The 107,910-nt window shown below is 40.6% G+C and overlaps 1 protein-coding gene across 4 annotated transcripts; it reads left to right on the top strand.

The window, feature by feature from the left end:
• Positions 1-17,893: 17,893 nt before the first annotated feature.
• Positions 17,894-67,585, top strand: SS18 (SS18 subunit of BAF chromatin remodeling complex). 4 transcript variants are annotated; one of them, XM_039548987.1, is made up of 11 exons: positions 17,894-18,074; positions 21,584-21,660; positions 22,884-22,968; positions 40,735-40,888; positions 47,242-47,463; positions 56,531-56,698; positions 57,425-57,529; positions 59,704-59,796; positions 60,517-60,639; positions 63,236-63,369; positions 65,486-67,585. In XM_039548987.1, the coding sequence occupies exons 1-11, from the start codon at positions 18,006-18,008 to the stop codon at positions 65,510-65,512; spliced, it is 1,257 nt and encodes a 418-aa protein (XP_039404921.1). In that variant the 5' UTR covers positions 17,894-18,005; the 3' UTR covers positions 65,513-67,585. The 4 variants fall into 4 exon arrangements, with proteins under 4 accessions (XP_039404921.1, XP_039404922.1, XP_039404923.1 ...); XM_010396399.2 differs by lacking the exon at positions 17,894-18,074 and adding an exon at positions 18,356-18,439; XM_039548988.1 differs by lacking the exon at positions 59,704-59,796 and having other exon boundaries at positions 17,895-18,074.
• Positions 67,586-107,910: the final 40,325 nt, after the last annotated feature.

Here is a 107,910-nt window from a genome sequence, read left to right as displayed (position 1 = left end):
TTACTGCTTTATACTGCTGTCAGCAGCAACAGAAACAGAGAAGAGAAACTGCTCACCAGTTGCCATGCCTATCCTATGCCAGAACAAATCAGCCCAAAATCTCAAAGAGGTGGCAGCAGCAAGGATCACGGTTTCCAAGTGTCAGAGCAAGCTCAGAAGATGGTGAAAGAGGAGAGGTGGTAACGCAAGAATGAGCATCCTCTGTACCTTTTACAGGTCGGCCAACTCTGACCAAATTACATCACTTCTTACTCATATGAAATTGTGCTACAGACACAAAGTAACAACCAGAGTACAGTGAGTTACCTCCTACATGCCAAAGGATGCACAGAGACCAGGAGACCAGGATGCTTCAGTTTCAGCGAAGACCAACAGTGACTGATGGCAGAAGGAAAGACGATGCAAAGCAAGGCATCATGTCTATTGTTCTTGGACTTCAGGAAGAGTGGAGTTGGCTTCTTACTTAAAGCCAAGCTTTTATCTTCTTGCAGCCATTGAACTTTTGAGGGAATCTCTGACACCCCCATGCAAATGTTCAGGAGTGAAAGCGGATCTGAAAGAGGCAAAAAGAAACAGCTGAAGACAACAGAAATGTATACACTAAAGCTGCAAAGCACAGCAGTGTGTGAAAATAGGAAGTAAAAAATACAGCATAGTGAGAGAAAGAAATACATGAATCAAGGAGCAAAGGAAGCCATATGAAATGCACCACAAGAAAAGGCATAGCACAATTATAATAAAGAGAAAAAAAAAAATCTATAGTCCAGTGAACAAAGCCCAGAAGATTTAGAAACATGCATATCTTTAAAAAAAAATAAAAAGCTAAAGTGTCCTCTCCAAACAAAGCAGAGGCACCCATCATTCTATGAAACTGCACAGGAAATAACAGGAGTCCTGGAAGAGTCCTTTTTCCACACTGGAAAATGTGTTATCATAGCAACCCAGTATGCAGTCTTTATTAACAAAGTTAAGAAAAATGCAAAAAGTCATTCAGAATAAAAAGGAAAAAATAATCTGGAACTTGAAAGCTATTTTTCATAACTGAACAGGTTTCAGCATGTAAGGAAAGTTACTTTTGTCATTACCTGGAGTTTTGGGCTTTTTAAAAACCTCTATTCTCTTGGGTAAATACAAACATGAAAAAAAAACCCCATGCACTGAAAGACTCTGAATTAAGTCATCATTCTTGTCTACATGCTTTTTTACCCCAAGACATTGTCCAGGGGATAGTGCTAAGTGTGGTAACTACTTTTCAAAGCCAGCTGAAGATACATCTAACTGTTCCTTCCATGACCACCTGGCCTTGGCAAACTGACCTGTTCCACTACTTCAAATAACCCATGAATGGGCTCATCTGACGTTCATATAGAAGTACCTTCTTTACCTTCCAGGCATAGGAAAGCATTACAGCAAACAGCAGCTCAGATTTCCTTCCCAGGAGCTATTAGGTTATATAGGTACTGCTCTGCATAACCTGTGTCCAACAGCTGAGACCTGCACAGTGTGCACTGAATCAGTCTGTGCTGTTCTAAGCTTTCTGGAGGCTTTCAAATAGCATATTTAAAACACAAACCACCCTCCATAAAGCTACCCACCCTCCAAAATTTTTGTCCACAGAGCAGGCCTTAACTCCTCTGGAGACAGATCTTTTTAAGTCCATACATCTTAAGTCAGTTTCACACACAACAATGGTTTCAGCTTCCTATAACTCTATAAAATCTATCTAATATGCTTTAAGTGTTTTTAATCTGTCCATGATCCTTTGTTTCCTCTTAGTTGGAAATGCAGGAATAGAATACATGATCAAAAAGACTAAGTAAGTGAATAAGAGTTGTAACTGTGTATTTATTTACTAATGAAAACAACCAAGTGAAATCACAGATAACTATTTAATATCAGCAGTAACCACACCTGCATTTTGGTTGCAATTTGAGTAGAGTTTTTAGTTTGTTTGTTTATAGTCAGAGTTACAGTCTGCCCTGTTTTTTCTGTCTTGATTGATGATTTTTTTAGGGAGGTGCCTCTTTCTTTCAGATATTCAGATCACAATGTATATACAGATTTTCTTAAGTCAACGTCTTTGTTCCATGAGGTACAGTACCCTGCAGCTTTAAAACCTTATAAAACATTCAAAGTACAACAGGAAGGTATAATAAAAGAATTGGGCATATATGTTTATCCTGTTATAAGACATAAGGCTTTGTTGACTATACTGAGCTACTAATAGCAAGAGAGCTAACACTGAGCCATGTGAAAGTCCCAGCAGAGGAATTCCTGTCTGGCTGTACACCTGCAGTGCCAGCTGATTTGAGGAACCCCAACCTACATCACAGAATCATAGAAACATTTATGTTGGAAAAGACCACCAAGATCATCAAGTCCAACCATTAACCCTGCACTGCCAAGTCAATCACTAAACTGTATCCCTCATACAGGTTGTTTCAGTACCTCCAGAGATTGTGACTTAACCACTTCCCTGGGCAGCCTGTTCCAATGCTCAACAGCCCTTTCAGTGAAGAAATTTTTCCTTATCTCCAATCTAAACCTCCCCTGGCACAATCTGAGGCCATTTCCTCTTGTCCTATCGCTTGTTACTTGGGAGAAAAGATCAACTTTCACTTGGCTACACCCTCCTTTCAGGTAGTTGTAGAGAGAGATAAGGGCATCCCTCACCCTCCTCTTCTCCAAACTAAACACTCCCAACTCCCATAGCCGTTCCCCAAACAACTTGTGCTCCAGATCCTTCCCCAGGTCCGTTGCCCTTCTCTGGACATGCTCCAGCACCTCAATGTCCTTCTTGTTGTGAGGGGTCCAGAACTGGACACAGGATACGAGGTGTGGCCTCACCAGTGCTGAGTACAGGGGGACAATCCCTGCCCTGGTCCTGCTGGCCACGGTATTGCTGATACAGGCCAGGGTGCCACTGGCCTTCTTGGCCACCTGGGCATGGCTGGCTCATGTTCAGCTGGAAGTGATCTGATGAGGTGAGAAGGTCTGGAAAGCACACACACCTCACAAGCTTGGCTCTAAATGAGAAAGGTAGATCAGAAAAACTAAGTGAACAAAGGAAAAAAGAGGGGAGGAATGGGCATGAGCAATAGACATTAATAGAAAATATACAGTAACAGCAAACAGGTACAGTAAAAATGCCTCTACAAAAGAGATACACAGTTTTAAAGCTTAGCCATTGGGCACAAATATATTCTCAACAGAACACAAGAGAGTAAAACCAATTGATCTCAGACTCAACATTTTAAGAATTACAGAACTATACTATGAAGTTATACTGGATACCACTTGCTACAGTAAAACTCGCTAAAAGAAAGGAGTTTTATCACTGAAGCTGCAGTGGCCTATAATAATACAGCATTATGTAAAGTGACGTTGCTATTTTATTTATTTATTAATATTGCTTATGAATAATGTACAGCATTGCAACACTTAGTAAATGAAACAGAACACAAATAAGATCTTTACTGGACTCATAGTACCACTGAGCAGTAATTATCCTATTTGCAAAAATTACAATAAAAAAAAAGGAGAAAAAGCAATTCTGACAGATTTTGCATATCCTGTACCACCACTAACCCAGACCAATCATCAGGTTCTGGAAAACATGTCAGTAATTTTTTTGTGGCAAATATACGTGCAAGGAAAAAAATAGATAAATATATGCCTCTTTACATAGCACAAACATTGGGAGTAGCACAACTCTAGCTCCATCATGTTTCAGGAAAACTACAAAACTCAGCTTAGAGAGAAACGAGTTCATTTAGCAACTCTGTGCACTCTGGACCATTACTGCCTCTTAGAGCTTCAAAAACATTATGCTGTCATAATTTTTCTGTGACTTTAAATCTTTTTCCCTTATCTGCTTCTGTAACTTATATTTCAATATCTTTTGCATTAAAAAACAAAATGCTTAGTGCCACAGATTTCCAATTGTGATGCTCCAATCTATTTAGTTACATTCCACAGCAAAAACAGTGCAGCTAAATATTCTAAAGCATTTCAAAACAGTGCAAACAGGCATAATCAGATTTATAAATCAGACAAAGGCCTATTAAAAGACCCCTGGCAACCAAGAGTGGAGTTACTAAAGGGGCTAAATAGAGCTGCATCCCCTTCCCATCACTTAACACCGGCCACAGTAAGGCTGAGCAAAAGCTGTAACACAGGCTACACCAGTAAAATCTAAAATCCAACTGCAGACAAATTAAAACTGGTGTTGGTGGTCCCCCACCTCCTTAAAACAGAGACTGGAATTTCGTTGAGGCATATAGGATATCTTCCTGTTCTTTCACACTGTGCCCTAATATAAAACAAACTCAGGTGTCAGCCAGAACTATATTCCATCAGGGACTTTTCAAAATTTAAGAATATGTACTGTATTTAATTGTATTTTTCAGCATTTAATAAACTCATGCAGCTATTAGAAATTTTTCTTTCTAGAAGAAAACAGAACACTCAAGAATTAACACTCTGGTGATTATTCCAAATTTGTTGAGAAAATAAACCTACAACGCAGTTACTTTTTTTCTGGGGGGGAAAAAAGAAAAGAAAGAAAAGAAACATAAACCCAAACCAAAACCCCAGTGCTGACTGGAAAAAGGACATAGCAAATCAGTTTCACCAGGGCAAATGATGTACTTCCCTTCCAATGGCAAGGTTGTGTCCTTGTTTTCCTTTATCCTCACAAGTATCACACTGTAGAAAACTATTGTTGGAGTGGTGTGTTTAATTTCCACCTCCCTATGCTTGCATATCATCTTGGATTAAGCAGGTGCATGTTTTTTAGCTGAACTGCTGGTCTTCCATGGGGAATTCATAATTTGATTCACCCTTCATACACAAAGAGCATAAAAGCATAGAAAGATAATGATTTTTGAGCCTGAAACTGCAATGTTGTTTCCTTTTTTTGCTTGCATGGATATTTCAAAGAAAGTGGTTTACTTGATCAAAGATTTAAAAATGTCTGCAAAGAATACCTGGGTTTATTTTTTTTTCTTTTGGTCATTAATAAAAATATTAAGATTTTTTTCTGTTCTTGTTCCTTCCCTCACACTGTTCTCATATTTGAAGGGGGAAAGAGGGGTATTTTAAACTTGGAACAAATGTTAAAACTGAAAATTAGTCTAATGTCAAAAGCATTAATGTAACCCAAATGAATTATTTGCCCACTTGAAACATTTGGGAAAATGCATTTACATGTTGTTCCCTTCCCTACTTTTTCTGTGCTGTTTCCAAAACATGCAGCTCACAGTCACTTGCTGGCCTACTGTATTGGGAGAGAGAAAATGCACACTGAATTTCAAAGTACACACTTGTTAAAATTTGTTACTCAAGCGGAAGACCTAGAGACAGGCAATACCCTCTGGTGCTCCATCACCCTCAGAGTAAAAAAAAAAAAAAAAACCAAGAAAAATCCTGATGTTCAACATAACTTCCAGCATTTCAGTTTGAGCCCCTTACCTCCGGTCTTGTCACTGAGCACCACTGGCCCTGTCCTCTTTGCACCCCCCCATCAGGTATTTATAGACATTGACTTTATCTCCCTGAGCCTTCTCTTCTCCAGGCTGAGCAGTCCCAACCCTATCAACCTTTCCTCATAGGTGAGATGCTCCAGTCCTTTCACCATCCTTGGGGCCCTTTGCTGGACTCTCCGGTACATCCGTGTCTCTCTTGTACAGGGCAGCCCAGAACTGAACACAGCACTCCAGGTGTGGCCTCAGCAGTGCCGAGCAGAGAGGAAAGAGTGCCTTCCTTTAACCTGCTGGCAAGACTTAGTAGAGGTAGTACTACAGTAACTGTTACAAAAATGAGAATACTGCATTCTGATATTTTAAATGCAAATTTTTGTATATACTATAAAGCCTGTATCTTCCACTTATGATAGAAGCTATTAAGCTACAAAGGGACCACAACATGTCAGAAACACTGTGATAAGGATCACTACAGGATAAAACACTGCTATAATTTTCATCATTTTCAAAGACAATGATAATGCCTTATACAACCCACACAAGTAGCATGTTGCCATACACCTTCCTACACTGCTTCCTGCATGAAATGTTCCCAACAGTGTCTTACACTATTATAATCAGCAGCAACCATTATAGCTCCCAGCACTATCAATCTACAGAGACACTACAGAAGTCACCGAACATCGTACCACCAGATGTTAGGGGAGATCTCATACGTCACGTTGAATGCACAGGTGTCACCTGGAATAATTTTTGTGAGAAGATTTTGCATACCATTTATATAATTGTTTCCTGTAAAGTCATTAATACATACCTGGGATGGCTATTTTTTCCTTACTATAGCAAGTTCAATGTTTTTTCCGCCAGATTTCACAGTGTAGCATACAATGAAATCATTAAAATGAGTATATTTACCAAGTATTTTGCATTTTCATGAAGGAAAGAGGCCCTGTTGGCCAGGTCAACAATTTCCCCTCGCAGCTCCTAGTTAGACTCTGCTAATGTTTTAGGACTTCATCTTAGGGTATCTAGGAACATAAATGCATGAGAACAGAAGTTCTCAACGATTTTCATGCCATACAGGTCTTTTTCTTTACATAAATTATTCTGGCAACTCTTGTTTGCCAAAACCTCTTCTGATTGACAGCTATGGAAAGGACAAAAATTTCAATACTTTTGACACACTCCTGTGAGCAATAGTTGAAGGAACTCAAATTCTGTCCATGGTAGAAGCATTCTGAGTAAGCTGGGATGTAGACTATTTCACTAACCCACGTAGGTCTATATTCAGCACTTTAGGAATGCCATGGCTGAGTTTGGCGGGGTTTTGTGCAAAAACAGCCAAGAAGCTCTGTTTGAAAGAACTGCCAAAGTTTGGTGCATATTTCTTTACATCAGAGAAGAAAAAAAAGGCATGCACAGGGTTGCTGTCAAATGGAATTCCAAACTTTTTCCAGTTTTTAGCATCTAAATCGCTGTCAGCTTCCCGGTGAATTGATGAGTATCCTCGTGGTCTGGTGTGCAAGGCTAGCTTCTAGTGCTGTGTTTTCTCTTCTTGCATTATCTAGAGAATAAATATTTTTAGTGGTTCAATGATTATCTTTCCCTCTCCAAAGTTTAATACTAAAAAAATATTCTAATACAGTAACATTAAAGAAACCCGATCAGTAGCATTTATTCATTTAGAAGAGACACAGAAGGTAGGCAGAACCTTCACCAGGGTTTACTGAGGAGCTGATGGTGACCATTTTCGCCTGAGCCATGATTTTGTCAACTGACGGTATCCCTGGTGGTCCAACTGCCAACGCACCTCCACCAATCCATCAGCATTTTCTCGAAATTAAAATGAGAATGGCAAGAAAGGCGTCCTGCACTGTTTACAGTGAAAAAAAAAATATTCAGAGGACGGGAAAAGCAGATGGGAGCTAGGGCTTCCCTGCTTTCTGTCTTCTGGGAATCAAGCAGGGACCATGAACAGTAATCCAATTAACTACACTCTTGAGGCGAAAACTAGGGAATAAGAGGCAAGTACAGGCAGGTCCCAGCAGGACAGGAAACCAAGAAGGTGTGATGGGGACATCACAGTATAGAAGAGTAGAAGACTGCAAAGTTAAACACCACCACTTGTGTTGGTAAGTAACTCTGCCACCACCCAGCAGCACACACTAATGTGAGAGTTTAGACTGATCTAAGTCGGTGCTGTGGCTTTGCTCTTTGAATTGCTTCCCCTTCTTCTGAGTCTCTGCTGGCTTTCACCTGGCCTGGGTGAGATATTGCAAGAAACCTTCTCTGGTTTTCCTGGCTTATGTCTCTGCCCTGCAGGGCTTCCAGCCTGGTTTACCACACCCCAGCCAGGCAGTAAGGCCAGCACAAAAGTGTCAGTAGGAGAGCACAGCCTGGGGTAAGACCTTTGCTTTGTGGTGGGCAGATAGCAATGACCAGTTGGCTTAGTGGTCATATGGAACTGTACAGTGAGATGACATGTATGCTCTAGGCATTTTTGCTAACAATGTGGTGAGCTTTCATGCAGTTTTGCTTTCATTCAGTCCTCATCTGAAGGAAAATATTCCTTGTAGAGGCAAGTGTTCAAAAGAGTTGGCTTATACATGTTTGGAAGAGGGGTGTCTTTTATAAGATTGACATGTCAAGAGGTAGCATCTAGGGCAGGGAAGGAGGATGGCAGCAGAGATTTAAGCCCAAAGTTGTCTTCTAAGTCTCCAGAAATATTTCCAATATCATCCTTATTTGTTTTGATGAATTTGATCTGTAGGTTAGTCTTTCTTGTCCCTTTCAGTCTGCCTATTGCCATTGGAATTAGTAAAGAGCAACTTGTGCTATCCAAGTGGCTTGTTCCTAATGACAAGATGCAAACAGACACCTAAAAGATGATTTAAAAGAAAAAAAAGGACCACTAATTTTGAAAAATCAAAATGATTCCCACTGTCCCCGTAAGAATTCCTTAGCTATATTCAAAACAGTTGTGTAGAAGCCTTCATGTCCTAGTACTGATCTCCCAAACTATAGTGCTATCTTCACAATATTCTTCATAAATTTATAGTTATTCAATCATCTTCATAAATTAAATTTTAAAGGTCTCCTATGTACCATATACTTGCAAAGCAACGTATAGTGCTGCAATAACTGGTAACACTAGCTGCAAAAGCCAAACAGATGTGATCAACCAGTGCATACACTCTCCTCAGAGTTCTTTCCTCTTGAAGCTTGGCGGCATTTTTGTTTCTGTGTACCCAACACAGCTGTGTCCAGCCCTCAAATTCCATCCTTTTAAATTAAGGATAAATTTTTCTTATCTACAGTATTTATTTATGTTATGCAGAGGAGATGTTGTAATAATAAGTCTTTTCACAAGGACATTGGCAAACAGTTATGTGGAGGCTGTATCATCCTCCCCAAATTAGAAATAATAATGTCTGACACCTGTTAAGAAGGAAAAATTCTAAGATACGGTAAACATCACAGCAAAAAGTTTTGAAGTTGCAAAAGTTGTGGTTTACAAATACAGTACAGATAGGCAGCCCCTGGACAAAAGGCTTACAACCAAGTAGAAAAGAAAGGAAATGAGGTGGTTACAGACATGAGAGCCCAGGCAGATAGCAAGTCAGCACAGATCAATGTGGCAAGTAGTATTCTCGGTATATTCACCGTTTATAGGTGCAGTCATGGCTAAGATGATCTAAAAGTTAACTGCTGACAAAGAAGGGTAAAGCTGCTCCACTCTTCTGTCCCGTGAATCATCTTCCCTTGCTGTGACATTGAAACTCATTTGTTCCCAATCTGTGAAACTGAACAGGCAAAAAAGCGCTTTTAAAGAAAGGCAATTGGTTTTCTGCCAATTTAGCTTCCTTAAACATCTTAAACTACATCATCAGACAAGTAAAAGTGATGGCACAGGAGACAGAGTGGGAAGTGAGTGTAGAGAGGACTGAAGGAAAAACACGGATTTTGGTAACAGCTAGCTGTGAGGTTTACTCAGCTGTAAGATAATGCCAGACTGCAACTTAAACACTGTCACTGGTTTCGTAGGTATTTTGGTGGGGATGAGTTTTGAAGGCAGATGTACTACAGACATTTATGAGAAGCTCCTTTTATAGTCACAGGTAGAAAGAAAGAAAGGTCAAGATGGCTGCTTTGACAGCTTCTAAGAGACTAATTGAACAAATAGTAGAGTCAACGTCTCAAGAGCAGATAATAATTTTGTTGCTTTCTCAGTTGTTTGAAACTCGGCACTTCCCCTCATAAAACCTTTTACTTAGAAGACACAAATAAATGAAAAAAGAAAAGAAAGAAAACTGACCGGCACTGTGTCAGATCTGACAATGGACTGAAGAAATTAATAATAGGGTCAGTGATAAATAAACAAGGATTTTGAGCTGAACACCTCAGGCATGACTGAAGTACAACATAAGTAACCCCTCCTTCCCTGCTTAGTCAGTCTTCCTCAAAGATGCTCTCCTACCAACGCTAACAAATGGATGTAAAAGAGGGCTTACAGAAACACATGTAGTTCTTTCCTGGCAGAAATGTATCTTCTTATCCAGCACTCAAGAAAAAAAAGCTCTTTTAGTACACTAGTACAAAACTCATACCTTTTTTACACAACCTTCTTATGATAATAATTCTGCTTATCATTTACCTGTGACCAGAGGTTTGGCACATCACAACCAACACCAAACTACAGTTTTTGTGACTATTTTATGTAAACTACACACAGGGTAAATTATTACATGTGTAAATACAGAAAACTATGTATTATTTTAGAAGACAAAACCTGGTATCTTTGGTCATTTAGGAAGAATAACAGACTATGATTTCATATTTGTAATATAAAATGTTTGCACTTCTCAAAAGTCCAAACTAATAGGTACATACAATCTAGCCATCAATTCTACATTTCAGAGCTCATAAAACTTCCATTTTAAATTACGCAAACTAAAGTTTTCATAGACAATTTCATGTTACATTGTCAATCCATTAAAATTTTGTCCTCTGTTCTAGCCTTAAAATTCATTCTTTTGCTAACAAAAATTAGGTCTGAACCAATAAATATCAATAAACATAGGAGGTTTAATCTGCTTCTCTTCATCAGATTCCACTTCGCTCTCCTTGTCATAATTTCAGATGATTTTTTTTGTTGGTTTTTTTTTTTTTTATTGTTTCCATTCTCCAGAGAGCAAAGTTACCTCAATTCTTCATTCACGGGTTATAATTTCTTTTCCTTGCCAATATCTAATCAACTTTCCAAGCTGATGCTGACCAAATAGTATGAGGAATTCTGAGAAAGACAAACATAAAGAAAAATAAAGTCTATGCTTAGTATTTTCCATAAATACATAAACAATGAATTCTACAAAAGATAATTATTCCAAACTGAGTTTCTCTCAATAGTTAAATCAGCAGGGTAAAATGATGCATCATGTATGGCAGAATCAAAGGCGCACTTGGAATGACTAAGAAAGAATACAACATTTAGAAAATGGCATAATAAATTTATTTGAGCAATAGTACCTCATTCCTGCAAAAATATATACACACACTAATAGCTAGACTGTGAATGTATTTGGAAAATTACACAAAACCACATTTTGTCATTACTAGAAGACTAGTAGTATTTAATAATGAAGGTTATAGTCTAGAAAAAAACCCTCCATTTTTATTCCTATAGAATCAATATAAAAGAGGCATGAGTATTATTATGGCCCACATTCTCAGCAGCAAGGCTTCTAATTAGTCTTTTAACTTAGAATTTTTCTTACTGATACCAAGAGCAAACTCAACTTAATTTTCAGACTGACTTAATAGTAAGATATATTGCTATTTTACTTGCAAAACAATATATTGCAATTATGGGATAACTTTTTAAAAGTTTTTTTTTTTTTGTATGAGAGGCATGCTTTAAAATTTCATGCTGAATAAAAGGAAAAGAGAGTGGTAAAAAACATTGCTACATCCTTAAAATAAATACTAGAAATCAACACAGTTACTATTTTTTCTATGTTGCTTATAGAAAATTGCAGTCAATTTTTATTTGTAGGGTAGTCCAGAGGCAGTTTACTTATTTCTAGGATACATCCCTTGTTGCCCTCATTTTAAGATACAGACCTACAGTTCCTGCCTTGCAAATACCAACTCTGGACACTGTAATTAAAGTAAATTTGTGCCTGCTCCCTGCTTCTCCTGAACCTTGACCTTCCCACCTTTGGTGTGCCTACTCCTGTGAGTACAGAGGGAAGATCTTTCTGGGCAGGCAGGAGGACACCTCACATGCCTGGGGAATACTCCAATACTTTATCATCATTTTGCCTGCCTGGAACTGTGGCACATCTGCTTTCCTCAGTGGCACATCCAGCAGCCATGATCCCTACAGGCCAGATTTCTCCCCATGGATGTGGTCTCCTGTTTTTCACAGCAGACCTCCTCTGCCCTGGGGACACTCTTCTCACAGACTACTCACACAAAGCATCGTCCTTCTCCTCCTTTTTGCTCCTTCTTGAAAAGAAACACACATGCATAGATGCAAGGAATCTGTATGGATGAGCATGAGCAAGGAGCTCCTGACAAAACCCAAACATAAAAATGCAGCGTACCAGAGGTGGAAGCAAGGACAGGCAATCTGGAGGAATAGAGACACTGTCTGACTGTGCAGAGAGGGAATATTTTACTAATCTCACTAACTAATATTTACTAACTAACTAACTAACTAACTAACCTTAGTTAAGTCTTTAGACATTATCTCCTGTACAGTCTAACAGGCAAACTGATCCAGGTACAGACTACAGGAGCAAGGTGTATGAATATTAGCTGAACCATCAGTCTTACAGAGTTGTGATCAGCAGCATGGAGTCCAGCTGGGGGCCAGTCAACAGAGATACATCCCAGGAGTCACTACTGGGGCCAAGGCTGTTCAACTTCTTCATTACTGACCTGGATGACAGCAGGGAACCGGACCCTCAGCAAGTTCACAGACGTTCCAAGAGTGGGAATTATTGATACACCATCGCTCTTGGATGACCTCAGTAGGTTGAAAAAATAGTCAGACAGGAACCTTATGAAGTTCAACAAAGGGAAGAGCAAAGTCCTGTACTTGGGGAGGACCAATGCCATGCATCAGCTCATGCTGAGGGATGACTTTGCAAAAAAAGCACCTGGAAGTCCTGGTGGACAAGGTGGGTGTAAGCCAGCAACATGCCCTTGACACAAAGGCCAAGAGCATCTTGGACAGCACTGGAAAGAGCACTGCCAGCAGAATGAGGGGGGGTCTTCTTTACCTCACGGGATCAGACTCTTGGAAAGGAAATTGCACTCGACATAATTTGCACTTTCTATAATCCCTCAGGATGTTGATTGGGCTTGTGACAAGGTGGAAGTACTGCCCTCTAGTTGTTCAGTCATCTCCTCTGTCCTTCATGGTTATGAGTCTTCAGAAGGCAGATGCAGGAGAGAAGGCAGATGACGCAGAAGTGAGTCCCCAAAAGAACAGTATGACTCTCCACTGCAAATGTGTTGCCTTTTAACAGATATGAAAGTTCAGTGATCGTCAAGATCATTGCTGCCTTTTCTTCAGCATGGCTTGGCAGTGCATTCTCATGTTTGTCTTTTCTGCTTTGCTTTCAACATTCAAAAAATGAAGAAGTTAGTGAACTGTAGCACTTTGCTCCTGTGCCTTAAAATAAAATATTAACCTCTAAGACTACTTGAGGAATTTTCAGCTCTAAGTAGGCTTAGATTAGATGTTCTGCTATTTTTTATTTATAGCATATGTTCCTAGTAGCTGGAGATTCCCTTTTGAAGAATAAAATCAGGACATGGAAAGATTTTCTCACCGCAGATATTGCACTTACTCCCATTAGTGCAAACTGCTGAACCTGCTGCGAGCTTATTTATTCTAAATATTTATATCTGCAGACTAAAATGACAGGTAGTAGAATAAAAGTTTAGCATCCCAATGATTTTTTTTTCTGCATTTGTTATTGCCTCTCTGGAATATGGCAGAGCCACCAATATCCTTGTAGCATGCAGTGCTGTTTGAGTACTTTGTTTTATACAGGAACCTATAGGGTTGCATTTCAGGTGCTACTTTTTATTATTATTCCATACAATAGTCAATGCAGAATAGAAGTGACAAAACTGGGGAATAAAAACCCAGGCAAGAAGCTGGCAGAATAAATTCAAGACAAATGTATCCTGTTAGTGTCATCTCTTTCAGGTAGCAAAAAGCACCATTTACGCTAAAAACCACTCTGATATTGTTGTGTATTTTGATAACAAATTACTGCGTTTTAAATAAACAGAATTTGAACATCAACCATTTACATAGGCAGACCTTCAGGTGCAAGCTTCATTTTGGCACAAGATGAATTGACACAGAGACTGGGCATGTAGAAAATCCCAGAGAAGTTATGAGATCACCAAGTTCAGTTGGTAAAGAAATACTACACCAAAAATGGCATTTTTTCCTTTTGCCATCTTCCTTTTTCATTTACCGAAAGACCCTTCTTCCTTGGGACCTGCTCTGTTACCTGATGGTATTGTTGATGTTACAAAACACCAGCATAAACACCCCCCATTTTTTTATTCCTTTGAAGATGAAAAAGTAGTCTGCCCTGAAAAAGAGGCTCAAATTCACCACTGTCCTATCTATCAGCAGTAGATCTTGAGCTATCATCCTTACTATAGCATAGAAAGTGGGTGGGTTTCTGTCAGTTGAAGTGAGTGCACAAAATTAGGTGTTCTCACCAAAAAAGATGTTAAAAGCTTTGTCTAAGAAACACCTGGCTAATAGGAATAATTCTTATCTTTCATACCAAGACCTTTAGTCATGAACATTTTTAAGCAAGTGGTACTACCGTGAAATTCTTTGCTGTCCTCTTTCCTGTATATATAGCTTTTAAAGTATTAGGTTTAATTTTTTGAAATTTTAAATGTACATTTGAAAATGTTGCTGAATCAGCATTCTGTACCTGCCTCCTTGTGGATGGAAATATCCATGACTCTATGGAAATTCAGATAATAAAAGTGGCAGAAAACAACTTGGTACTAAGAAATACGAGTTGGAAACACAGGAAATATTCTTTCAGAAAAGGACTGATCCTCCTCTGTCTGCATTCTTCTCTCTCCAAAAAATATCACATACTCAAAAGCACATCAACAAAAAAACAAAGACTACACTGACGGAAGTTGGAATAGAGGTGGAAGCACATCTCATTGAAACATATTTGCATTTGAAACTCGTGATGATGACTGAGATTTATGCATCTAAATTACAATTAAATAATGTTAAGGTTGTGAGTAACTCACAAGAGCAAAGAAATGTGCAATTAAAGGGAAAATATACCATATGTCCTTTGATATGTAGGCATATTGCAGTGCATTAAGGAAGTCATAAAAGACACCCTGTTGTGGTTATGTGTTCTGAGACATGTGGCACATTTCTATTGTAGCTATCTATTTCCCTGCTTGTATGCATCTGTGCCATTACTTAAATGTTGATTTTGAATGTGAATTTCCTTTTGCATGGTAAAAAAATAGAGCTGTAAGACTCGGGTTTTTTCAGTGTTTCTTTAGATCTGTTGCTATTTATGAATCTGGAAGTCCAAAATGTTAAACATATGAATGAAAAAACATTGCAAATGGCAAAAAAAATGGATTTAATTTAATCCTCAGACAAAATGAGGAAAAGAAATAGTTTTAGTGACTCTGAATGAATGATCTTATATCTTCCCTCTAAAAACTGACAGAGTTGAATTCCAAACACTGTTCTCCTGTATTTTGCATGGAAATAGGAATGTACTAAAAAAATTCATATATTTCGTTTGGACCATTTGGGGAAATACAATGGGAAATGACTCCTTTCCTTTTAAGGTTCATCACCTGTGGCATCCCACAAACCTATTTTTTTTTCTCAACTCAAAGCCAACCTGAAAGTGTGGAAGAACAAAATGGAACATTCAGATCCTAAGAGCAGTGTTTATGTGGCTGGCATCTAACCCACATCATCTCAAACACTGCAATCACCAAGACACTCCAGTGCTTTATACAAGGTGGTCAGGTGACCAGAGCATGACATCTACATGTCATACTTGTGGAAAAAGAAAAACATTTTGTGGCATTCCCAGTGTATCTCATGGGAACACATTTGCTATGCCTGCAGCCTTGGGACACTTCCAGAGACCTCACCGGTTCTCCAGGGACAAGTATATACTGAAAAAATAAGTCTTCATAATTCTGTTACTATCTGGGTAGGAGATGGTTGTTCTGCACACTGATTTGGCCATGGCCATCATGCATCCTTCATTCGTAGGGTTCTTTGTTGCTGTCTGTAGTAACTAAAAAGTACCAATTTGAACACACAGGTACTACAACAGTTACTCTCTGAGGTCACTCCAAGACCATGTAACAATAACCATGAATCACCATGAAGCCTATCAAATCTAGAAAAATACGGTTTCTTCAAATCTTCCTTTTTTATTTTTGGTTTCCTACAAGTATTATAGTGATGATGATGATGATGATGATGATGATGATGATGATGATAAAGTGCGTAGGAGACAGAAAAAAAGGGACCAAAATAGACCAAAAAATGGACCACAGTGATGACTGAAGTGGTTAGAAAAACAAAGTAATGGACATGCTGGCATGGCTCCATCTTAGCATAACCTACAGAGCAAGGCATTGAGCCACAGATATATCCCAGAGAAAAGCAAGCCAGATTAGCATCAACTCAGGGTCCTGTATAATCTGAAGAGACAAGGCAGAAGAAGTGCCATTGTGGTAACAGAGAGCATCAGGCCCAGGTGGTGAGCCCTTGGGGAGCAGGATGCTGTAGGAATGCAACAACAGCTTGGAGCCAGCAGCCTGGGAACTGGTTGTCAAGGGAAAAAAAGCAGGGGGTGATGGGCAGTTGCAGCATGCCCTCGGACAGCAGAGCCAGCAAGAGTAATCGTCATGGGGCTGGGGACAGGAGCCAGCCTAGACACAGTCCGAGGAGAGAGCATGCCAGTTGGGAAGCAGCCGCACAGCCACGGGGTGGCCATGGATGCCACTGACAATGTGCGCTGTAACCAAAAGGGCCGGCTAGGGCTGGAGGGTATAGCCAGGGCCTTCCGCCAGCAACAGCTGAGCAACAGAGCAAGCAGTGCAAGAGTAAGGACCAAGATTCATGTCTTGTGGCGTGGGCTGTGGTATCCTCCCCCGGGTAGCGAGTGTCCTGCCAGCCACGGCAGCGCACGCCTCTGCCAGCTGCAAGGGCAGGCATCAGCTGGCAAAGGGCAAGGAGTTCTGTACCCACAGTCTGCAGCGTGGCGCTGGAATGCACACAGGCTGAGCAATGGGTGTGCCCGGGAAAAAGCAGGTTTAAAATGCTTTGGATGGGGACTTCCAATGTCCCTGTACCAATTACCCGTTACGACTCTTCATTCTTCCAAAAATTGTCTTAGACTTTGCAAACTCGTTCATGAGGCTCTTTGGCGACACCGAGATTCCCCCCATTGGCTGCACTGAAACAAATCAAGGCTGGTTTCAGCACTTCCAGCGTCTGTAATTTATATTTAATGTGGCAGCCTAATGTGGAGCTTCTTCTTGCTCTGTTTCACAGCAGGGAAGCTGCAGCCGGCCAGCTCATCGGGGAAAACCGCCCCAAGCCCCCAGGCAGCCTGTTCCAGTGCTTTGCCACCCCCCATGTAAAGAAGTCCTTCCTCATGTTGAAGTGGAAACTTCTTGTGTTTTAGTTTATGGCCACTGCTCCTTGTCCTATCGCTGGGCACCACTCTTTTGGCACCCGCCTGCGAGATATTTGTATGCATTAGTGAATCGTCTCTTTCTAGACTAACACGGCCAGCTCCCGCAGTCTCCCCTCACGACAGATGCTCCAGACCCCAAACCAGTTCCCGCGCCCCTTCCCAGCGCTTCCCTTCAGCGTCTCCAGTCCCGTCCCGCCCCGCCACGCGCTGCCGCCAGAGCGGACTGCCCGGGTGCAACCAACTGCGGCGCTGGGCAGAGGGGGGAGCAGAGACTGCCGCCCGGCACAGCCCGAGCGTCTCCCCTGCAACGTGCGCGCCACAGCACTATCACCACACCATCCCCCCCCCCCCCGCCCCCCCAGCCGGCCGTACCATTTCTCTGCTATGAGGCGCTTTGGGCAGGAATGTACCAAGGGCGCGGAGGGAAAGGGGGGTCGCCAAGACAGGCGCGTGACAAGACTGCGTGTGGGGGTCACGTTCGAAGGGACTCAGCGTCGGCTCTCGGTCCCGTTGTTCTGCAGGACCGTGCAGGACCACGGTCTCATCGAGGCGCCCCCTCGCCAGGGGGAAAAGCAGGGAGGAGGCGCCGGTCCTCCTTAAGCCCTTCCTCCGGCGGGATGGGGATGGGCCGTCCCACCGGGCGCGCGCCCCCGCCCCCCCGCGCGCCGTGTTCTTCCCGGATCGCCGCCACTGCTGGGTCCGCGGGGCGCGCGCGCGAACGGGCGGGAGCGGGGGCGGACGCGGAGCCTCCCGGCACCCGCCAGACATGTCGGTGGCGTTCGCGGCCCCGAGGCAGCGGGGCAAGGGGGAGATCACGCCGGCCGCCATCCAGAAGGTGAGGAGGGCGCGAGGAGGAGGGCCCGGCCCGGGCGGCCCCGGGGGCTGCAGCTGCCGCTTCCTGCCGCGCGGGGAACGGGGGCGGCTGCGGCCCGGAGCGCCGAGGCCCCGGCGGGGAAGGGAGGCGGCCGGCGCTAGGGAGCGCTGGCTGTGCCCGGGCTCGGCCCCGGCGGGGCGCTGCCCCTCTCTCTGCGCTTGGACACTTGTTGGGGGGTCCCGGGGCCGGCGGGAGGCGCAGGGCGGGGGCGGGCGATGTCCCTGGGCCCTCCAGCCCTCATTTTACTTCCTCCACTTGGGCTGCCCCGATTGCCCCGCGGGCCTGAATTAACCCGAGAGGATTCGGCCTGGAAGCGGAGGAGTTGAGTAAGTCCTTCTTGCGGGGGGGCCCTGGGAGTGGGACCGCAGCCGGCTTGTTCCAGACCCTGTGCCTGACTCCGAGCGCTGCGGGGTAGGCGGCGGCTCCAGTTCCCCAAACTTGGTCGGCCTGGTAGTTAAGGCTGCCTCCCACTGAACCTTAGGTGTGATTGAAGAAGAATATTGCGGTCGGAGCCAATGACAGCGGCTCCGGACGACTCCATTTCAGCTTTTGTGGGAGGGAGCAAGTTAACTCTCTAAAGTGATGAAATAAAAAGGACATACAGGATTTATAATAATCCACAGTGTTTTGTGTCAGCAGCAACAAAGGAGCATGTTCAAGTTGACTGCTAGCTGTGTGGTATTTGGAAACTTTACTGAAGACTCGCACCATCATTGGTGTGGATGGCCGTGGATCAAACAGATTTCAGATTGCTGCCAGCTCCTTTTGCGTAGGGGAGTCTTTTGGGTAGATAGAGCTAATGTCTGATTTAGTAAAGGATTAGAGCCTCAACAAAGTAGGTGTTGCAGCGATATGGACGTCAGAGAAGACCCCAGTTATAATGGGGACCTCCAGGCTACTGTTGGAGAAGTTGATGCTTGGGAATTGTAGATGAAAAATGCATATCCACTGGGTGGAAATCTGCACAAAGGTAGTCAGTAGAGACTTCAGATCACATGGGGAATACAGACGATTTAAGTTTTTTATGTGCTATAGTCAAACCATTAGTTCAGTGGTGGTGTGCTAGCAAAATCCTAGTGTTAAAGCTGAAAAATTTTTGTAATGTACCTGATCTGTCAGAAGCCCTGAAGGTATCTTCATCCAGCTGGAAACGAGATTGTATTTTGATGGTAGATGTTTATAACTATCTGAATCTTCTATCAGCAAGCACTCAGTTAAACTTGTATAAAACAGTTGTTTGCAGTCCCATCTAGGAAACAGTTATGTTCCTTCTTGTTCCCTTTCCTCTTAGTCCTAGCATTCCTGCCCTCCCATCCATCCCTTCCTCCCCGAGAGGTCCGGCTTACATGGCTGTAGTGAAGAGTGCAACCATCTAATGGGCAATCTCAAGGTCTACTTGTCTGATAAGCCTTAAGAATCTGCCACTTTCCTCAGGATTGTGGGAGACATTCTGAGGCGAGCCTTGATTCACAGCTTCCTTTGCAAGTGCTCCATTAGACTTTGGTATCAAAGGTATTGTCTCCTTTTTCTCCTTTTTTTTTTTTTTTGTGAAAATGGCCATTGTGTTTCTTATAAAACTTAAAGTTAGTACATGTGTCATGTGCCAGTGTAGCAGTGGTCTGTGATCTTCCTCAGAGTGCAGTTGTAGCTTTGCTTGTTTTCTGAGGCTCACACAGTAGCTGAAAGTACTGCAGTTATGTCTGTGTTTAGTGCTTAACAAATGCATTTCCAGATCTAGCAGTTTCAGGCAAAATACTTGCACTGGGATAATTCTAGTCCATTCTGGTAAATTACTGGTTAGAGTTTAAGAAAACTTGTCTGGCTGGCTCATTCTTACATGGATAGAAGTCCTGAGGAGACTGCATACGGTTTCTGGCTCCATACTCTTTTCACAGTAGAGCTGGATTAGGTAGGAGAAAAAGTGTCAGTACTTCTTTTTTTTTTTCCCCTCGCTTAGAATTTGTTTGGGAAATAAAGGTTGTGTAATGATGTTGTGCTTTCCTTTTGGAAGGATGAGCCTAGTCATGGCTAGTTTCAACCATGTTTAGAAGGAGATGATCTTTGGGACGTTTAAGATTCTGTTAGTTTTGTGAAATTAAGCAGCTGGGTAAAGGATCTAAACTAGCTTTCCAGTGAGAGAAAGCAAAGGAGTAAATTGATGGAAGATTTTGTGTTTGGCAGTAAATTTTCTGTTGCACTCAGTTGAGTTGGATAACTTGGCTGGTGGCTCAGATTAGCCATGGTTCTGCTGAATCTTGCTTGATCAGAGTGCAGAGCATGAGCTAGAAAGATGAGTGTGGGCACATGCACTGTAGGAGACCAGGTTGTGCTTTTTTTTCCTGTTTACAGAGCTTGAAACACTCTTGACTTCATGAACTTCTTGTAGAAAGTTGTGAAATCAGCCATTTCCCATGATTTTTAGCACTACTCTTTTTTGGTCAGAAAATTAATTAACAGGTGTTCATTTTCATGGACACTTCTGAAGTATAATAGATTTATTGTGCCCATTTGTCCTGTTTGTGGCCACCACAGGATTAATTCTTTCAGCAGCCAGGAGGGATCACAGTGTGGACCTGGAGATTATTCTGTAGGACCTCACTTCATTTGATGGGGGATGGGGGAAGGGGTCACGTAGTGTGTTGTGGTCAGATATTGTCAGGGGTTCCATGTGGTGAGCACCTGTATGGCAATCATTTGCCTCTCTTGTACCCTCCATTATTAGTATTTTTGCTATTCCCGTTTGCTTCTTATCTCACTGCTGTTTCCAGTAAATTTTTCCTATCTCAACTGGTGATCTTAACCTTTTGTATCTCCAGTTCTCCCCTCCACCCCACTAGAGGGGAGAAGGGTACATGGTTTGGAGTGTTTCAGTGGGAACGCTAAACTGGGGAATACCATTCCTAAACTGTAACACCATTATACCAAATATTTCTAAAATGCAGCTAGTTAGACATTCTCCATGTAAATATGGCCTAGCTTTCCAGCACATTTGCTTTGAACAAATCTGGTCAGCTCAGTTTTCATCAATAACAATTTCAGTGCCTTTTTAAATTAAATTTATAAGCAGTTGCAGGCTTTAGACGGAGAAGGGAAACTTGGGGCATAGACTTTTAAGTGAATTTCTTGTTAGCAATCAAATGAAGGAATGCAGAAAACTTCTAAAACTTTCTAAGAATTTGGTGCAGAATCAGCATTGTTATTTGACCAGGATGCTTCACAAATGTAGCTGCTGATAGTAGTGCTATGAAACCCTTCAGCCAAAACCCCTGAAACTCATCAGACGGGGGGAATATGGGAGCAAAACAGTGTTCTATAAATAATTGGTGAAGCAGAATTTTCTGGATAACAACTTTTTTTTTGTTGCTTTTAAAAACTAAGACAAGGAGCAAGACTCAAGACTCAAACTTACCTTCAGTTTCTTTCCAAAAAGAACGTGAAATTTACTCCAAACTTCTTCTTTATTGTTTCAGATGTTGGATGAAAACAACCATCTCATTCAGTGTATAATGGACTATCAGAACAAAGGAAAGACTTCTGAATGCTCTCAGTAAGACCTTAATCCATATCTACTGTGTACTGGGTGAATTTCCATCTAGATGACCATTCTTGATGTTTAGCTTACGTTTCAGGACACCTGTGCTGTGAAGAAAAGTATTGCTACACATACTATACTTAAAATTTATGTGTGGGGGGGGGTTTATTTGCTGTTTGAGTATCACTTCTGTCACTGAAATGTTGCAACTTGCCTACTGCAAGTCGATATCACGATGATGGTGCTCATACAAACTAGGACAGTGTAACAGATCTTTTCCCATTGTTGGAGAGAGGTAGTTTTGTTTGAGCTATTCTCAAAATCATGTAGGAAAGTGGGCCTTTCTGCTTCCTCATGGCATGTTTGAAAACTACCTGCTTTTCACTTGCCCAAGAGCAAACTGGCTTGTTTTAAAAGTTTGACTTGCCAAAATATCCGATATGGACTTGCTTCTAGTGGTGCCTTTGGAGAGTGATCTGAGAGAACTATAGAAGGAGTGAATTGTTAAAGAGTGTTATTTTCCCATTGCTCTTTTCTGGCATGAGGTGATCATGGCACCCATGTAATCAGAAAAATATGGACAGATAGGACATCTTAGTCCCTTGCCAAGAGAACTGGTAGTCTGGGAATAGGAGTGGGATCATAAATAATAAATGCTTTTGGTTTAAGGGACTACTTTTGTTCACAAGCCTATAGTTATGTACTTGTAATCCGCTCCAGCTTTCAAGGTTATTTTTGTGACTGTGGGCTAGATATTAAGAATCAGGACTGTGGTTCTCTAGCAGAAAAATTATTCCTTAGCAAACTTTGAAAGCTTGGCATCCTGCTGAAATGTGGTCACAATTGACATAAATCTATGATATCTTGAATATGAGGACATAATAAAAAGCTCTCTAGTGTTTGTGATGGAAATTACACCAGACACAAGCACACTCCCTATATGTCTTCTGGTGATTCAGTTTAAGGCAGGAAGTGAAACAGGTGAAACTAGTGTCACCCAGCTTTACATTATTTTTATACCAAGACAGTAGTAGAGATAGGCATAGATTTGATGGAGACATTGGGAAAGATTGGATAGTAGGTAAGTGTGAGGGAGAGGCTTAAGATTCGTAGTAATGGTACTCTTGTGTCTTGAGTCTTGTTTAGCATAGGTAGCTTTCTGTACATATGTGGAATTAGAGTAAATTCTGATGTTACTGTATTAGTGAATTAAGATTTGTTTTGCTTTATTTTGATAGATACCAGCAGATGCTGCATACAAACTTGGTTTACCTAGCCACTATAGCTGACTCCAACCAGAACATGCAGTCTCTACTACCAGCAGTAAGTACAAAACAGTGTAAAAGTGGGGAATACGTTTCATTTGGATTCCTGAAGAGAAGAAAACGGCAAAACCAAACCAAAAACCAACCAACCAAATGTTTGAGATAATGACCAAACACTTGGCCTCTGATTTACTGTACAGTGCATACATGATGCTATCCCTTCATGCTGTATTTGGAGTAATCTCACTGCTTAGGTCTTGCTTAAAATCTGACTTATTTAACTGAAGACTGTTGGTGTGAATAAGATATGCAATGCAGAGTTATTTGGCCTGCCTCAAAGACAGAATTTTTTTTCCTTGGTTTTTTTTCCCCCCTCAGCTGAGAACTGTAGTGGTATGGCTCTTAGTCAACTCCTACAGCAGTGCTCTTTTTCCTCTTAGATTAGGGAAGGATGGGGGAGTGGGATTTTTATTTTTCACTGGAATATCATCCATTCTCTTGCCTTAGTGGAATGAGGCTGGGTAAATTTTTTTCTGCTTTTCTCACTTCTAGGTGAGTCTCAAATTCTTTGCCTTTCTTCTGTATTGGAAAACAACCTTTTTTTTAAGGTGCATTATGATAATATGAAAGATGTAAGGCCTCCCAGGCTTAACTTGAAACACTACATCACTTTACATGTCTTGGATATTACTTGCTGTCTTTTCTAAGTCTGAATTTTTTCTGAGTCTGTATTCCTGAACTCTATTTCATACGATGCCTCAAATTTTTCCCCTTTTCCATTGTTTATGGAGCAGTAAGAAAAGAAACAGCAGCATTAAGATGGCTTGCTATCTGTTTGCTTTTTGTGCTAATCAGAAAGCTTGGGGAGTTCATTGTGAGTAACACAAGTAAGTTCTTTGTTTTTTGGTAATAAGACTTTTCTTGAATTAATATAGTCTTGATTCATTTCTGTAATATGAAGCTAAAAAGAATGTCTATAAAACAGCCATTCCTAGATACTAGTTTTCACCAACTGAAATTGAATTACTTTTTCTTTGGTCTCTGGAGAAGTGTTCTCCAATCATTGGTACTAGCGAAGCATCCTTTCAAGTTGGTACCTAGAGGACTATAGAAACAGTGCTTCATTATGTCCAACCTGTTGTGCCTGTAGAGGTTTCTCTCTTTATAAATCCATGCTTGTCGCTGAGGGGGAGGGAGAGAAACCTTTAAGAGGGCTGTGTGTGTTCCTCAACTAATACATTTCTGGAGGCTTAATTCATATCCTGGTTCTGATGACAACTGGAAATGAATTTGACCTTATCCTAGTCCCTGGTGGACAGCCCTGTTGTTAAAGTTGAATGTGATAGCATTCTGTTCTTAAAAGAAAATGAAGATAGGACTGGGAAAGGCTTTTGCAGATCTGGACTGAAGTGTGTTTCTGATTTTCAATGTCAGGAATATGCCATGGTACTGAGAAAAATAACATAGTGTGTGTTTGAGGGGGTAGAGAGAGTCTCTTTTGGACAGGTGAGGAAGGGAATAAAGGTAGCTTCTTGGGTTTTCTTTCAAAAATACTAAATGAAATTTAGATCTTCAGTCTTGCCTAAATGTAGATGCTCTAACATACTAAGTAAAATCTTTGAAGATTGTCCTGAAATGTAGCATAATCAGACAAGATGATTTTTGTTGGGAGTTTATAGAAAAGTATTCTTTAAATTCTTTCTGTCTTCCTAGTAGATTTTAGCTAATAGAATTTGGGAACATGTGAGTTATCATATTACCTTTCTTTTTTCAATGCAAGATAAAGTACTTCAGAGTTTTTTCCTCCACTGGCTTTCCATGTAGGAACTGATGAGGCTCATGTTGATTCGGAAGTAGTATGATTCTCATCACCATGCTTGTGTATCAGCAGTTGATCAGTCTTACTAAATTCAAGGTGTGGATGGTAACAGTTAAATACGGAGCAAGATGGTGTGTGTGTGTGTAGACATCTACTATTACTAATACTAAAATACATGAATTTTATTATACTACTGTTGTAGTTTCTTCCCACAGAAGTTAGACCTTGAGCCTGGATAGATTCAGAAGTTGAGTCGTGTCTCGTCTATTCATTTCTGGAAGATTGTTCCCCCCAAGTAAACTATATTTTGTTTTTCATTTAAATCTTACCTTGTTACTATCTTAATCAGATAAATAAACTCAAGAAATTTCACAACTTTTAAAGTGTTTCATAAAAAGTAATAGTTACGTGTTAAAGTGAGGTTGGAAAAAGAATGCTTCTGTTCAGATATCATTCACATTGATAAAAGCCATAAATGACGAGGTTCATTGAAATTTTTAATATGAGCAAAAATTACTCTAACCTTATGAGAACTTCATTGTGTCCTCTAGCAATATTCCTTAGACTTAATGCTTTATATTGTTAGGAAAAATGCTTGTAGTTGCCTGCTGTGCCTCTTTCCTTGTCTTTCAGAATTCACTGTTCTAATGAAATGCCTGACTTTGTTTCTGAAACTCTGGTATTGCCGTAGAGAGCAGAAAGTGTAGTGACCTTTTGGTGCTGTGAGGAGAAATGTTTATATAACAGGGACCTGGAAGGGTGGAAAAGGTGAACCAGGTGAAGCAAGTACTGCAGGGTCTGGGTGAAGGGAGCTAGCCAAGCTTTGAAAATCCAGTGTCATAACAAAGCTCCTGTGGTCTTTGTATGCCTGCTAGACTATTAAATTATTACTTTTGGGGTAAGACACCTTCTTTCACATTAAAAGACCTAGTTCTTGACTCAACCAGTCTTTTCTCAGCTGTGTGAACAGCAGCATTATTAAGGGCAGGGCTGTTCGGAGTGTCTTCCCTGCTGGGTAAGAGCAGTGACTAAGTTCACATATGAAGTTGATACAACTTTTTGCTGCCTCTTTTTGAGTTGTGGCAGATATTCTCTTTCTTGGATAACAGTCAAGAGTCTCTTTACCACCACCTTGTGAGATAAGCTAGCTTCCCAAAAAGGGCTTGCACCATGGGGAGCACAACACTTGCATTCTTGTGATTTTTCACTGGTGCTGCTTTTGAGGGAGGCTACAGCAAGATATTGATGTCCTTGAACTGTAGAGAGCAGAGATGCAATTAAAGTGGTGGTGAGGTGTTGTGCGTGCATGTTTCTAAACACATGAAATTTCAAACTGCAGAACAAGAATCTTATCCTCCTTGACTTTTACTTTTTTTGTTTTCTGGAGTGTTTTAGTGGCCTTAAAAAGTCATTGCAGACTACTGAATAAAAAATCCCTAGCTTTTCTACTTGGACATTTTCCCCTCTCTTATATGTCTTCATTTTGCCAAATATTTTTAAGGAAACAAGCCATGACCTTCACTTTATTTAGTATGTAGTGGGAAACTTCTCATTTTATAATGAGCAGATATTGAGGTCTGCAGGAATTATTTGGGAACATTTGTGTGGGGTTTTTGTGGTTTGTTTGGTTTTTTAGGGGGAGGGGTGTTTTCATTTTTGTTTGGTTTTTAATACAGGAAGTGATTTTTTTTCAGGTTTTTTTACTTGCGTTCTGTCAGCATGCAGAGCACGAGATTTTGGTGTGTATTTCAAGAAGGTGTTGAAAATGTGCTTCTGATTATGACTCACTTGTGTAACATAGAGCTTTCTTTTATGTTGAAAGTGCCAGTTTCTTCCAGTACTGAGTTACAGTCTGTATGTGTAATGACTTACAATAAAAGTTACTGTGTCCAAGTTCAAGAAGAATCTGGATATTGCATTAAATACTTTTTCTAAATTTCATAATATTGGAAAGGTTATTAATAAACTTTATAATTACAAAAAAAAAAATTTTCCTTGAGCTATTTCTCTCAAAAATCAAGCTTTTTGTAGGACTTGTGAAATCCCTTATTGTGTGCTGTTCCCGAACTTGTCACACAGGTTAGGGAGCAGTCTGTGCCACCTTAGTTACAAAATACTTTTCTATAAAATAATGACTGCTTTTTATAAACACCTAATATCAATGAGCACTGAAATGCTGGTTATTTCCAAAACAACTGCTTCAAGAGATAGGGAAAAAAACAAACCACAACAAACCAAACTAACACAAAAATAACCCCGAAACCAAAGACAACCACTGCCCATACACAAAATAGTAAAATGCTTCCAAAAATTAACTTGAAGACAAGCTTTCATGAAGTGCTAGTAATGATGTTTAATGGTTCTAAGTTGTGGAGCTCTGCAGGCTAGATAGGAATCTTCAATATAAGCATGGCTTCACTCAAACAAGGAAAACTCTCATTTAATTTTAAACACTTTATTTTTCAAAAGGGTAATGTTCAATCTATGGTTTTAATGTACTAAATGTGTTTGTAGAAAAAAATTGGAGTCTTAAGAACTGAGCTGTGCACTCTGGTTTTTTAGTAGCCTTTATTTTGAACATAAAAGCTGTCTAAAATACATGTTGATTGAAGTACCTTGATGTGTTTTTTCTTGAAAAAAAGGAAGATGGTATTCTGAGAATAAAAATATGACTCAGTTTTAACACTTTAAAATAAAATTTTGAAATAAAACTTCTGTTACTGATGATGAGAGGAATCCTAAATTAATGAGATTCTTCTCCAGTTATGTACCAAATGCCCGGGAAAGTTTGACGCCTGTGGTAGTGTTGTGGTTTAACCCCAGCTGGCAGCTAAGTACCATTGCTCACCCCACACACCTTCCTTCCCCTTGCAGTGGGCTGGGCAGGAGAATCAGAAAAAAAGGTTGAGATAAGAACAGTTTAATAATTGAAATAAAATACTATAATAAGATTATAATTAAAAATGAGACAGTAAAACCACAGACCAGTGCTCAGCCTGAGTCTGATGCTCTGTGGTGTGGATTTTCCCTTTGGCCAGTTTGGGTCCTCTGTCCTGGCCATGCTCTCTCCTGGCTTCTTGCAGGCCTTGCTGGCGGAGCCTGGGAAACCGAAAAATCTTTGACTTAGAGTAAGAGCTGCTTAGCAGCAGCTAAAACATCAGTGTGTTATCAACATTATTCTACTGAATCCAAAACACAGCACTGTACCAGCTACCAGGAGGAAAATCAACTCTATCCCAGCAGAAATCAGGACAGGTGGCATAGCAGAAGATCTGTTTGTGGTATGTGCAGTATGGTGCATAATTCTGCATTAGCCTTTCAGAACACAAGTCCATGCCCAATTCAAGTTCAGCTATTTGTAAACTCAATAATAGAGAACAGAGCAAAAGGAAGGTTGAATGTTTCCTGTCAAGAGGCAAGGGAGCTATTAGTCATTACTGGAGCTTGGATTTTGAAGAATAATTGCTCTGATTAAATGTTAAATAGTGCGGGTAGCTTGGGGTGGGTTCGGACGGTCGGGACTGACGGAGATCTCTGAAGTCAGATCTTGGAACATGCGGTTTATTGCAAAGGGCGGGGGTACAGGGGCACTGCTTAGAGCTGCCAGCTGCAGCTCTGAGCAGGCCCAGGAGAGCAAGAGAGTAAGTGGGTAAGTAAAGAGAGAGAGAGAGCAAGAGAGGAATGAGAATGAAGAAGTGAGAGAGAGTGTAGTAAGAGTGTGAGTAAGAGTGGAGTAAGAGTGTCTGAAGTCCTGGTTACAATACAATAAATCATCTTCTGTACTGAATATTCTAATTGTCACTAACCAATCTAATACAAGATACAAATCCTATAGCATTTACATACAGCCTATAAGAGTTCGTATATTACCATAGAGTGTTACATCTTAACTTCTAAAAACTACTCTTTGGACCCCTTCTGCTGAGCTAGTAGGGTCTGCTCTGACCCTTGGACCTGCCTGCAAGCAGAGGGTATTGTTCAATCAAGAGGGGATTACCTTCAGTCGGCCATACCATTGTTTTCCAGTTGTTCAGTAACTAAGACTTGGTATCTCAAAAGGTGGCTTTCATTTCGATGTCATAGTTTTCATATTCCCAAAATCTTTTGTCAGGCAATCATATTTATAAGGCTTTCCTGTTTCATCTTCCCCAACATCTCCCCTGTTCTGATGAACAACTAAGATATTAGACACAGTCCTACTCGTCATTTTTTGCACACACTGAAGTATACAAGGTACTGCTACTAAAACTATAATTATTACTACTAGAATAATCAAGCCTATTTTACAGAGTTCCCTTAGCCAGGGTGCAAAGCTCCAACCATCAAACAAACTGTCTAGCCAAGACGGGTCATCTGTTGTAATTTGGTTAGCTAGGTCCCTTAGTTTTTGTAGCTGTTTGTGAATAGAAACAGAATGATCGGATAAGTTCATACAGCATAATCCTTCAAAATCTTCACAGCCATGCCCATGTGCTAATAAAAGATATCAATATAAGTTTGGTGTCTATGGCTGGGAGTTGGAGAAATGTGATGATTATCATATGGCCAATATTTATCAAAAGTAACATGACCAAAACCTTCTGGAAAAGGCACTCATTAAGTTGAGAAAGGTTTGTCAGGGCTTGTGTCAGATAGACAGATGGTATCGGAGCCTGCAGATTTGGCTAAAGCAACTCAGACATTTGTCTGGTTGATTTATAGGTAAAGCTTCACTACAAAAACAAAAGGTTAAAAGCAACATGCATCTACACAAATAATGCTAAAACTCCATTCTTTTCTTGAGCGGTTTTTGGCAGATCGCTTTCTTCTCTCAGTGGTTCTGCCTAGTTCACATTTCAGTGCTGGCTTCTCGGCTTCCACTCGCGGGGTCACTGGCTGGAGTGGAACTGACAGCGGGCTTTGATGTGTGGTACAGCTTCACGTTCTTTGCTGGAATCCACTTGGTTCCTTCACCTGTGGAGAGACATGCAAATCCCTTTCCCCACATTATAAGATCATATGGTCTTTCTATTTTTCCTGATTCTAGATTCTTAATTAAAACTGGGGGGTGCTCTTTCAGTTTTGCTTTTTTGTTGTTTAAGAAATGTCTGAAAATGAGGGGATCAGGCTCTTCTGCAGAGCTGTTCAAGAAATTATAAACATACAAGGCTTTATTCAACCTTCTGTGAGGTGTAGCCTGGGCTTTTCCCCCTTTCTGTTGATTTAAAATGCGTTTTAGAGTTTGATGTGTTCCTTTTAGGGTACTTTTTAGCAGTCGTTTAAGATACGGTGAGCAAATGCTACTGTATCTTGCAGCCCTTTTTAGTTCCTTAATTTCGGGAGTGGGGATGGGAGCCCACGTTTTAGGACTGTCAGGCTGTTGGCTAGCTATCACAGGCTTAGTTAATAGACTAAGACTTTCATCTTTATAGATTTGGAATCTTATTTCATGCCAATCTGTTAATTGAGAATAATCTGAGCACTTTGGAGGATTTTTTGATTCAGAAGGTAGTGCTGACAAACTCTCAGAACTCGTTTTCTCTTTCTGGGTTGCAAGATCCCCGTCGCTCGCTGGCGGGACTCTGGGGCTCATTGCAAACAAATCTGGCTGCTTTTCAGGGTTTACTTGTGTTAGATTTAAAGCATCAGCTCTGGCAGAGGGGCTCTCTGTCCCCCCTGTCACTGGAGCTGCATCATTCCCATCCATTCCCACCCGCTCGCGGCTTGTGAGGCGAGGCTGCGCTGCGCGGAGGGATGTTGCTGGGCGGTGGAGGGATACGGCTGTGCGGTGTCGGGGGTCCCCGGCGGAGCCGCGGGAAGATGTGCGGCTGGTCCCGGGAGCGGTGCTGTGGTTGGAGGAGTGTGAGCGGAGTGATATCGCTGGTCTGGGAGTTGCAGCAATTGCGCATGCGTGGGTTGCGTCATCAGGTCAACGCGGCAGGCTGTGATGGCGGCAGTCCGTGTGGCAGGCGGTTCGGGCAGAGCGGGAGATGGCAGGACTGCAGAACCAGGGGCTGGGGCTGCGGCCGCGGTCGAGGGAGGGGGTGATGGGATGATCATGGATGCTGGTGGGGGTGGGACCGCACTGTTCAGCAGCTGAGAAGCGGGAGGCTGCGGTGGATACGGCAGGGTCCGGTCTGGGGCCACGGAGGCGGGCGGCGGTGGCAGGGTTGCCCTGTCGGCAGGAGATGATCCCGGGGCGGTGGGAGGCAGGAGGGCCGGCGGCTGGATCGCGGCGTGCTGCCGCTGGGAGCTTGTAGGCTGGGCTGGGGTGGGTGGTGGTGCGGCGGGCAGGAACGGCGCTGCCGGAGCGGCGGTGCCGGGAGACGGGGCTGGGGCAGCGGCAGGCACGGAAGAGGCTGCAGACATCCGTGCAGACGCTGCGGCACCGGCACCAAGTGGCTCGCGGGACTGGGGCGCTCTGCGTCCCAGCGCGAGCGATGGTGTGCCGGGATCGGGGAATTGCGCAGGAACGCCAGCAGGGACGGGAGTAGACATAGGCGTCTGTGCTGCCGCGGGGCCGGGGGACAGCTCGGGGAGTGCTGTGTGCGCTTGAACGGCAGGGTGGGGGGGTAGGGTTCCCTGCGGTAACGTGCACAGGGGGTGCCGGGGACAGCAGTGCGGCCGTGACCGGCGCTGTCGGCACCGGTGGTTCGGGAGCGGCAGGAGACTGTGAAGACGCAGCAGCGACGGACGCGGATGGAACATTGGCTACCACCGGCGCCGTGTCGGGGGGGGGGACCTGGGGGGCTGGAAGAAGGGTCGCGACTTGGCTTTGCGGGGGGCCGGCTATAATGGCAGCCATGGCCATAACCGGCGCGGCTGGGGGAGGGGTAACACCTGTAGGTAGCAGGGGGGTAGCCGCCGCCCCCGCCGGGGTATCGCCGGGGGCGGGGCCACCATGATGCCAGCAGCAGGGGGTGGGGTAAGAATGACGGCAGCGGGGGGGGTGGAGCCGCGATGACGGAAATGGGGGGGGGGCACGTAGGGGCAAGGGGCGGGGCCGCGATGACGCTGGCGGACGGGGTGGGAGAGGCGAGGGGCGGGGCTGCGATGATGCTGGCGGATGGGGTGGTAGAAGCGAGGGGTGGGGCCGCGAAGACGCTGGAACCGAGGGCGGGGACTGCGGGAGCTGGGACAGCAGGGACGAGCGGGATGGCGGGGGCGGGGATGGCGGGAGCGGTGGGAGGGGCCGTAGGGTCCGGTGGGGTGGCTGGGGCCGGGGTAACGGGTGCCGGGACCGCGAGCGCGGGGGGCGGGGCGGCGCGAGTCAGCCGGACCGCGGGTACTGGAGCCGCGAGGTCCGGCGGAGGGGCGGGGGCCGTGCCCCGTTGCGGGCTCGCGGCGGCAAGGGGCGGGCTCGCAGCAGGAGCCGGGCTTGGCGGGGTGACTGCTGCGGGCGGCGCTATCGCAGCAAACAGCTCTACCAGCGCTCTGCAAGCTGGGAGCAGCTGTGTGGCAGCCATATCCCGGTAGGAGACATTATTAAAGAGCTTAACCCCAGCTGTGTCCCAAAAGTCTCTTGTAAAGACGGCTGAACGGTCAGCATTTGAGAAATTAATCAGAGTCCATTCTAAAAGATTTTTTAGCTCCTGTTTAGGTAATTGACTTGGACCGGAGCTTATAAGTAAATGCTTAAGTTGCTTATAGAGATCTCTGTCATGGGCAGAGTGGGTTTGTCCCATTATTAGACCAGTATGATACTCACTTAGATGATGTCGCAGGAGCAGTGTCCTTAGTCAGAGGTCCGTTGTGGGGGGCTGGCCAGGCACTCCACTCGGCAGTCAGGACGCTGCTTTTGGGTCCTTTCTCAGAGCTCCGGTTTTAGGCGTCGCGTGGCAACGGCTTTCCATGCTCAGGACCTCACAGGTGGGTCTGCACTGAGCTCCAGTGCGGGCGGTGCTGAGCACTACTCGCCTGTGCTCGGGGCGCGCGGCAGGGTCCCTCCGTAGAGCTCCGGTCGGCACTGCTTAGCAGCGTGTCCGTGCTCGAGGGGTGCCACGCAAACTTCCTCAAAGAGCTCCAGGGAGCCGCTGCGCAGCAGTGGCCGCCTGTGCTCGAGGACTGCCAGGCAATTCCCTCCAAGAGCTCCAGGTAATCCCCGTGCTCGAGGGCTGCCTCGGCAGAATTATAGAGCTCCGGCTTTTACGATGCGCAGCAACGGTATGCTGTGCTCACGACAAGTTCTAGGTGGCTATAACTGGTCTTTTAGTTACCGTCCATGGAGAAGTGTCCCACAGATGGAAAAAGCTGAACCGGGCCTTCAATCACGTTGTGCGCCAGACTGTAGGTTCTGGGTGTGGGTTCGGCAATCACGTTGTGCGCCAGACTGTAGGTTCTTGGGTGGGGTTCAGTCTGGACCGGGCGTAGACGAGAGATCTCTGAAGTCAGATCTTGGAACATGCGGTTTATTGCAAAGGGCGGGGGTACAGGGGCACTGCTTAGAGCTGCAGCTGGCAGCTCTGAGCAGGCCCAGGAGAGCAAGAGAGTAAGCGGGTAAGTAAAGAAAGAGAGAGAGCGAGAGAGGAATGAGAATGAAGAAGTGAGAGAGAGTGTAGTAAGAGTGTGAGTAAGAGTGGAGTAAGAGTGTCTGAAGTCCTGGTTACAATACAATAAATCATCTTCTGTACTGAATATTCTAATTGTCACTAACCAATCTAATACAAGATACAAATCCTATAGCATTTACATACAGCCTATAAGAGTTCTTATATTACCATGGAGTGTTACATCTTAACTTCTAAAAACTACTCTTTGGACCCCTTCTGCTGAGCTAGTAGGGTCTGCTCTGACCCTTGGACCTGCCTGCAAGCAGAGGGTATTGTTCAATCAAGAGGGGATTACCTTCAGTCGGCCATACCATTGTTTTCCAGTTGTTCAGTAACTAAGACTTGGTATCTCAAAAGGTGGCTTTCATTTCAATGTCGCTTATAGTTTTCATATTCTCAAAATCTTTTGTCAGGCAATCATATTTATAAGGCTTTCCTGTTTCATCTTCCCCAACAAAATAGTTTTTAAAAAATGATAATAATTTCTCAAGATGTTATAGAAGAGAAAAAAGTGGCTGTGTTGGCACAACTGAAAGGGTGCTGTTGGAAATGAAGAGTCACTCGAGGGAGCTTCTTAACCCAGAAACTACTGATGCCTTGAAGTGGCTCTGAAAACAGAAGGGAGAAAAGATTAAGAGAATAAAAGCAGGTATTTATTTGAAGGGCCTTCAAAAGTCAAAAGGGGCTCCACCCAAGATGGACCCTGGGTCCTGGGTTTTTTACACTTTTATAAGTTTGGTCCACTTGCATATCAGGGTTAATTCTCCAATTATAATTTCAGGTAGTAATGTAATTACCTCAAGTTTGCTACCCCCATCAGAGGCTTTAGTTTACATATTCTGGGGCCTTGGACAGCAAGGTGTCCTTGAGTTCAGGCCCAGAGAGGGTTTGTTAGTTCTAGCAAGCATGAGAGGACACTAGCTAACAGGCTATCTGAAGTTTCAGAGTTACGTACTAAGCAGTACAGGATTTGAAAAATAAAAAATTAAAACCTAAGGCTTCACTACAACAAGAAAAAAATAAACGAAATATGGGAATTAAGTTGTTAGGCTGTTAGGAGTGAATTCAGAGACTACTAGCTGCCACTTTAAACCAGAGGATTGCTCGAAGTTCTGTAAGCTACTTTGCATGTATTGTTAATCAGGTGTGTCCACATGGGGAGCTAGTGCACTGTACACAAAAAACTACTTCTGTTGCCTGTGAATTTCTGTGGCTGATTTAGAAATCAGTAAAAATAGCTGGCAGCTTGAATGAGGAGTATGCTCTAAAGTGTAATTCTTTCATACTTGAAGATGTGATTTGCCTCTCTGTAGTGCAGTATCTGCACAATAAATACCTATTTCAACTGTAGGCAGTTTCCTGAGAGCTGTACCAGCCAGTCTGGTAACGTAGGTACCGAGTCCTTCAGCCTCCATGGTTTTGCTGTTTCCCAAATGCCATGCTCTGAGGGTTCTGCAGGGTTCTTTCTGCTTTCGTTGAGTTTCCATAAGGTCTTTTGGCTAGAACAGAGGTGGATTTTTTTTCCTCTTAGGTTACTAAAGGCAAGCAAAACTTACAAATATCAGACCAAACTTTAAACCGTCTTAAAAGCAAAAGAGGCAAAGGCTGTGGAACACAAAGATTCTGAGAACAGATAGAAACTGCATTTTATTGGGGAGTTATAGAGCATCTCTAAAGTCGTCTAGTTTCTATAATTCAGTGATCCCCGAGTTAACATTCACAGTTGACTTACTCATGGTCAGTTATAAGAAGGCCATATGAATTCATGCAGTTTTAAAAATTTCTGATTTAAATGATTTTTAGTTTTTTTAAGAGTTAAGAACTTTTGGGGGATTATTTTTTTAAGTATCAGAGTAGCTATTGCTAGATATTTTAGGGTTAAATTTTGTTTGTTAAAAAGTTAAATAATACTGGGACAGTGAAATATTTTTATGCAGTGACACATGCAAATTGAAGCAATTAAAGATTCCAATTTCATCTTTAAACAGAGTGTTTAAGTATTACAGTATGCACTGTTTTAACATTTGTGCAAATATTAAGTCAGAATTTCTCTGATTTTTGAAGATACTGATGTAAATCAAGATGTGTAAACTGGTTGTCATTCTAAATTTAGAATTCCATACTCTCAGCATTACGACTGGTAATCCAACAGTGAGAGCACAAATTACATTTATAATTCACTATTTAAACATGATTGTAAATGCTTTTCCTTTAGAAATCTTCCCTACCCCCAAATATTACACTAGCTGGGAATTGATACAGGCTCTTCATTTTTTCATTTTAGACAGTCAGTACTAGAATATCCTGTACCTTGAAGAAGAGGAGTCATAACCCAATTACATCCCTGCTTTTTCAAATCTCAAAACCATATTCCTTTACAATCGTATTTCCCAGTCTGACACCTCAGTAAGTATTCCACAGGTGCCATCATCACCTATCAACAGAGTACTGCTTCCTGAGACTGGGACAGGTCCTGTGTATTAGCAATGTGATATGAGCAGGGCAGAGTACCCCCTGGGATGTGGTGTTTTGCTTTGCAGAAAATGGTATTTGAGAATTGAAAACGTTGATTGATTAAATCCTGAGTTAGGGTTTCTCTTGGAAAGAAAAGAAGGCTATGTTTGCATTCCCTGTAGCTTTTAATAGTTATTCTGGCAGAATTTCAAGAAAATTGTATTTTTGACAGTGTCGTGTAAATATTTGTCACTAGTTGTATTGATTAGCAAAATCGTGTTTCAATGTGCTTAACAGTATTTCCTGTTTTTTGCTTTTTTTTGGTGACTGAGTTGGTATTCCACCTCAGTTTTTATAACAATAGATGCTCCATAAACAAATCTTGAGTCTGCTGTTGATGTTAAGAAAAATCTAACCGTCTTCAGGTGTACAGATTTTATTGTTGCTGTATTGCATTTGATCTAATTTATTTAAAAGAAAATCCTCTAAAAAAACGCAGTGTAACTATTGTCTTTAATGCATGCTTTCAAATAACTTTTGGATTTAATAGGGTTTTGTTTGCTGTAAAGTTGTCAGTTAAAGTCTAATTTTTTTTCTTGTCTCTTTTTTTTGTTACAACTATTGGGTCAGTTTCAGTCTTTTTCCAGTTCAGATTTCCAGAGTTGCACTAAATAGCTTATAATTATTTTTTTTCATGCTCTGATAAATTTTAAATGCTCATAGTGGCTATAAGTGTAATCTGTGTGTTTGGGGAAATGAGCCAAAAATTAGTGTTTAGCAAGTGAAGCTATGTCTAACATCTTCTAAGTCTTTAATTTACTTTTTTACAGATAATAAAATATGTAACATTTTCTAATTCATAATTGGAATAACATCAGCAGTGATTTTAATTTTCATTCCTTTTTGTCACGCATCCAGCAAAAGAGCGGAAGTAGCCTTTCCTTTGGTTCTGTTCACTATGTTTGGATGTCATTTCACCCTTCATATCTAGACTATATGGCTAGGGTTCATTTTGGGTAGCTTTCCCTTCACAAAGGGTGGGTTGTTTCTTTTGAATACTATGTGATCATTTTTTATTTTAAAAAGTCTTTGCCATATGGAGTGCATGTTCCCGGGGATGGTCAATTTACTTAACTTCTGTAAAGAACAAAAAAGATTAAATAACCTAGTGTATGTGGCTGGGTGCGGGGTTTTTTTTGTTGTTATTGTTTTAGGGTTTTTAAACTAAAGTTAATTTAAAGAAGTTTATTATCTGTAAAAGTCTGGATCAACTCCACTAGAAATCGGGAAGCTGCCATTTAAAAACAATTTTTTCTTGTTTTCTTCTGTCTGCATCCACTAGAAAAATACTCTGGAGGAATTTCACTGGGGAATAATTATATCTGCAGGAGACATTTCATTTTAATTACTATCAGGTAGTGATTGGTTTATGATCTGGCACAAAGGCTTGTAATGCACTTTTAAAATATCCTATATAATATCCTGTATAACTGTTTCTATTGCATATATGTATGTGTAATTATCTCTTAATCTTATTTAAACTTTGTTCCAGTGTCTTGTGTTGATGAATATCTCAGGTTTATGTGATTTATGTGGTGTCCTGTATGTTTAATGTTATTTCTCAATTTACTGACTATTCTCCTGAGGTTTTCTTTCTCGTTAAACCATAAATTGGATGATCTACTTTTTGTATGTATCATACATTAGATTGTATTTCTGTCATATCCTCTTATGTTAAATTCCTTTGTATGAAAAAAAATCAACAAAAAAAACCTGTCCTTTTTGCTGTTTCAGGTGTAAACATTCACAATTTTTAATCACTGGTTGCCTGTCTTTAGAATCCTTCTGTTTTTACAGTATCTTTTTCAGATTACTTTGTTCAAACTGAATGTGTATTATCGTCTCAAATACATAGGCTTTTTTTTCTTTAATATTCTACCTCACTTTGGATTTTACTGAAGATAATCAGAAAGTGACCACAAGTATTATGAATAGATTTTATGGGGTTTTGAGTTTTCTGTTTGTTTTGTTGGGTTTTTTGCTTTGTTGGTTACTTTTTTCCACAAAACTGTCTGGATTGGGGTCAGTTCTTTGTTTGTTATTTTTTTCTGGATTAATGGCAATAGAAAGTTCCTCTTCCTGAAGAAAGTAGTTCACAGTTCAGTGTAATTGCCATATATTTATCCACGTTGAATTTCACTTGGCACATTCTGCTTATTCTTCCTTCCACATTTTCAGTAATGTTGCAGTATCTTCACATGTTGACATTTACCAAGAGAGATTTTCAGGAGACCTCTGTATGTTCCTTTACTCGTTGAACTTCGTGAACTTCCCTTTGGGTAGTTTCTGATCAGTGCTGCTGGACAATGTATTGCTCCAAAAGGCTTTGTCAAAAATCTCGTATTAAGAAGTTTTTGTTAATTATGCAGCTAGGTGATTTAATTAATATCTGAAAAAATTAATGAATTAGAAAGGTTTGACTTAACTATATTGACACTTTACTAACTCAGCTTTATCATCCTTGGAATTTTATGATTTTAATTATTTTCATAATTTTACCTGTAGCTCAGAGAACAAGGCTCACAGGTCCATAATTCCTAGAATTGGTCCTACTATTTTTTTTATAAATAGAGGTACAGTGTTCATCTACCTTCTAGTCATCTGATAGGGTAGTTTATTTTAATGGAAGATTGAAATTTTTTAGCCGCTTGGACCTTTTTCTTGCATTATTTTCAAGAATCTGATACAGATTTACACAGGTGTTTGGGCTGTTTCCATATCCTGAAGCTCTTCTTGATGAATTATTTTCTGGTAGTACCTTTTTGAGTGTTTTTACTTGCTCCCTCAATTGTCTTAATTCCTGTGGTTTGTGAAGGTTTTTGTATCTAAAGTCATTAATATTTTTTCTTCCCTGTCCTTGCATGTGTGTACTCTCTCATGCTGTTTTCTTGATAACTGCAGTGTTTTTCTTGAAGGATAGTTGTTTTGAAAACTTCCAGACTAAATAGAGTTGGAATATATATAGTTTTGTCTAAATAACCCTTGGAACTTTTTTGGTCCATCTTTCCACAGATAAGGGTATGCCCATGTTTGTGCAGTATCATATATAGGATAGCTAAAACGTAGGTAAGATCTAATCTTCTTTAGTACTTCATTGGACTTACTAATGTTTTATACTTGGAATTGAAGAAGTTCATTTAAATTCTAAAAACATTTCAGCTTGAATGATTTTCAACTTTGCTCTCAGTTTGCTGGCATGGGACTGCTCTGAGCTCTGACTGCTCATGTAGAGGTACCAAGTGTGTTGGTTTTGCTAGTATTCCTAAATATACTTTCCAAATAAAAATGAAAATATTCTGTTTGTTTTCTTTTTTGTTTATTTCTTTGTATATCGGTTTTAGATAATCTCTGTTAGATGCAAAATTAAGATGATAGTGAATTTTGAAGGTGAAGGGGCAGGAGGAGCAGCCTTGCCTTGGTTGCTCAGTAGTGGAGGAGGAACAAGCAAAATGGAGCAGCATTTCAGTCACAGTGTTCAGAGAGTAGAGCTGCCTTTCACTCTTAGCTTCTCCACCTTCTGCCACTTCTGCTATAGGCTGTGGAAGGAACTTTGCTTATTCTCTTCATCATGGAGGAATGAAAGGAGTTTAGTAAGAGAAGTTGCCTACTTGCTTGCATTTTTCTTCAATCTCCTTCCTTCTTCTTGCGGAAAACAAAGCCTTCACTAATTTCCTGAGGAGTTTTTTTAAAGAACTGCAGGGAAAATAATACCTGAGGTATTTGAAAAAATGTTGAGACAACAAATTATTACTGTTCACCCCCCTCCCCTGCAAGTAGTGTGTGTGTGTGTCTGTGTTACCCTGCTGTTACCATCTCCAGCACTCATGGGGAAAGCGTTACTCTTTACTACTGTATTGTGTTTTGTCTTTAAGAACCTGATGAGTAGTGTAGGCAAAAGTGGGGATTGAGCTAGACAGGAACTTAGGGTTCACCCCCTTGGTTCTGGCTGTGAGGAGAAACGTTGAAAAATGCATGTATGTTGTCTCATGGGGGGAGGGTTTTTCATGAATAGTTATAACCTGTAGACAGAGTCCTCAAAAGCCAGGGAGCCAGGCATTTGCTCTCACTGAGATGATTTTTATTCCCCTGAAAGTGCTTGGCTAAGGTATGTGAGGAGGATTGTAGAGTCTCGCAGGTGTTTTTAGTAGGAAAACAAAGCTGGCTACTAGCAGTTTCTGTGTCTCCTTACATAACCATGAGTAGAACCTACCAGTAAATTCCCCCTTGTATTTATTGTTTTTCTTGCTCTCCCTCTTTGAACTCTCAAGGTTATTCAGTTATTTTCCTCACAATTTCATTAGGAAATTTGCCAAAAACATCCTTTCTAGGCAGCTGTCTCTGGACCTTTGGAGGCCAGCACTAATGTGCTTCCAGTCTGTAGGGGGTGTTTGGCACAGAATTATGAACTAGGCCTTCATTGCTTTGGGGGAGAGCGGGGAAGAGATCACTAGCATTTTACCACACCCAGGTGCAAATTTTTTGCTGGTCTATGAGCATTCAGAGGCTTTCATCTCATGTTGTACCTGCTTTGTCCCAGTGCAAGGTCTGTTAACAGCAACAAATTGTTGATGTGAGAGAATTACAGTGAAGACTTATTCCTCTGCTGAAGGAAAGCTTTTGTGTGCGTTTGTGTGTGAGGGAGTGACTCCAGCAATCTTAAACTGTTCAGCTGTAATTTTTTAATGAGACATTGATTTGTGTTTTTTTTATTTTAAAGTGGTGCTCAAAGGTGCTGTGGTGTTGTCTGCATGTAATACTTCATGTAAAATTGATCAAAATGTTAAACGTTTTGCCAGAATTAATACTGGGAGGAGTTAAACATATCAGAAAGAGAAAGACGTGCGTTTCAGCACTTTCTTTCATACGCCACTGAACAATATAGGCAAGTGCTGTACCGTATGTACATACAATATATTTGTCAGACTAACTGCTTCTCGTGTTTGACTAAACTGTCTCCTTTCAGCCACCCACACAGAATATGCCTATGGGTCCGGGCGGGATGAGTCAGAGCGGCCCTCCCCCACCCCCGCGCTCGCACAACATGTCTTCAGATGGTATGGTAGGTGGGGGCCCTCCTGCGCCACACATGCAGAACCAGATGAACGGCCAGATGCCTGGTAAGTTTTTCTCCTCTAAGACATTAACACCAGCGTTGCCTGGCAACTGAAACGACATGGGGGCTCAAGGGATACTAGATTGTTGATGACAAAACTGCTTTGAATGCCCCCGAGTACAAGCTCTCTTAGAGTTTGTTAGCTACAGAGCTACGTGACCTGTATTCAGTGTTTATCAGGCTGCCCTTGGGCTTTGATGTAGCTGACACACAGCATTCCTCTGATGAACAGAACTGGCTAAATTTAGTCTGTTTGAAACCATGCAGTACAGCTGGCTTTAGAGGGCTTACTGGGGAAAGGTATTGGCCTGTGGCTGAGTGAACACAAATCCTTCCATAAAAAGATAATGTGAAATCATTGTAGCTAAATAATTAGATAATATAAAATAGATACGTCTGAAAGAGGGTGTTTCTGATTTGGGTAAATGTTAAAAAAAAAAAGATTGCTTTTACACAGCTTCCACTAATCCCCTGTGTTCTTTATTATTGAAGATGTGTTGAATCGTAAGGGATTTGTAAAGAAATGGCCTCCAGATTATTGTTCTAGGTGTAAATTTTAAGTCAGTTTCTATGCCATTCTGTTTTGTAATAAAAAGAAAAGTACTTGGGAAGACAGAAACAAAGCACCGAAGGAGGATGATAACATGCCACATTGTACCTACCAATACTGACTTTGGGGTAACTATTCCCTTTAGCAGTCAGATCAGAGTGGAGTAGGCAATGGAAGAGCATGCTTCTTTATATAGAGGCTATTTTCCTGAATTTCCACTTGTAAAATCATATTGCCTGTTTCATGTGAAATGGCTTTCAGCTTAAAATTGCCTTCCCAGGGTTGCTTTTGTTCAGGATCCCTTCCTTTTTTTTTTTTTTTTTTTGGTTATGGAGGAACTTTTCATACAAAAGCTCCTCAAGGTATTGATACTTTCAAGAAAGGAAACTACTGTCAAAGGGTCTTTGAAAATCCGTCTTTCACTGGTGACGAGGATAACCTTCATGACAGCAAACACAGTAAATAACGATGCAAAACTTAATACAAAGTAAAAAATATAACGATTGCTGTGGCCTCTAATTTCTGTCCAAATCTTGATAAAATGGACTTGATAATGGCAGCTTTTCTGGAAGAGTGGCTTGAACAGCCTCCAGAGGCCATCTATAAGAAGTGCAATAAAAGATCTAGAGAAGTTAGTTTCATCATACATGTTGGTCATGGTCTGCATTTGGAAGTGTAAAGAGCAATATATGCTGCTCCCTAAGTAGGGCAGAGATACTCTGATTATGGTGTCTTTTATCCATCTAAGATCCATCAGTTCCCATGGAGAATAGCATTGCCTCTCAAAAATCAGTCTCTTTGACCCTCAAGTGTAATCATATTATTGTTATTATAGTGATCTTTTCCAAGGAGAAGGATTACTAAGTCACAATGTGAGCATAATGACTTCACTGCAGAGCCACGGGGGAGAAAAGTCACTCCTTAAACATACATATTTTGTAATTAGATAGAATAAGAAAAGAGCTCTTACGAAAATATGTAAAAGGTAAATAGCTTTGTTTTGGTATTCACCTAGACAGATACTTAAATACAGTTTCCAACTAAGCTTTAATTTAGCCTTTCTTCCAACATATTTCCTTTTATGAATATGTGTTCTTTCCTTCTCAGTTTGAAGTTTTCTCTGAGGATGTGAAGATAAAGAGCTTAGAATGAGGGCATCTCTAATATCAGAAAGGCACACTAAAATCATTTCATAGGTAGGCGTTGGAAAAAGGGAAACAGAATGATCTTGTTAAGTGTATAGCTCAGTTACACATATCTTTTCAAGTATGTGTTAGTTCACCTGTTTGTGAGCCTTTCTGTATTTCACAGAGATGTATGTCTAATAATGTCTGCAGTGTATGCATTTGCTTTCTGGTTTTAGAGCACTTAACTCTGAAGTTTCATAGACATTTGTAATAAAAACCAGATACAGAATCTTAAATATCTGTAGAGATGATCTGTATAAAAGGAGTAAAGTCACTAATCTTAAACAGAGAGAATCCAGGACTGTCAGTTGACCAGCCTGGGAAAAATAAAATGCAGGCACTTAAAAATGCCAGCCAAGGATATCAGGTATTACCTGAGCAGGAGCTTCCACAGACCTGAGTATGGGCAGAAGGGCTGATGAGAGGATTAGAAGAACTGCCTAGTGATGATCAGGGCATGAGTCATTTTAAAGTTCTGCTATAGACCTGTCCTATTGCCTGAAGGGCAAAGGATGATTTTTCTTGTGCTTGTGTCCTGGTTAGTACAGAACCTGAAGTGCTGCTGAGGCCCTTAATTGCATCCCCTGACAAATGCGTGTCTGTATCCTCTTGCCAGGGAAGACAGTCATGACAAACCTTTTTCAGCTGGTGATACACTTGAGTGTTATCTGTACCTGTGACAGATTGTGGGTTTTAGCTGAAAAAATTGCTGTCTGAAGAGTTCCTTTGACTGAATTTATGTGATGCAAAGTAAGGGTGATCTCAGTTTGGAAGGAGATGATGAACTAAGATGTGCTAGGGGCAGGTTGTCTTCCTGATTTCTTGAGGTTATTTTATCATACGTAAAAAGTTGAAAGATAAGCCTCTCTGTAGGGGTCTCTGACCTTTGTTGTGGCACTGGTAGGTGACCTTCCTAAATAACAGGTTGTCCTGGTTCCGGCCAGAACAGGGTTAATTTTTACAGTAGCCAGGAGGAGGCATGGCCAGGACCTGGAGGTTATTCTAACCTGGTGGAGGTTCTGTGTGGTGAGCAGTTGGCCTGTGAATCCTTTGCATCTTGTACACTGTTACTAATATTGTTGCTGTTACTCTTCTTATTTCATTGCTGTTTCCAGTAAATTGTTCATATCTCAACTTGTAATCTTTACTTTTTGTGCCTCCAGTTCTCCTCTCCAGCCCAACACAGGAGAGTGAAATGGGGGGAACAGGGGAGTGAGCAAGTGGAGTGTGGTTTGGAGCATTTTAGTGGAAACAGTAAATTCGGGAATAGCATTTCTAAACCAAAACACATGCACTTGTGTGTTCCCAGCAAGTTCTCTCAAAGTCTTCTTTCCTTCCTGCAAATTTAGTCTCAAATGTACTTAGTCTGGATTACAGCTTCTTGGAGGTAATGTGCTGTGCATAGGTGGTTAAGAGGAAAAAAGACTTCTGTTTATACTCAGGATAGATACTTACTCTGCTAACTTTATTATAACACAGATCTAATTAGTATGGCATTTAAAGCAGTTACTTTAAAGTGGAGATACATACTTCATGCCTCATTAATTCACTCACAGTTCATTCATATTCTCTTCTTCCTATTTCATTTATCCATATAAAAAAAAAATCAATTGCTTTGTCCTTATACACGAGAGAACCCCATGAAGTGTTTTGACAAGCTATAAAAAAATTATATGTAAAAGTGTGTTTTTATTATTTTTCATTGGCAAGATTTTTGATACTATGGTCTTAGCTTTTTGTCTCTTTGTTTTCTAGCTTTTTGCTAACAAAACCCCTGATTTTGACCACAGAAAATACACGTACCTCACATTTCATATGACAGCTTTTTCTTATGAGTGCTTTCTCCTGTTTTGGTGCTACCTGAGACATGAAGTGTAAACCAGCCTTTTAGAGAAGATGTTCTATTTTTTCAAGTTACCTCTTGCGATGATTTTTGCCTTCCTCATTTTGCTTCTTACATTATCAGTTTTTAAAAACTTACTCCCATGTGCTGGCCTAACTCTCTGAAATCTGTCATTGACAATGTCTTCCATTGATCAGAAACAAACAAAGCCACTCCCTGGCCCTAACCTTCTGGCACTAACCCTGTGTATTCCTTCCTTTAATTAGGAAAGGAATTAGGAGAGTAGTCTTCTAGCAGCTCTGCAATGGTAGCTTGGCGCTACAGTAGGAAGCTTTTCTTCACCATAGCTTTACCTAAGAGCACATTCACGATTGAACTCATGGTTAGAGACAATCTCACTTTTTCATAATTAAACTGTCTCCATGTTCTCACTGAATTAGGCACTGAATTCTCACTGAATTAGGCAGTGTTGAATTGAAGACGGACAGTATAGGCATCTGTGGTATTTTTGTGGGCACAATCCTATTCACTGAACTAGTTTTTCTGTATTTGTGGTGGATCTGCCTTTGTACATTTCAGCAATCTCTGCTCACCTTGTTTTGCAGGAACAGTGAACTGCATGTATGATACCTTTTTCAGCTTTTACAATTTCCTTGACAAAATAGGTTTGTGTTTATTTCAGTAAGGTGTCTTTAAAAGGGCAAGAGGATAAACATATTTTTAAACTTACTCTCTATTTCTTCAGTTTGGCTTTAGTAGCTGTGTTCATTTATCGTTGTTATCTTTTTCTTTTGCATCTTTTTGTTTCAGTCAGTTAGTATGGTCTCTGTGACCATGTGTGCAGCTCTCTATGTCCTTATTTCTTCCTTCATTCTACCCTAGGTCAGTGCAGTTTTTTCATTAGCCAAGGACTTAAGAGCTGTTTACATCTGAAGGCAGAGGGGGGTGTGTGTGGTTCTTTTTTTTTTTTTAATTTTTGCCGGGAAATATGTAAACAAATCAGTACCTTCCTACAGCTCTACTAGCATAGTTTCTTTGAGATTCCTCTTCTTAGAGTTTTCTAGCTTAACAAAAAACCTGTGGCATGTTCAGCAACAGCAGCATCTTCGTGGTGAAATCTGTACATATCAGCATTAGCCTTGTTTACAGTTGACCTGGTCTGTCATGTCCACTGGTTGTACATATTTTCACGAGGTCTTTGTGTGGTGCTTGTCTTGGGCATAATCCATGCATTTCATCTACTTTTTTTACTTGTCATAGTTAATATCCAGTCACAGCTCTTACTAATTTTAGTCCTAGTAGCTGTTCACCTGTTCCACCTAAAGTAATGAGAAGCCTGACCAGATGGTACTGTAATGTTGTACTTGTTAAAATACCCATTGAGAGTAGATGTAATTCAGAGAATAATCCATATTCAACCTGCGTTGTCAAGAAGAAGGGAAATAAAAGGTGAAAAGATGATGTTGGCTCAACAACAAGATGGGTGTATTAACGAGTTGCTTTTCCTTTGCCTCTTGACAAGTTGAACTGATAATTTCGTGTCTGTCCTTCCAGTCATCATCCCCCACTCTAGTAATCTGCAAATACAGTTGCAGAATATTGGCTATACAGTATATGATCAAAAATGTTAAATAGTCCTTCAGCCGTTTTTATTCTGCATTGTCTCATGGGATCTGAATCACTGCAATGCTAGGTCCACTAGAAATCAAAAGCATTGATTTTCTCTTGTGTTGAAATTTTCAACCTTATTTACAAGTGGAAAAGATGCAGTTCATTGTCTGCAACATTTTCACTTCGTCCTTTTTTCACACCTTTCTCTGATTTCCAAGGTTGTTCTGCGTATGCACAGCACAGGTGACGTGTTTACCGACATAGGTCACTAAATGCTTTCCATTTACATGTCATTCTTACAAAAAAAGTCATGATTGACGTATCAAAAAAAAGTCTTAATGTCTTACCATGAAGATTTGTTCTCATTCCCATCTCAGGAGATAAACTCAGGAGTTGTCTTCTTGTCAGGAACAACTTTTGATTAGATTTTTATCTACAAGGGCACTAAAACAGCTCTGTAGAATGAGTTTGGCTCACAGATTTTCTACAAAAGCCTTTGCTGTTGCATCAGTGATCCATAGAGTGCTTCCTCATTCTTTTATGGGTAACTGTGTAATCATTTGAATGAAAGTTAGCCTAAGTTAACATTTAGTGGTGGGTTTGGCACTGTTAAATTTGTTGTTGGACTTGACAATCTTAGTGGTCTTTTCCAACCAAAGTGTTTCTGTGATTCTGTGTAATTATGTCAGTGTTAATAGTGCCTGCGTTTAAAAATAATCATTAGTTTCAAAAAATTGTCTAGTATGGGTTGTTTGAATATACAGAAATGTTACAGCCTATGTAACAATTACAGCTGATAAGAGTTATCAAGCTGTCTGTTACCCTGGTCTTGTGCAATTCAGGTTGAAATTTAGGCTGTATTATGAAAGTACTAAAAAGACTAGTTTTGTGTATGATACGGATAGAAGATGAGCTATGTGATAATTCACCTTTGTTTTAGTAGCTTTAGCTGCTCAACAAAAGAAAATGTATTTCATAGTAGAGATGAACTTTGTTACTCACTTGCGTATTTTTAAAGTAGGGAAATCACATGCAAACTGTATTTTAAATTTATTTTAATGTAATTGTATTTAATGACTTCTCTTTAGTTTTGTGATTCTGTATGACTGTTTTCACCTGCTTTTATGATGCTTAATGTACTTTTTTCCCTGTTTTTCTTTCTGAAGGACCCAACCATATGCCTATGCAAGGACCTGGACCTAACCAGCTCAATATGACAAACAGTTCCATGAATATGCCTTCAAGTAGCCATGGGTCCATGGGTGGCTATAATCACTCAGTGCCATCGTCACAGAGCATGCCAGTGCAGAATCAGATGACAATGAGCCAGGGACAGCCAATGGGCAACTATGGGCCCAGACCAAACATGAATATGCAACCAAACCAAGGTAAGTGAGGTGCTTGTTAGCTTCTGTAAAAGGAAAACATCTTGGGTGCAGATTTTTTTAAAAGGTTTTATGTTGTAGATATCTTTCTCTAAATGCATTTGTATCCTGAGATTGGCTCAGCTGGTTAGAGCATGGTGCTAAGAACACAAAGGTTGTGACTTCAGTCACCATATGGGCCATTTACTTAAGACATGGGCTCAGTGATCCTTGTGGAAGGATCATCTCAGAATAGGATGTGAATATTCTGTACCTATGTTTTGAGGATTCTACATCTCTTTTCTCCCATGTGTCTGTGACTTTTTTTTATTTGCAGACATTGAACTATTTTCAGGTGTTACGTGAGAATCTGGAAATGGATCTAGTTTTGTCAGTTATAAGCTGGAACTGCTGTTTGTCTATCAGACTTTACACTTCTAGCTAAGTGTTATTATCATTCAGGTTGATAAAAGACATCTCTACTTTTAAGTCTCTCGGTTAAATTGAAAAATTAAAAGTCAGATAGCCCTCAGATTGTTATACCTATTTAGTCTTTGTTTTCTGCTGCATGCTGTTTTTAGCATGGAATGTCTGTTAGTCTTAGAGAAGAAAAATTCAGTACCAGGAACAACTCCGGTACTCCCTACTGCTTTCATGAGATGTCCTTGTGTATATAGTAAAAATCAAAACTAATTTAGTATCTAAGATATTTCCATTGCATAAACCAGTGATGTTTTGGTGTCCTTGTTGAAGTGCAAGGACATTGTGGAATTAAAATATTGCGTTAGAGTCACAGCACAGCAAATTATTAAGTTGTATATGTACTGCATATTCTTATAGATGTGCTTTACAAGTCAGCAAGCAGTATTTTCAGCTTACCTGTTAAGTCTGTTTACTGCACTGGATCTGTACATAGCACCTGCTAGAAGACATATGACAAACCGAAGCTCCACTTTTTTATATGTAGAGACCATCTGTTCCTGAGGTGTACAGACAGACCAGGTCATACTGATCGGTTTGATTATTAGGCTACAGAAAGGTGCAAAACAGACAAAAGACTAACTTAATGAGAGGCTAAAAATAAGTCATGATGAAACAGCTGTTTCTGCACTTTTCTTACCAGTAGAAAAAGTGGGAAGTCTGAGTCCTTCAACATCCATATTGTTAATAGCATTTTTCTTAAAATACAACAGCAGAAGAAACAAAAGGTAGGCACATAGCAGAGGAAACCATCACAAGCGGGAATATTTATGCATCTCTCTGAACTGGCAAGTTATCTCAGTGTTCTGTACAATACACAATGTAGTAATTTTGTAAACGTTGTAAGATGCTTTGAAAAAGCCCTGTGCCAGTTCAGTTCAGGTTTTTTAGTTGCAGAGTTAGCAATAATTATGTAGCAGTATGTGTGAGGGAGCCATCTAGTAAGTCACTCTACAGAAAACAATTTTGTGTGACTGGCCTAAAATTTAGGAGATGATTCCATCTCAAAGTAGCATTCTTTACTCTTCCTCGTAATATTCCCCTGTTGTGTTTTCTGTACTCTGTCAAACTTGAAAATTGGTCATTAGAAGTTAAGCAGAAATAAACTTAAAAGATTTCTGTTCTGAACAAGTAATGGTACTGAAGTGACTTTGGGGATTAAAGAATAAAACAGTATTAACCAAATTATAGGTTCAAGAACAAGAGCAAAATCTTTAGTTAGAACAATGGTCCCATTGCCATTAGGGCCACACAAACTTTTGCATTGTGTAATTCTAATTCTGCCAAGTTTTGACCCTTTAGGCTGAGACTTTTTCCATTCCAAGTGTCTGCTTCAAGGCTGGTTCTGTTTTTTGCAGAGGTTTCACAGAAGCAGAGGGCTGTAGGATAAAAAATTACATTCTTTAAAATGTTTCAGTGTCTCACAAAAACAGTAGTAAACAGAGCACTTAATATATAAATGTAGGAATGCAAGTGCCCCTTTAGAGCAAGGCTTTGAAACTTGTGTGTTATGCAAGCCAAGTGCTATTTGCTGTTAAGTGAAAATACTGTTCCAAGTATCTGTGAGAGAGGAAGTCTTTAGTCTGAAGATGTGCATGTTTGTTATTTTGATCTAAGATGATTCCCAGTCAGGTCTGCTTAATACATTTCCTTCATTTTCTACTCTTAGTTGTTACATGTGTATTGAAATTTGATGACAAATTAGAGGAATTATTTTTGTATCTTCACTCTCTTGTGACTCCAAGCCAGGCAGAGAACGACAGAGGAATCTGTGAGACCATGAGAGATTTAGATAGGTAACCGAGCCCCAGTCTGGCTGGGCAGAGGTCTCAGCCAAGCATGGCGACTTCAGGCTTCTGACCTAAGTGAAGAAGCAAGAATGAGCTGCTAGGAAATGCACTCAGTGCAGTTTAACAGAAGGGGAATAAACAGATTGTGGCTCAAAGATTTCTTAGTTGTGCAAGAATTCAGAAACAGAAATGAACCAAAATTTCTGAACCTCAGTGTTGTTGTCAGGAGACATTTGTGAGCCCCTAAGCATGTTTTGTTTCTTTGTCTTACAGGAGTGATTCATACTGAAAATGAGAGATCCTACTACATCTGTCAGTTAATAACAGCACTAGCTAAATACAATGCTAAATATTCTGCAAGATGAGATCTTAGCATCTCAAGTTGGCTGTTAAAAATCAGTAGATGTTTTTGACCTTAATCTTTCTTTATGTGGGTTCCTCAGCTGTAGAGGAATGATGTGATGGTAAGATTATGATACCATCTGATTTCACAGGAGAGTTATGAAAGTATATTCATTATGAAGATTTGGACAGATTACTTATGGGTGCCATAAGAAAACCATGAATAAATTAATAATTCTGTCTTCATTGTTGGACTAGGTGTCACATCTCACATGGACTATTAGGAAGAAACAAAATACTGAAGTAGTTTTTCAGTGAGTAATACCTACTGTACTGAATGAAGCCAGTACTTCCAGGGGAAAAAAAACATACTATTAAATAATATATAAAGCCATCATAACACTCAGAAAGGCTTGATCAACACCTGGGTGGCTTTAGCATAACCTTTTTATGTGCACTTGCTACCAAAACATCTTGCTGTATATACACCTTGTGAGGCAGATGGTGTTAGCAAGAAAAAAATGAAAAAGTGCTAATTGAGAAATAAAATGCATAGTAACAGAACTCTTTGCTGGATTTACTTCCTGTATCCACTTTGTATTCATTATTGATTTTGCACTAGTTATAAAATGCTAGCCAGAGGAATACCTTAAATGAGAAGCAAAGTTTTCATGGTATTGATTTTACAGTCAGTCTAGTTTAAAAGAGGAATTCAAGTAATTTTGGACTTAGAAAGCAGAATGTTTTAAGTGGAAGATTCTGTAGATGACTCTTCGTTGAAAAGTTATTACAGCAGCCTGGGACATCTGCAAGGAATATTGGTTACATTTTTGGAAAAGATAGGAAGCAGAAGGAACTGATTGAATGTGGAAGAAACTATGTTCTTATGGGTACATTTCTTGTGTATGGTAAACTACTTAGGTTGAAAAAAATCACAAGTGTGGCCAATTTTTGACTTTTGGGAGGGGAGATGTAAGCATGATTTTTCTGAAACCTGAAACTTGCATGGAAATTCCTCTTTTTTTATGTTGAACAAATCTTTCACACCTGGGGAATAATATTTAATAGTAGAAGGAATACATTTTACAAGAACCAAGACATTGTAGCTTGGCCATCTCAGAAACTCTGTTTCTCAGATACTTTTGCTACACGTGGCCATCCCAGAGACTGTGTTTCTCAGATCCTTTTGCTGGGATTCCATCCCCTTGCCAGAAGAGTTTGGCGGAAAGTTGCCAAGCTCCCAGTCTCTATTTAATGAGCATTATATTATATGTTGCCTGTGGTAAGGGAAGGGAACTAATTTACAGGTGAACTCTACAGGACAATATCATGTTGACTCAGTCATTTGCAGGAGACCACTTGTCAAATCTGGTGCTGAGATTTTTTAATGACAGTTTCATTTATATGAACTTAGAAAAAAATCCATTAAAATTTCAGAGCTCTTTCACTTACAGGCAAATATGGAGCAAATACAAAGCTATGGAAAGAGTAGAGATGAGGCAGATGCAGATTCCTGTTCTTTTGTTGCTACATAAAGGAACATAAAGATAGGAACATCCAATGTTAGCTAAAATATAAATGTATTCAGGGTGTCGCAGACCAGGATAAAGTGATTTCTGAGTTTGAGTACCTTTTGCAAATGTCTTGCCATCTGTTCACTCCCATGTAAGCTGAGACTGTTAGGTTTCAGTACCTTGACTGCTTACAGTAGTCAAGCTGTTACAGAGAAGGCAGGGCAATCTCAGGTTTTTTTGACATCTAACCTATTAAAGGGAAATAAAATTGCCTTCACATTCTGAAACAACATCATGCTATAGCTGGATTTGTAGGATGTCTAGCTGTAGAAGACACTGTAGTTTTGTCATGAAAAAACGAAAGATACAAGCAGCTGCCACAGAGCTTGTGCTTTCATCTTCTTTCCCTAGGGTAAAACATGAAAGGCAGTGTTGGTAACTAAGGAATTTTTTGTATCACATTTTATGGACTAGTTTTTTTTAAAATGATACCTGAAATTATGTTTTGGTTTGAGATTAAAAGTTTGTGGAGTAAGGTAGTGTGGAGGAGTGTCTACTGTCTTTAATTTGCAGCCTAGGTTATACATTAGGAGTAGCAAAAAGTTTTGTATCCTCAAGGTCTTTTGAGATAATGTTTAAACTGCATCTGGTGTTAAAACACCTTTAGGATGGTGGTTCATTTGACTAAGCACATCTGAATTGTAGTGTTTGTCATGTTAAATTGACCCTACGGTATAGTTTCTAAGATAGCTCTCACAAGACTTAAAACCATCACTTAAAGAAACAAGCATTTTTTTTAAACATGTAGACCAACATCGAAAAGTTTTTGCTGAGGGTTGCTGCAGTGGTACATATTTTGTTAGTTTTGTAACAGTAGACACAGTGATGAGATTGCTGATGGTAGGTGTAGCATGGTGGGCTTTGCTGATACTCTAGATACAGATATCCAGTTGCTTCATCCATGCCAAGTGCACATTTTAAAATGCCTAAAGAACCGACCTCTGAGCAACACAACCATCATAATTTGGAAGACTGAAGAAGCAATAGCTTGTACTGCTGCTTTTTGGTCTTACCCACCTGTTCCCATTGCTCTTTAGTCAGAACAGCAGAGTCACCAGTTCATTTGTGAGTGTGGTTCCTCACTTCTCTGCTTCCTCAGAAGGTTCAACCACATCAGCACTTACTCTTGTCCTCTCATAGCATTTCCCACCAGTATCTGAGATTCAGCGTAAGGGACAATGCCAAGGAGACATTTTTAAACCACTAAACTTTTCTGGAGCTCTTTCATCCTCTGCACTTCTGGTCTCAGATTTGTTAGCTTTATCTGGGACCTACTTTCAGTTTGTATTTCTGTTTCTTTCTATTTATCTTACCTGTGTGAAGACTAGGTTGTCAGTTTCTAAAAGTCCTTTCCTGTCAGGAGACTGCCACTGTGTCACTGTACTTACAAGAAGGTCAGGTAGTAGTCCATTTTTGCTTTAATCTACCTACCTTTTCTTCCCTGTACATGAGGCCTCTGTAGGAGATCCTGGCTGGAGCAGAAGTTACTTTTTTTCCTTAACTGCTCATTTCAAAGTTGTCTACACCTACTAAACAAAAATGTGTATTCTTGATAATGTAGGCTAGTTAAATTCTGTACTTCCACATTTTACAGAGATAATCATAACACAGTATTTCTTTGGATGCATTTTGAACTCTGTACAAATCAGATACTTTGTCCTCTCTGGATTAAATTATTTTAGAAATTCACAAAAAAAGAGTTTCTATAGAGAGTTTTTGAAAGCAGTGAGCATTCTCTTGCAGCTCGCAGTTTTGAGGGCTTTGTATATGAGAGTCTTATCTCCAGGTCTGGAAGAGATCATGACTTCCACCAAATGTAGTTTGTTGTGACCTGATGAGAGATTCAAGAGCTGTGTTTCAGGGTGCTTGTAAAAATATGTGCGACAAATATTAGAAAGCATTATAGAATCATTGAATGGTTTGGGTTGGGGTTGGAAGGGACCTGAAACATTATGTAGTTCCAGTCTCCCTGCCTGTGCTACAGCTAGCTCAGGTTGCTCAGAGCCCCATCCATCCTGGTCTTGAACGCATCCAGGGATGGGACATCCACAACTTCTGTGGGCAGCCTGTTCCAGTGCCTCACCACCCTCAAAGTAAAGAATTTCTTCCTAATATCCGATCTGTACACACCTGCTTTCAATTTAAATCCATTGCCCCTTGTTCTGTCACTATCTGCCTGTATAAAAAGTCCATCTCCCTTGCTTTTATAAGGCCCCTTAAAATACTGGAAAGCCACAGTGAGGTCTTCCTGTACCCTTCTCTTACCCATGCTCTCTCAGCGTTTCCTTATAGCTCTATCCCTCTGATCATCCTTGTGGCCTTCCTCTAGACTCGCTCCGACAGGTCTGTGTCTTTCCTGTGCTGGGCACCCCAGAGCTGGATACAGCACTCTGGGTGGGCTCTCACCAGAGCAGAGTAGAGGGGCAGAATCACCTCCCTTAACCTCCTGGCCATGTTTTTCATGCAGCCCAGGATACAGTTGGTTTTTTGGGCTGCAGGCCCACATTGCCAGATCATACCCAGCTTTTCCTCAGTGCAAACCCCCAAGATCTTGTCAGGGCTGCTGTCAGTGAGCTTCCCACTCTGTACTCACGTCTGGGTTTGCCCCGACCCAGGTGCTGCATCTTGCCCTTGGACTTGTTGAAATTCATGAAGTTCTCTTGGGCCCACTTCTCAAATTTTTCCATATCCAAGTAGATAATGAATTAATAGTTGTTAAGTTTTTTATTAAGTTTCGGGATTTTATGTCATATTAAGTATTACATGGTGAATAAATGTGGCTTTCTCCTAGGCGAGATTTTTCAAATGGAGGAATAAATTCAAAGTCCTCTCATCCCTCAAAACTACTGCATAAAATGGTTATGTTCCATGAGGCAGTAGAGACCATGGTGGTTCTTTTAGGTATCTTCTTAATAGGAAGAACTAAACTGGAAGGAAGCCAGGCTGTCTGTTATGAACACAACACACAGCCTGATACAGGGTAGTGAATTCTCATTGTGGCTCTACAAAGCGTTAATGAAGTTCTAATTTAAAAAGCAAACAGAAAATCTCTACATTGCACCATGGGGACCCAACACATTTTATCACATTGTATTGTGACTAATATTAATATTGTTAATTAACAAGCTTTCTTGAGATCTAGGAATATTATGGCAACAAGTTTCTATTTTTTTTTCAAGGCTGCCTAATGTTTCTCAGTACCTCCAAACAGAGGAGCAGTGAAATGAAATAATCTAAATTATCTACTCGTTTAGAAGATCAAAAAAGGAAGTGTATTTTGCCAATAATTAAAATAAGTACATCTCAATTTAACCCTTTTTCTTTTTTTTTTTTACTTTAAAATTGGGACACAGAAACTTGCCATACTGAAGGATAGAAGCATAACTGGATCTTCTTAAGAATGGCCAATATTTATTTTTAGAGGAGAATGAAGCTTAGGCCACTTTACTTCTCAGTAAGAGATCCCACGCAGGGGTTTAATGGGATTTAACTAATGCACTTTGAATTCATACCATTAATTAATTTTTCCTCACTTTCCCTCATAACTCCGCATAGACAGGATCTAAGTGACTACATATTCCTTTGCCTGTGTAAATCCAGTCACTTGACGGTATCTAGGTATTTTTCCAGTGCTGTAGTTTCACACAGGACTTTCTGCTTGTGCTCCAGCACCTAGTTACTTAAAAATACTAAATGGAGTGGCAAAATCTAAGCATACAGAAAGTAGGTGCTATCTTCCTTTTTCTCCTTGGATGGCACCTAGGAGTGGCTCTGCTAATTTGATGTTTGATACCATGATTTGTCTTAGTTTTTAGTGAGGCTGCTAGCTTCTTGTTGTCTTTGTAGTTTATAAAACAAATTACTTTTTAAAAAGGCAAAAAAAGCTTGGGGTTTCACCGTTATAGTATGTGTTAAGTGGTTTGAGTTAATATATTACAAAAATCTGTTGTTTAAAAAAGTTTAGCTCCTTGCCACAACTCTTTCCTCCTCATGTTTTTGATACTGGAATAACTCTTTTCTGAAGTGGTACTACAGAGGAGGAGCAGAGGCTGTTCTTTGTTAAATGTTATATCAATCTAACCTGCAATCTCATATAATGAAATGGTGTAATCATCGTTTTCATTGCTGTGTGGTGTCAGTAGGGTGCTCTTTAACTGTCTGTTTTCATTACTGAAATTTGCGTTTCTCTAAGTACAGCCTTAATCAGATTTTCTCAGTTGATGAAACATGGACAGTACTTTATCTCTCCTGATCTGTTCCTGTGGTTCATGGAAACTTGGTGCAACTTGGTATGAAAGAAGATTTTTTTGTTAAGGCTGTTTAGGACTGTTCAGTATCAGGCAGAGCCTGTGTTCTGTGGGCCTTCTGCATATGCCTTCTGTGTGTGCCTATCTGGTTCACATGGTTTGTCTTTACAGGCTAAATAAAATTGTTGATTTTGTGATAACAGCTTAGTGGTTTGTTGATGGAATATAACAGCAACTATGTGTGTATTGAAACTATGCTCTGAGGAGATCACAAATGTTAAATAATCTTTTTATGACTTACCAAGGTTTCACCATCAGGTTTTCACCTACACCTTTTTTGAAGATATTTTTTAGAGCAAAAATTGATGAAACTGTTCCAGTTATCTTTGTGTATGTGTAAACTAGTATCTGTGGTTTTGAAGAAAAATCATCTAAAAAGCAACCTTGTTTAGGCTGACTTCTCTTTTGTAGTTTGGTTACTGAATTGTTCACCTACATTTGCATAAGTCCAGAAACAACAAACTCTTATCAGAGCACTGGATATACTGAGCCTTTTTTGGTCCGTTTTTAAAGGTTGGGTTTTCCATGTTCTTTTGGCAAGGTTTAATCACAAATAATTTTTGCATATTTGACATTTTTGCTGCTTCTCCTTTTGCAGGTCCAATGATGCACCAGCAGCCTCCCTCCCAGCAATACAACATGCCACAGGCAGGTAGCCAGCATTACCAGGGGCAGCAGCCACCGATGGGAATGATGGGCCAAGTTAACCAAGGAAATCACATGATGGGGCAGAGACAGATTCCTCCATACAGGCCACCACAGCAAGGTAGGAATTCACTTCAGTATTTTTACACTGATTTTAAATAACCATGTTTGAAACCATTTTACATCACTTTCTTGCTTACACCAAATTTCTGTCAAGTAATTTGGTGTGACAGGCTTTGTTTGTACACTCTTTTTGTTATCCTTTTTAAGGGTGGTTCTTGCAGCAAGAGATTACTGCTGTCACCATGAAATGTGAAGACAAGTTTGTTTTCTTTTTCCTTTGGTTCTTTCTGAGATTATGCATTCTGAAATTATGCATCTCAGATATGCTGATGCAGAATTCTGTTTTGATATTTAAATGATAGGTACAGAAAAGGAACAGAGTACCTACTTGGTTCTGAATTCATTCAATTACAAACAAAGGAACAAAGTTCCACAATATTGAGTCTCTTTTTTCTTTTTAGTCCTTTTCAACAAGGAATGATTTCATTTTTAACATCTTTAACACCTTGGTCTTTTATACACATATTCCTAAAATAAGCTCAAAACTTAAGTTTGATGTATATAGTCTCAGTCTAGTGCAGCCAAACAACTGTGTATTTGTATACGTAGATAGATACATTTACTTATTTTTTTAACTAAACCAGATTACATATGTTGTCTGTAATGCAACAGTATGGGTGGGGAATACATTTGAGAAATATTTCTCATACTAAATTCAGAAATTAGCAGGCTTTATAATAGAGAAAACAAGTTATTTACGTATTGACTGGTTGTGGTTTTTCAGGCCCACCACAGCAGTACTCAGGCCAGGAAGACTATTATGGGGACCAATACAGTCATGGTGGACAAGGTCCTCCAGAAGGCATGAACCAGCAATATTACCCTGATGGTAATCTCTCATAAATGTTAACTTTCCCATTTTCTATACCTGCCCAATACTAATGTAGTCATATGCCCAAAATTAGGGGATGAGGCAAGAATAGTAATTGGATATCATACCTCACATTTACAAAACCTTCCAAATTCAGAATTGTTACTACAGTTTAAGTTACTATGACAAATTTACAACTTAAAGCATGTAATTTGTATTATTCCCATTTGAAACTCTTAACAGTTTTAGTATTTCAAAATGAATGGAAATAATTGGTTTCTCTAAAAGAATGGAGAGTTCCTTAGCATATCTAGTATAATTGAGATGAATTTAAACAGTCATAACTTTATTATCAATAAGAGAGGGGGCGATATCCTTTTATTAAAAATTTTACTGAACTGAAAAAACTTGCTAAAAGGATGTGGTTTTTTTCTGTAAAGACTCTATTTTTTTAAACTTAGTGTTTAGTTTTCATGTAAGTCGCACAAATGTGTTATTGCTGACATGGTATGGGCTTTCAGTTTAACATTTATATAGGAATAAAATGGTCCCTGCCCTGAGGGTATTGGAAATGTGAATCCTCTTTAGATGTCCCCTCAGTGCTTTCAAGACAAGACTGAAACTTTGAATTTCATAAATTTGTCCTCCTGCCTCTTGGAATATGGAGTGCTGAAGGCTATTGAATTGTCTTATAAGTTAGAGAAGTTGAAATTAACTTGTTTTCAGGCTGAGCAGAGACTGGGAGACCAAAGATGCTGACTCCTGACTACTGTGATAACCATGTGTGCAACTTAATGGTATCTTATGAAGTTCAAGAAATGGGGTAGATGTTAATGTTTGAAAAAATGTATACCAAGCAAAGCTGTGTAATTGCCAAAGCAACTACTCATTGCAAATAAAGGGATACCAGTCAGTTGTTTGAATTTAATTTCTATTAAATTGATTTTAAGATACATCAAGCCACATCTGTATAAGCTTACATGTGTTAGTTTCTGGAGATGTATGTGCAGAGTTATTTTACAAGTTGCATTAACTGGTAATTATTCAGCTTTCATTTTGGAACATTTATGTACACACATGAACACTAAACTGTTACAGGCAATTTACTCTAGTAAGGGCACTTTGATGTTACCATCAACAGCTCTCTGGCAGCACAGATTACTTCTAAGATCTATTCCTTGTAAAGAGTCATCTTTATCATTACCTCATTATTACTCTTATGTAGAATACAAAGAGCATATGTTTTAAGGCTTGTTTTAATGGTTATGTATGTATCTAAGATTCAGTCAATGATGTATTGTACAGTTGCAGAGCTGATAAAAAAATCACTGAGTTTTAGAACTGTTTCCTCCTTTCCTTACTTTTATTTAAAAATTTTATTCCAAATTCTATGATTTAATTTTGAACGTAAACAAAATTTTGGCACGTATTCTTGACCAAGTTAGCAACCAGATATATTTTGATCATCTGTAAGACAAAATATATGTGTGCTAAAACCAACAACAGGTGGGGTGCTTACTGCATATATTGGTTTCTTAATCCGAGATGCCTGTAGTCTCTGAATAGAAAGGTTTGTTTATAATGAATCTGCTCAGGACTGGAATGTAAGAGGAAAAGTTTTCTTAAGACCTTACATAGGAATTCTGTTTGTAGGGAAAACCTTGAGAGTGTTATATTTCTGTCCTTTAAAAACAGAATTTAATGTAGATGATGGTTCATAACGTCATTGAACTTTATTTGTTATATTTCACACTGCTTTTAGCATATGCTTTTGAATTGGAGATCAGCAGAACAGGTGTTAGACAAAGTATGATAATTGCTTTCTTTGTTCATTCTAATTTAATTCAGGTTATTTACATGTGAAAGGCCTAAATGCTTTCATTTTTTTTTGAGTGAAAGATGAAGTACTTCCCCCCCCACTCCCCCAACAAGGATTATCAGAAGGTTAAGACCATCCCTTGCTGTGATGTTTCTAGAACTACTGCATTAAGCCTTTTTTTTCCCCTGTCACATGTTAATTCAATATGAAAGGAAATCATATTAATAAGTCTTTGGCTAATACAATTGAAAATTCTTTTTCATGTATATCCAGTTGAATTTTTTTTTTCATTTTTCTGAGAAATGAAATATTTTTAGGGTTTTCACTCAGAGGCCATTAACGTTTCTTCCTGTCTCTTGTCGAATTGATGTAGGTCATAATGATTACGGTTATCAGCAACCGTCGTATCCTGAACAAGGCTACGATAGGCCTTATGAGGATTCCTCACAACATTACTACGAAGGAGGTATCTATATACCTTCACACACATACGCACAGACATTCCCTTTCCTCCCCCACCCTCAACGGGAACAGAAATTCTTGCACAACACAACTTATACCCATGCAAAGCTCTTGTAGAATACTAGTTGCTGGCTGTCTTGGAAATGGCAGGGAACTTGAAGCCTTCAGAATAATTTCTTGCAAACACCTAAAATATATAACCACAACTTGCCATTCTAACAACAGTAAAATGACTAAAACACTCTAGAGATTTTTTTTTTTTACGTCAATGGAAATTTTTATTTAAACGTAAATTTGTTGGTTCAGTTGTATATCTTTTTGTGTGTGTATATATATTTTGTATAATTATAGTGCCGTTAGGAAACAGCTTGCTGATCTTGTGTAGCTAGTCTGTGCTCTTGTAGCTGTCCTTAATTTTGTCTTTTTTTTTTTATTTTATTTAGCATAGTCATGATCTTATGACTGTGATGTTCCAGTAAATGTAATGCTCGTTTGGCAGAGATGCTGAAAATGCTGCAGTTCAACTTTGCAAAATTGGCTTTAACTGCAGTTTGTTTGGCCGAGTTCCTTCTGTTTGGTTTGAGTTTTCTTTGTTTTGTTCAGTTTTTGAAATCAAGATTGCATTTTCATTTTGTTCTTGTGTTGTTGGCTGTGCATCTTAGAAGGAAAAGAAAATAAAATAGGTGTCTTTATGAGTTTCTGCTTTCTTGCAATGATCTTACAGGAAACTCGCAATACGGTCAGCAGCAAGATGCATATCAAGGACCACCCCAACAGCAGGGTTATCCACCACAACAGCAGCAATATCCCGGCCAACAAGGCTATCCAGGACAACAGCAGGGTTATGGTAAGAGCCTGAGCACACAGACAGCTGTCGCAGAAAGGACTAAGAGAGACAGACCCTTGTTGTGTGTTATTCTATCCCTGTTTGACTGTGTCCAGAGGCCAGGCCTGCACAGAACAGCTCTGTGCCTGCAATTTCACTGGGCCAAAACAAGAAAATGTGGAGGGTGGCATCTTTTGGGTATTAGATCTGTTGGCAGTCTAGGAGAGTGTGGTAGCACAGAAAACCAAGGGTGACTAAACAGCCTTATAATGGGTGTCTGTAATTTAGAAGGACCCAGAAAGATTCTGCTCTTTTCTGTTTTCTGTAGGTGAACGCACTCACAAAGATGGCAACCCCGTTCATCTCTTGATTTGCCAATTAAGACAGTCTTTTAAAAACTAGTTTAAAACTTCATTCAACATATATGAATCATTCTTTTCAAATTCTTGTGCTGATCAGTAGAGAAATGACTGTAAGCATTGACAATGCAGCTTTAAAGAGACTGTGCCTTACAAATTTGCGCTAGTAGTCCAAACCTTCTGACACACAGCAGGAATGAGAAATGAGAATGAGAAATCCTCTGCCACAAGTCCCTGGATTCAAGGAAAACCTCCCAAAAAGGAAACTTAAAGTAGTAGTATGTAATTTTTGTGCATTAATTCTAAAAAACTTTGTGTCAGAAGAGCATACTGAAATGACTGCTCTTTAAGTTCTACCTGCTTGCATACTGTAAAGCCATACATATTTATCACAGAAGAAGGAAGCTCTGAAATTCCATGTATTCTAGCTTTTAGCTTTTTTGCAGGCTTAAATGCTAAAGCTTTCAGCATTGTGTGTATGTGAGGAAATGCATGGGTAATTTGCCGTGTAGATAAATGCCAGATTCACATGAAATCCAGTTATGTTGAGACAGAGTTAAGTTTTAAGAGGATCCACTGACATTTACCAAGTGTTCTACTTCTGGAGGTTATGGATGAATTGATAGTTCTAAGGTAATACTTGTACCTACATTCTACTAAACATAATATAGGAACAGACTGAAGATCAGAGTGGAGGTCCATGCTGATCGCTTCTCTGAACTTTGTAAGTAAACAAATAAAATCTGATTTATTCTGAAAGTTTAGGTTAAGAAATACAAGAAGAAAAGGGATTAGGAAATCTTTTGGAGCCACTTACCCAACATAATTCGTAAAACAGAATAACATACTTTTCAATTTCTGGTTTCTAACAGAAATTGTTATTGAAGTTCCATTTTTTTCTTTGAAATGTCAGTGAATATATAGAATTCAGCAATAAAGAATTACCATGAATAAATAAACCCATGTTCATTTGTCAGATGAACACAGCACTTCTAAGATGTCGTATTCTTGCTCAATTTAATACTTAATTGCTTTCTAATCTGCAAAAATAAATCAATCTCTCAGTCATTACTATCAATCTTTAAGGTTTTGTTTTCACTGTGGAAGACTGAAACTGCATAGTTCAAGGGAATTTGAGGCCTGAGGAGAATGGTAATAGCTTATAGAGCTTTTCTTCTCCAGGTCATCTTTTTCACTGTCTTACAGATCAAGCATTACTGAAGGAGTTACCAGCTGATGTCATCTTAATGTCCAATGCCTGTAGCTAAAAGTAGCTCTCTGTAGCACTGAATCACAGTTGCTGAAACACATCTGTTTCGTCTGAGGGGAGGGAAAAAAAGGGTTGGTTTGTTTTAAAGAAAGCACTTCTGAAGAGCTGCAAATCTTCAGCTCTGAAAAACAGAGACCCCGTTTTTAAGCGGCGGTCCACTGCAAAGGATTCCTAGGGAGTGCCACTGCAATACAGAGTACTCCATCTCTCCCAGTGCTGGGGGGATGAGGATAATTTTGTTTGGAACATGGCTGCACTGCCTGATGGCGGTAACGTGCAGCTTCCAGTGGTAGACAAGTCAAGTCCCTGTGAATAGTAACAGAGAGTTGTACTTGCAAAAGAATGACTTCTTTAATAGACGAAAAAAGACTGGAGTCAAAGTTCTGGGGTTTTTCCTAGCCATTTTCTGGAAAGTTAATATTACCAGAGGAGTATGGAATAGAGGGTGCTTTTTTCCATTTCACAATAGTTTTCACTGCTTGTCACATCTCAAATTTTTTACATGTGTAACTTGCTTGCCTGACACCCCATCCATGATTGCCTGCTGTGGTGTGAGACTTCACTTTCTGGCAGCACAGTACTGCTGGTCTCTTCAAAAGGTCCAAATGTTAAACATAGCTGATCATCTGCTGCTCCTGGCATTAGAAAATTCTGGAACTGAAGGAGCATACATCAGGAGACTGCCTTCCTAAATCCTGGAAAGGGCTCATGTTTATAGTTTCTTGCCTTGTTCTTCTCTGTCCTGTGTATGTGGAACTACATGCATTGATATAAAATAATGAATATATAAATAAAAGTAAATGTTTCTGTGGTTGGAGCACAGGCCCTGCTTTCCAGGGGGACAGGGGGGCTGCTCAAAACACCTAATTGCACAGTAGTAATATTTAACCCTGGTTAGCTGTAAAAATCAGTGCTTTTACTCTTCTCTTCTTTCCAACATCTTAAGCAGTCTTCTTTTTTCTTTTTTTTTTCATTTAACGATCCCCAGGCCCCTCTCAGAGTGGTCCAGGGCCTCAGTATCCCAATTATCCACAAGGACAAGGACAGCAGTATGGGGGATACAGACCCACACAGCCTGGGCCACCACAGCCACCACAGCAGAGGCCTTATGGATATGACCAGGTATTCTTTTGTTTGATGAGAAAGTTGTGATTCTTATACACTCAGTTGATAACCTTAGACTCTGGACATTTAAACTAAGGAATTTGAGGACATGGTCTTTCAGGTATGTACATACAATTCTCATGGAGTTCATTTCTTGGTGAGTTACCAAGAATCATTTGTAAGGAATTGTGGTAAGTCACTCTCCGAGTTTGCTGAGTTTTAATGCAATTTGGCAAAGTGAGGGCTTCCCAGCAGTATTTTTGGACCTTAAAAATTAAGGTGATGTGTTTCATAGCCTGATGGTGAATGACTAATATGAAAGATGAGGCCTCTAAATCTCATGGTGAATCATTTTTCATCACTGCTTTGCAATAGAAATGGTTGAATTTATTTTCCACAGACACAAATCCTAATCCTAATCTTTCTCTTCAGTTGCAAAAGCACCTCAGGCGTGCAGCTGAAGTCCTTCAGCTGCAGAGTTTATGGGGAGACATGAAACCAGGTTTTGCAGTATAAGGGGGCAGTGAACATAAGAAAGAAGTGACCTGAAAATCAACTGCTTCATTCTTATCAGTGCTAAGACGAGTTTAAAACAATTACCACCAAAACTTGAGGCCGGAGTTGTAGTGAAGTGCTCTTGTAAAAACAGATGTCTTAGAATTAAAGGATGAAACAGGTTTTTTTCCTTTAAAAGATACTAACATATAAAAATCCAAACTTTCCACTATGAATCATTCAGAAATGTCATTAAAATGTACACAGTTACTTTCCTTGGTATAAACAACATAAAGATTAACTAAATGATGAAGTTCTGATGTCTAAAAAAAATGCTGATATGTCAGTAGAAGGTAGGTAGAACTTTCAATAAAAACTTTTCTGAAGAAGTGAGAATTGCCCACGATTTTAAAGAACAGTTGGCTTTCTTTCTGCAGAAATCAGAAAAGACAAGGAAGAAGGAACAAACCCTTTCAGTATGGTAGTTCAGTGATGCAGTTTCTTTTAATTATTTAACAGATAAACCAAATGTTTATGCACTGACCCAGTAGCTTCCTCTGAAAACAATAACCTACAGGAAAATTTTTTCCTGTGGCTAGTATAGGGTCAAGGAAACTTAGTCACAGTTTGCCGGGTTTTTTCCAGCTTTCCTTGCAGTAGAAGTGGATAGCCCTCTCTGTTGATAGGCTGTGCTCCTCCAGTTTGTGCAGTCTTAAGTTCCACTGGGAAACTCGATTATAGAAGAACTCTCATATCGGCCATTCCCATAGGTATTGCGCTGCTTAAATTCTCATCTGGCAGCTGTTGTGAAACTCTACTTCATGACTGATTGTTGTATTATAATGGTACATAACTGACATTGCAGCATCAAACTCAAATGTAAAATCCTGCCTTGTTGTGGTGGTACTTAACATGGAGTGGTGGCAGGATCACAGTTTGGAGCATGTTCACTTCCTAGCACAGTCCTTCTTTCTGCAAGCTTTGAACCCCATGGTGAAGGATCATGGCAAGCTTGTAGCATTGATGCTTTCACCTCTGCCCACCTCTGCAGTGCATGACGTTCTGTTAAAAGAAATAGAGAGTATCAATAAGGGTGGTAATTCTGTGTATCAGATCTATGGAATAATTGCTTCCTGTAGGATATGCGGACTAGTTCTTCGTGTTCACCGGGATGTGCCTTGGTTTTGAAATACATGTGCCATTATTCTGTAATGCTTGGTAGATTAATAATTTTAGGTATCTCTGTGTCATGGTTAGTTTCCTAAATTACTTTGAATTTAGGTGACCTTGACTTTTTGAAATAATTTTCAAAGTTTAAGTGGGAAGTAATCCCCATCTTTTATTTTTTGATGATGTTCTGCTAATTTCACAGCAGTCTATTGAATTTAAAGGTATACTCTTTTGATCAAATTAGGTTCCTGGCCCTAAATTCATGTCATTGGTCTTACTTCTACGTTAAAGCATGAAGTATTTTTAGTGAGATGAAGCTACACCAGTTCCTCATATCAGTGTATCATTTACTTTTATTTGTTTCCACCTTTTAACATACAGTTTTATTTGGATGGTCTTCCAGTTACAGCTTTTAATACTGGAAAATATGTCTTGTGGTCTGATTATGTATTTTGAATTTTTTTTTTAGGGTCAATATGGAAATTATCAACAGTGAAAAAATACTCACATTCCGGTAGGCAAAATCTGTTAGCAGCCATATTGTCTCCTCAGCACTGTGGACATCTTCCCGAGATGAGAACCTCCCATTCCATCTAGATTTTGGAAAAATCTTGAGGCTGTTTTACGGTATACAGTCTTTATGGGTTAATTGTTAAAGACTGTAGATTCTCAGAAACTAGTTTCACATCTCTACTCTAGATGGCAATATTGGACAGAAAATCTGTGACATAACAATTTGCAGTGAGTTGAGAATTGTATGTCAAATAGACTGTTACAGACTGAGAGGTGCAAACAGCTTTGTATGTTTATGAAGGTTATGGGAATTTAATATTTTTTCCACAGATTTTTTTTGTAGGGGAAAAGGGGAAATGCACACTTTTTACAGCAGCAATATTTTGTATATTATGTTTTTCATGTGGTGAATATGCAAGACAGTACACTACTCACTGGGCAGGATAACAAATCTACTGTTAAAAATGGGTTAGAGGCATGGTAAGTGCTTGATTGTATTAGTCTCGAAATGGTGTACAGTAAAGATAACAGTGAAAAAGATGGAGAGCATTCTATGTCACTGATGGGTTCACGTACAAAGATTGAGAATCCCAGTTATCTAAATGGGAACATAATTAAGGACAGTGTAATATAGTCTTGTGCAAAGATGAATTTTTTAAGCTTTCCAATTTTTCTGAGTGAAGCGGTTTTGTAAAAATTGTTTTTAACATAGTTTGACAATTTTCTGCAACATTTTTTGGGTAACAAGATAAACCTTTGGGTTTTATTTCTCAAGTGTTTTTGTCAGAGCTTTGCAAAAGCAAGCTGTAATCCTTCTTAATAATTGCAATAACAAAGAAAATGACAAGTGTTAATTTTACTTGGCTTGAATATGCAATGAACTTGAAAAAGAATATGGAGAACAGGACTGTATTGTATAAGTGTATTTTAACCTTTAGTTGAATAATTTGTATGTATCAAAATAGCCTAGAGGACTTTGTAAAACCTATCTAAACTTTTGTCGTGGTTTAGGAATGGTATTCCCCAATTTTAGTCTTCCCACTGACACGCTCCGAACCACGCGCTGCTTGCTTGCTCCCCACTCTCCTTCCCCTTCCCTTGTGGCAGGCTGGAGAGAAGAATTGGAGGCACAAAAGGTAGAAATCATGGCTTGGGAGAAAATTTACTGGAAGCAGCAATGAAATTGGAAAATGAAAGTAACAGCAGCAATGCCAGTGCCAGAGGGTGCAAGAAAGAGGAGAAGGATTCACATGCAGTTGATTGCTCACCATGCAGAGCCCGTTTCCACCCGAGGATACGCAGCCTGGAAGGGTCCCTGGAAGAGAAGGTGTCCCCTCCTGGCTACTGCAGAAATTAACCCCATCCTGGCCAGAACCAGGAGAGCTTTCCTGACTGGGAGTTAGTAACTTTAGAAAGGGGGCATTTTTGTTTGCGTCCATCTTTGTTACTGTTTTACATGAGACCAAGGGGATGCTTTGTAACATCAAGTATAAAATCTGTTGGTGAGGCAAATGCCAAATTTTGTTTTGAACTGCATTAATGCATACAGCATTGCATGTGGGAGAGTGAGAAGGCAGCACCTTGATCAATAACAATAGTACACAAAAAAAATTGGTTTTGAAACTGAAGCCCTGCAACTGTGTATCAGATAAAGAAATGGATATTGTTTCTGCAGAAATATATGCATTCAAGAATCCCTGGCAATTTTTATGAATGGTAAAACTTAAAATTAACCAAGGAGTAAATAATATTTTGGTTCTTTCAGTTGGCAATCAGTGTTCAGGGGGAAGAAGAAAAGCTGATGTCCATAGCATATATGACATTATACATGAAAGACAAGATTTTCAATCTGTGCATTCTTTTTAAAGGGAAAACAGTTTTCTTAAGGTCAATAGAAACTACACATCAAGGTTTGAACAGATAAGGCATAAGGAACATTATTATGAATTAAAAGCTTGTAGGTTCTGTGCCAATTTTCCACCACTGTGTACTTCATTGCTATTTAAAACTGTACTCCATCAATTCTAACGGAAGAATAAATTATTTGTGATTTTAATTTTCTCATTTGTTTCTTTAAATTAGATCCCTATCACTCTGATGTCTCATCTGGAGACTCTGCTGTGGGTTTTGATTTTAAAGACGTTTGGCCAGAATAACCAAACCGTATTTGCAGTCTAGGACTTTATCAAAATTCTCTTGCCATAGCCAAGTTAATTAGAATTAACTGTTCAGTAATCAGCATGTTGTGTAGGTTGTTTGTTAAGAAATTCTTCCTCTGAAAATGAAGGTCCATGAGGCTATAATCAAGATGACTGAATTAGATAAATGAGTTGACGAGGCAAAAATGTGTTGAACCCAACCTGCTGTAGATATGTTATCTCATTTGAAATAAGCTCAACTGACATTAAGAAATAATTTGTCTTGCCAACCCATCTTCTGTTGTCTTATTCTCCTTTTTAATGGAAACTAAAATTGCAATTTTAATAAGCAGAATTTCCTCCAGGGTTTCCCTCCTAGAGACTACTGCATTTGCAAGGTTTAATTGTTTTATAACAGTCCTGTTTTGTAAAACTTTTTAATTGGTGGTGACAAAAATTACCTTATTCCTCTGATACTATGCCAAAAGAACAACTTGAGAGGAGCTAGCTCCATGCAAAAGTATTTCTACTAAAATTATGTATTAAAAAGGAACCTGTGTTCCCTAAACAAAAAAAGAAGCAGGAGTGCACGACAGGACCAGAAGGAAATGACAAGATACAAGATTCATTTTGGTAAGTCTTCCTTATTAAATGAAATTCAACTAATAGGAAACTAGTAAAAAAGGTGTTGCAGTTGGCATTTTACATTTAGAATATAGAAAATAAGAGGGGACTGACACAGCAAATCAAATACATGAGCAGAAATGATAAAAATGTTCAAAGAGTAAAGAGGAGGGGTTAATACATTCAGTGACTTTTAGTTATCATAGGGTTATGATTTTTGCCATTGTATTTTTCTCTCTTCAGACTGTTTTATTTCCTTTTCTGCTCTGTGAATGACTCGCAGAAGGGAGAAGCTGGCTCCCTGTTTCAATTGAAATTGACTTCACAATGTTGTAGCATAAGGAAGCAAACATGCTGCTTTATAGGCAGGTAAATGTATCATTTTGCAAAAGACACTTCTGCTTTCATACCTGAATTACTCCAAAATGTGTAAGATAATTGATTTTTTTTTCTTTTTTTTGGAGAAAATGCATCTGATTGAAGAGGGGCAAGGACTTCAGTGCAGAAATACCATTGTATTTCTACAGTTCTCACCACAGAGGATGCTGAAAGACTACAGTGGGATTAAAAAAAAAAACCAACCATATTTGAGATTCAAAAAAAAAAAGAGAAAGTATTTAAAACTACAAAATTAAGAGAAACTGTTACTTCAGCAGTCTAGGTGGAATTCTGCCAGAAGCCCTGAAGAAGTTGAAAAAGAAAGTCGCAGGTTTTCCCTAGATGGACTACGGGTGCTGTATCATAAAACAGAAGCATGAGGGTGAAATCCTGTGAAATGAACCCAGATAAACCTTTTGACATGAATAGATACCTGTATGAAGTAGTAAGTATTAAAAAAAAAGCTAAGCTAGGATGATATGTTCATTAAAAAAAAAAAGACAATAAAAGCTGACCCTCGGTCTGCTAGAATTACACTAAAAACTCATAGCACAATCTGAGGGAACTGATCTTTATGTTCACAAAGCCTGAAGTTCTCTGAGAAGCTGCTACCATAAAAAAAAAGTGTGGAGCAAGGTGGACTGTGAAGCACTAGGAATGGGATAAGATGGTGCGGGGAGAATAGGAATAGAAGTGATGGAGATTGGTAGTAAATTATGCTGGAGCTCTCCTGGCATCACTGATTAACACTTAAAAGTAAATTGGAGAAAAGAACACCCTTCTCGATAGCAAAATGAGGTGGAAATGGTGCTACTTAGATTATGCAGGACTTAAAACTAGAAATGCAATGGAACATACATGTCAGAACTTAGGAAATTACTGGTGTTTACCAATACAGTATTGGGTAGGACAATTCCTATTTACTCATGCACAGCTGTTCAGCTGTCAGGAGTAGTTCAGCAGCTAACACACTAAAACTGCTGTTCAGTGGGTGTCAGGAGTCACAGTGCCACCAGAATATTCAAAAAGCAGTGCTATGGAATGCGTAACGAAATACAATAGTACTGATTAGAGTTTTTTCCAATTCAGAATTACTGTGTTCAGTCTTGTTTCTCTCATATCAAGAAGATAGCTCTGGTAAAAGGTAAGTGGGTAACAAATGGCCAAGAAGAAATACAGCATGTTTGGGATTATTTCGGATGTCAGTATGTGTAAACTAGCAGTAAGTAACAGTGTGATTTTTGTAAGGATACAGACAATGTCATGAAAATTAAAAGCAACACCTTTGAAATTGATAACAGTGCTTCTTACGGCATGCAGAACTGCAAACTCAATCCCATGGGTTTAGGATTAAAAACTGAATTGGATAGATGTACAATAATGTAAAACTGGTTAGGTTGAAAAGACCTTTAAGATCAGTGAGTGCAACCATTAGCCCAGCACTGCCAAGTCCACCACTAACCCATGTTCCCAAGTGCCAGGTCTGTTTAATACCTCCAGGGATGCCGACTCCACCACTTCACTGGGCAGCCTCTTCCAATGCTTGGCAACCCTTTTGGAAGAGAAACTTTTTCCAAATATTCAATCTAAACCTCCCCACATGCAATTTGATAAGTTGGTGAGGGGAGAGCAGGACTCTTGTCCTATCACCTGTTATGTGGGAAAAAAGCCTGACTCCCACCTTGCTGCAACCTCATTTCATGTGGACATTTAAATTAGGACAGATGAAAAGCTTATTTTGAAAGAATGTTAAACCCTCATGTCTCACAGCTTTATGCAACAAGCAGCATTCTAGGGCGTAGAATACATTTTTCTGTTGTTGCCTTGACAGTAAATGTTGGGGGTATATTTAGATTTTTTTTTTTTTTAATTGTCACATTTAGAATGTCACAGTGCGAAACCTGGGAGTAGGCAGCAGACTGTTGGTGTACATTCCGGAATCAAAGTGCAGAGCTGAACTGGGGTAGCAGTGTTCTATTCAGAAAACTATTTTTTCACTATGGTGAGATATATCTCCAAAATAATACGAATAGTAAGATACTTAGATTTCAATCTTGAAAGATGCCGGGTACTTTTCACTTGACTCTTAAGCTTCCCATGACATAATTTTCAGGAAAAATTCTGACTAATCCTGCAGAATGTCTGTTTTCCCCTGCTTGAGATCTGATGATTTTTCAAGAGATTTTTCTATTTTCTATAGATGAAGTTTTCTAATTTTCTCTTAACTATTCACATGTTGGTCTTAGGAAATGGAAGTAGTTCAGTATGTCATTGGCTTCACATAGGTACACCTTGGGTTTTCAGTGGGAAGAGCTGTGGGGCTGGAAAGGAAGCTGCTGGGATAGCCAGACCCAGTAGTCTGTGAACTCTTCAGGGCACTGAGTTACTTTCACTTGCCTTGGCACTTTTTAAACAAATGGTGTAGGTGAATTGCCATGTAAATGCTTTTGCATTTTGGTTCATAATTTTCATTTAATCTCAAAGTTAATTTTACACAGCATAAATTCTAATCACCTAGTGCAGTCGGTGTTGCCAGAAGTGCGCTGGCATCTTGACACAGGTTCATTACAGATACTTTTATAGAAAAATGCCATTTGTGAGGGCAGGCTTGGTAGAAATACCCATTTTGTTTTTATGAGATTAAGTTCCATCAATTGTACTTCCTGATGTTTTCAGCAAATTTCAAGTGAAGAATTTTTGGTCTGCCGTATTAAGTTGCCGCATTGACATTTTTCCAGATGTAGCTTTCGTTAGCCTGCAGTCTTTAGACTTTCTTTTCACAGGGCTACAATGTAAACAAGTGCCACAGTTCTTAAGAGTCTCTTTCTCTTTCTAAATGCTAATTATGGCCTTACTTGTTAAGATAGTTTTTTGCCAAGTTCATACGGTGCCAATCTCAAAGGTTAATTATCAGAGTGATCTGAATCTCTTTTTTTTTTAATTATTTTTTTTTCTTCACCCCAGCAAGGATGCAAATTATTTCAGAGCTAGCTCTTCTTTTTGCGCACGTAGATGACTATATCTATCTGTGAGCAGAGCTGCTTCCAGCTTGGGAAAAATGTTTGCCTTCTATCACAGAATGCCTCCTTTAGAAGCTTACTGGTACATAAAAAGGGGTCTGCCTATAAACATGAGAGTTTCTGATGCCATAAGCACAGAGATCCTGCCCATCTGAGTATGACGAAGTATTTGCTAGTGTGACACTGGCTTTGGATTTATCACCTGCTTCAGTGTCCACATAGGCTTGGGAAAGGTATACACGTGGCAAACCTGAGGCAGCATGAAGGTTTCTGTTGTATCCCCCAGAGTTTTTGGTTGATGGTAAGAGGTTGATTTTAGGACTGTAAATAGATGCTTGGTGAGTACTAGGGTATCTGTCACAGCTACAAGCACCTTGTGTGCATGCTAACATGTCTAATGGAGCCTGTGCTCAGTGGTGCTTGTTACAGCTGTTGCTATGGTCTTGCTGTAAAGACAGCACTGATCCTCTGTTGCCTCAGAAGCTTAGTTCTAAGTTGCCTGTATTATTTGCCCATCAATTTCACATTGCTTCATGTTTTCTGGCTCTCTGGCAGCAAAAAAGGCAGGGAGAAAAGCAGGAGTCTTAGACTAGACCCACTCTGCTGACAAGGAACATGAGACTAATTGATTTGACTGCTTCAGTAGTTCTTTTGACTGTTTAGAATTCTGGAGTTTAAAATGTGGCAGACGTGAGATTGCGGGCTAAGCACAATAGAGGTGACTGGCTATCCAGGATTTCTTGATACTAAGCTGTATTATCACTGTTTAAGTGACCACTGACAGCAGCTGGTCACTTGGCACTTGGCTGCACGACCAGCTTGTATCAGCTTTTTGGTACGAGTGAGCTGGTGGGTCAAAGCACTTTTTGGGCTGCCTGCTTTTCACTGAGAATTGTTGCAGGAGGATGCTGCAGCCTGCTGTGGTGCTGGTGGGTGTGTGGTTGTGTCTTTGCAACAGGTTGATCCAATCACTCAGGAACTTGTAGGCTACCCCATGTTATGGCATCAGTAGTACAGTTTGTGTATTTAGATGAATATTAAGAAGCTCTCTCCTTCGCTGCTGTTTCTCATAGTGGGACCATATTGGTCATCTGTTTGTTGTTGTAAGCCACAACAGCTTACCTTTTGACCGTACCCATCTTCTAGAAGGGTAACAGGCAAGACTGTCCTTGAAGCCTGACAAAGATGCAAAGGCAGAATTGCTGCTGGAGACACAGGGAGATGCCTGGGACATGTTTGGAGTTTTGAGAACACTTTCTCCATTGCTGTGAGGAGGCTCTGAGCACCAGAGATAGCTGTGAATTAGTGGATTTACATTGTATTTGGAAGCAGGGCCTTTGGGTGAAGATCTCTATAGTGAACTGCTCCCTGAGTTTCTAAAAGATCACAGCATCTTCCAAGCACCAGTACATGTTAGGAAGAGGGTGCTCAAGAGCTTTGATTCTGTTGCTCACTGGCCGGTGACTTAGGAGTGGGAAAGCCTACTGCAAGGAAGATGGACAACAAAATCTGCCTTGGCAAATTTTGCCTGGCAAAATCCGTAAGGTTGTGTGGAACCTCTCCCAGCACTGAGTCCTCAATTTCTAGCGCTGCAGGCACCTGTGACTCCATCAACAGGAACAGTTTGCTACTCTTTTTATATGAGGATTCCTAGACTTTCACAGATGTACTGACTGACCTCACTGGCCCAAACTGGGACACCCCTCTTCCACCATCTTCTGCACAAGTAGATCTTGAGAGCAGGAGGAACCGGTGCTCCTTTTTCTCCTGATAAATAAATATCCAAGGAGAGTAGATCCCTAAGTGGACTCTGGGAACTTGTGCCAACAGTTGTGGTGTAGGAAAAGATTTCATTTATGCACCATACTGCACACTGGTGAATCTGAGAGCTATGTAGCCTCTCGAAGCAAAAAAAATCATGATGAAGTAAAAGGAGGTATAGAAAGCTTAGGAGGAGGAATAGATGGTGAAACTTAGGAACAATAAGCATAAAGGCTTCCTTAATGTAACCCAGGAGACTTGCAAGGACAAGTGAGGGTCTGTAGCACCAGTGCCAACACAGGTGAGGAGAGGGGAGAATTTGTTGGTTTACAACAACTTTGATGACTGATGGCATTCTCAGAATGCAACAAGTCAGATAATAAATACACATTGGAAGGGACGTAAGGAGGTCTCTAGTCCACCCTTCTGCTCAAAGCTGGTTCAGATCAGGTGCTGACCATCCTCAAGGACAGAGACTGCACAACCTCTCTGGAACCATGACTGACTTTCCTCCATGTGAAGAAGTTTCTTCTTTTAGCCAGTCTGAACCTCTTGTGTTTCAGCTCATGCCTGTTGTCTCTTGCTCTCCAGCCATTCACTGCCATGAAGTTCCTGGCTTGGTCTTCTTGCTAACCTACCTTTATACACTTAGCGGTACACTGCTCTTAGGCCCCATCCCAAGCCATCCTGTCTCAGCTGGACAAGCCCTGTGCCCACAACCTCCTCTCAAAGGGCTCCAGCCTGGGGGCCCTCTATTGAATTTGCTCCACTTCATCAGTTCCTTTGCTGAGGGTGGGGCAAGCCTGGACGCAACACTGCAGGTCCTCATGCACAGTCAGTACCCAACAGCCAGAGTTGTCAGCACCCAGAAACAAAGTGTCAGGAACAAAAGATTATGTAGAATGAGGTGGTTTATGTTATAAGATCAGAGGAGGAACAAGAATGAGGATATCAAATTGATAAGCGTAAAACTTCAGATGTTTGTGTATAAATGCAGTAAAGGCAGGAATATAAAGGAAGATCCGTAAGTGTATGATTGAAGCTATAACTCCATTGGCATAACAGAAACACAGTTCTATTTATTTATTTACTGGTCTTGAACATTAACATACCACATCTTTTTTCAAGTTGAAGAGAGGAGATGCTTTGTCAGTGAATATGGCACTTTGTGAAAAAGGTGGTACATTTTCTCTGAGGCATGGAAGATAGACCAATTGAGAATGCATGGCAACAAGTTGGAAGAGACCACATACAGTCATTGTGGTGAGATTTTACTATAGGAAACCTTAACAGGGAAAAAAAATTCTGAAAAAGGAGTTCAGAAGAGCTGGCAAGTCCTTAAAGAAATTACACTATGGTGGATGTACAAATTATCCCAATGTGGAAGATAAAGAGCTCATCAGTGCCTTCAAACCAAGGAGAAGGTGCACTGAAAGCTCTCATTGTTAGGAATAAGCTTAAAATAATAGGAGAACACAGTGAAATAAAATCAAGGCAAGCCACAAAATGAACTGTAATTATTGAGAGATACTGGTAAAAAAAAGAAGAGGTGGGCCATTACTTCTCAGAGAACAAAAGCTGTAGACCGTGTTGCTGAAGAGTATTCAAGCTTAGGACATTGTTCCTAGACTTAGGTAAGAATAATCCATTACACAAATACCTGATGAGGAGAAATTCATTAGGTACATAGAATTTTACTACAGTTGCCATGAATTATTAGATTGCTAGCCCTATTCTAGGATCAAGGAACTAGTAAAATAACAGCAATAGTAGCAGTATAGTTCAGATTTGTTATTTTATCAGACCAATTTATGACAGAAGGAAAGACAGTGGGCACATTAGAGGTAGGATCTTGGTGGGAATAATTATCCCCAAATGACTACTGGCAAGAGGTGAGTATGGAAAGATGATAGTGGGGGCATCTCAGAGGGGAATAAGATCTATTGATCATATTTATCAAACACAGCAAGCTTACCACAAGATCCATAATAGTATATTGGCTCATTATAGTACAAAACATATATTAGCTCTCACATAGATTACACCTTTACTTTTAATCCCCACCAGCGCTGAGGGAGTCATGAACTTCCACAAAGGGTCTGATGGGGAGGGAGTAAATAAATGGTCTTACAGAGAACGTGCCAGCTGCCACATCCCATGGAAACGGATGCTGGGAAACCAGCAGATGAAACTCTATTTTGAACATCAGTTGCTGCTGTTACTCAGTTGCACTCTTCCTCTTTCCAGCTTCAGAAAACATCCTTTTATTTTAAACTTTGCCTACACCAATTCGTAATGTTATGATTCAGTGGGTCCTGTATTCCTGAGTGATTTTCAAACTTACTAAGTTTTATTCCAAATTTCTTAATTGGTGCTAAGAAACTGCAACTTCTGGGGGAGGTGAGAACCCAAGGTCTTTACCAAATAGGCTGTTCTTGGGCACCATTTGTGAATCAAAGAATAGCTTGGATTGGAATGGACCTTAAAGGTCATCTAGTTCAACCTTCCTGCCATGGGGAGGGCCATCTTTCACTAGATGGTTAGGGTTAGGGTTAGGGTTAGGCTTGTTCAAACCATCTCCTATAGTTTTTTTCTCTTTTTGATACTAAGAATGTAATGCTGCTCAGGATATCCTTCCATCATCCTCTTCAGCTGAGCTGGAGATGTCCCAGCTGGAGCTGCAGACAGTGCCTGTGCTAGGGAAGGAGGCTGTATCACCATCATGAGTAGAGTTCCCATTCCCTAAACATCCTGGCTTTGAGTTGGGAGGAGGAGGAGGTAAAGAAGATCTTGTATGCTTCCTCCTTCTCTGGAGGAAGAAGCAAGTCTGCAGAGAAGCTGGGTGCCAGCTGCAGGGGGAACTGCACTTCCTAGAGTGGGGAGCATTGGAGTGGCACTGCAGAGCCCATGCAAGACACAGAGCTCAGGAGAAACTGGGTTTTAGAGTTACTGAACTGACCCACAGCTATTTTGGACAATGCTGGCTGGTGTGTGCACAAAAGCAAGTACCGCTTCTGAGGTGTGCTGATAAAACGCATCTGTACCACCTATGGATATTCCTTACCTGGTAAGCACAGGGATTTGGGAGCAATGGAGGTGGGATATACTGGGAAACAACAACCATGTGATGCATATTTTGGAACTTCCTGGGACATCTGAGACCATAGAAGCAAAACAACTACTTGCATGTTACCTCCAATCTCCTCATACTCTTAAGACTCTTCAGATTCCCCTTAAAGGTTTCTGAAGAGAATCCTAAAGGCTGCAGCTCTTGTCAGCAGCCGTAGCCCTACCAAGTTACCAAGACCTAGTCCTTTAATTTCAACATCCCATCCTGACAAGTTATGGAAGCTTCATAGCAGAAGTTGAGTACTTCAAACCCTGCCAGTTAGAGCTCAGTCCTCATTCCCACATAAACACAACCATTTTGCAAACATGATCTGATATTAATTACCCCCCTGGCACCAAAAATCAGGATTTCCTGATGCAGCCCGTTAATGTAAAATGCATTAGTGAAAATGCTGGCTCCAAGGGGTTAGGTTCTCTAAATAGACATAGAAAAGTTCTTTTTTATTTGCAACTCCCAGGCTATTCTGAAAGACTGATTTCTCCAACAAGAAAAAAAAAAACTAAAATCATCCTTGGGTTTTTAATAGGTTATAAATGCCTTTTTTCTATTCAGTTGCAGGAACTGAATGTCAAGTCATAGATCAATGAAATCCAAGTCTTTGCCTTAGAATGAAGTTTGCCCAAGCTTCTTTCTGCAATCGTGTTCTTTGTGTTGTGTCTTTTCAGCAGATGGCTGAGGATCAACAGGGCAGGAACTGCAATGCTGACTTTTGGGCTAAGGTGGCAACACTAACATTTGTAGGAAAAAAGGAAAAGTTTGTAAGAACTAGGGAAGATTATTATGTAAAAAAACCCCAAAACTTAATTTCTAAGGCAGTGGCTTAGAATTATTTTTCTTCCACTGAAAATCAGAAGTAGGACTCAAACAAAGCCAGCTTGCAATGAATGAGAAACGTTCAGCTCTGTTAACAAAATATGGCTGTGAGGCCACAGATTTCCATCTGAGAAATTGCCCGTGTCCTCATTGGCAGTACCAGCTTAAGGCACTGCTGGCTGCTGCCAGTACCACAGTGCTTTGCCTTCACATTTGTGCCAGCACTTGGACACGATCCGGAATTTCATCTGGCTTGAGCAGCAAAATAAGAAAACATTAAAAGAACCCAAACCAAAACAACAAGATAAATCCCTCTAACTATTGCCAGCAGTACTGTCCTGGGACACCTGTCGGGCACGGAATGGCAAGAATAAGAGCGAGCAGATGCAGGGGATAACCAGGACAGGACTGCCCGAAGCTGCCCATTGCTGAGCTGCTGCTGCTCCCCAAGTGCCACCTTGGGGCTGGAGCTGGGGCTGGAGCCTTGTGGTTTGCAAGGCTGGAGCTGCCTGTCCTACCTGCACAGGGCCTGGCATGCTGGAGTCGACTGGAGAAGATCCCAACGTGGCCAGGAGTGGAAAGGATCAGGGAGGGCTAAGCTCTGTGTCCAGAGATGTTCTCCCAGCTCTTGCTGGCCAAAGCTCCTCCAAAGTCCCATACTGTAAAATTTCCACACTGGCTAATAAAGGCATCCCTTAAATGACTGTGGGAGATGCTACAGAAGTCATAAACCAGCAGTCTGGACACCTCTGCTTCACTGGGGGCTCCCCATCCTAATTTGTGTCCCAGGTTTTAGAAGGGTCTTTGGAAATTAGATCCAAGGTGTCCCTCCTTGTTCTGCTTCTGTTTGTACATCCTGTTCTCAGGGATGAGGGAAAGGGAGTGTGTTGAAGCCCTAGTCTACCTTCTCGTGGTAAAATGAGGCTGAAACAGTGGTGAGGATTTCAATCCATAAGTGTATAGCAAGTACCACATAACTAAATTGTCAAAAAAAGTCTACTCGGTCCTCTTCCCATTTCAGAGCAACTAAAAATACATGTACTGGTATGCTAAGATCAGGTACCAATACAGGCATCTCATCCTCACCTGGTTCAAAACACAAATGCCTGTTTTACATTTCTCCACTGCAAATAAATTTGTATCTGAAATGCAGTTCAGCATGTATTATAGAGTCTATTCAGCTAAGGGTGCCTTCATATTCATAAGAAAGGCTGAAACCTTCTTATATGTTAAAAGAAAATTCAATTACAATTTCAAAAGAATACTTGTCCAGGTCAATTTTATTTGAATCATCTAATGAGGCACACTTAACCCCTGGGAAACTGCAGCATTTTTTAGACCAATTTTCAAATGCTAATTCTGAGAGTAAATTCATCTTTTTATTCAACAGTTTATCTTTGCCATGTTTGGTTATAAATTTAACTCTCTTGATTTCAGCTAAAACAAGATCCCTTTCTGTTTTGGTAGTCCAACCTTGAATATTCTGTTCTTTCCTTGAATCACATTCTGGAAAATGCTTTACTTTTCTCTTCCAGGCCTGTGGAGGGATGAGTAAAATGCCAGCTTCAGTCTACACCAAAAATTTTTTTTAATACAAAAAAAAGTTTGCTGTACAAGTTTTCTACTGGGGTCAGAATCTACGGGCAGGGGTAGAGGATTCTAAAATTTCAAAATGAAATACCTCTTTTCTACCCAGAGTTTTCAGAATTCATTCTTTGTCTTGCAGGTCCAAAAGGTTAAAAATAACTGTACCTCCTGAGACTTCTCCCTGGGCTGTGCTCTTCCCTGGGATTCTGTGAGCTTTTTCCACCCAAACTGGGTCAGCCTCGTGCCTAATTTTAAAATCTCTGGGATCCAACACTTTATAAAAATCAATGAGAACTTTCCCATTATATAATCCCAGCAGTCACATATGGTATTCTCTTGCCTGATTCTGCTTAAGCTTGATTTTGTATCTTGAAATGATGATTATTAGTTTTAAAGAGCTGCGAGCTTCTCTTGAAAAATTATGGGGAAATTTCTTCATGTGTGGAGTCTTTTCTCTATCTCTTTTTGCAGACTCTTCCCTTTTCAGGCAGAAAGACTACAGTTAAAATGAGAATGTTTCCTGATTGAACTTAGGAAATTGCCTTTTAAACTAAAGGTTGAGAAAGTACATTTTCTTATATTTGCTCTGATTGTGTTTGTATCTCTTTTACTCTCTGAAAATGTAATTACAAGAAATATTGAGGGAGATTACAAATATCTCTACAAGTACTGTTTCTCTAGACATTTTGGTATCAGAGTTACTCCTGCAGCTAGCCTGCAAGGTCTGGGAAGAACTCAAGCAGCATTAAATAATATAGGGGACCATAACTATCAGATCAAAGAATAAACCAAAATAATTTCAGTGTTTATGTAATATACCTCATTTTTTTTCAATCTCTGCTTAGACAGACTCTTCTTTGCTATAATGCCAACAAAATACATGACAACTGTTTGACTGCTTTCATGCTGCACCAGTGTCCATCACACCCACCTGTTGCTGTGCTCTGGCTTTGCTGGTAATATCCAGCTGTTTCTAGACTTAGACTGGGTATTGGAATAAGAATTTTTTTGATCTTTTATGCAGCACCTAGCAGTGTCATCCTGATGCATGGCAGGAACTAGAAGATGCTCCTGCAAAGCAAATTAACAGTGTCTTTGGGATTTGGAAATGACATGAAGAATTATTCAAGATTCTGCTCCAGAAAGTAAATCACTAAGTCAAATTGTTAATGATAGCTGTGACAGCAGTGCATGGTTTGGAATTTTATTGGGAAGAATTTGACAAATGCTTTAGATAATGAACAAAGCAATAAAAAATCAATGTCTATTCCCAGATAATTTGTGAAAAGGAAAAGGAGTTTATTTATCAAATATATTGTTTCTGCAAATAGTTCACCTCATGATTTCAGAGGGGAAATAGGTAGGAAGAGAAAATGAGCTTAACAAAACAAACATTGGTTTATATGTCAATATTCTTGTAAATGACAATGACAAAAGGGAAATACAGCTAATATGATATGGGAACAAAATAACTTCTAAACTGAAATTTTTTTTGTGGTTCTTCTAAACCTCACCAGCTCCATAACAATGACAAATCCAAGAACCACTTCATGTACTCTGATACTGGCCATGGGGCCGCAGGAGAGCCCTGGCTATGCTGCTCCAGTAGTGCTTCCCAGCTCTCCCACTCTTTCAATCACTCTTTGGTGCCATATATTTCCTTTTACTCTGTTTGTCTGCAGCAAATGACTGTTTGGGAAACAAACAGGCACGTTTCTGTATTCCAGGGGAACAGCAGGCTGGCTCACAGCAGATTTCCTTATGACTTTTTAAGGACAACATTAATATCATTTATAGTCAACCTAATCATTCCCTTTGACAGAAACAACTACAGAAGAGGGAAACTTCTTCTGAAAGATTGACTCTGCCTTGCTTGTGACTTTTCCCTTAATTAGGAAGCCAGAGGTATATGTCTGACACCTATCTTGGATGGAGCTGGGCAGGTTTAAAAACCCCAGGGCATCTATCAATTCAACACCCAGCTACCCCCAGCCCTAGCCAAGGTGCAGGTATGTCTGTGTGACCTTCTGCCACATCCCTTTGGCACTGAGCTTCATGGCAGCTCCCCTCCCCACCTTCCAAGGTTTTCACTTCAGTCTGATGAATTCCTGTGATGGTTTTGGATGGGGTAGAGTTAATTTTCTTCACAGTAGCTGGTAAGGGGCTATGGCTTGGATTTGTGCTGTAACAGGTTGATAGTTCAAGGGTGTTTTAGCCATTGCTGAGCAATGCTTACACAAAATTAAGGTTTTTTCTGCTCCTCATGTCACCCCACCAGTGAGGAGGCTGAGTGTGCAGAAGGAGCTGGGAGGGGACACAGCCAGGACAGCTGGCCCCAGCTGACCAGAAGGGTATTCCAGCCCATATGGGATCACGCTGAGCAGTAAGAGCCAGGGGATGAGGCAGGAAGGGGGGGAAGTTCAGGGTGATGGTGTTTGTCTTCCCAAGTCACTGTTAGGTGTGATGGATCCCAGTTTTCTTGGGGATGGCTGAACACCTGCCTGCCCCTAGGAAGTGGTGAATGAATTCCTTGTTTTGCTTTGCTTGTGTGTGCCTTTTGCTTTACCTACTGAACTGCTTTTATCACAACTGATGAGTTTTCTCACTTTTACTCTCCCAATTGTCTTTCCCCACCCCACAGGGAGGAATGAGCGAGCGGCTGCGTGGGGCTCAGTTGCCAGCTGGGGTTTGCAGGCAGAGGGGAACAGCTGCTCCAGAGAGGTACAATAACTTACTCTGTTTCCAACTGGAGTCATCATGATTTTTTATGGCTTATTTTTAGTCTGATCAGATGTGGGAGAGGAAACGGGTAACACCATAGCAGAGATCATGACGAAAAGCAAAGCCAGGGGAGTACAGAAAGCACAGCTGAGCTCAGTCCCCCACTTGCCTGCAAAAACACAAGTTTATGACCTGGGAAAGCACAGCAGTCAAGTGTGCGTGTGCGCATGTGGGTGGTTTGTGGGGTCCTGCCAGTGCCCATTTGCTCTCCCCTCAGTACAGATGCTCCTCCTCACTTCTGTGGGAAAAAGAACAGCGTGAAGTTTGAGGTTTGCACTTTCAGGTCCCGTGGCCTCCCCCAAAGGAGGGCTGCTGGTGTTGCTTTCAGGGGGATGACAGCCCCCAAGCAAAGCTTGGCTCTGCACCCGGAGAAATCCCACCACACAACCCACTGCTGAAGAGCAGTGTGGGGCAAATGTCTTCTGCTAGTGGAATGGCACGTGGAAAGTGGAGCCCTCCAGATGCTCCTGGGTCCTGGAGACCTGGCAGCTGAAAGGAGGCCATGGTCAGGGCTGGCAGCTGCTCACTGTGTTGTCCTCACACCCTGGGCTTCAGCAGTGCTTGCTGCTTCCCTGGGCATCTCAGCAGCAATCCAAGAGCTGGCCTCTTGAGAGAACACCCCTTAGTTCTCTGTGTTTTATTCCCAAAACAGAATCTTATTAGATTCTAGTGGGGGAAACACTGTTTCTGGAAAAAGTATTTTCTCTGCCAAGTACCAGGACCCTAATTAAGAATGTGACTGCAACTGGAGAATAAGCTGAGTATAATGAAACCCTCAGAAGGTCTCTTCTTTCCCATTTAAGCCCTAAAACCAGGCAACATGTATCTGGGAGTTTGATCTTCTTCCTTTCCATAGCATTATCTACCATTAGTAATAATAATCTTTTAGCGATATGTTTTCCTTTCATGAGAACCCTACCACACAGAAAGACAGGTAAGCATTGTCTGTCTCCTTGAGAGACCCTGTTTGCAAGGAGGGAAAATGACATCTAAAGAAGACAGGTGACACTGAGCTCTCCAGCCTCAGCTCTACATTTGCTCACACCTCAGAAAATAATATTTCCTGGGATCTTAGAGAGCAGGGAGAGGGAGGGAGCAGTTTCACAGCTTAGTAAGAAATGACCACAATATTCAACTCATTTTGGGGTGTCAGATGGATTTCTGCCACTACGCCCGTGCAAAGATATTCTAAATCAGGGAGTTGAGCAGCAGTGCTTGGGAGCAGACAACAGGCACTGAATGCTGCTGTAATCAATGAAGGTTTATGCAATGAGTGGCTTTTAGTAGTATTTAAATCTCAGATGTCTGTGGAAAACATCAACTCGAAGAACTTTCTGTCCTCAGTAATTTAGATTGTGTTCGTTGAAACTGAACACAGAGCATCGAGTATTCTCAAGTTCATTTAAAGCCCATGCTAAGTTATGGCCTCAAATTCACATTTAAAGCACCAGGGAAAAGGAAACTTGACTTCCAAATAGTGATTGTAAGCTCTAGTTTTAAAGGTAGTAATGAAATACCCATGGAGGGGAGCTGTGCATTATTGGTTTCAGACGTACTCCTTGGCTTGGAGAAAAACAAAAGCAAAAGTTGGGAAAGCCATTACAGGAGGGATTGGTTCCAGTTTGTCAAGGTTACACAAGTCTCACCCGGACTGCTTTCGTTCTCCAGCAGGCTAAGTGCTTATCTTAAACATGAGGGAGGCTCTTCATGTGCAGCAGCCACTCAGACAACAGCAAAGATCCAGTAAGGGTCTTAAAACACAAAAAACCAAAACCCAAAGAAACACAGTCCTAAGTCTACACAGAAATAAGACTTTTTTCTTTTATCTGACTTGATTTGTGGAAATAATGTTTGTAATACTATAATTTTTCCTTCAGAGAAGAATGAAGCAGCCTACAGGAAAGATGGAGAGAAGCTGTTTACAAGGGCCTGGAGTGACAGGACAAGGGGGGATGGCTTCACGATGAGAGAGAGTAGGTTTAGATTAGGTGTTAGGAAGAAATTGTTTACTGTGAGGGTGGTGAGCCACAGGAGCAGGTTGCCCAGAGAAGCTGTGGATGCCCCATCCCTGGAAGTGTTCAAGGCCAGGATGAACAGTGCTTGGAGCACCCTAGTCTAGTGGAAGGTGTCCCTGCCCCATGGGAGGGGGGGTTGGAACAAGATGGTCTCTAAGGTCCCTTCCAACTCAGGCCATCCTATGATTCTATGAATTTCCTTCTACAGACTCCAGCTCGCCATCTGTGTTTTCCTTTCCCTTGCACAGTCTGAATTTACTTTTCCTGAGGATTGATGAGCACAAAGACCAAATAGCACAGTGCAGGGGGATCTGGCAAGCCTCATCCTCCTGCTGGGTGAAGTACAACATCTCACTGTACCTGATGGCAAACTCCATGTTTTGATAGATTTAGGTGTTAAGTGCCAGTTTAAATGGTGGCACAGAGTTTCAAGCATCTACAACCTACTGGAAATCACTGAGTGCCCAAGTCTCTTTGTGCTAAATCTCAGGCTCCTAGTCAGAGAAGTCTGGCCTTTCCATACAATTCTAAAACTTGTAATTCTTTGTGCATTTTTAAAATTGGGTTTTTTTAATGTTTGTTATGCCAACAGCCGATGTGGAAGCCCAGCCTGCAGCTGTTTGTACCTGCAGCAGTACCTTCAGCTGAGCTTCACAGCCTTCTGGAAGGTCCACAGTGTCTGGTGCTGCGTAGGATGGTTTGATACAGTCTGTCAGTCAGTTTGGATGTCTTTCTGCTCTGTGTCTGAATGCCTGGACCACTCCTTAGGCTGATGCCCTGGGTATGAGTGGCCCACAGCACCCACACTTCATGGCTCCCTGCAGCACATCCTGGTATTGGCTCTTCAAAGGGATTTTGCAGTTAAACTGCTGTAGATCCCTTGGGACTGATGTTAGCTCCCTGCAGCATGAGCTGGCCCTTCCCAGCGCCCCACCTCCTCCATATCCCTGTGTTTCAGCTTTCCACTTTGGTTACGCTGGGGTTTGAATGCACAGGTAAAGCTGACAGAAGATACGAAACCCAAACATTCCTTACAGTGGCAGGCACAGAAACAAAACACACCTCTTTGCAAGAAGGCTTTTGCCATCTTGCTTCAACCTGCCATTAAACTGGACCTCCTCTTGCTAGAGGATGCCTCCCTGCCCCTAGGGCTGTAAACCTTGAGGGATCAAAAATCATGAGCTAGATTCCCTCAAGAGGATCAAAATGAAAAGGCTGCAGTCTTAGATTATTCAAAAAAACCAGCAAAGTGTGCCTTGGTTTTCTTCAGCTGATCTCACCTTGTTTTGCATTGTTTGTGGATCAACTTTATTTAAACCCCAACATTTAACCCCTCCAGAAATTAACACCTCACCTTGCCTGCTCAAGTAGGGAATCTGCACATGCTGAAGACAAGGGAAATCCATACCATGCAGCAGTTTGGACTTTCTTCTCTGCCACAGCCTCATCTCTCCCCTATACTTGCTCGTGTATAAGTGTTTTTGTATATGAAGATGGAGGTATATTCTTTATGCACCAACTGAGAAATTATTTTTCAATACATATTTATGTGAACCACAAACATATTTAAATGTAAAGTTGTCATTACAGTGTCAGCCATCTCTCTAACTGCTGGAAAACCCCTAACCTAAGTAGTGCTTTTTATAACTCAACACATTAATTATATTTAGCATCCTTAATTATCTCTTTTCCATAGTCGACTCTAATAAATTCCAAACATTTAAAAATAATTTTCAATAATGCTGCTTTCTTTGCATATTTTCAATCAACTGCACAAATATCTAAATTAGCTGGTGATTATACGACATTTGGTTTACTTTAAAAACTGGTAATTAATTGCCCAATGCAACATTTTCTTTTTTAGTCTCCATTGTCCCTCTCCCTCACAGCCCTGGGACTGGGATGGGGTCCCAGCTTTCCTTTGCCCACTGTCTCCCCATTCTGGCTGCCTGGGATCTACAAGTGAAAATAGAAATAATGAGCAGCAATATGTTTAAGACTCAGACATACACATATATACAAGCCTTTTTCACTTATACACACTGTCAACAGTCATTCTAATTGACAAATTGACCAAAAGGTTGTCTTTTTAATTGAGAATTTTCACTAAAAATGTCTTTGAATTTTTTACATATTCTGTTGTAATATTGTCTTTAAATAAACTGTAATTTACCATAGTTTCTTCTTTTTTTAAAAATTAAAAATGAATATATTAGTTTGGTTTATGTTTGTTTTGCTATTTTTCTTTTAAGATTGACCCTCTCAGATGTATTTTAACTTGAAAACCTCAGCAGATCTATATATGTTTTATTAACAGTTCTTGTGATGCTCAAAATTTTTCAGTGAAATAAAATTCCACCCAGTAGAAAACTATTGGGAAGAAGAATAGCATCCCACTTACATTAAAAGAATAAGTAATTTTATATATGTGACCATTTTTTTAGGTAATAAGCTGGTTTTTGTTGTGGATTTTTTGGTGGGAGGGAGACAGAGGATTGAAGGAGTCAGAAGAATAAGAGGACTAGGAATGTGCAGGGGGAACTTTTCAAAGAAAAGGGGAGAGAACATCAGAAGGAAATGATAATACTCAGCTGATTTTCATTGATAACTTAATTTCTCCTTCTGCTTTAGTGGTGCACATAGCACAGCACAGCTGCATAAAGCATCCACAAAATAAAGACTCCCCATGGAGAAAACAGGTGATGCTACTGAGAGTCCTCAGAGAAATAAAACAATGGCATGAAGAAGGGAAAAAATCTGTGTAATTTGTTTCTAAAAGTAAGAATGAACAACTCATTTTGGACAGTTTCACATTTGTTAGAGAGAACATCTCTTCCTGAATAACCACTGGGGCTTTTTTCTAGAGGACTTTCTGCAGCAATTTACCCAGTCAGGTTCCACCTTACTACCTAGATATCCTTTTTGTGCTTGCTTAATGTATGGATTTAGTAGCATTTCCTGATGGGACAGGGATGAGGAATTACAAGTTGAGTGTGAGCTCTGATACATCCTGTTGTGTGCTGGGCAGATGGGACCCTTATCGCCCGTTCACCTTTGTAAAACACTTTGACAACCTGGGATGAAAAAGCAGTGCTTTTATTTGGAGATTGCTCTATGCTGGCTCTGTGGCAGAAAAAAAAAAAAAAGGTGATAATAAAACAGGGACTGAGTTTGCCCTTGGGGTAGTCAAAAGAAGATGAACATTTGAAGATAGTTGAAGAAATATTTTCTGGCAGATCATCTCATGTGAAAGAAGGGAAGTGGAAGCAAAGAGGAAATATGCCTAACAGGAACAGAATAGAGATTCGTGTCTTGGGACTTTCTTTTCTGTGCCAGGACTTCTGTGATGCAGGTCTCTCCCTTCTTACCATCCTTTAAATTGCTCTGTACTGGGGATTGCTTACTGTTATTGAAGACTCTCACAAGGGTATGCCTGAGCAAACTCTCTCAAAAACTGACAGGCCAGAAAGCCTCTCTGGGTCCTGTGAGTGGTGAACTTGGAGCAATGCTGAAGAGAGCCAAGAGGCAGAGAACAGTGGAAATTGAGCCACACATGGAGGCAGATGAGGGGAAAACAAAGCCTCTCAAATATTGTCTCAGCATCTGTCTCCTGTGGCAGCAAAGAGGCAAGTAACAGATAGGAAAAATCATGACATACTGGAAAATTCATTATAGATACTTTTGTGGAAGAGGATTAGGCAAGCTGGTGATCAGAAAGAGAACACCAATTCTGACATAACTGTGCACAGTCATATTTCTACTGAAAGGACTTGAAAGTAAAAGTAAAGGACAGAGCATCTACTCTTGAAAAAAAAGCTATTTAATCTCTGTAAGCAGAAAGAAAATACAGTGTCAAGAAATCCTTAAGCTTGTTCATTACTATGAGAAAAACAATAGCCCCATTTTACAGAGATGTAAGCTATTTGCCAATGGAATTGAGTTTCTTGCTGTCATCACACAGTAGATCTAACTCATACCGGCATGGATCACATCAGGTCATTCACCTGTCAATTTGTGTGTCAGCTACTATGAAAATACTTTGATTACAAAGAAGGACTGTAGAATTTACTCAGCAGAAGATGATTGCCACTACTCATGACATCCTTCTCTAGCCAGTCCATGGCAACATTAATATGTCCAGGCAAGGTGTTCCCAGAGCTGGCATGTGAAATCTTTATTCACAGTCTGCAAAAGAGATTCAAAAAACTCAGATTGTATCCCAGAGTTACCTTGTTTTGTATCCCCCCTCATGAAGGAACCTGTGGGTACACCATCTGTGCTTTTCATATTGTGTGGCTACTGATGTCTGCACAAAGTGGGCAATGGTGGGAATATTATTTTCTGGGTCTTTCACTGTTTTCCTTGTGTTTTGAACTCATTCTACACTGTGTTAATGGCAAGATACAAGGCAGCAGAGACCTAGACCAGCTGACTACCTGTTCATGTAAGCATCTCCACATGCTGCTTTTTCTGCCTCTGATTCCTATAAAGTGTTTTTTCCCTGAGAGATTATATTTTAAGTTGTGTTATAAAGCCAGTGCACATTTCCCCAGTACCCATGTTATTTGCACTGGATTGCAGCTACAGAGAAAACTCAAAAGGTAGATGTGCAACTAAACAATTCAGACGAGACACAGACCACCACAAAATATATTATTAAGTAAAATGATGTTTGATTTGTAGCTGTGAGACCAACCCCTTTTGACATTCAAGGGAGCACAGCTATGGGCTGTCTTGAAAGCCTCCACACATCGATAGTTTTTCTGTTGCTAGGAGGAAGGGTTTTGAAGTGGGAGGAGAAGCAGAGACCCTCTAGTCAACAGAAGGATCCTCATGTAAGGGTCAAGAGGGAGCAGAACTCAGAGAGAGAAGAATATTCAGCTGACCATACTGTACTATTCTCTATTCACTTTAATACCTACACTTAATGATGTGCTTTAAAGCTAAACTTCAGGAAAGTCAGGAGTTTTTTTCTCATGGTGACATCCCATGTAGGCGGAATCTCTCGAGTTCTCCCTTTAAAATAGAAATATGAATAAAGACTTGCCTTGGAGAAATTTCCTCTGGATTTGAGCTTGTTGGTGTGTTGTTTACTCAAATGATTTATGGACTGGAGATTAGTGAAGTCATAGCAACACAGAAATTGCCAAGTGAAAATAAAAACAGCCCTGTGTATCCTTATTGAACATAATCAAGGAAGCAGCTGACAAACAGGGCCTTTTTTTCCTGTTACGCAGAGACTTAGTATGAGACAAAGCTGATTTTCGCCTTTCAAAACTCTTTGAGCAGTGTCCGGCATTCTAATAACTGTCATGATAAATTTGACTTCACTAAATAAAGGGGTAATTTTTATCTTGCCATACCTTATATATAACCCTCACAGACTTATTTCCTTCTGGAGAAATTACCACGTCCTTCTAGGAGGCAAGGGCTGGGAAAAGACTCATTCGCAGAACTGCAAGACTTGCTGTTAAGTCACACATGATGAGATTTTTCTTTCAGTAAATCTAGTGTAGAGCCAGAGGTCTGAGCTGAGCTCATTCCCTGGCACCTCTGAAGACCACAGAGAGGACTTGTGCACCTCTGAGCAGGGGCAGCATCAGCATCTTTTGATATGTTCATGAGTGGCCTTGTGAGAGAGCAGCAAGGCTTTGGGATCACTTAGACTATGGTGGGATTATTTATTCGCTTGTATACAAAGAGAGACTCCCTTTACTTAAATCCTATTCAGACAAGGTAGGTAAGTAGAGAGGAATGAAGAGTGTCTATGGGCCTGGAAACCAGAGGAAGAATAGATAATGGCACCTATGAAAGCTGCCAAACTCTAGCCTAGTGCAAGATCAGGGGAGACATATGTCAGGACCAGTGAGAAGAGCAATTTGTTGAAGTGGCAATTTAGGGGCAGAAAGATCAGTCCTAAGAACTAAATTGAAAATGTACATCAATATCTTGCTGGTCCTTCCATATGTAGCTGAGTAAAAGCACATCACCTGAAAAGGGGAGAGGAAGGACATTACTTTCGACAGGTTCAGGGTCTACAAAGATTTCTTCAAGACAGACAAATGCAGTGGTACTTTGGGGGGACTGTCAGAGCTTCAAAGTCAAGAATCCAGTTGAAAGTTGCCTGTAGGCTGTCAAAGACAAAACAACAGTCCTTGTGGGGATGCACATAGCAGATCACCAAGAAGATGGCAATCTGGCAGATGTGCTGGTAGGAAGCAGAGGCGAGTGCCCAGACCAAGCTGTATTCAGATGGGTCGCCTTGCATGTCTTAAAATCACCATTGTAGAAAGCAATCAGAAGAGCTTTCCCCTGCTTTGTAAGCCTCCATATGAGCTAACAGGTCCTCTGATGTGAGGCTCTTGTGGCAGTGGATTATCCCCGCTCTGATCCTTCAGAGCTGCCTGGCAGACAGTTGTCTCCTCCATTAAACGCAGCACTCCTGACCCCATTAGGCCGTGTGCAGCAGAAGCTGATGTGGATAAGCGCTGTCCCAGACAGGTTACTGGGTGTTCACTTCCCACCACCCAGCATTTCCCTGTCTCACACTGTGGTTGTTTTGGTCTCACTGCCTCGCCGTAGGTGGAGCTCTGCCAGGACGGCTCAGAGAAGTGACACTGCCTTTACCCAGTTCTTACTGTAACAAGAAAGAATAACATCTTCTTTACTCAGCGCTGATGCAGTGGAATACTGCCAAACCCCTGGAAAGCCTCCAAATCAGCACATTTCTCCTTCCCATTAAAAAACTAATGCAGTACTACCAAAACAGAAAGCACTGGCGACAAAAACATATTTTTCCCACAATCTGAGATCCCAATTTACATGTAAAATAAACATTGAATACAGATCTAATTCACTTTTTACATCTTCTGACGGTGTATAATAGGAAAAACACCTCTTTTAAAGTAAACTAGAAAAAAAGGCAGACTTTCATGCTCTGAATTAAGATCTCAGCTCACAATTTTGGCTTTCTCGGCACACAGCACTAGTTTAGTTCCTAATTTCCTCTCAAGTGACTTAATGGTACTATATTGCTTAATTATAGCAGTTGCAAACTCCATCCTCTAAGAAGTATCACTGGGACCCAAACATCTGCAAGATTTTGAAGGAAGAAGATATCACATAAAATACCCATTTTTGTATTATTTTGTGGTTTTTAGTCCATCACAGATAGCATAGCTACTAAGCAGATGGAACAAGGCATCATTTAAATAAGAATTAATGGTAAGGAAATACAGAACATTAAGTTACAGAAACTCTCTCTTCTCTGAAGACTCAGGCTACAGAAGATATGCATAGAACATATGCATATGTTATATGCATATAACATAAGGTTTTAAACAGTAAAATACAGCTGGACCAGAGATCCTAAAGGTGGCCTATGTCTACCAGATCATCCTAGCCCACTCCTCCTCTGGACAGTAAGCATTGTTCTCAGCTGCTTATTTACTGCTGTTTTGCCACGTCTTCTTTTATATGTCCCAAGCAGAATTCCCCTCAACACAAAACTGGTTTTGATGAGAACAAATCAGAGATCACTATGAGGAAATAGCATTTGCCTGATCAGAGTCTCCACGATGTTTGAAACCTTAAAGCCTGATGAGTAGGAAGAAATTTCAAAATGCTTTAATGTAGTTGTTACAGCTGTTGCTATAGAAACAATTTCCTGGGCACCCATACACCCTGTGCCTCTGTCTCACTTGGTCCCTGGCCACCCAGGGAAAGAGGGCCTGTGGGGCTGGGAACAGAGAATGTGGGGGAACTCATCAGAGGTACTACAAGACCCTATTGTTTCATATTGCCTTCTCTGGAAAAGGTGTTTAAAAACAGACAACTGGGGAGGGCCGGTCAATTACCAATGGAAGAGAGGAAAAGAAACATCAAGATCCAGAGAACTAAATTAATCCTGAATCAGCTCCAGTGAACAAAGGAGATGCAAAGGAATTCGTGTTTTGCTGTCTGAAGAGCTTGGTCTGTGTGACCCATCTGCCCAGATGTTTCCTAAAGGCATCAGTTTTTTCGAACTTCATTTTGAAAAATGTTAACACTGATCTTAAGAGTTTTGTCTGCACTTCCTGAAAGTGATAAATAGCAGCTAAAGAAGTCTTCAATTTTCTTGAGTTTGTTCTGACTTTTGGAATAGTTGGATGACAAATTCATGGAAGAACAAGAGAAAGGATGTTGGTGATGGCGAAAAAACTTAGCCCAAGGCATTTCCAGAACTTTGTCTCTCCTTGCTGTGTGTTTCATCAAATTATTAAAATGTTAAAGCTGAGCAGGTAGTGCTTCCTTTTCCCATCATCTTCCGCAAGCACAGTGTTTAAGTGGCCTATTTTGAAGCTTTTTTTGTCTAAGCTGTGGGTATGCAATTGCAGCAAGGTCAATGAGAGGTCAGGCAATGCCAGTCAGCCAGGAGGTCAGGCGATTTCTTTTCTGTTCCCTGGAAAGAAAATACTTACCTCTCAGCAATCACATTTCTTGTGGGAAGGAAGAGGAATCTGAGTGGGGAATTAGAATTTATGCATGCAGCTCCTATTAATTGTTAGGTTGGGTTGTGGGTATTAAAATTTTCCAAGACTGTTTAAAAAGTGCACATTGCCGTCAATACGGCAGCAGCACGATTCTCCCCTTTCAAAATGCAAAAATGTCACAAATAAACAAAAATCCCCCAAAATAGCTGATGACATCTAACCCCAGTTGGTCTTCTGCTTTGCCAAAATTGTCAGCTAGACATAAGGAGCCTGTTGCTGCTGGTGCCTCTGTGTTGGTCTTTTTGCCTCCCCTCTTCTCTCCAAAGACTTTCCCTGGAACAGCAAACTGTTAGCATAAGACATATTGAATAACTGTCTTCTGAAAAACAGTTTCAATTCTCTTTCACTCCTTAAGAAAACTCACTATAGTGAGGAACTTACATGCTGCCCATTGCATTTTTTAATGAAGACACTTAAATGTTCTCAGCATTCTTCAGAACTGGGCTTCTCCTGGAAGGAATTTAAGATTAATCTGCCTTCACAAGAAAATATTCTTACATATCATTGATGAACTCTTTAATAGAAGTTTGCTACCTTCTTTTTGCATGTGTCCTTCAGGCATCGTGGCTGTTTTTCCTGGTGGCTTTGAAAGGACAAGGGGAAAGCTTTGGTTTATAGACTTCCGGTTGAATATTGAGAACCACCAGAAGAGCTAAGAAAGATTTTAGGTTGAATCTACTTTATTCACTAAACTATGCTATTTCTGTTTGATCTCAAAGCTGAGATTGAATGAACAAAGCAAGCTGAACATGTCTGAACTTTTTAAAGACCTGTAAGTCAAATGTCTACCAACTTCCAGCAGAGTTCTTTCAAGAATCTTGGAAGTGAGCATGGCATCCTCTCTTTCTTAGATTGCGTGCTTTTTCTGGAGATTGTTCAAAATCATAGTAATTACTTATTATTGTCACTTTTAATCCTATTAAAGTGAGAGGAAGAGTGTGTTACTTGCCTCTAGGCTTTTTGCAAAAGTAGTCTGGCATTTTTATGTGGTCTCTCTCGAAAGTCAAGCAAGTGGCATCCTGCAATGTGCCTTAGTATAAAAAGGGTTGTATAAAGCATGAAATATTAAATGTGAATTTCTAGGTTTTCACACTTTCATTCCACTTGATACATAAGGACAAGAATAAATGTCTTCCTCATTTTTTTCTAGAGATCACCTTGGTGGGCTAAAGGAGAACACTTCAAAACAATCAGATTTATCAACCTTTAATTTAGACACTGAATAACAGAGATCCTTTCCCCTAGACAATTTCGGATATGGTAAAGAGATTCTATAAAAAAAAAGTAATAGCTTTAAATCCTCTAAGTAGAAGTATGCTACCCTCATTTTTTCAGGTTTAGTTTCTGTCAAGTTTCTGACAGAAATACCAGCTCTGCAGTCAGCTGCACACAATCCTGAAAAATCAAGAAAGACACGGTTTACCCTTTAGAACAAAAATTTAAGAACCTTTAGCACAACCCACCTTACTAATGGTTTATAGGGATAATAGATTTCACATCATAAAAATAAATGGATTTAACCCCCTCCCTCCATTGTTTCATGTTTTCAGGTCAGTTTTTACTCTATTTCTAGCTCCCACAATAAATACATATTGAGTGCTCAGTGCACACATTTAGCATTTTTTCCCTTCTCCCATTCAGTCTCTTGCCACTGACTTTTCTTGGTTTCCAGGTTGCATTAAGGCTTTTGGCTTCATGGCTGTAGGGAGAAATCTCAGCGCAGACATGGAGCTTAGCAAGGGAGGGCTGTGAATAGAGTCAGCCAGCAATACTGACAGCAAAGCAGAGGTGGGCAGCAGGGGACAGAAGAAGCAATTGACTACTGGCAAAGCCAAGGATTAAAAACATATCATTGGGAAACAAAACCAGCAGAATATGAGATTCTCTGAAATGCTCTCTGACGTAAAATCAGAGCCCCAGTAAAGACTGAAATAAAAAAGTTCTGACTTGCTCTATGTAAAATTCCCTCTTTACCTTTCAGATGCAGATCAGGTACGGGGTGTTTCCTCTCCTTCTGTTCTTTAAAAGCCAAATTAAATCCATGGTTGTTTTATAGAGAAAATTGTAAGCTAGGGGGGTTTATAAAAAGATCCATAGAATGAAAGTTTTAGTCTTTCGACAGGGAGCTACCAGGAGTGCTGCATGGGCTCAGCTATTGCAACCTTTCTCCTGCAAAAATTTTTACTGACCTCAGCTCCAATTTTATGCTCATTACTCAGGCAAACGGCTCATTGTTTTCACTGGCAGCTATGCCCAAGTATGAAATTCAAGAGGAAGCTTTGAAACTGCAAAGGCATTGTAGAAATTCATAACTACTGGATTGATTTAAAGCAAAAGGTGGAGCAGTGATATTGCAAGGTGTCTGAGAGCTCAGGACAGCAAAGACGTCCATGGCCAGACACCTGTCCAAATGTCCCCAGGGCTGACCTGGATGTCCTGCCTAAAATGCCAGAAGATGCCTGTGACATTAACAGCTATGTGTTAAATGACTTTGCAACATGAATACAGACTGTGCACGAGTAAAATCTGCACTAAATGAGTGCCGTGGTGTTCCTGAATGTAAAACAGTGCATTGGGGCATAAGTGATTTGCATCTGAGAAGATGCGTCTGGCATAGAAAAGAATATAGTAAAGGATTGTTCAGCAGCTCCACTCGAGTTCAAGAACCCATCAGAGAGGAAAGGGCTGGGGCCAGAGTGTTCTCTGAAGCTGTAACCCCTGGATGAACAATCTTCCCAGCACTCACTGATTTTGCAAGTTTTTAAGGAGCAGCTGTTAGCAGAGATACATCTCGCTTCCTTAGCTGGCACTTGTCTTAGCCCTTCTGAAGGGAAAAAGGAGCTGCAGAGAGCAAGCTGGAGCTGTAGTGAGGCCAGAAGAGACCACTGAGCATCCTCTGGATGCCACAGGCTGCAGGGAAAGGGCTGTGCCAGGGGGAAGGTTCAAGTGAAGAATGGGGAACTGGAAAAGCTTTTAAGAGAGCACTGAAGTAGGAAAGGGAAGCAGCAACGCAGAATAGGCACCACTATTTTCATGGCTTTTTGGTTTTTATTTCGAATCAAAAATTCCGTCACTGATCAGGCTCGTTGTCTGCCCAGGGACCACCTCAGTTCATCCACACACTGAACTAGGGGTCATGGAAAACAAGGACATGACTGGTAGAAGGGCATAAGCTGGTCCTGAAGCTCAGTTAGGTTAATTTGTGGGGTGGGACTCAGTGCCTCGTGGCTGTCCAAAAAGTAGGAACAGCAGAAGTAAAACCAGGACTGGAGCTTGTGGTTGTACATCTTCTCCAGCAATGCCACTGTTAGGTGGCAGGATCAGGCTCCTTTTCATCTGTTTTTAGCTCTTTGCATTTGGCAGCACAGATTCCCTCTCCTGGCTGAGGCTCCCAAGAACTTCAGGGTGGTGCAGGGGAGTACTGGTGGGAAATTGGGGTGACAGAAAACCCAGTGCTTTTGAGAAAATTGTCCAGTTTTAGCAGGGAAATGTGATAAAACAGTTGTTTTTTGCAGGAATGTGTCAAGGCTGTAGCATGGCATTTTCCCATGGGGGGAGAGCAGTTCCATAGTTCTGAATAGTTGTACCCAGGAGCAAGGAGCAATACCTGCCTCAAGTATCCTGGCCTATCTCTTCAACTGAAACAGCTTCTTCCTTTATCTCCAGCAGCTTTCTAAAAGCTGCATTTCACCTACAGATGTTGCTTTAAAAACTATTTTGTACAAAAACCTTTAGAAGAGGAGGATCCTTTCCTCTGCACACAGATCAAAGAATCATAGAATAGTTTGGGAAGGGACCTTTAAAGACCATCTAGCTCAATTTCCCTGCAATGAGCACGACATCTTCAACTAGATCAGGGTGCTCAAAGCCCCATGCAACCTGACTTGGAATGTTTCCAGGGATAGAGCATCCACCACCTCTCTGTGCAACCCGTTCCAGTGTTTTACCATCCTCATTGTAAAAATCTTCCTCCTCATATCTAATCTAAGTTGATCCTCATTTAGTTCCAAACCATTACCCCTCGTTCTACCACAACAGGCCTTGCTAAATACAGACCAGATGGCTTCTCTTGGGTTCACGTGTTCACCTGCAGTGTGTTGGGTGAGGCACCTGCCTTCTCCGCTGTCCAGTGCCAGCTGCACATCCTTTGGGGTAATGCAGAGAAGGGTGTGAGTGGGCTGAGGGATCCAGCCAGCTAGCACCAACCAGTGGGGCAGGATTGGGAATGGGGCACAGGGTAATGCACCTCCTCCATGAGCTGGGTGAGGGGAGACCATTACCACTTCTGTGTGCAGAAGGTGGGAAAAAAAGCAGATGTATACAGAGACACCAGCTGCAGGGAGGTACTCCACTTCTGCAGTTGTTGTGGATATCCTACTTTTCCCATTTTTTCCATTGATTTTAGAAAAAAATCAAAAGATAGGAGTTAAAGGAAAAATATTGTAAATAAATATTGTGTCTTTTGTTGAGTGAACTCAGACTTGCTTTTATTCCTCTATTCTGAGCTTACCATCAAGCCTAACAAGACTACAAGTGCTGCCCACTGCAGTAGCAGATTAAGTGATTTGGGGTTTATCACTGCAAAAACCTATCAGTTACCAGGCCACATTGCCCTTGGTGGGACAGTGATTTCCTATTTCATCATAAGGCAATTGGTTTTTTTACTGGTGACTGCTGCTATTTAGTCCCTAATAATCTGTTTATGGGCTGCTGGACAACTGGGAAGAATGTAGAAACTAGCAAAATGTGTAAATGTTTAAGATGACCAACAACACTGTCTTTACAAAACTCCTACTTAAAAGTTTGCAGTGTTTGTTTGTTCTTTCTGTCCTTCCTAGACATCAATTTTCTCCCACAAGCTCTTGATTTTATTTTCTGTAAGCTTTGATGTACTTTTGTGAGCACCTACCACTGCTTCTTAGACCTTAGCTTCTTAACTAAAGCCATTTATTGATATAGTACATCTCTCAGTGAAGTAGTACATCAATAAATTAAAGATTAGTTCAGTGTGTCAGCTCTCCCAGAGCATCCTGGGAAGCATTTGCCACTCCAGAAGACTGTGGAGGCCACACAACATCCTCACACAGGCAAGATAATAACTCTGGGAGATTTAAGCTTTCGCTCCACGACATCTCCTCCTGCTAAATATTTTTGAAAGTCACCTTTTAAACTAACCAATGGATTCTGCTTGCTACTGAACAAACAGGTGGCATTAAGTTTGTATACTATATAGAGAGGTGTCCAAACCAATTTTCAGCTGTCTCTTACCACATTTTGTTTTTCCTGCTCTCTGATCTGATTTTATGCAGGCTACTCGTAGCGATAAACAGTTTTGTCCTGTATTTATATGCATCATGTTCCCTGTGTGACTCAAGCTCCTACTGCACTCCTGACAAATGTGCCTGCAAAGTTTCATTGCACCTAATTGTTTGCAAAGACATGGACTGAGGTGCATTGCTGCTGAAGAGGATGTCATCAGGCTTATATTAACCATTTATGTGAGATACTTAAATGTTCTTTGTTGCTATTTTTGCACTGGCACTCCTGCTTTCCTTGGCGTTTATTTCAGGATTTTGCACTATTTACTTGTTAAATTTTATGCCTTGACCTTGCAGTCAATTTATAAGATTATACTTCAGACAAGATTTCAAAATGGGAGGCCAAAAAGTAGAGATCAGAGCTAATATTTGCATTCCTAGACAGATGCTTTAGGTACAAATGTTCTGATAGCAGAGCAATTCCCATTAATTTGATTTTGGAGGTGCAGGGCAGTTTTAATTTCTGCAGATGAAAAAATCTCACATTTTGGTGCCCCACCGAAGCCTTGGCTTCAGTCCTTCCAGCATGAAAATGTCACCTCGTTGTTTGAACACATACCCACTTTTTTGTGCATCCCTTGATGAAAATGGACATGGGATGGCAAACTAGAAGTGTTTTGGGCACACAAAAACCTTGGTTAGAAGAAAAATGGTGCCCATTGGTTCTCCCTGGTATTTTGAACCAGTTGCTTGAGGAACATGACTTTTTCTCTGTTTTCTGCCTGCTGGAGAGACAATACAGATTTCTTCTGAGGCAGCACTAGGATAGTGGCAAGTATTATGAGAGACCAGGGCTTAGCTGTGTTAGGTGTTATTATAAGAGGGTGTTTGTGGTTTGGGGGAGGTTTTCACAAGTTGTTCCCTTCTACTATGAATTACTGGTGGTGAGCTAGTAAGCAGTCACCAAAGTCTCTTGGCTGGGTACAGGAAACATTTGAAACAGAGGAATGAATGACTTGCAGTAGATAGGCCTTGTTAATGAACATTTTGCTGTGCACAGACACCCACGTTAACATATGAATGTGGCCATTTGTATGAAGAGTAGTCCTTCTCCAAACCTTCACAGGAAACAAAATCCTGTTTGTGCAAGGGTTCGTGCATAATGAAAATAAACAGGGACATGAAGAGGGCACTTAGACACCATGGTGATGGTATAGGATAATGGTACATACACGGCCAGGTAGCTTTACACAGCAAATTGGAAATGAATGAATGAATGATTCTTGATAAACCCTTCCCAAAAACCTTTCCCGAATGCCTAGCTCAGAGCATACAAGAGAAAACCTCTAAGGTCATCTTAGAAAAAGCTCTGGAGCTATTTAAATATTTTGTTGCAAAATCATTAGCAGAAATACATCATTCAGGGTTGGAGCCCTTGGGAGCTATATGTTCTGGTGAAACTTTGGACTCTAAGGACTGTTATTATCCTTATTGCTTGTCAAAAGCAACCTGATGATGACCAGAGTGCCTTGGAGGATGGAAGCCCTACATGCCCAAGCACATGGTACCACAAAGTTTTTGAGTCAGTCATAGTGACTGAGGTTGTTGTACTAATCCTCAGCTGCTGTGGACTGCTGGAGTCTTAGGGATCAGCAACAAAGAAGAAGTGGTTGTATTAATTGCCTAGCTGGCATTCAGCAATTTCCAGGTTTTCTCCCATTGCTAATGGACAAACTAGCAGAAAAATACTTAAAACGGATGAGGCTTTTGCAAATTATGTTTCTGTTACCCCTGCACACAGAAGAGAAATACCTGATGCCATCCTACTTGTCCCAGGAGGTAGGTAGTTGTGCACTCAGCTCTGGTGGGATGAAACAAATTCATCTCAGGTCCAGGGGGGAGTTTGCCTTGTGAAATTACCTAAATTTGTAGATAATCTTCATCTGGTTGAGACTTCTCTGAGCTAAATTTCTCAGCTGAAAATGAGTATACTCACACTGAGAGTGTAGTAGATACTTTGGTCTAAGTCTCCAGGCATATGTTCTTGGTGTGTCCCTGGTGTCATGCCAAGGAATGAATGAAAACCCCTATGTGTGACCCCAGCAACATGTGCTGTACATTCCCTTTGTAGACAAGAAAGGAATCAGGGAACTGTTAATATCTGCCTCTCAGAGAATTACCTGTATTAGCCCTTAACTAGAGATGTTTAACTCTGCAGTTTCCCAAAGAATACGACGAAGAACAGTACTCGGACCTCTGTTTCAGCAAAGCTGGAGTGCAGGAAAAATGGGTAGCAATAGTTACATGCAGTGCTGACTCCTCTGCCACTGTGCAACTGTTTGCTAAAGACATCTTGTATGTATTCACACCCCTAATTACAGAATTAGGATGTAGACATTTATATGTGAGGCTTTGGAGATTTATCCAAGTAGATACTTCTGCTGTGTAGTTAAACATGTAGTAGTTACCAGTTACTGGGAACTTTACCCTAAACAGGCCATTGGTGAGCTTTTGTTAAAGCAAAAAGTAAAATGTAAAATGTCAAGCAACCACCTCTGACTGACACTTGGGAAACTGAGTTGCTGCTGATTAGTATCCCATTTACAATTAAAATCTGGACTCCTTTCCTAATTTTTGTTGACGTGCTGTTGGTCTGTGAACTCCTAGTAGACAACCTGGATTTTTAAATAGGCCTTGCTTTGACTTCCAATTACCATACAATTAACAATTCCAACAATGCTGCCTTTTAATTTCACTGCTTGTATTCATTTTCCTGTGTGCTCTTAATTGCCATGCTGGCATGTCACTTGTAGACTCTGGTTTAGTACATCAGATGTCTGTATTTCTATTTAAGACCCAGAAATAGCTAGTTTATGTATCTATATTGGATCTATTCTTGCTTCTGAACAAAGGAAAACTCTACATAGCTTCACAAGCTACTCTTCCCTTTCCTTAGTCAGCTGCGTTTACTTGGAAATACCATGCTGTGATTTAATCACGGTGGGTTTGGGGCAGAAACACCCTCCTGTGGGAGTCTGTGCCAAAGGTCCCAGGATGCTGAGCTGGGCCCCATAGGCGGAGCTGTGCCCTCGTGGGTGAAACTGCTCAGGTGTCTCAGTCTGTGGTGTGCAGCTCTTGACTGACCCCTTCTGCATCTCTGGGAACAAAAGGTTTAAAAATCTCACAAACCCCATTGTCTGTTCCTCCAAGAAATGCAACAAGAAGGAAAATGGCCAATTGCAGTGGAAGCCAGTAAATTTTTCAGGACTTTCAGGCTCTTAGAAGAGTCTGGCCCTTCATGTTTGATACTGTTCTAAGAGCCTCAAGACTTTGAAAACCGATGGGGTCCTAGGAAAGCCATGGGGACATGGAGATGAGTCAGAAGGAACAATGCCTCATGGAGACCTGCACTACCTCTGATGCTGCTCAGCAGCACCCTGTCTCTGCAAGGGAGATATCCCATATGAGGCAAACAGCCTGCTGGTTGTTTGCCTCATGTGAGATACGGTTTGGGAACAGATGTCTGGTAGAAAAAAAAATGGGACAGGACCCTGGAAAATGTTACAATGTTGCTTCTTCATTTTAAGAAAAGAATGATGTTAAATTGTTGTCTATCACCACCCAGCTTTGCACTAAATGATCCAAGGGATCCCTTCAGCCCAGTGTTTCCATGAGCTGCAAGAACAGTCAAAATCCACTGTGGAGAGTGTTTCACTTATGATTCATTTGGGTTTGTTTATTGCTGCATTTTCCCAGGTTGATGCTATGTTACTTTTTTCCCTAATGCTGTTCTTGCTTCATACAAATACTCAGAGCTTTAAAGAAGAGAAGTATTACCTATTAGTGTGCTCAAAAAAGGTATTTAGCAATCCTAGGTGCTTAAAACGGTAATTTGACTGGTATTTAATGGGTGGATGCTTAGACTGGTAATGTTTGTTTATTTTACAAGACTTCCCCAGTAAACCTACCCTTCTTGCTGCTGCTAATCCCTAGCAGAAGGGATACGGGAAGATTACAAAAACTGCCAATAATTTTCAGGACCAAAATTCAGTCTCCTGGTACCTCCCTGATCTCTTCATTGCTTTGTTCCAGCAAAAGGCCCTTGGTAGCCAGAAGGACAGTGGTTCCTGAAAGGAATTTCAAAAAGTGCATAAAGTTGATATCTGCTTAGAAGTAATACAAAACAGGAGCATCTGCCAGAGACAGGAGCATGTTGCAGGCTTAGTAAAACAGCAGGGGAACCTGCTGTTGACCAGATTTGTCCATATCAGTGCAGGTGTCTCTGCAGTTAATAAGAATTACTATTTACACTTGTTTTCAGAGATTTGGAGACATGGGGATAATATAGATAGCCTGTAAGTCATAAAGAGCAAGTAGATACGACACATGTTCCCATTAATGTATAGTGTTACTCCTTGGAGTTTGTGATATTGAGACATTACGAAGTATGGTATGAAATACAGATGGCTCTGAATCTTGACTGTATTTGTTTAATTACAGCAGAATATATTCTGAGATCGATTTTTATCCTGGCTTCAAGATGAGAAAAAGGATGAACAAAGTTATATGTAAACTGAATGTGTTCAGAATTACCGGGACGTGGCAGCTGGATGTAAATGGGATTTACTGTTTATCTTCAGAAAAAAACCCAAAGTGAATGTTTATGCATAAGCAATAATTTTTCTTTGACAAACTGTGTTCTGATTAGTCAATAGATGCACAGCCATTTTTCTGTTGGTGCAAATGAGTCTCCCTCTGTGCGTGTTGGCACCACAGAGGCAGATGCAAGGCTCCCTGATGTGTCTGCCTGGCTGCTCTGGCCCTGAAGGGAGAAACCAGAGCAAGGTTTTGGGATGTAATAAGGGGAAACCCCTCAAAAGAGGATCTTACTGATCTTGCTGCTACTTGGAACCCAAAGAAGTCAGGCAACAGCTACAGGGTTTAGGATTGGATATTTTGCTTTTTTTTCTTTTACCTCTTGCCAGCAGTAGCTTTGCCCTGTATGTCCTCACCATCCTGGCTTTGCTGGCCTCTGATACAGGCAAAGTTGCAGTCATGGCTGGACAGTACAGAAGTGGATATATTAGAGCATCTGCACACATCTGCCTCCTACTGTGCTGGGGTAAAAAAAACTGCCAAAAAACCAACAAAAAGACATGATCAGAGGTGTCCAGTTTCTGTGAAGAAATAAGCCATAGTGACTATTTTCCTTTTGGCTCCCAAGTATAAAATAGGATCACTTCTACTAAATAGCACCCTTTGTGGCAGGCTGGCTGCATTCTTGTTCTCCAACATAAATTGTTATTGTTCTTCACAATATCAGGTGGGAGCAAGATAAAAACCTTCCTTCTGGAAAACTGTATAATCTGTAATTCTTTCATGGGTTAAATCCCATCCTACCAGTGAACACACACAGAAGAAAACCACTGAGTAGGCTACACAGCTGGCTTTGCCCTGGCTGTACAGAGGTTATATTAACATTTGTGGTACAAGTGGCAAGAAACAGCCTTTGGTTTGGGGCTCTCACTGGTTGGTCCCCACATGATGTCACCTAATGGGAGGCCTTGATCCCCTGGTGCCCCCTCCATTCCTCCTAGCTGAGGGAAGTTGGAAAGGGGGAAAAGGGAAAAAAGGACAGTCCAACCTTAACAGTTTGTTTTCCAAGATCAGGGTGGCAAGAGGGAGGGTGAAAGACAAAAAGTAGGATAAGGAAAGGTGAGTCTTGCAAGAATGGAGCAAAGCAGAAATGAGTTGGGATGGGTTTATGAACACGAAGATTTTTACACTTAACTCACCTTCTGACTTGGGAAATGGCTTTAAAAAATAAATATGTAGAGCACATGAGCATGTGTCTGTGTGGAGGAAGGCAAAGGGTCAAGAGGGAAGCCTGAAGTACTTTGTTCCATTTGGATATTTACTGCTTCAGAATGCTGGAAAGGGACGATATCTTTCATACTTGATTTTTTCTGAAGTACAAAGCAAATCCTCTCTGTATTAAACAGTGAAGAGCATTCTTGAGAGTAAGGACCCTTAAAGACTCTTGTGTTTTGTTTTGTTTTTTTCCTTCTGGGCAATGAATGACTAGTCCCTTGACACCACTAACTGTTTATGTAGAAAAGCTAATTTCACTTCTGCCAATAAAGTTCTCTTGCCAGTCTGAGTCTCTCATTAAAATTAATATTCTTATTGTATGTCCCTGTCCTTTCCCTTGCTGAGAAAGAAGCTAATCTTTCATTCAGGGCCAAATTCCCACTTCTTACCCATCCCAAAGCAGAGCAGGGGGAGAAGGTAATTGCACATGGAAAGGCACATTGGCAGGAACACAGTTCATCGGAGATGTGCCTCATTTCATGGTTAGGAGAAGTATTTCAGTGGCTGTAGGAGACGTTAGTTCACTTCTCTTCTGGAAAAAGCTTCAAGCTTGTATCTCATGGGGGAATACCATAACTAACAGGCCAGGGACTGCAGGGGATTGTTCCCAATTTGTCGCCAGTGAAGCAGCCCAATTTTGTAAGAGAGAATTAAGTAGCCAGGGAGAGCAAGTATGGAGGCAAGGCAGGGGGATTAGGGCACTCAATTGGGATGTTTCAGTTCCTGCTCTACTTAATATAAAAACTTCATGGAGTCTTTAGATGAGAAGAGGTGTTATTTCCCCCACTTCGCTCTGCCTGGTGTGATGCTGGAGCTGTTAAGGGAATACTTCCTGGAGCATTCGTCAGAGGTGGAGAGGATAAGGTGTTTTGAGGAGCCTGTTGGCACTTGTTGTGAAATAGGTGGGACTGCTTCAGCATCCCAATTGTGTGATGATCACTCATGCATGGGGACATGTCAAGCAGAAAGGGGAAAGCTAGGAACCAGACAGATTTTGGCTTAGCAGGCCTGAAGGAGAAATTAGAACCCTTTACAGCTCTAGCCTAGGAGGACTGTGTGTCTAAGCAACCATGCATACCTGAGGCTTAAGCCTACCTGCATAGGTAAGCCTGAAATCCTCCTTCAGCCACAGTGGGAGATTGTTCTGCCCTTACACACACATAACATGACAGCGGTTTCTGTCCTCATGCCTGAGGGAAAATTCCCCTTTCCTAAGCAGACTAGTTCACATTGGGGTTTTCTCTCTGTACTGCTCAAGCTAAAAGGCCTGCTCAGGGACAACAGGATGGATAGAAGCACAGCTAGAACAAATCAGTTCACCATCAGGTGTAACTATCATAAATATGGGCTTCAGCTTCCTTTCCTCTTTTACACCTTTCTGCTGCTCTTTGGGCTTGATTTTTGAGAAGGAGGGGACCAAAAGGGTGGTTTAGTCAGTTTAGTGAGTATCTTAGAAGCATGCTTGGAAGTAAGACCCAGTCTTCCAAAAATTGTCTAGGAAAGCAATTCTTCATAACACTGAGAACATCACTAATGCTAAATGTTCCTTTAATTCTAATTTTGAGACACTTGCCAATCTTGTAAATTAAAGATTTATTGCCTGAGAGTACTCAGATCACAACCTAACACACGTTTAGCTGCTTTGTTCCATCCTGTTTGGAGTCATTCCAGAGGCTAAGCCCCTGTATTAGAAACATCACCAATGGAAAGATTGAACGATCGATCAAAGCAATGCAGATTATGAATTCTCCTATGCAGTCTTCCATAAAAGAGAGCTAGAGAAGCAGCTATGGGGTATTTTTGTTTATTTTTGGTAAACAGATTTATGTCAAAGATTCCCTGAGACTGTTTTGTAACAACCTGTGTCCTTTATTTAAGGAGGTAAATTTTACTGGGGTAAATATTTTACAAGTGAATGGGAAAATGACATAACTAAGACAAGACACAGAAATGAAATGTTCTGCACAATTCGTCAGGATAGATCAAAGATAGCAAAGGGAAAAGGTATTTCTAACTTCAGAAACTCCAGAATAAATAGACTGTTACCGATGCAAACTCCCTCAAGAAAACAAATAGGATGCACTTTTGCTCTGTTTTGAAATTAATTCTAAGTCCAAGGAATGGAATACATAATGTGTGTAATAATTTCAATGTGAATCCCAGGGATATTAAGCATTAAATCTGGGCTGAGATCTCGCATTATAAAAATTATTGAGAGCATGTCATTAACATACATCATTCAGCTACTTACTGTATTTGAAGAGCCTAGGTTTATACAAATACATCAGAGTAATACTTTGCATTCCAGGGCATGACCAAATAATCAAATTACAAAGAATGAAGCGGTTAGGGCTTGAGATAGCATGGTAAACACTACAACTCAAAGGATCCTCTGTTGTGGATCAAACCTTGCTCTCCATAGACTATCTGCAAAATAAAGGAATAAATAGGTGAAACTTCAGGGATATCTTTTTCAGACTCTGTAGATATCATCCAGGACTTTTACAGAAAGATCAAACCCAGCAGTCCATCAGGAAAGCAAACAAGCCACATCAGGTGCTGCTCCACTTGTTCAATTTGCCTCTCAGCCACTCAGTTTGAACTGTGGCTGATTATCGATCATAATGTTTTTCTCCTCACAAACTTGTCTCTCCTTATCAGTAAAGAACATCCACCCTGTTGCCCTACATCACTTTATATGTTCCTGGGAATTTTTCCCACTCAAATGTATGTTGTTATCTAGATACTGAAACTAGAAAAAAAAAAGTGTGTTTAAATCTGGATCAACCTTCTGAGAACCACTTTTCATTAATTCGTGGAAGAATTTTGTAAGGAACATGGCAGAAGATTTTTTTTGAGCCTGGATCTTTGTATTTAAGTCCTCTGCTAGAAAACATGGATCTGTTATCACTGATCCTCTTTCCTGTATTGCATCTCATCATGAAGGAGGGAAGCCTTGTGATTCCTTTAGATGTGAGCAGGAAGCCAAATTTCTATATAATTCCATCTAGGAGGGGAAATTGGCAATGGAGATGGTGTATTTGATAAAATCCTGCTTTTTCAAATACATGTAGTATATTCAAATAAATGTACCAAATCCTGATTTCTTGACATGAGAAGGATCCAGAGACAGGCAATTTCCTTGCTTGAAGCTTCTTTGCAACTCCCTGTGAAAAATAAAAGTATAAAATAAAGTAAAAGTCTACTTGTTTTTACCCCTGCCCCCATGTTCCTCAAAAAACCCAAGAAAAGCCTCTTTTCTGTGTCACCTTTTTTCTGTTGTAGGTGAAAGCATATGTTTATATCTCAAAGTTATCTTAAAGGCTGATAGCTAGACACAGTGGTCTGAAAGTGATAACCTGACCTACATCCTTTCCCTCAACTCAGATCACTGGAATGGTGCTACCTAATTTTAGTCAAAGTCATTATAATGTTTCCCCAAATTTTAACAAAACAAAATTACAGAAAGGTTAAGCTTTCCCACATTTATAAATTTGTTTCAGCTAGCCTGCATCTTCAAATGGAACTTCTGAAGATCATATTTGGAATACACCTTTCCTATTGTTACTAGGTATGATTAACTCACGTGTTAGTTCATCTATCATCTCAGTTACTCACATTTCTTGTTCAAATTGCAGAGGTCCCAGTTTCAGAATCTGTTTTTCCAGTTTTGGATGCCTTCACATTCCCCAGACATTCTCTCTATTTGAAATCAATTAGGAGGTTCTGTTTTGAATCTCCCAAATCCCTAGTCTTTTTGGCTTGTCTGGTCTAATAAATGTAAGGTTTGAGGCAATGTCTACAATTCCTTCACATTTCATCAATTCTATTACACTTTCAAACCCCGAAATTCCCATTATTGTTGTTAGCTGTCCAGCTTGAAATGAAAATGGTGTGCTGCTCCTTTTACACAAGCATGAATTTTGCTTGTTCAGTTTGATGTCCATCCAATCCCTGAGCTGAAAGAGAAGTTCTCGATGAAGCAATGGTGGTCTGCCCAGGTGCTGTTGCCCAGGAATGGTGTTCCCCAATTTAGTGTTCCCACTGACACATTCCAAACTTTGTGCTGTTTGCTCACTCCCCCCATCCCTGTCCCTTCCCTGCATCTGGCTGGAGAGGAGAACTGGAAGCACAAATGGTAAAGATCATGGGTTGAGATAAGAACGATTTACTGGAAACAGTGACGAGATAAGGAAATGAACAGTAACAGCAACAATATTATAACAGGGTGTACAAAAGACAAACAATTCACATGGATTGCTCACCAATGTCCTACGAGGAAAACCCTGACAATACCCTGCCATGCCACCATTGACTGGAAGATCCTCCCTTCTCCTGCTCCTGGCAATTATGTGAGGTGGCATAGAACAACCTCCAGGTCCTGGCCATACTTCATTCACATGCCCAATTTTCAAATTAACTTCATGTTATTCTCAGTTTCATTTTACCAGGTGTTGGGTTTTTAGGAGCTCTC

Source organism: Corvus cornix, chromosome 2 (assembly GCF_000738735.6).
Source record: "Corvus cornix cornix isolate S_Up_H32 chromosome 2, ASM73873v5, whole genome shotgun sequence".
NCBI classification, from domain to species: domain Eukaryota; kingdom Metazoa; phylum Chordata; class Aves; order Passeriformes; family Corvidae; genus Corvus; species Corvus cornix.
The sequence above is the reverse complement of the archived record's forward strand: the minus strand, read 5'-3'. Positions and strand labels throughout refer to the sequence as shown.

Bases quoted from the DNA above. Each gene is read 5' to 3' on its own strand.
- SS18 (XM_039548987.1), top strand. From the start codon at position 18,006: ATGTCGGTGGCGTTCGCGGCCCCGAGGCAGCGGGGCAAGGGGGAGATC. The intron at 18,075-21,583 runs GTGAGGAGGGCG...TTATTGTTTCAG, and splicing joins CGCCGGCCGCCATCCAGAAG to ATGTTGGATGAAAACAACCA. The intron at 22,969-40,734 runs GTAAGTACAAAA...GTCTCCTTTCAG, and splicing joins TGCAGTCTCTACTACCAGCA to CCACCCACACAGAATATGCC.